At 43.7% G+C, this 144179-nt stretch overlaps 1 long non-coding RNA gene across 1 annotated transcript; it reads right to left on the reverse strand.

Moving 5' to 3' along the window:
• Positions 1–8726: 8726 nt before the first annotated feature.
• LOC130276657 (uncharacterized) lies at positions 8727–107028 on the reverse strand. Its single transcript, XR_008845206.1, has 4 exons — positions 106941–107028; positions 103260–103303; positions 29741–29833; positions 8727–8800 (listed from the first exon to the last, which is right to left on the reverse strand). It is a non-coding gene; the product is annotated as an uncharacterized LOC130276657 (long non-coding RNA).
• Positions 107029–144179: the final 37151 nt, after the last annotated feature.

Here is a 144179-nt window from a genome sequence, read left to right on the forward strand (position 1 = left end):
CCCAGGTAATACATGCATAAAACTGCACCAAAAGTGAAGCTACGGGGTATTCTCCATTTTTCCTACTGTTCGGAGATCTCCAAGACTACCAATAGGCAGTATGTTTGACACCCCAGTAACGGAAAAATATAAGAATCACTCTGAGTATGTAAAACGAGGACATATAGGATGATTGAAGCCTATCAGGTCGCTTCAAAAGTAGCTACCCAAGCTGTGCAAAGAGGAAAAGAACACTATTACAGAAAAAATCATGGGGTAGAACTCTCACCTGGCAGTAGAGTCCTTGTAAGATACTGCAAGAGGAGGACCAGGAAAACAGAGATTATTCTGGGAAGACACTGTACATATGGTCCTGAGAAAAAAATGTGAAGATAGCCCAGTGTACGAGATAAAGCCAGAAACTGGAAAAGGCCAAACCAGAATTCTAAACCGCAATTTGTTGTTGCCCTGCAAATTCTTACCCGCCAACCAAGGTAAGCAGATACCTGACATACCCTATGCCAGAAGACATGGTCCAGGTTTTAAGACTCCTCAACCAGTGACACAGATATCAGAGGGAATATCAGAAGGCGAATTGGACCTTGAACAAGAGCAATGGAGATCATTCATCCCTATACCCAATTGTGTTGCTCGCGAATATTCGCAATTCGAATATTATTCGCGAATATCGCATATTCGCGAATTCGTGAATTTCGCGAATATAGCGCTATATATTCGTAATTACGAATATTCATTTTTTTTTTTTTCCCATTACACATCACAGTGATCACCCCTCTCTGCTTCCAGCTTGTGTGGTGTAAAGAAGGCTCTAATACTACTGTGTGAGACTGGCGTGCAAATTTTCGCATATGCGAACATTTACATATGTTAATTTTCGCATACGCGAATATTTCGCATTTGCGAAAATAAAGCGAGAATATTACGAATATGCGAATATTCGCGAATATATGACGAATATTCGTCCATATATTCGCGAATATTCGCGAATTCGAATATGGCCTATGCCGCTCAACACTAATACCCAAACAGATCACACTAGGGAAGAGATAGAACTGAATCCGGAAGTAGCAGAGTTCTCCCCTCGCCTGATGGAAACAAGTGAAAAATATATAGAGGAACTATATAAACTACAGTGGAAACTACTGAGGACGCATCTGTGATTCCACTGGAACACACTACATGTCCATCAGAGAACACAGAAGAAGAAATCTCCTCACCAGAAAAATCCACAAAGACAGTTGACAGTGACGAAGGCGAGTTTGAAGACGCTTCATATGCTTTTGTGCTACGCAGAATACAGCCCAGCAGGAACAGGAGACAACCAAAAGTTCTGACTTATGACACTTTGGGTCAACCCAGTTGTCTTGCCAGGAGTGCAGCAGTACAGATAATAGATGATGTTGATACACCACCAGTTTGCTCTATTTGGTTCCTAAGTTCAGACTATTTTACTGAGGACTCTAAAAGTTGGTAACCATATCCAGGCCTATAATGCTATTGTTTATTAATGACTACTTATGTTGAAAATGTTAGATGTTATGTTCTGTGGTTATCAAAAAGAAATTTCTTTCACTCGTATTGCAGACATTCCAGGTAAAATAACTTTGAGTGATGGAAGTAGGTAGAAGGGAAAGTCGGCCGACGACTAATAATACTACTAAGAATAATAGTTGGTTATGCTGTATTGCATTAACTCCTTAAGGACAGATGACGTACCGGTACGTCATGAGTCTGCTCCTGATCTATAACGCGGGGCCACGGCGTGACCCGCATCATAGCGGGTCGGGCCCGGCCGTTGTTAATAGCGCGTCATTGATCGCGGTGCCGCACGCTATTAACCCTTTAGACGCGGCATTCAAAGTTGAACCCCGCGTCTAAAGGGAAAGTGAAAGCATGCCGTTTAGCTCAGGGAGCTGTTCGGGATAGCCGAAATTGCAGCATCCCGAACTGCTTACAAGACAGCTGGAGGATCCCTTCCTGCCTCCTCGCTGTCCGATCGCCGAATGACTGCTCAGTGCCTGAGATCCAGGCATGAGCAGTCAAGCGGCAGAATCATCGATCACTGGTTTCCTATGAGAAACCAGTGATCAATGTAATAGATCAGTGTGTGCAGTGTTATAGGTCCCTATGGGAGCTATAACACTGAAAAAAAAAAGTGAAAAAAAAAAGTTAATAAAGATCATTTAACCCCTTCCCTATTAAAAGTTTGAATCACCCCCCTTTTCCCATAAAAAAAACACAGTGTAAATAAAAATAAACATATATGGTATCGCCGCGTGTGGAAATGTCCAAATTATAAAAATATATAGTTAATTAAACCGCACGGTCAATGGCACGGTCAAAAAATTCCAAAGTCCAAAATAGTGCATTTTTCGTCACTTTTTATATCATGAAAAAATTTATAAAAAGCGATCAATAATCCTATCAATGCAAAAATGGTACCGGTAAAAACTTCAGATCACGGTGCAAAAATAAAAAGTTCTAGGGGTCAGAAGATGACAATTTTAAACGTATTAATTTTCCTGCATGTAGTTATGATTTTTTTCCAGAAGTACGACAAAATTAAACCTATATAAGTAGGGTATCATTTTAATTGTATGGACCTACAGAATAAAGATAAGGTGTCATTTTTACCGAAAAATGTACTACGTAGAAACGGGAGCCCCCAAAATTTTTTTCAATTTTGTCTCACAATGATTTTTTTTTCCGTTTCGCCGTAAATTTTTGGGCAAAATGACTGAAGTCATTACAAAGTAGAGTTGATGGCGCAAAAAATAAGCCATCATATGGATTTTTAGGTGCAAAATTGAAAAAGTTATTATTTTTTAAAGGCAAAGAGGAAAAAACAAAAATGCAAAAACGGAAAAACCCTCGGTCCTTAAGGGGTTAATAATGTACGATGGGTATTGCACCTTGTTAAAAGAGAAAAAAAAAAAAAAAGGACAGAAATAATGTGTCTCATAGTTTTTCATTAACTCTTGTCTTCACAATAACGTACACAAAATTGTGTTAAAGGGGTTTTACTAGTTGGCTAGAGGCCGCAATATTCCACCAGGCTTCATAGCGCTATGTGCCAGGTGGACAACTGTGACATATCTGGAAGTAGATGTTACAGGGAGGACAGTTCCTCAAGTAATGATATTTCTACTCAAACTTGGCTCCCTATGGTAATTGGAAGATGAGCACGAGAATGTGGGTCTCATACTAAAGTCTGCGTGTGTCGGGGACGACATCAAATTTTGTGGGGGAGAGGGAAAGGTATGACAAAAACAGGCACCTCCTAAAAATAAACTAATACATATTTATTAAATGTCCAGCTTCAGCCATCTAGGAGTATAGCTGTCATAATAGGAAAGTTAAATCCATTGCAATTCTACTAAATCACCAGTAGATGGCAGCAGAGTGTTTAAAGCCTGAATGACATAGTACTGCAAATAGCAGGGGGGAACTTAAATGACGTACCTTCAGTTCCTGGCCGGACAGAATATGCTGTTACTATCCTGTCCACCAGACTGAAAGGCTATGATTTGCCATTGCAGGAAAAATGTTCAATAAAAATACTTCTGGTTTCACTCAGCCCGCTCCCTTCGCACATTGGAATTATTGACCATACTTTTAGCATATGTGCAACATAAACGTAAAAAAAAAAAAAAAGGAAAGTCCAAAATTGCTGCTTTTTTTCCCCACATTTTATTAAAAAAATTATAATAGAGTGATTAAAAAGTTAACTGGTCAACTTTTCCTCAGCACAGGTCTTGATGAATCTTTTCCTATGTTCTCACTCGAAGCAATTTTCAGATATAAAAAAACTGCAGATTTTTATGAAATAGAATTTCAGCTTTGGCTATGTTCACACACTGTATTTTTGATCATATTTATAGCTTTAAAAAATGTGAGTAAAGTTGCAGAAATATATACCAGTTATTTCACATATTTAGATTAGTTTTTTTTTTACCATTATTTCTCATTAAAGGGGTTATGCGCTGCCCTGCCTTTCGGAGCTCTGCACGCAGCGTCCGGAAGTTCATTACTCCAAACGCTGTGTGCGGGCTTCGGTGTTCGCGGCCGCCGGACGTGACATCACGCCCAGCCCCCTCGTGATGTCATGCCCGCCCCCTCAACAAAAGTCTATGGGAAGGGGGCGTGACAGCGGTCGCGCTCCCTTCTCATAGACTTTGGTAGAGGGGGCGGGCGTGATGTCACGTCTGGCGGCCGCGAACACGGAAGCCCGCACACAGTGTTCGGAGTAATGAACTTCCGGACGCTGCGTGCGGAGCTCCGAAAGGCAGGGCAGCGCACAACCCCTTTAAATAACAATGACAGATACTTTTCCCTAGACATTAATAGTATACATTAATTTCCTGAAATACTGACTTTTTATGCTCAATTGTACAAACATGTTTTTGTGAAAATGTAAATTCTACAATGTAAAAAAAAGCCATTTAAAGGTTTAAATTGGTGATAGATTGTACATTGATCCGAAAGCTATGTTAGTAGACATTTAAAGAATGATTGGGTTGAAATTGGAAGAGAAACAAAGCAATACTTTAACATTTTAAAATAATAAAAAATAAATAAAAAATAAATTAATAAATAAAAAAGACAGCTGAAAAGCAGAGCAGCACAATTCACGTTTTCAAAGCAATGTCTGAAAGTATCTCCTGCAACATGTGATTTCTTTATAAGATTGAATTTGAGCAGCACACAGCATGCCATTGTGTCACAACCAATAGTATCTATTCAGTTGTGTAGGTTGTAGACAGATGTGTTTGACATTTTGGCAAATGTTGTCTTGACCGTTTTTATTGCCCTTTGTAGACTATAATTGAAGATTAAGTCTTATAATGCAGTTTCAGCAGGGTGTTGTGATCAATATCAAATTCACTATGGCTATGAAACTGTAATATGAACTATTTCTAGAGTCTTAGTTCTGAACTACTTTCAGGACGCCACAAGATAAAATAAAGGTGATAAGATGGACAGTTCACATAAATAACTTGTGATATAGGATGGATACCCAAGGTAAGAAGACAACTGTATCCCCCCTATGAAAAATACTCAATAAAACACACCCAATTTAGGGTACCAAAGACTATGACAAGCTAAGTGTACTATGTAATCAGTTTGGTCTTTAATCCTCACATTGAGCTTTTATTTTATTTACATTGAGCTTTTATTTCCTTAGTAAACCACCATGTAATTGTGTGGTTGAGCAACCACAGCCGTCACTCGCCTTCCCATAGACAGGAATGGAGGGGGCGTTACATCCACCCATGTCTGCCCAAAGTGGAGATTGGCTGCTGGGACCCCCACGATCAGGCGTCTTATCCCCTACCTCCTAGATAGGGGATGAAATGTCTAGGGGTGGAGTACCCCTTTAAGGGGTTACTCTTTATTGTTGTTACTCTTAGTAATGTCACCTTTATGGGGCAGATGGGCTCCTGTTGAGTACCTGTATATGTATAGCACTTTGAGGACATGCGACATACATGTAAGTCACTGGGCCCTGGTGCTTAGCGCACAGTGATGTCTCCCTGAACGGTTACCAAAACAAGCAAGCCATCTCATGGAAAAGGGCAGACATCAGCGATCAAGCTGATGTCCAACATTTATCCTTCAGATGCGGTGGTCAATACTGATCACAGCATCTAAAGTATGTGCGGGGCTCGGGTGAACTCATCGAACCACTTACAGAGCGATTGCAGGGGTCAGATGAGTAAGGATGGCGATCAGAGCTCCGCTCATCTGTCCCATGGGGAGGCTCCAATCTTCTATGGAATGCCTTCTTCATGAATCACCCTTTTTTTTCCATTTTACAAAATGTAAAAAATAAATAAAAAAAATTTGTAAACATATTTGGTATCACCGCATGTTAATCCCTTAAAGGGGTTATCCAGGAAAAAACTTTTTTTTATATATCAACTGGCTCCAGAAAGTTAAACAGATTTGTAAATTACTTTTATTAAAAAATCTTAATCCTTTCAGTACTTATGAGCTTCTGAAGTTAAGGTTGTTCTTTTCTGTCTAAGTCCTCTCTGATAACACCTGTCTCGGGAAACGCCCAGTTTAGTAGCAAATCCCCATAGCAAACCTGTTCTAAACTGGGCGTTTCCCGAGACAGGTGTCATCAGAAAGAACAACCTTAACTTCAGAAGCTCATAAGTACTGAAACGATTAAGATTTTTTAATAAAAGTAATTTACAAATCTGTTTAACTTTCTGAAGCCAGTTGATATATATAAAAAAAGTTTTTTCCTGGAATACCCCTTTAAGGACTCAGCCCCTTTGTGCCTTAAGGACCTTAAGGATATTTTTACGTTTGCGTTTTTTCCTCCTCGCTTTCAAAAAAATCATAACTCTTTTATATTTTCATCCACAGACTAGTATGAGGGCTTGTTTTTTGCTCAACAAGTTGTCCATTGTAATGCCATCACTCACTTTACCATAAAATGTATGGAGCAACCAAAAAAATACTATTTGTGTGGTGAAATTAAAAAGAAAACCGCTATATTGCAAGGTTTCGTTTTCACGCTGTACAATTTACAGTAAAAATGACACGTGTTCTTTATTCTTTGGGTCAATGATGGACATTTATCAACGGGTTTAGTCAGGTTTTCTTTACTATAATTGTCGCAAAATTGTTGCTACTGTGACTACGTTTGTTTTCGTGCGACAATTTGCATGAAGAACAAGAAAAGCAAGAAAATTCAAAATTGCTTACGTGGTAAATTTTTCAAAATAGATTTGCTTTAGTCGGGTATTTATCAACTGCGACAGTCGCAACTGCGCAAAAAAAAAAAAGTCACAACAAGGTTAAAAATTGACTAAATTTACTCCAGCTCAAACATGGAGCAGAAAAAGCTACTACCAAAGTAAAAAAGGAAAAATTGCTTACATGAAAGAAAATTATCAACAGGCTGAAACCAGTTGATAAATAAGTCACACATAAGAAAAATAAAAGTAAGGAAAAAATTACTAAAAAAAAAGAATACATAAGCAAACATTGATAAATGTCCCTCATTATGATTAAAAATGATACCCATGATAACAAACTTTTTTATTACTGTTGTGCTTAAAAAAAAAAATCGCAAACTGTTTAACCAAATTAGTACGTTTAAAATCCCCCTATTTTGTAGACCTATAACTTTTTCATTTTTCCGTATAAGCAGCAGTATGAGGGCTCATTTTTTGCGCCGTGATCTGTATTTTTTATTGATACCATATTTGCTTATATAAAACTTTGAATACTTTTTTTATTAATTTATTTTGGAATAAAATGTTATAAAAAAGCAGCTATTTTAGACTTTTTTTTACGTTCACGCCGTTCACCGTACGGTATCATGAACATTTTATTTTAATAGTTGGGATATTTACGCACGCGGTGATACCAAATATGTATATAAAATTTTTTTTTTACACTTTTTGGGGGTGGAATAGGTAAAATGGGACAATTTACGTTTTTTATTGGGGAGGGGGTTTTTCAAATTTTTTTACTTTTTTTTGCTTTTATTTTTACCCTTTAATAGTCCCCATAAGGGACTATTTATAGCAATCATTTGATTGCTAATACTGTTCAGTACTATGCATAGGACATAGCACTGATCAGTATCATCGGTCATCTTCTGCTCTGGTCTGCTTGATCGCAGACCAGAGCAGAAGACCCATGGAAGGCAGCGGAGGCAGGTGAGAGGACCTCCGGCTGCAATGCCGGCTGATCGGATAGCCGCAGCAGCGCTGCGGGCAATCCGATCATCCATTCAAAGTGCCGCGATGCTGAAGATTCCGTGATATGTATTGATCACGGCATCTGAGGCGTTAATGGCGGACATCCGCACGATCGCGGATGTCCGCCATTACGGGCAGGTCCCAGTAGCCAGGACCTGCCGCTCATGACGCGAGCATCGCTCCGATGCTCGCGGTTATGCATAGGACATAAATGTACGTCCTGGTGCGTTAAGTACCAGCTCACCAGCACATACATTTAGGTCCTGCGCCGTTGAGGGGTTAATGAACCTAACAACGTAAGCATAAAATAAATAGCACATCATGCAGATTTTTGGTTACATCACATCCCAGAAAAAACACAATTAAAAGTGATCAAAAAGTCACATATACGTAAAAAGTTTACCGATAAAAAATGGGGCCTCCTACACTATAGGGGGTCAGAAGAAGACAATTTTGAACATACTTTTTTAACAAGATAAGCTTTTTTTAAAAGTGATACAATGATAGAAAAGCTATGTAAACATGGGTATCATTTCATTTGTATTCACCCACAGAATAAAGAGAACAATTCACTGTAATGTGCAGTGTGTAAAAGCAAAAACAAAAAAAAGTAGCAAAATTGGGGTTTTCTTTTTAGCTCACTGCCACAAATAATAAATTTTTCATTACATTGTACATTCTATAAAGTATACGTGTAGCCGCTCACTCGTGCTACAATGTTCCGACCCACCTGTGCACCGACACGCTGGTCCTGCCGTCGACTTAGTAAAAACGTGTGAAGAAGTACGTCCGGCACTCAAGGTTTGCAGGTTAAACTAAATCTTGCTTTATTAAAGTCTCGGACAGATGTCACATACAGAGAATATGTGTGACGTATTTCGCACCTAGGTGCTTAATCGTAGACTGACATATAATACAAACCACAATTGTTAAAATATGTGAGAGAAAGGTCACATGACCCATTACATCATTGGTTAAGATACAAAGGCAGTAAAAAAACCTGGGATGAAGATGTTGTTTGCGGCTCCAGGGTAGCTGTTCACATTCATATCAAAGATGGTTATTTCTTTTCTTTTCTAAAAGGAGAAATATAGTAAAAGTAAAATTAAGGCTACAGAAACCCCCCAAAACATGTCCCATGATTCTAACCAATGTTGCCATATTATTCAGGAAAGAACATTAGGGGCATGTCATGATCAAATCCAACCTCCTACGGAAACCCTGCGGGTGTCTCGTTTCAAGGAGAAACATCCAAAATGTTTCTCTGTTGTACAGTTTCCTCCTTAAATCACCTCCTCTTAGGCCTAATTTAATCTTTGACACCAGACACCCTCAGAGATTGAACGTCCCTTGCATGAGTGTCCCCAAAGTGCTTTGATAACTAGTGTTGCTCGCGAATATTCGCAATACGAATTTTATTCGCGAATATCGCATATTCGCGAATTCGCGAATACTCGCGAATATAGCACTATATATTCATAATTACGAATATTTTTATTTTTATTTTTTTTCACAGTTCACATCACAGTGATCATCCCTCTCTGCTTCCAGCTTGTGTGGTGTAAAGAAGGCTCTAATACTACTGTGTGAGACTAGCGTGCAAATTTTCGCATATACGAAAATTTGTGTATGCGAATTTTCGCATATGTGAAAATTTGCATACACTAATTTCGCATATACGAATTTTACTTGCACAGGTTTCCATATATGCGAATTTTCGCATATGTACATTTTCGCATACGCGAATATTTGCATATGCGAAAATAAAACGCGAATATTCGCGAATATATGACGAATATTCGTCCATATATTCGCGAATATTCGCGAATTCGAATATGGCCTATGCCGCTCAACACTATTGATAACATGGATATGCCAACCCCATTGTTCCCATCCGCAATGTGTTTCCTAAAGCGTGTCTTTAGTGAATTGCTTGTGCAACCCATGTACTGTAGTTTATAAGTCACACAGGTGGCTACATATACTATTGATCTTGAATTAAAATTAATGTATTCCCGTGTTGGGTAGCTATTGCCTGTGTGACATGAAACTATTCTCCTAGTAAGGTCAATGAAATCACATGTCATGCATCTAAAATGCCTACATTTCCAATTTCTTACCGTATCCATCCAATTCCGCTTTCTTTCTTTATTTGTATTACCATTGCTCGAAAAATAGGCTGGGAGATAGGGTGTAGCCAAGGAGGGACCCCATTTAGAGACAGTTGCTATGCATTCTGAGACTATTTCTTTAAGAATGGGGTCTGTTTCAACACAGGGGTATACTTTTTTATAATCTGTTTGATTTGGTTAAATTGTATACTATACAGAGTGACAAAGAAGGGCTTTCTCCTGTATTATCCTGTAATTGTCCCCCTCCACTGCATCTCCTGGAATATGCTATCAGCTCACTTCGATCTATTTTCTCTACCCTGTTACATGCTTTTGTTAAAATGTCCTCTGTTTAACCCCTGGCTTTAAACCTATTGGAGAGTTCATTAGCTGCCATTTTAAAGCGCTCGTCACTCGAGCTATTTCTTTAGGGAATATTGTGTAACAAGTGTTTTGAGTGGCACGAGGAGGCCAATAACACTGAAATTGTAGTTGTTTCTTTTCTAATATGGAGTGATCTTAATCTGGGTTCTACTACTGCATAAAGTAATGTCAAGAAAATTTACTGAGGTCCCACCAAAGTGGGATATGAAACCCAGATTGAGATCATTCTCACTAATATACTGCATGAACTAAAAAAAAAATGCAACTCCGACACCTTCCATATTATTAACAGATCTTCGATAAATCGGCCGATCTAGTGGATGTCTTCAAAAAAAGGGTTATCTGGAGTGAAAATAAATTGCTGCTCCCAATGAAACATAAATATGTTTGCAAATGAAGGGGATTGCTTAGCTCCCATGGAAGCTCCCCTGGTCTGAAGAAAAACATCGCCATCAAACATAAAATAATTGTGATGTAACAAATTCCGTAGCCATGACGATAAATTCCTTAAGACCAGGGGAGTAGTTGCTGAACCAATCCAAAAGAAGAGAGAGAGAGCTTCAATCCCTTTAGACCATTGTATGGATGGGTAGAGTCCTATTACATAGTAGGTAGCCCATGAGAATTCATCCCTCCATGTCATGTTGTCCAGAATGTTAATTACATGTTTGGTGTCATGCAAAAATGTAGGGTTTATCTTAGGGGTTGTAGGTAGTGGTCCACCCACTCCCCAAGGTGCTCCACAAGGGACCCTATCCCAGCCACTATGGTGGAAAAATACCCTTGTGGACCTTCGGGAGTGAGTGGAACACTGGTATGATGGGGTTGGACACGTGCAGAAATTCTTCCAACTTGTTGTCAATAGCTTCTAATGAAATGCCTTCCTTCAATAGTTTTTTCAAGTTGTTTTGAAAGGCCCTAGTAGGGTCTTCTCTTAATCTACCGTAAGTTGCATGGTCTGACAAGATATCATTATAAAAATTTTTGTGCAACCCTGAATGCAATACAATAATGCCCCCCCTTATCTGAATTCCGAATATTAATGTAATTATTATCACATAACTCTTTCAGTGCAGGCCAAGTTTAAAGATCATGAGGAGTTCATTCGTTTGGAGAAACTGGTGTTGGATAAACTAGATGTCGTTGAGAACAGAATCATGAACATAAAAAAAAGTAAAATTCCAACTGGACACTATGGACTATAATAAAGATCAGGTGTTCACCTGGTACCAGAATAGAGAAAGTGATCCTGACATGCCCCGCTCCATTTTAAGAAACCCCCCACACCAAATATAGATGCAGACACAACTCCAAGTCTAAATCACCCAGGAGGGAGGAGAAAGCACAGGCTCGTCAAGATGCAGCTCCCAGAGATACGAAAAAAAGCCTCCAACAATGCTCCATCAAGTAAGGGAGTGATTCGAAAAAAAACAACAGGGCCCCAAAAGAAAAGCAAAAGGATCAGGTGAGCAGGCCGTCGACATGGGAGAAAGGAGGTATCCACTGTGGTCCCTGCTGACTCCTAGATAAGCCCAGTGACCAACCTATCAGCATGTCTACTTTCTCCTGCACTGACTACCCTTTTGAGCAAAGGACTCAACTTTGTGCCGACATGTAAGTTCAATCTATTTAATACTTTATTGGACGTCAATAATTTGGCACATGGTTTAACACTACAGAAACATTTCTTAACAACAAGTGAGGCATTAGCCACAGGGACTCTGTGCCCGGGACTCATAGGGATGAAAGTCATGTGGACATTGCTTGTACTAATTTTAGAGATCAGAATACATCATTACAGCTTTCTTGTCTACAAAAAGAAAATAAAGCCTTTTGTGATTCTAGTCTACAAAAAGAAAATAAAGCCTTTTGTGATGTGTTACAGTTCCCGTGCCGTTCCACCAACCCTGGATTCTATCCTGTGGCCTCCCGTTCGGAGGCCCTGGATAGATTCCAGGAGTTGGTAGAAAGGGATCTAATTAAATTACAGGAGAAATTTACTGCTACCAAGGGTTACAATAATCTGAATAAAGGTGAGAGAACTGCACTGAAAGAGGTATGTGATAAAGATTACATTACTATTCAGAATTCAGATAAGGGGGGGGGGGACATTATTGTATTAGATTCGGGGTTGTACAGAAAATAAATAAATAATGATATTCTGTCAGACAATGCAAATTACTGTAGATTAAGAGGAGACCCTACTAGGGCCTTTCAAAACAACTTGAAAAAATTTTGAAGTAAGGTGTTGCATTAGAGACTATTGGAAGTTGAAAGGTGGAAGGATTTCTGCACGTGTCCAACCCCATCATACCAGTGTTCCACTCACTCCCAAAGGTTCAAAAGGGTATTTTTCCACCTCCCCTCAGACCCATAGTGGCTTGGATAGGGTCCCTTGTGGAGCGCCTTGGGGAGTGGGTGGACCACTACCTACAACTCCTCACTAAAATAATCCCTACATTTCTGCAAGCATGTAATTAACATTATGGGCAACATGACATGGAGGGATGAATTCTCGTGAGCTACCTGCGATGTAATAGGACTCTACACCTCCATACCATGGTCTAAAGGGCTTGAAGCTCTCTCTCTTCTTTTGGATTGGTTCAGCAACTACTCCCCTGGTCTTAAGGAATTTATCTTCATGGCTATGGAATTTCTGTTACATCACAAATATTTTATGTTTGATGGGGATTTTTTTCTTTAGACCAGGGGAGCTTCCATTTGAGCTAAGTACTCCCCTTCATTTGCAAACATATTTACGTTTCATTGGGAGCAGCAATTTATTTTCACTCCAGATAACCCCTTTTTTGAAGACATTAACTAGATCGGCCGATTTATTGACGATCTGTTGATAACATTGAAGTGTCGGAGATGCGTTTTTTCAGTTTGTGCAGTATATTAGTGAGAATGATCTCAATCTGGGTTTCACGTCCATCTTTAGTGGGACCTCAGTAACATTTTTTTACATTGATTTATGCAGTAGTGGAACCAAGATTGAGATTGCTCTCTATTGGAAAAGAAACAAGTACAAATTTGGTGTTATTGGCCTCCTCATGCCACCCGAAACACATGTTACACAATATTCCCTTTGGAGAGATGTTCCGGATAAAAAGAAATTGCTCAAGTGAGAAGTGAGGAGCATTTTATAATGGCAGCTAATAAACTCTCCAATAGGTTTAAAGCCAGGGGTTACACAGAGGACGTTTTTACAAAACCATGTAACGGGGTAGAGAAAATAGATCGAAGTGAGCTGATATTTTGAGAGCTGAGCATATTCCAGGAGACACAGAAGAGGGGGACAATTACAGGATAATAACAGTAAAGGCAGAAAGAGAAAGCCCTTCTTTGTCACTCCGTATAGTATACAATTGAACCAAATCAAACAGATTATAAAAAAAGTATACCCCTGTGTTGGAAACAGACCCCATTCTTAAAGAAATAGTCTCAGAAGGCATAGCAACCGTCTCCTTGGGCTCCACCCTATCTCCCAGCCTATTTTCGAGCATGGGTAATAAAAATAGTGTTGCTTGCGAATATTCGCAATTCAAATTTTATTCGCGAATATAGCACTATATATTCGTAATTACGAATATTCGTTTTTTTAATTTTTTTTATCACAGTACACATCACAGTGATCATTCCTCTCTGCTTCCAGCTCGTGTGGTGTAAAGAAGGCTCTAATACTACTGTGTGAGACTGGCGTGCGAATTTTCGCATATGCAAAAATTAGCATATGCGAATTATTGGTTATGCAAATTTTCGCCTATGCTAATTTTCACATACGCGAATTTTCGTATATGCGAAAATAAACGCGAATATTTCGACTATGCGAATATATGACGAATATTCGTCCATATATTTGCCAAATATCGCGAATTCGAATATGGCTTATGCCGCTCAACACTAAATACAAATAAAGAAAGAAAGCAGAATTGGTTGGATACGGTAGGAAATTGGAAATGTGGGCATACTTGATGCATGACATGTGATTTCATGGACCTTACTAGGAGAATACTTTTATATCACACAGGCAATAGCTACCCAACACGGGAATACAATAATAATTCAAGATCAATAGTTTATGTAGCCACCTATGTGACATGTAAACTACGGTATATGGGTTGCACAAGCACTTTGCTAAAGACACACTTTAGGAAACACATTGCGAATAGCAAGAACAATGGGGTTGGCATATCAATGTTATCGAAGCACTTTAGGGACACTCATGCAGGGGACATTCAACCTCTGAGGTTGTCTGGTGTCGAAAAGGTTAGATTAGGCCCAAGAGGAGGGGATTTAAGGAGGAAACTGTACAACAGAGAAACATTTTGGATGTTCTTCCTTGAAACGAGACACCCGCAGGGTTTCAGTAGGAGGTTGGATTTGATCAAGATATGTCCCTAATGTTCTTTCCTGAATAATATGGCAACATTGGTTAGAATAATGGGGCATGTTTTTGGGGGTTTCTGTAGCCTTCATTTTACTTTTACTATATTTCTCCTTTCAGAAAAGAAAAGAAATTGCCATTCTAATGTATCTACTTGACGGTTAGGTGGATATGGATGTTGCGACTTGCAGGTTGTAGCGCTTGTAGGGTCTGTAGTAACGGAGTTATCAGATAATGATATTTCCATTGCGGTAACCATCTTTGATATGAATGTGAACAGCTACTCTGGAAGACGCAAACAACATCTCCACCCCGGGTTTTTGTACTGCCTTTGTATCTTAACCAATGATGTAATGGGTCATGTGACCTTTCTCTCACGTATTTTAACAAGTGTGGTTTGTATTATATGTCAGTCTTCGATTAAGCACCTATGTGCGAAACAAGTCAGACATATTCTCTGTATGTGACATCTGTCCAAGACTTTAATAAAGCAAGCTTTGCTTTTACCTGCAAACCTATCGTAAAATTAGAGGTGTCAAGTACAATTGGTAGCACAAAAACAAATCCTCATATGGGTCTGAGAATGAAGGAATAAAACGTGAGAAGGAAATAATGAAAGTGCAAAAATTTAAATTGGCTGTGTCCTCAAGGGTATGGCAATTAATACAGAGTAATGTACTGCAACGTAAGTCATATAATTATTGTTTATTGTTTAGGTATGTTGCTGTGTATTTTTGTGTGTGTCTTTATTTAGCAGAGTGCGCCTGTACATTCCCTTGTTTGGTTGTGCTGACTAGCTTTGGCTTTTGTATTACACCTCACTTTATGCTATACACATAAGGCCAGGGTGAAATTACTGTTATTACACTGAAGATCACATCTGCAATCAGGAGCTATTGCTCATTTGATGCAATATATAATTTTTGTTGTACACAATATATATTATGACGATCCGTCTTGGGGATTAGCTCTGGGATCGTCCTAGACCACGCCACAGGATGCGTTTCTTCTCAATAAACCAGCAAACAAACGCTTATAATGCAAATCTGGCACCTTTCCAGTTTTATTAGACAGGTTGCAGGGAAAGAAATAAACAAAAAGCAGGAACAAAACAAAATCCTAGACCGTCTGGTCACTGACTTAACAGATCAGCTTGTCCTGACTAACAACCACTGAGCTTGCCTCAGCCGGTTAAACATATGTCCCCTGCAACCTTCTACTCACAGTTCATGTCACTCTCTTTGAGCCACTCATAGCTCGGGCTGTGTACCCCTCAGCAGGCTCTGTCTCTTCCCTACAGCCCACATGCTGTCTCCTAGGAAGAGCCCACATTAGACTGACTCTCCATCTTATATACACACCTCCCTTCCCTCCTGCCTCATTACTTAAGAAGCAGGTGAGAGCTTCTGCAGGGTGAGCCAAGGAAATACACCCTTTCCATGCCACACTGCCACAATATATATATATATATATATATATATATATATATATATAAAAATATGGGTTTACTCCAGGGTGTGCTGGGGGTGGAACTAGTGCTCAATATGGATAAAAAGCCTGCTGCCTGCAGACCTTCTCATTTCTGTTTTTGTGTGGTGAGAAAAGGTGAAAGGGATAATAGTAGACGGTTGATATGTGTCACCGAGGTTCCTGGCCTTGGTAAAGTGAGAGCCGGTAGTTTTTCCAGTGTCCGTACTGCATGTTGCAGATTGTAGCATAGCTGCAAAGCTAATCCGGGATGGCTCTTACTGGGAATAGTCAAGTGTTGAGTCCACAATCCAGGCTGCCTTTTGCTGGCCTTAAAGGCAGCTTGCTTCACCAGCTGGGAGAGGATTTGCTAGTTGCAGCTCACACTGCCAGAGAGCTGAGTGTAAAGATCTTCCCTGAGAGTTTGGAAGCTGGTGAGCAGTCTGCCCGGAGGCTTAGAAAAGACTTGCTTGATGCCGCATGGCATGGACTAAACACCTAAGGAATACAGGTGGACTGTTGTTACTTTTTCCTTTGTTCTGCATTTAAAGACTGTTTGCTGTTTGTCAAGTGTGAATAAAACACTGAACTTTGATTTGAAAAGTCCTGTTTCCGTGCTTCTATGCTGCAACCGCACCTGTCTGCAAGAGCGAGTCATCACAGTGGCTAAAATACTGCCTGTAAATTTATGACACACAAAAAAAAAAGTCCTGGAAATAACATGTTTACCCATCTTTAACCCCATAAGGACTCATGACGTACCGGTACGTCATGAGTCCACTGCCGATCTATAACGCGGGGCCATAGCAGGTCGGTCCACGGCTCTAACAACGACCGGCACCTAATAGCGCACGGCATTGATCATGCTGCCACGCGCTATTACCCTTTAGACGCGGCGTTCAAAGTTGAACGCCACATCTAAAGTGAAAGTGAAAGCATACCGTTTAGCTCAGGGAGCTGTTCGGGAGAGCCGCAGTGAAATCGCGGCATCCCGAACAGCTTACAGGACAGCCGGAGGGTCCCTACCTGCCTCCTCGCTGTCCGATCGCCGAATGACTGCTCAGTGCCTGAGATCCAGGCATGAGCAGGCAAGCGGGAGAATCATCGATCACTGGTTTCCTATGAGAAACCAGTGATCAATGTGAAAGATCACTGTGTGCAGTGTTATAGGTCCTTATGGGAGCTATAACACTGCTAAAAAAAAAAAAGTGAAAAAACAAAGTGAATAAAGATAATTTAACCCCTTCCATATTAAAAGTTTGAATCACCCCCCTTTTCCCATAAAAAAAAAAAAGTGTAAATAAAAATAAACATATGTGGTATTGCCGCGTGCGGAAACAATTCCAAAGTCCAAAATAGTGCATTTTTGGTCACTTTTTATGTCAATAAAAAATGAATAAAAAGCGATCAATAATTCCTATCAATGCAAAAATGGTATTGCTAAAAACTTCAGATACCGTCCCATACGCAGAAAAATAAAAATGTTATAGGGGTCAGAAGAGGACAATTTTAAACGTATAAATTTCCCTGCATGTAGTTATGATTTTTTCCAGAAGTACGACAAAATCAAACCTATATAAGTAGGGGATCATTTTAATCGTATGGACCTACAGAATAAAGATAAGGTGTCATTTTTACCAAAAAATGTACTGCGTAGAAACGTAAGCCCCCAAAATTTACAAAATGGTGTTTTTTTTTCAATTTTGTCTCACAATATTTTTTTTTCAGTTTCGCCATAGATTTTTGGGTAAAATGACTGATGTAATTACAAAGTAGAATTGGTGGCGCAAAAAATAAGCCAGCATATGGATTTTTAGGTGCAAAATTTAAAGAGTTATGATTTTTTAAAGGTAAGAAGGAAAAAACAAAAATGCAAAAACGGAAAAACGCTGAGTCCTTAAGGGGTTAAGGGTTAAAACGATACCCTACTTATATAGGTTTAATTTTGCTGTACTTCTGGAAAAAATCATAACTGCATGCAGGAAAATTAATACGTTTAAAATTGTCATCTTCTGACCTCTATAACTTTTTTATTTCTTCTCGTACGGGGTGGGACTTTTGATCGCTTTTTATTCATTTTTTCATGATATAAAAAGTGACAAAAATACGCTATTTTGGAATTTGGAATTTTTTGGGGCATAAGCCATTGACCGTGAGGTTTAATTAATGATATATTTTTATAATTTGGACATTTCTGCATGCGGCAAAGCCACATATGTTTATTTTTATTTTTATTTACACTGTTTTGTTTTTTTTTCACTTTATTTTTGCAATGTTATAGCTTCCATAGGGGACTATAACACTGCACACACTGACCTTTTACATTGATCAATGGTTTCTCATAGTAAACCATTGATCAATGATTCTGTCGCTTGACTGCTCATGCCAGGATCTCAGGCACTGAGCACTCATTCGGCAATCGGACAACAGGAGGCAGGTAAGGGGACCCTCCTGCTGTCCTACAGCTGTTTAGGATGCCGGGATTTCACCGCGGTGATCCCAAACAGCTCCCTGAGCTAACCGGCATTGGTTTACTTTCACATTAGACGCGGCATTCAACTTTGAACGCCGCGTCTAAAGGGTTAATAGCGCTTGACACCACGATCAGTGCCGCGCACTATTAGCCACGGGTTTCGCCCGTTGTTAGAGGCCGGGCCCGAACCGCTATGATGCTGTGGCCCCATGTTATAGAAAGGGAAAGGACCCAGGACGTACCGGTACGTCCTTGGTCCTTAAGGGGTTAAAGTTAAAGAAGTTCTGTCATGTCATTAGTTCTGAGTTATGCGCCAACTGGAGAAATACATTTAAAGTTGATAATAAAAGTTTTTTTTTTTTTTAAGTAAGCCCATCTCGGAGCAGATAAAAAAATAACCTCTACTCACCTCCAGCACTCCAGTGATGCCTCTGGTGTCCTTCTCCAGTTTGGCCTTCTTCCTGGTGCCCGGGCCCAATATGTCACACTGCAACTTCGCAAATTACCGGCCGAAGCAGGACATCACTGCAGCTGACCAGTAGCTGAGCTGCATTGCTGTATGTCAGCCCCCAGAAGCAAGAAGAAGACCGCACTGTGGACTGAAGCAGGACACCGGAGGCATGCGGGAGCACTGGAGGTCAGTAGAGGTTTATTTTTTATATACTTTATTTGTTTTGTACTTTAACCTGTTGGGGACGAAGGGCATACGCCCTTGCATCCTGGTACTTAAGGACGAAGGGTGTATCCATACGCCCGTGGGAATTTTGGTCCCCACCGCGCGCCGGGTGGGGACCGGACCGGGGTGACTGCTGATATCTATCAGCAGGCACCCCGTGCAAATGCCCAGGGGGGTGATTAGACCCCCCCATGTCGGCGAACGGCGCAAATCGCAAGTGAATTCACACTTGCGATTTGCGCCGATTCCGGGTCATTACGGGTCTATGTATGAATATAAGGGGGATCGCGGGTGTCTAAGACACCCATGATCCCCCTGAAGCGATAGGAGTGAGGTGGCACGGGTGCCACCCCTCCTATCCCTGCTATTGGTGGTCTAGACGCGACCACCAATAGCAGATCGGGGGTGGGGGGTTTACTTTTGTTTTCCCCATCCTGCCCACCCATAATAGGCGGGCCAGAATGGGGAAAATGAAGAGGAGCGGCGCCGAAGATCACTTATCAGTCCAGAGGCAGCGGAACGACGGTGATCGGTGGGCGGCGACGGAGATCTGCAGGCGACGTGCGGCAGAAGAGGATGGCTCCCTGGATGCGACGGAAGCCGGTGAGTTACCTAGCAACATCTAGAGGGCTACAGTCTGAGACCACTATAGTGGTCTCTAGACTGTAGCCCTCCAGATGTTGCAAAACTACAACTCCCAGCATGCCCACACAGCTGTTTGCTGGGAGTTGTAGTTTTGCAACATCTGGAGGTCCACAGTTAGGAGATAACTGTTCAGTGGTTTCTAAATTGTAGCACTCCAGATGTTGCAAAACTGCAAATCGCAGCAGGCCCAAAGAGCAAACAGCTGTCTCGGCATGCTGGGAGTTGTAGTTGCCTACCTCCAGCTGTTGCATAACTACATCTCCCAGCATGCCCTTCTGTGATCAGTACATGCTGGGAATTGTAGTTTTGCAACAGCTGGAGGCACACTGGTTGGAAAATACTGAGTTAGATAACAGAACCTAACTGAAGGTCTTCCAACCAGTGTGCCTCCAGCTGTTGCAAAACTACAACTCCCAGCATGTACTGACAGACCGTGCACGCTGGGAGTTGTAGTTTTGCAACAGCTGGAGGCACACTGGTTGGAAAATACTGAGTTAGGTAACAGAACCTAACTGAAGGTTTTCCAACCAGTTTGTCTCCAACTGTTGCAAAACTACAACTCCCAGCATGCACGGTCTGTCAGTACATGCTGGGAGTTGTAGTTTTGAAACAGCCGGAGGTTTGCCCCCCCCCAATGTGAACGTACAGGGTACATTCACACGGGCGGGTTTACAGTAAGTTTCCTGCTTCAAGTATGAACTACGGCAACTTTTTCGCCGCAACGCAAATTCCTAGCGGGAAACTCACCATAACCCGCCAGTGCGAATGTACCCTAAAAACACTACACTACACTAACACATAATAAATAGTAAAACACTACATATACACCCCCTTACACTGTCCCCCCCAATAAAAATGAAAAACGTATTGTACGGCAGTGTTTCCAAAACGGAGCCCCCAGCTGTTGCAAAACAACAACTCCACGCATTTCTGGACAGCCACTGACTGTCCAGGCATGCTGGGAGTTTAGCAACAGCTGGAGGCACCCTGTTTGGGAATCACTGGTGTAGAATACCCCTATGTCCACCCCTATGCAATCCCTAATTTAGTCCTCAAATGCGCATGGTGCTCTCTCACTTCGGAGCCCTGTCGTATTTCAAGGAAACAGCTTAGGGCCACATATGGGGTATTTCTGTACTCGAGAGAAATTGCATTACAAATTTTGGGGGGCTTTTTCTCCTTTTACCCCTTATGAAAAGGAAAAGTTGGGTTCTACACCAGCCTTTTAGTGTAAAAAAAAATTTTTTTACACTAACATGCTAGTGTTGCCCTTTACTTTTTATTTTCACAAGAGGTAAAAGGAAAAAAAGACCCCCAAAATTAGTAACGCAAGTTCTCCTGAGTACGGAAATACCCCATATGTGGGCGTAAAATGCTCTGCCAGCGCTCAACAAGGCTCAGGAGTGAGAGTGCACTATCTACATTTGAGGCCTAAATTGGTGATTTGCGCAGGGGTGGCTGATTTTACAGCTGTTCTGACATAAACCCCAAAAAATAAATACCCACATGTGACCCCATTTTGGAAACTACACCCCTCACGGAATGTAACAAGGGGTACAGTGAGCATTTACGCCCCATAGGTGTCTGACAGATTTTTGGAACAGTGGTCAGTGAAAATGAAAAATTTTATTTTTTTGTTTGCACAGCCCACTGTTCCAAAGATCTGTCAAACGCCAGTAGGGTGTAAATGCTCACTGTACCCCTTATTACATTCCGTGAGGGTTTTAGTTTCCAAAATGGGGTCACATGTGGGGGGGTCCACTGTTCTGGCACCACGGGGGGCTTTGTAAATGCACATGGCCCCCGACTTCCATTCCAAACAAATGATCTCTCTAAAAGCTCAATGACGCTCCTTCTCTTCTGAGCATTGTAGTTCGCTCGCAGTGCACTTGACGTCCAAACATGGGGTATTTCCATACTCAGAAGAAATGGGGTTACAAATTTTGGGGGGCATTTTCTCCTATTACCCCTTGTAAAAAAGTAAAATTTGGGGAAAAAAATGCATTTTTGTGAAAAAAATGTTTTTTTCATTTACACATCCGACTTTAACAAAAAGTTGTCAAACACCTATGGGGTGTTAAGGCTCACTGTACCCCTTGTTACGTTCCTTGAGGGGGGTAGTTTCCATAATAGTGTGCAATGTGGGGGTGTTTTGCTGTCCTGGCACAATAGGGGCTTCCTAAATGGGACATGCCCCCCAAAAACCATTTCAGAAAAACTCACTCTTCCAAAATCCCCTTGTCGCTCCTTCCATCCTGAGCCCTCTAGTGCACCCGCCGAACACTTGACATACACATATGAGGTATTTTCTTACTCGAGAGAAATTGGGTTACAAATTTTGAGAGGATTTTTTTCCTTTTACCCCTTGTAAAAATTCAAAAACTGGGTCTACAAGAACATGCCAGTGTAAAAAATGAAGATTTTGAATTTTCTCCTTCACTTTGCTGCTATTACTGTGAAACACCTAAAAGGTTAACACACTTACTGAATGTCATTTTGAATACTTTGAGGGGTGTAGTTTTTATAATGGGGTCATTTATGGGGTATTTCTAACCAGAAGACCCTTCAAATCCACTTCAAACCTGAACTGGTCCCTGAAAAATTCCGATTTTGAAAGTTTTGCGAAAAATTGGAAAAATGCTGCTGAACTTTGAAGCCCTCTGATGCTTTCCAAAAGTAAAAACATGTCAACTTTATGATGTAAACATAAAGTAGACATATTGTATATGTGAATCAATATATAATTTATTTGGAATGTCTATTTTCCTTACAAGCAGAGAGCTTCAAAGCTAGAAAAATGCAAAAAATTTCAAATTTTTCATGAAATTTTTGAATTTTTCACCAAGAAATGATGCAAGTATCGACGAAAATTTACCACTAACATTAAAGTAGAATGTTAGAAAAAAACTATCTTGGAATCAAATTTATAAGTAAAACCATCCCAGAGTTATTAATGCTTAAAGTGACAGTGGTCAGATTTGCAAAAAATGCTCCCGGCTCCGTCCCCAAAGGGTTAAGTGGTCTGTTTGAAGGAAAAATATTAACTTCAAGGGTATGACCCCTATTTAAGTTATTTAATAAATGTTTAAGTGGCATATGCGTAAGTGGCATGTATACACTTCACACTATGTAATTCTGCTCAGAAATTCCGGTGCAGCAGCCTCCCATTGTTTTCAATAGGATTATGCTGCACTGTTCACACTGCAAAATTCTCAAGGCAGACAATACAGCCACAGATATTTGACTCTGGACCCGTGGACATTCTTTCGGCGGACATATGATTCTTTCAAAATCTGTAGTGTGAATGTATCTTTGCAGAATGACTTCTACTTGGGTCAGAATTATAGTCTGAATTTTAATATATTGGTTGCAAAAAAATACTCTTTAATGGAAAACTGCATGAAGACATTTGTGAGTGTGATGTATTGTATGGCGTTACTTGTTTCCTTTCTCTAAATCCTGTTTCCCATTTTCAGACTCCACAGTCATTTTCATGAATAAATGTCAGTGTTTTTTTTTTTTTTTAATGGCAGATGCATCTTGTTTTATAGTTAAATGTCAGTCACCACAATATTCAAAGGAATATTTGGCAGTTGTTAAAGTTCTGCCTTTTCTAGTTTTAATTCCAGAAAAAGTAACACACCAGCTTACTTAGCATTAGCACATTGTTCACATTAGCAGCAAATAAAACCTTTCCGGCTTTTATCTTATTTGTTTAGACAGGTAAACTTTACAATCAAAGGGAAGACACTGATTAGTCGCCCATCTTCTAATTGGGTATGTGACTCCTCGCTGAGAGATTCCATTATGACTGTGTCCTAAGGTGTGAACCTATGGACAACATGAAGGTAAAACTAGCGAACCTTGTTGATTGAAACATTAATGTCACCAGCTGATCCCATATTAAGCAACATCCTGGGGCATCTTTCAGTCCTACTCTTTTCCCTAACATAAGATTTATACTATATGTCAATCAAACATGATGAATAGAGAATGCCAATCTGACCCTTAATTTGTAGGCCTGTTCATCTGACAATGGGTTTGACATATTTCGCTTTTTACTCTTGTCCATTGTGACATTTGTTGGTGTATGCAATATGTAACAGTCAAAGCTCCACTGGGCAAGCAAACTCTGCAACCTTGATGAAAGTTTGGCATTTCCATCCATTGATCAATGGATGAGTGAGTAAGAAAGATAGAAATCTATAGTGATATTTTGTTGAACTTGTCCCAACACATGAATTCTGAGTTCTGACCACACATTAAAGTAGAGCTTTCCCAATATAGAATCTAAAAATCTTATGATACCTTGAATATTTTTAAAATTGTATTTGTACATAATAATGGGAAGTAATTTAAATAACTTTAAAAATATAATATATATATATATATATATATATATATATATATATACATATATCCATCGTAGAGGGTGTGTACAGTTTGGGACCCCGTATTTTGAGTGAGAAGAAATACCCACTACCTCAAACTGTCCTTGCATTACATTGTTGACCATTCTTTTAATGTCCAATATACTGTTTTATGACAGCTAAAATTGACTAGTTTTTGTAGGGGTTTTCCAAGTTATTTTGGAGCATAGTGTCTGAGACATGTCTCAGACAGTGGCCCTCATTTACTACTGCAAACCCGACATGTTTTGTCAGGTTGTGCGCCAGATTCTGTCGCATTATGCCAGAAAATCTGTCTGTGCCAGATTTTTGCGCCAGAATTGAAAAAAAAACCAGACTAACTCTCCATTTTGCTAAGAAAAGCCGAAAAGGGGCGTGGTAACTGGGAAAAGGGGGCGTGGTCTCCGAAAATGGGCGTGTTCCCGACATTTTCACAAAAACAACATATTTACTAAGGTTTCCATATAAAATGTGGTGGATTTGAGCTGAGGAAAACCAGACAGATCAGAACATGTGTAAAAAAAAGCAAAGTGTAGGGAAAGTGGAAAATGTAGGGAAACCTTAGTAAATACCGTGGAAAATAAATTGTAGGGAATTAAAACCCGCAAAGAAACCTACACAACACTCTTAGTAAATAAGGGCCAGTGTGCGACAGTGTGCACCAGGAAAATCCAACAAAACCGACATTGCATTGTGAAAAGCCTAAAAAGGGTGTGGTCTTTCGCAAAGGGGGCGTGGTTGGTCCGAAAAGGAGGTTTCACAACTCAACCTATTTACTTTTGAATTCCCAGAAAATCCAGTGAATAAATGGATGAAAATTTCCACCTAGAAATAACAGTTAAGAAAATGTTTCCGACTTGTAAATCTGTGAATCCCCATAGTAAATATAGAGGAATCATATAAATCTGAAACAACATTTCACACTAGTAATAACCCAACACTCTTAGTAAATGAAACCCTATGTGTGTGTTTTCTTATATATTGGGTTTAGGAGACATTTATTTAGAGACATTTTAATTACAGCATTTGGCCACTAGTGAGGTCTAAAGATCACTATATTTTGGTAGGTGGGTCATCACTAGGCCATTCCAGTAAATATTGTATACAAAAGACCAGACCAGATTGGTTTCTGATCTCTTTATTTATTATTTTGAATTATAAATATAGTATAAAATATAGTGTCACAATAGGTAGGGAACAGTGAAGCCCTGTTCTCATCCCAACCACTATGCCTACCTATTTGGATGATCAACCTTAAAGGGGTACTCCGGTGGAACTCTGGTTCCAGAAAGTTAAACAGATTTGTAAATTATTGTAAAAATATGTATTTAGATATTGTGCAGCTCACAGAGTCGGTAGTGCGAGGTTAACTGAAGGTTCTCACCCTATGAGAACAAAAATACTAAATGGATAAATAATATGGATTCAGTCCTCAGCACGCCCCTAAAAAAAATATAGTATCTGGGTGGGTGTCTGTGTTCCCCAAGGAAAAAGGCAAATTAATATAGTAAATATATGTTTATTCCACAATAGCATATATTATATTTATAACAGACTTATAAAAATGAAGCGTTTCCCGCAGGGCCCTACAGTAGCGCAGTGTGATATAAAAATATATAGGAACAAGTCAGCATGACACTACAGAGCGGTATTTCAATATCTACTGCTAGAACCATAAATATAGCTAATGCTAGAACACCTAGATCAATAGGAGCATATATTGCTACACTTCTTAGTAACAGATCCTATATAAAGAAAGTGTATCTTTGGATATCACCTGTAAAAGAAATACAATGTATGTCCTGTAAGAAAAAAGGAAAACAATGTCCTCTAAATGGTAACAGTCTTATCAGTGAAGTTAGTCCTGTGGAAAAAATATTTTGCAAATGTCCTGGTGAAGGAAATGCAGTTTATCCTAAACGGGTAGAAAGCCTTATAGTATAGGTATATGTTCCAATTTGTACGGGCCGTTTATGTCGGCAATGGTAGTAGCCCAAATTTAAAAGCACCTGTTAGTCCACTCCACACTGACTCTTTCTGTAAATAAAGATACAGATATAATGTCTTGGCACTGTTGTGCCACTCACCGCACTGCTGATGGGGACCGATGGATCGTAGTCAGTTGCGTGTTGTACGCACGGTGTGCGGACGCTTTTCACCGGGGAGCTCCGACTTGGCGTCTGACGTCAGAGTCAGCTGACAGCAAGTCAGCTGACCAGGTACGGGAGCCGAATGGACGTTTGGTGGCGTGGACCACACTAGATGGTATGGTGAGCGCTTAATGCCGTAGGTGCACATGTTCAGTAGCGTCCTGATAAAGTGGAACTCCAACCTTTTGAATTAATGCTCCCACGGAGAAGGATTGTATGCTGGTCTTAGCTGGTTAGCATCAGTTAGCAGCAATACATAGTTCCATATGATAAATAGGTAATGCAGAAGTGGATTTGGTCTCTCCAGGTGCAAGAGTCCAAAAGACGCTTTTTAGCCGCAAATGTAGTGTGAACTGGCACTGATGGTCAAAGTCTCTAATCAAGTCACCAGACGCGTTTCGGGGTATCAGAGCACAAATATAAACCCCTTCTTCAGTGTTGTATCATACACCACTGAAGAAGGGGTTTATATATGTGGCATCTGTGGCCATCAAACACCCATTTATATACACACACTATACATATATATATATATATATATATATACACACTGGTGCTGGCTCTGATTGGTCAGTTGTCCAAGCCTCCTTATTGGCTACCTTCCCATCACAAAGACGGGCAGTGCAAACCCACATGGCGTTCAGTCCCCTGACAACTAAAAGATGCCCCAAAGAGTGTACAGCAGAAGATGGGCATGGCACAGGAGCCAGGACTGGGCAAAGCACAGGAAAGTGACTACGTAATTTTCAGACATAAAGGATGAATATAAGTAAAGTGTCATAACCTTAGTAATATCCCATAATTATTCATTAATATTAAAGTGCTAAATTATGCATTTCTGAATGATTCAGCAGTATGAACAATATTCATAACAACTCATAACTATTGGTTTCATGCTATATTTAGTCATAATGATCCTTGAAACTGAATATCAAAAAGCAGCAATGATTATAATAAAAGGAATATTAACCCATACCCCTCCCTATCACTGTTGAACTTGATGGACATGTGTTTTTTCAACCTTACTGTAACTATGTGACACATACTAAGAATCAGTCCAGCTGAGAAGTCATTAGTTTACTGCTCAAAATTTTTTCTAGAGTGATTTATTTCAATATGTATTTTAGTATAGATTGTTTTGTGGTGTTTCTAACAAAAAAAAATATTAAGAAATTAATCTAATAGAATTTTTGTAATAGAGTAGAATTGTAAATACCCTACATTACTTACAGTATTTTTAAATAATTCGGAAGAACAAGCTTAGAGCTGCAGGCTTTAGTATTTTTATTGTTCATATTCTTTAAACTTAATGCAAAAACAATTGAAAGTGTTAGCCTTGGTTCTGTTTCTCAAACATATTGTTTAAAGAAAAAAAGTTTAACATAATGAGTACCAAGCAATATATAGAAAAACATTGTTTTATTTTAGATGACAAAAAAACAATGGTTGTAACATCACGCTATTAATGAAGGGAAAAATAAAAGTAATAGACATAATTGAGGAAAATAGTTAGAAAGCTGTTAACTAATGATTATGTAAAGAGTAACCCATTAAACTAAGAGAAATATTGAAATGTCCTAACTTATTGATTCCACTTTGAGGGTAATTGTGCAATCATACCTTAGTAATCACTACATTGTTCTTTGTGCCTGAGATCTTTTAAGCTTTCCAAACACACGCAAGAGCTATAAGCGGAACACTCATTTGTTCAATATCTCTTACTCTCAACTAATAGTGTACATGTGCATGTTAAAAGGAACCTGTCATTACTTGCTGCCTGAACCAAGAGTCATTAGGGTGGTCCCGGTGGCCTCTTCTGGCCCCATTTGCCTTGAATTATAGATCTCTGCTCGTTTGGGTACTATGTTTGGGTATTTACGGCTTTCCCATAGAGATACCTGGAGGGGGCATGTCGGCCACCACTTTGTGCGGGGGGGGGGGCAACACACTCCCTTCCTGGGGACTGTCAGGCTGCAGTGCAGGAGATCGCAGGGGGTCCCAGCAGTAGAACTCCCTACAATCTAAAATATCCTTTGGATAGGTGATATATTTTCCTGCACTGAAATACTCCTTTAAAGTGTACCTGTCAGTAAATTAGTATGTTACTCAGTACCTAATCATGACCACGTACATCAATTTTCATGCCCCTATCACCTATATTTATTATAAAAAAATACCTCTTTTCATTAGCTCACAGTGATAGAAATCCTCTCAGGTGAAGGGGGTGTGTCCCTCCGGTGTGGTGGTGGGAACTGATTGGTGTGTCTGCCTTGTCCATGAGTCATCTCTTGTCCATGCATGATGCTGCTGCAGGACTGCTTAGTGCCCCAGTAGGTATGGGGACCCATAGTGGTGGGATTTTCAAGAGCTGTTTTCATTATTAAATATTCAAAATTTTTAAACATCTATATTACAAATGGTCTTAAATTTTTATCAGTAACAACATACAAACAGTTTTTGGATCTTAAGCTGGGCAAAGTGAGCATGTATCTATAATGAGGAGAGTCAAATAAGACAACTCTAGAGGTGGTTTATCTCACACAGGAACAAAAGATTGGTAATACTGAAATCCAACATGCTTGATTTTTTACTCCCTCTAATGCTCCTTTCACACTAGTGATTTCTCCGTTATTGAAGTTCCGTCGCATGTTCCTTCACGATTTTCGGCGAAACCCGGCCGTTACAAAACTCCTGACGGCCGAGACTAAATCGCATTGCAACCTATGGGATTTTGTAACTGCCCGTTTGCACCCGTATATGCCCGTAATTTATTACGGAGGTTATAAAGTGACGGGACATTGTGGCGGAAAAATTACTGCATGCAGTAATGCGTGGGCATCTTTAGTCATTGAACTACCATAACCTTCAAAAATTAGAGTAGACTAGACTGATTCAGCAACTCAAGTTAATACTGTTTATATAACATCTGAAGACTCCAGAATAGTCTCCATTAAAAACAGTAAAAGACATTGCTTTATGGCACCAAGACAACTGATGAAAATCTTCATTGAACAGATAGATATAAGGGCAGACAGAGTCCTTTCAAGATGGTATCCAAGCAAAGGATCTGGATAGGTGACATTCGTTTTACATGCTGTACTAGTAGAAGATGGGGGTAGGCAGCAGACAAAAGGTATTGGCCAGAAAACTATCTAGGTCAATATCAAGATTTTTCAAGCAAACTCCTTTGGACAGATCAAGAACCTAAACAATCATATTGCTAATCAATCATATGACTGATAAGATCCAGATACTGATATTTCCATTTTCTTTATTTCATTTTATGTACATTATTAGGAGAGCAGCCATCTTACCTGATCTTTTTTAACAGAATTTGTCTGGCCCAGACTATATTCACTAAAATGAGATCAATTTAGATGTTTCACTGCACTGACAGCCACAGAGAACTGGAACCAAGAGACAGAGGTAAGAATTACATGGTTTTGGCATGGCACACTGAATGTAAAGATGTTAGGCATTTATTTACTGTAGGATCTCCTTCAATCTTTGTGAGAACTCATAAATATCATTAAAAAAGTGGCCTTACACATGAGACAAATAAACAAAGGTAATACAATCAATGGGATCAAGGTGCAGTAAGGCTGATGTTACCATAATGCAGACAAGGTGGCTGCCTTAGGGCCACTGATTCTGCTGAGCCATGGGTGGGGGGAGGAATCTGAATCCTCAGCCACTCAATGGCAAGGGGTTCAGAGATTTAACTGCATGCTGGAATGCCAACATATTACTGTGCTGGAAGAGCAGGGGTGGCTGTGCAGCAAAAAGCAGCTTTGCCTATGTAGAAAAAAAAAACTTGCACCAACTCAGACTAACAGTTTCCTAATGGCACATCGGTTGGATTACAATAGGTTAACAAACTTGTTCAACATATTTTATATTTTCCATAAAAATAAGGAAATATACTGAGATTTGTCTAATTTGGTGAATTTGGTCAGATTCATTTCAAAATGGGTAGTTTCCAGAATTGCCCATGCATAGTATGTACAGGAGACCCTGTACTCACAGTACTAGAGATGAGCGAAGCTGACGAACCCAAATTCGTTACGAATTTCATTAAATATTCGATTTGCAATGAATGCGAACATCGCCGGGATTCTATTGCGCAAATCGCTTCATTAAACTCCATTTCCTGTGGTCCAGGCTCCAGGGCATCTAAAATGGCAGATCCACATGTCAGTACATGTGGCAAGGAACGCTGGGAAGGCGGGAGGGCAAGGCAGGAAGGGAAGTAGATGGGATGACCCTGAATCACATGCAGGATGCAGCCTATCAGCAGCCAGTCACCCCTTTTTGTGCTACAGCACTGTTGTGTTCTGCTGGTGTTGTGCAAAAATATGTTTTTTTTAAGCGTACTGTACCGCATTTTTCTGCCCTCATAAGTGCATAACATATACATACATCTAAATAGTGTACTATTTTGTACCTGTTAATCTGTCAAGGGCCTATATACTGTAAAAGTCCAGGCAAAAGTAATCACGAGCTGGTGTTTTACTAAAATAAGTTTTTTTTTTAAGCGTACTGTACGAATGCCCTCATAAGTGCATACCACATACCTACATCTAAGTGGTGTACTATTTTGTGCCTGTTAAAGGGTTACTCCGCTCCCCAGCGTGTTACTTCGCTTCCCAGTGTCCGGAACATTGAGTTCCTGAACGCTGTGTGGGGGCTTCCGTGTTCACGCCCGCCCCCTCGTTACATCATGTGACATCACGCCCCGCCCCCTCAATGCAAGTCTATGGGAGGGGGCATGACGGCCATCGTGCCACCTTCCCATGGACTTTCATTGATGGGGCAGGCCGTGACGTCAAGAGGGGGTGGGCCTGAACACGGAAGCCCGCACACAGCGTTCAGGAACTCAATGTTCCAGTGTGAGGGGGAATTTTGCGGATGCTGCGGAGCGGAGTACCCCTTTAATCCGTCAAGGACCTACATACTGTGAAAGGACAGCCAAAAGTAATCACCAGCTGGTGTTTTACTCCAATACGTTTATTAAGCGTACAGTAGCACATTTTTATGCCCTCATAAGTGTATACCACATACCTACATTTAAGAAGTGTATTAATTTGTACTTGTTAATATGTCAATGGCCTAGATACTCTAAAAGTCCAGGCCAAAGTCATGACCAGCTGGTGTTTTACTAAAATACTTTTTTTAAGCGTACTGTACCGCATTTTTCAGCCCTCATAAGTGCATACCACATACCTACATCTAAGTGGCATACTATTTTGTGCCTGATAATCTGTCAAGGGCCTATATATTGTGAAAGGACAGCCAAAAGTAATCACCGGCTGGTGTTTTACTCCAATACGTTTATTAAGCGTACTGTAGCGCATTTTTCTGCCCTCATAACTGCATACCACATACCTACATCTAAGTAGTGTACTATTTTGTACCTGTTAATCTGTCAAGGGCCTACATATTGTGAAAGGACAGCCAAAACGAATCACCGGCTGGTGTTTAACTCCAATATGTTTATTAAGCGTACTGTAGAGCATTTTTCAGCCCTCAGAAGTGTATACCACATACCTACATCTAAGTAGTGTAATATTTTGTACCTCTTAATCTGTCAAGGGCCTAGATACTATGAAAGGACAGGCCAAAGTAATCACCAGCTGGTGTTTTACTAAAATATGTTTTTTTAAGCGTACTATACCGCATTTTTCTGCCCTCATAAGTGCATACCACATATGTACATCTAAGTAGTGTAATATTTTGTATCTGTTAATCTGTCAAGGGCCTACATACTGTGAAAGGACCGCCAAAAGTTATCACCGGCTGGTGTTTTACTCCAATACGTTTATTAAGTGTACAGTAGCGCATTTTTCTGCCATCATAAGTTCATACCACATGCCTACATCTAAGTAGTGTACTATTTTGTACTTATTAATCTGTCAAAGGCCTAGATACTCTGAAAGGACAGCCAATAGTACACACCTGCTGCTGTTCTAGACAAATACTGTTTTAAGCGTAATGAAGCGTATTGTACTCCCCTCATATACGCAATAAGTATGTCAGGAAGAGTAGTGCCAGGATGTTCACAGAGGAGTGGCAGAGGCCTAAAATCATCAGGCGCAGGCAGAGATCGCAGCTGAGTAGGGGTGTGTGGCAGCCGGAGTCGCAGCGAGAGGTCTGAGCTCCCGGTGTAAGCTAGCAGTCGTGTGGCGACCAGCAACCCAGCAGCCGTGATTGATCGGTTCACTCGGTCATCCACTTTATCCCAAGTGAGGTTCACTCGGTCATCCACTTCATCCCAAGTGACATCCGACACCCCCAGTCAACAGTTGGTGGGTTCCTTAGACTCAACCCTCAGTTGGCATGGCCCTCATGCTGCTGCTGCCACCTTCAGGCTCTGTCATTGTGCTGCTCTATTGTCTCCTTATGCTAATGCTACCACCTCCAGGCTCTGTCATTGTGCTGATCTATGGTCTCCTTATACTGATGCTGCCACCTCCAGGCTCTGTCATTGTGCCACTATATGGTCTCCTCATGCTGATGCTGCCACCTCCAGGCTCCCTAATTGTGCTGCTCTATGTTCTCCTCATGCTGATGCTGCCACTTCCAGCCTCTCTCATTCTGCTGCTCTATGGTCTCCTCATGTTGATGCTGTCACCTCCAGGCTCTCTCATTGTGCTGCCATGGATACTGTAAAACAAAATTACGGTGCTGGTCCCCAGTTTCAGAAATTCCTTGAATTAGGGTCACTTTCAGAACTCCTGATGCCACCTCCAGGCTGCCTCATTCAGCCACTATATGGTATTCTCATGCTTCAGCTACCTCCAGGCTGTGCCATTCATCCAATATATGTTTTACTGATGCTTTAGCCACCTGCAGCCTGTGCCATTCATTTAATATATGTGTCATTAAGCCACTATATGGTCTCCTCATGCTTCAGCCAACTCCAGGTTGTGTCATTCAGCCAATATATGTTTACTGATGCTGCTGGGCTTGAGCCTAAAAAAAATTTATGGTAGCACTAGCTACCCTAAATCTTCAATTTAAATTTCAAAATTCATATTTTATTCTTAGGGATTGTGAAGCCCTGGTGTCTACTCATGCTACTGCCAACTCCAGGCTGTACCATGCAGACACTATATGGTCTCCTCATGTTTCAGCCAACTCCAGGCTGTGTCATTCAGCCAATATAGGGTTTACTGATGCTGCTGGTTGTGGGCCTAGACATTTTTATGGTAGCACTAGCTACCCTAAATCTTCTATTTAAATTTCAAAATTCATCTTTTATTCTTAGGGATTGTGAAGCACTGGTATCTACATATTCTGCTGCCAACTCCAGGCTGTTCCATTCAGCCAGTATATGGTTTATTTATGCTGCTGGGCCTGAGTCTGGACCTAAACATTTTTTATGGTAGCACTAGCTACTCTAAATCTTCCCCTAAACCAGGAGTAGTCAAAGTACAAAATCGCTAATACCAGAGAAGAGTCATAGAGCGGAGCCAAAGGGTCAAAATACCAGATGTAACAGATACAGTATAAAGCTAGCTAGGAGTTCAAACTGAGTTCTTTAGCAGGCAATGATTGGAAGTAGACTGCCAGCCTAAATAGGCCCAGACCAGGTGCTCACAACAAGGTCAGCTGACCAGTCCAGACAGCTGGGCATACCCCAAGGCAAAACAAAACAGAGAACGAGCTGTCAGAATTGTTTAACCCCACAGTTGCTGACAGTTACACAGTTTAAGCATTGGAATGTTACAGTTAACTCGACAGATGGTTAAAGTCTGACAAGATCATTGCAACTCTTTTTCTCATCTTTGCACAATACAAATATTGGATTTTTTCAAGGTTTGTACGCTTCATAAAGACAGACTGCAACTGCTATGGGGCCCTAAAAGAGAGGGGGCCCAGTACTGGTTGGTCCCCATTAGCTACTAATAGAAAACTGTTCAGGACTAAGCTCCTTAGGGAACTGAACTGCCACCAATTAAAGCGATATGGTTGGTGGTCTAAAGTTTATTGAAAGCTAAGGTGTGGGGCAGAGGGGGCTATAGCAGTGGTGGATCCAGGGGGGGTAATGGGGCAGTTTTGGGGGGACTGTGCTGCATACCTAATGTGGGGGAACTAGCTGCCAACCTAATGTGGGGGGAACTATACTGCCCACCTAATGTGGGGGTACTATGCTGCCAACCTAACGTGGGGAACTATGCTTCCAAATGTGGGGGAACTGTACTGCCATCCTAATGTGGGGGAACTATACTGCCTACCTAATGTGGGGGAACTATTCTGCCAACCTAATATGGGGCCACTATGCCTCCTACCTAATTTGGGAGAACTATACTGCCTACCTAATTTGGGGGAACTATGCTGCATACTAAATGTGGGGGACTTATGTTGCATACTTAAAGGGGTACTCCACTGCCCCAGCATTCAAAACATTTTGTTCCGAACGCTGGGTGTGGGTTGCGGGGGTCGTGACCTCAGGGCCACACCCCATGTGACCTCATTCCATTTCCCCTCAAAGCAATGTCTATGGGATGGGGCGTGTTGACCACCACATGAAACTCTGACCACCGTCTGAGACTAGACTCTGGATCCGGGGTATGAGGGGAATAAACACCAGACCTTTGTATCCTGGGGGGAAGGGGGGGGGGAAATCAGACACAATAATGCAGCCGGACTCGTCAGCGATCAAACAGAACTTTATTGACAGCGGGTGCAGCACACCTGCTGTCAATAAAGTTGTATTGGATCGCTGATGAGTGCTGCAGTATTCTCATTCCTTTCTGGCTACATTTGATTGGGACACTTACCCTCTAGCTGATGGTGCACCGCCTTGATCCACTGGCGTTATTCCGTGAGTCTGTATCCCTCTTCCTATGTGTCGGCATAGATTTTGGCAGCATCGGCATTCCTATCTGAATTACTCAGACACAATAATAATGAACTCCATAATGGGGCCCCCACTGGATATATTTTCTTATCCAAAATGAGATTCAACATGAGATCTCCACAACTAGTGCTTCTTCTCATCTCTTTATAGCACCTGCATACAGTATCATTCTTCTTGTATAACTATCTTTTTAATGCATGAATAAAGAAGGTTTTAAACCCAGTCTTAATAAGAGCTGTATGCTCCAAAGTAAAGACTGACTTGAGCTGCTATCATAGAGCTTATCAAGATACCTGGGAGGTAAAAGAAGCTCGGGCAAAACATTAATTAGTGAATAAAACCGCCTATAAGTGACTTGGAGCAAGCCTGTGAGAAAAAACTAAAAGGTCAACTGCTTCGGTTTGGAGCATTCTCTACATTAACCAAATAACAAATGTCATGCAGTGTATGCTGGCTGTGCTAGCTGAAAGCCAAAGGAGACAAAATGAATATTCCTCGGTTTTTACCTCTCTTCTTTATATTTGCTTTATTTGCTTCGACCCAAATTCTCCCTTCATTAGCAGCTTTAAATTATTATTTTCAGGTGCATCATCATAAGCTCCTGGGACATCAAGCTACCGTTCTTTCCGTTTTATTTCTCTCCATCAATTTTATTTTTTATTTTTATTTTTTTTCTGCAAGGTCAAATAAACAAATCAGATTCACATAAAAAAAGAATGAGTGCCCCCTTGGTGGGGTTAATGTTTTTGAAATGCAGCAAACCTTTTAATGCATAGTGACCCTTATGACATCATCTTTCTGAACCTCATACATCAAAATTAAATGATAAACTCTTTGGGGAATATCAGTGATTGCAAAATGCCATACAGAGGGCTTCATGATCATATAGCTGAGAGAAAGCGCACTGGTTATGTGTTTTTGGAGAAGTAATTGAATTAGCTGAATCAAAAAGTGCTTTTCCAATAAGAGTGATGAAATGCACAACAGCTTACAACATCAGTTCTTTAAATCCCTTGTTTTCACACAATATTGCTCTTTATTAATTCTTTATTTTTATAGCACACACAGATTCTGCAGCGCTGTACAGTGTTCACTTAAATTGGTCAAGCACGACTAGTAGGTGTTACAAGCTAAATACATATTCATCGTATTATGTGGTTGTCATGTTGAGCAGGATAAAGTGCAGTCCTGAGCTCACCCAGACCACTGTCCCCGCCTTTTAGGGTGCCTAGCTCCTCAATAAGATAGCCCCAATCACTGCGCCAGACCCTACTTTACCACAGTGCAATGTGTAGTAAAATCCAGTACAATAAACAAACACTGTACAGAAGTCAAGGAAGCAGGTAAGGGCAGAATGGGCTAACAAGCATAGAGGAAGGAACAAAACACCGGATAAACAGACAAACAGTGAAGAGTATTCAGATGGGCCGAATCCAAACCTAGAGTGCTAAACAGAAGAATGGGGGGGGGGGCTTACCATGCGCGCTGGTTGGATGCATATTTGCAGAGCTCCGCCGCCGGACCGCCAACCAGAACCATTCCCGCTACCACTATTGGGACCCGCCGCTCCAAGAAGGGCAACAAGCGCACCTCTCCCTCCCAGGCACCCGGTGTGCCCATCTCTAACTTCTTTGCGCCGCTGGGGGGGTGCCGGAGCCTCCAGACCCTGGCTCCCCCTGGCTGGCACCATTTTCCTCGGCTTCTTCATCACGGCTTCTGACTCTGCCCCCCGCAGTGAAGCGCACGGGGAGCCAACAGCAGTCTGCGGGCCAGAGCCCAGGAAGCGGGATACAGCATGTGCTACAGGGAGGTCAACCACCGAGACAGTCCCCCCTCAGGTCTTCCCGCTCCTACTAGACCTGCCAGTGGAGGAGGATAGGATCCGGCAGCTGACCTGTTATACAGCCTGCCTTTCTCCAGCTCAGCTACCCCCTGTGAGGACTCTCCCAGCTCCTCTGCAGCCACAGCCATATTGTCGGGTTCCCTCCCCTCATCAGGGACACCGTGGGCAGCTGAGTCCCTCTCCCCTAAAATTACCCCTGTTGGCACACAACTGGACAGTGACATTATAAGTAAGCCTTAGACACCTGCCTCTCCCCTCCTCCTTGGATGCTCCCCAGTTGCCATTGAGAGACCCACAGTCTCCGGCTTCTTGTGTGTCCCCCCCCCCACCTCCAACTGACCCTTCCTGGGGCTCCAATGCAAATAGCCCCTGGCACCTGACTCCACCTGCTCCGGGCCCATCAGCTTTTGCTCCCAGGGATTTGGAACCTTCTTTCCAAGCCTCCCTGCCGCCCTTGTCCTAGTGCGGACCTCCAATGCATTCCTCCCAGCTCTCTTCTCCCTCATGCTGATGCTGCTCAAATCCTGCAATCTCACCCAGAACTAAAAACGCTGCTGTCTTTTCTTCCTACAAAGCAAGATCTGACGTCCCTTACTGAGGACCTCCATTCAGCTTGGCGCCAAGATATTCAAGTGGTCCAATCGGAAGTTGAGTCCCTGTCATCTAAGGTGTACTCTCTTGAATTCTTCTGTTCTTCAGTGCAGAAATCAGTAGATGATCTTCGCTCTACGGGGGTGTTGCATGCTTCACTTCAACAACTCCTGCATTCTCATATGGATGACCAAGAAAATCGAAACTGCAGGAACAACATCTGCATTAGGGGCCTTCCTGAGGCCACCCGAGCTGAGGACCTCCTGCCTACGGTAATTCATATTTTCAACTCCATCCTGGACAGAGCGGCCCAATCTCCGATTGAAATTGATAGGACTCACAGAGCTCTTCGACCCCCCACCCCCAGCTCTGACCCCGCAAGACCCAGGGATGTGATATGCCACATCCATTATTACTCCCTCAAGGAGGACATTATAAAAAAGGCTTGCCTTCTCCGAGAGAGTAACTTTGCACTCCATGCCCATCACCAGGTAATTTCGTCCACATTGCGTTCCATGGAGGACCTCTTCCTGCAGACCTCTGGCTTGGAATCGTGTCCTCTTCCCAGCTGGGCAGAACTGTTGGCAGACCCGTTTTCCTCTCTCCAGATGCCAGTGGTCCGACAGAGACAGCCTCCTCTGGATTGCCCTTCTTCTCAACCCCAATGATCACGACGACGACGCAGCATTTCTGGTTCTGGTGATGATCCTCAGGGCTCCATGAAACATTGATGACTGCTTGTCCTCCACTGGTTCTTTATGTTGAGTAGAGGGATGTTTCCTGCCCCTGCATTGCGCCCCCTAGGACATTCAGTAAGTTTAGGGGTGCGCCCTCCTTCCCCCTGTTGGTGGGTCATATTGGTCACTGGGGGGTGGGTGTGCTGGTGAATTTTTTTCCCCATACTTGGTTATCACGAGTCTCCAACCTTTAGTTTACGCCCTTAGGGCTCATAGTGCCCGATTGGGGTGATTTTTTTCTTTAGTTTTTTCCTCTCTCCGGCTTCTTCCCCCTTGGTCCTTCTCCCCTGTTTTTCTCTTGTATTCTACCTCAAAGTGCAAAGTCTGCCTCATGGCCTCACTTAAAATTGCATCTCTGAATATCCAAGGCTTGAATATCCCTGAGAAGAGAGTCTATGCATAGACAGTGAGCTTACATAGTTTACCTGCAGGAAACTCATTTTCTCCAGGACCAGGCCTAAGTGCTTCATAATATGTACTACCCAGTCTGGTATCATAGTAGCTGCCTGTCCCAGAAGGTGAAGGGGGTTGCGATCCTCTTTCACAAATCCCTGTTGGTCCAGATCCTAGATACTAAACGGGATGGGGAGGGTTGCTATGTGTTTATCAAATGTCTCATGCAGGGGGGAATTTACACCATAGCTAATGTCTATGCCCCTAACCATGGACAACTGACCTTCCTGAGGGAGATGATTGATACTCTGACTGTGTTCTTCCAGGGACTTCTAATAGTATGTGGTGACTTTAACTTGACTTTGCTTCCTTCCTTAGATAGCTCCTTGGGTGCTTCAGCCCTGTCCTTCTCGCAACTGAACAGGATTCAACGCCTCCTTTTTCCCTCCAGTCTGGCCCTTGGAGACTGACTCACCCGGACACACGTGACTATACATTTTACTATCATGCTCACAAGGTATATACAAGGTTGGATTATGTTTTTGTCAGTCACTGTCTTCTTCCCAGCGTACTTTCTACCTCAATAGGTTCTATGTCTTTTCGGATCATGCCCCAATCTTTTGTGAGCTGTCGCTCCCTAGTGGTGCTAAGAAGTAGTTTGCCTGGAGACTGAATGAATCACTTCTTTCTAATATGCGGACCTTAAGAAAGCAATCTTCAATTTTTTCCTGCACCATGCGATTGACCGCTCTTCTCCTCAATGTCATTGGGAAGCACTGAAATGCGTGCTCCATGGTACTTTAATTAAACATGGGGCTCGCCCTAAAAAGGCGGCAGCTCACAAATTACAAGTCTTGCTCCAGCAGTTGCACTCGTTGGAGACTCTCCATAAATCGTCCTTGTCAAAAACTGTCCTTCGGGACCTGCTGAAAGTGCACAGGGAAGTCCAGGTGCTCATTGAGGCCTCTTAAAGGGCCTTTAATGCTGTCTCAGCTGTGTCCCCTTTCCCCCCTTCCTTTCTACAGGCCTCTATATCTGTTATTCTTAAGGAAGGCAAGGACCCAAACCTGTGTCAGAGTTATTACCCAATCTCCTTGATTAATGTTGACAACAAGATTTATGCTAATTTGCTGGCCCTGAGATTAACCCCCTTGCTGTAGACCCTGGTTCACCCGGATCATGTGGGTTTTGCTCCTGCTAGAGAGGCTAGGGATAATACCCTGAAGACCTTTTATCTCATTCATCATGTCCAATCTACTCGAGAGCCCTGCATTTTGTTATCTCTCGATGCCAAAAAGGCTTTTGACTGGGTGAGCTGGGTCTTCCTGAGGGGGGTCCTCTCTCACCTGGGACTGGGCCCCGTTATGCTGCAATCTATCTTTGCCCTGTGTGATTCCCCGCTGGCTCATGTTCGAGTGAATGGTGCCCTGTCATCACCCCTGACCATTCAAAATGGTAACAGATAGGGGTGTCCCTTGTCCCCCCTCCTATATGTTCTAGTTATGAAACACCTGTTACAGGTGATTTGGTCCTGTGAGGAAGTGAGGGAAGTTCTGATAGGGGACACTCATGTGAAGTGTGCAACTTTTGCAGATGACCTTCTCCTCTATATTACTAGCCCAAACACTTCCCTCCTGGCTTTGCTGCTGTCTCTCATCGCTGAGTATAGTAGATTTAGTAATTACAAGCTCAATCTTACCAAAAGTGTGTCTCTTGACGTTTCATTGGGGTCCTCGGGAATTTCCTTATTTCCTTACTCTGTAGAAAATTCTCCTTTCAGTGGGTGGCTACTTCTTTAAAATACTTGAGGGTTCGTGTCCCAAGTAACCTCACGTGCACCTTTGACCTGAACTTTGTTCCCCTCCTCTCTACTTTCCTTCCTGACATCAGTAAATGGGACCACAGGGACTTTTCCTGGACAGGGTGGGTGAACATCCTAAAAATTAACCTGTTTCCCCACTTGCTCTATCTCTTTCAGACACTCCCTATTTTTTCTCCCTAGGACTTTCTTCCAAACTCTGACCTAACTCTTTACCCGACTGACCCGACTAGTATGTTTGGGAATCCTCGGGACACAGGCTGGCACACTTGACTCTTATTAGGTCTTAAAAGGACGGTGGTCTGGCAATGCCAGATCCCTATCTTTATTATCTAGCTGCTGTGTCTTTCCAAATACTAGATTGGTTTCATAATTCTCGATCTAAGCTGTGGGTCTGTCTCGAGAATCTCTTATCCCCACTGCCCCTCACTGCCCTCCCCTGGACTAGACAGTCTTATTGGACAGCAGCACATTGTTTGCGTCTTCCCTGGGGTGCACGAGTGGTGCTCCGAGTGTGCCATCCTTACCTTATTAAGGCCGAACTGGTGTAATCTGGTGGGCCCCTCGTTCCGATACGAGATAACCCTGAATTTTCACCCGGCTGCCTCTCTGGCTCTTTTCTGCGGAGACGTTTGTGTTTTCTCATGTCCTCCACTTTCAATCCCTCAAGTCTCTGGTGAAGATTCTGGGGGGCTCATCTCCGCTGGCGGTGCAGTCTTGGCAATATAATCAGTTATCCCACTTCAATCATACTTGGCGACAGTCCTCAGGGAGCCCCTCCCTTTTGAGAGCCTTTGTATTGCCTCATTTATCCTTTATCCTTGTTACGCCTAGCGCTCCGGGTCCCCGCTCCTCCCCGGAGCGCTCACGGCGTCTTTCTCCCTGCAGCGCCCCGGTCAGTCCCGCTGACCGGGAGCGCTGCACTGTCTTGGCCGTTGGGGATGCGATTCGCACAGCGGGACGCGCCCGCTCGCGAATCGCATCCCAGGTCACTTACCCGTCCCGGTCCCCTGCTGTCATGTGCTGGCGCGCGCGGCTCCGCTCTCTAGGGCGCGCGCGCGCCAGCTCTCTGAGACTTAAAGGGCCAGTGCACCAATGATTGGTGCCTGGCCCAATTAGCTTAATTGGCTTCCACCTGCTCCCTGACTATATCTGACCTCCTCCCATGCACTCCCTTGCCGGATCTTGTTGCCTTGTGCCAGTGAAAGCGTTTAGTGTGTCCAAAGCCTGTGTACCTGAACTTCTGCTACCCATCCTGACTACGAACCTTGCCGCCTGCCCCCGACCTTCTGCTACGTCTGACCTTGCCTCTGCCTAGTCCTTCTGTCCCACGCCTTCTCAGCAGTCAGCGAGGTAGAGCCGTTGCTAGTGGATACGACCTGGTTGCTACTGCCGCAGCAAGACCATCCCGCTTTGCGGCGGGCTCTGGTGAAAACCAGTAGCCTCTTAGAACCGGTCCACTAGCACGGTCCACGCCAATCCCTCGCTGACACAGAGGATCCACTACCTGGAAGCCGAATCGTGACAGTAGATCCGGCCATGGATCCCGCTGAGGTGCCGCTGCCAAGTCTCGCTGATCTTCCCACGGTGGTCGCTCAGCAATCGCAGCAGATTGCCCAACAAGGACAGCAGCTGTCGCAGTTGACCGCCATGTTACAGCAACTTCTGCCTCTGCTACAGCAGCAACCATCTCCTCCGCCAGCTCCTGCACCTCCTCCGCAGCGAGTGGCCGCTCCTAACCTACGCTTGTCCCTGCCGGACAAATTTGATGGGGACTCTAAACTCTGCCGTGGATTTTTGTCTCAGTGTTCCCTGCATATGGAGATGTTGTCGGACTTGTTTCCTTCAGAACGGTCTAAGGTGGCGTTCGTAGTAAGCCTTCTTTCAGGAAAGGCCTTGTCTTGGGCCACACCGCTCTGGGACCGCAATGATCCTGCCACAGCCACAGTCCAGGCCTTCTTCGCTGAACTCCGGAGTGTCTTCGAGGAGCCAGCCCGAGCTTCTTCTGCCGAGACTGCCCTGTTGAACCTGGTCCAGGGTAATTCTTCCGTTGGCGAGTACGCCATACAATTCCGTACTTTTGCTTCTGAACTATCCTGGAATAATGAGGCTCTCTGCGCGACCTTTAAAAAAGGCCTATCCAGTCGCATCAAGGATGTGCTGGCCGCACGAGAGATTCCTGCCAACCTGCAAGAACTCATCCATCTAGCTACCCGCATTGACATGCGTTTTTCTGAGCGACACCAAGAGCTCCGCCAGGAAAAAGACTTAGATCTCTGGGCACCTCTCCCACAGTATCCGTTGCAATCTACGCCTGGGCCTCCCGCCGAGGAGGCCATGCAAGTGGATAAGTCTCGCCTGACCCAGGAAGAGAGGAATCGCCGTAGGGAAGAAAATCTCTGTCTTTACTGTGCCAGTACCGAGCATTTCTTGGTGGATTGCCCTATCCGTCCTCCACGCCTGGGAAACGCACGCACGCACCCAGCTCACGTGGGTGTGGCGTCTCTTGGTTCCAAGTCTGCTCCTCCACGTCTCACGGTGCCCGTGCGGATTTCTTCTTCAGCCAACTCCTCCCTCTCAGCCGTGGCCTGCTTGGACTCCGGTGCCTCTGGAAATTTTATTTTGGAGGCGTTTGTTAATAAATTCAGCATCCCGGTGACCCGTCTCGTCAAGCCGCTCTACATTTCCGCGGTCAACGGAGCCAGATTGGACTGCACCGTGCGTTACCGCACAGAGCCCCTCCTCATGTCTATTGGACCCCACCTTGAGAGGATTGAGTTCTTCATTCTCCCCAACTGTACCTCTGAGGTCCTCCTCGGTCTGCCTTGGCTCCGGCTTCATTCCCCCACCATTGATTGGACCACCGGGGAGATCAGGAACTGGGACTCTGCCTGCCACAGGAAGTGCCTCTCCCCCCCTCCCAGTCCCGTCAGGCAAGCCTCTGTGCCTCCCCATGGCCCCCGTCCTGGTGTCACACTGCCCCGTGCCAGGCCTCGCCCTCTGCCCTCCCTCCCCATTCCCACTCCTGCTGTACTGCCTGCCGTTGAGGAAACCCTCCATTCTTTCCCGGTGTCCTCATCCCAGGGGAGGCAGTTACCGGACAAAGAGAAGGGGAGACCTAAGGGGGGGGGTACTGTTACGCCTAGCGCTCCGGGTCCCCGCTCCTCCCCGGAGCGCTCACGGCGTCTTTCTCCCTGCAGCGCCCCGGTCAGTCCCGCTGACCGGGAGCGCTGCACTGTCTTGGCCGTTGGGGATGCGATTCGCACAGCGGGACGCGCCCGCTCGCGAATCGCATCCCAGGTCACTTACCCGTCCCGGTCCCCTGCTGTCATGTGCTGGCGCGCGCGGCTCCGCTCTCTAGGGCGCGCGCGCGCCAGCTCTCTGAGACTTAAAGGGCCAGTGCACCAATGATTGGTGCCTGGCCCAATTAGCTTAATTGGCTTCCACCTGCTCCCTGACTATATCTGACCTCCTCCCATGCACTCCCTTGCCGGATCTTGTTGCCTTGTGCCAGTGAAAGCGTTTAGTGTGTCCAAAGCCTGTGTACCTGAACTTCTGCTACCCATCCTGACTACGAACCTTGCCGCCTGCCCCCGACCTTCTGCTACGTCTGACCTTGCCTCTGCCTAGTCCTTCTGTCCCACGCCTTCTCAGCAGTCAGCGAGGTAGAGCCGTTGCTAGTGGATACGACCTGGTTGCTACTGCCGCAGCAAGACCATCCCGCTTTGCGGCGGGCTCTGGTGAAAACCAGTAGCCTCTTAGAACCGGTCCACTAGCACGGTCCACGCCAATCCCTCGCTGACACAGAGGATCCACTACCTGGAAGCCGAATCGTGACAATCCTCTTCTCCTCGGTAGTGCTTCTTCCTCTCCACCGGCTTACTGGGTGGGGTGGTCTCGGGAGCTGCACTGCACCTTTGAGCAACTAAATTGGGAGAAAGCTGCTCTCTTATGTCATAAGACTTCGGTCTCTGTACAATTGCAAAAGACTAATCTCAAAATTCTATCCCGTTGGTATCGGGTGCCAGCCTTACTGCATCGATTTTTTCCGGCAGTTTCGGAGGTTTGCTGGAGGTGTGGTTCCGCTCCTATATGTGTCCTATATATGGTTGGATTGTCCGGGCCTACTCTCCTTTTGGCCTGGGGTCCTGGATGTCATTTGCTAGGGTCGCAGGGTTCTCTCTATCTTGTACTGCTCAGGTATTCTTGCTCTCCATGCTATAGTGCTTGGTTAAAACATTATAGAAGGGTCTGGTATGTATCCTGCTAGTGGCTGCCCGTGGAGTGATACCCAGACAAAGTCGGTGCTTCCCCCAACAGTAACTGACTGGTTCAGATAGGTGCACTTTATCCATACTATGGAGGAATGTGTGGCAGAATAGACTGGTAACTATGAGCGGTCTCTTGTCCGTTGGTTGCCTTGGTCGCAATTCGCTGACTCCCCTGTGTACCGTGTGCTTTCTCTGTCGCCCTAACTGTGCGACTATTGCCTTTGCTCTCCATTCCCTGTCCCCATCCTGTCCCTCCCTAGGTGATCTTGGTGGTGGTCGCCCCCCTTTCCCTTCCTCCCTTCCTCCCCTCTTCCTCTTTCTGTTTTTTATTCCCTATTTGTGCTCCTGTGTACTTCTTTCTCTCTCCTATGTTTAAGTATTTGGCAGTGTTCCTTTTTCTTGGCCTCCTTTTTGATTTCTGTTGATGCAATTGTTACTGGTGGAGTGTATTGTAATCGGGGACCCTTCCCCTTAGGAAGTGTCCCATGTATAGTCAAACCTGCAGACTGGAAGGACTTGATGTGTACTATTGCTTTTGAATTTGTTGCCTTACATATTCACTCGAGTTTGTGTACTACTGCTGTTTTCATATGGCTCATTCCTTTCATACCCTGATCCATACTCCCATCCAACCTTTTTTATTTCCTGTACCGGGTCACTTACCCAAGGGTGAAAATACACAGGAATGGTCAAGCAAGGAGTAATACAAGAACTAGTGCAGAAAGAACTCAAACACAGGCAAAAGAGTTAAAGGTGGATAAGAATTTATATCCCACCTGAAAAGGCTGTGGACGCTGAGGCCAAATGTTGCTTCCTACTTTAGTCAAATTCGACCGTTCTTCTAACTTTCACATGATTTCCACAATGTTATTGTCCTCATTGTTATTGATTTTCTCATTTTCATTGTTAATTGCTTGTTGGCTAGGGATGCGTCCACCACTGCATTCCTACAGTGCTTAACACACTTGAGCACTCCCCCGCTTCTGATCTGGTCTGTAATGGACCAGGCATTTACGGCATATGCGTTAGCTACCGACCACATCCACATCTTGCCACTATAGACTTCTATGAAATAGCTCCAGGGCATGCACAGTACGCCTGCAGCTGTCACAGGGGAAAAGGCTGGCTCTTCTACTTATAAGGAAATCCCAGTCGCAGAATGCCACACACCCCTCCCCCATGAGTACATCATGGCATCCCCCATTCCTATTGAGCTAATCCTGCTGGGGGATGCCATCTGTCTCCATCCATAGATCTTCACTTCTGCAGTAGAACCACACCAATCCCTGTGCCCTCCTCTTTAAAGCTTCACTGCCACCTGGCTGTGCCCCTAATTCCCACCTGCCCTGCCTGGTGCACCATTAACTTAGATCTGGAGCTTTGGCCCCATCTACTGGGTCACTTACTTTATGCAAATTGAGGCACTATAGTAACTGAGGCACTATAGTAACATAGTAACATAGTTTATATGGTTGAAAAAAGACGAGAGTCCATCAGTTCAACCTATATCCCTAATGAGTCCCTACAAAGTTGATCCAGAGGAAGGCAAAAAACCCTCATGCTAAAAATTCCTTCCTGACTTCAAATATGGCAGTAAGAATAAATCCCCGGATCAACGTTCTGTCGCTATAAATCTAGTATACATAACCAGCAATGTTATTAATCTCCAAAAATGCATCCAGACTCCTTTTGAACTCTTTTACAGAGTTCACCATGACCACCTCCTCTGGCAGAGAGTTCCATAGTCTCACTGCTCTTACAGTAAAGAACCCCCGTCTGTGCTGGTGTAGAAACCTTCTTTCCTCAAGACATAGAAGATGCCCATTGTTATAGATACAGTCCTGGGTATAAATAGGTCATATGAAAGATCTCTGTACTGCCCCCTGATATATTTATAGATAGTTATTAGGTCGGCCCTAAGCCTTCTTTTTTCTAAACTAAATAACCCCAAATCTGATAATCTTTCTGGGTACTGTAGTCCTCCCATTCCCCGTATTACTCTGGTTGCCCGTCTTTGAACCCTCTCCAGCTCCCTTATATCTTTCTTGTACACTGGTGACCAGTACTGTACACAGTATTCCATGTGTGGTGTGACTAGTGATTTGTACAGTGGTAGAATTATTTCCTTGTCATGGGCATCTATGCAACTATTGATGCACTCCATGATTTGATTTGCCTTGGCAGCAGCTGCCCGACACTGGTCACTACAGCTAAATTTACTGATAACTAAGACCCCTAAGTCCTTTTCTACATCAGTCATCCCAAGTGTGATCCCATTTAATATATAATCCCAGCCCAGATTTTTCTTCCCATGTGCATAACCTGACATTTATCAGTGTTGAACCTCATCTGCCACTTCCCAGCCCAAACCTCCAACCTATCCAGATCCATTTGTAATAGTGCACAGTCCTCTATGGTGATTACCGCTTTACAGAGTTTAGTATCATCTGCAAAGATTGCTACTTTACTATTCAACTCCTCTACAAGGTCATTAATGAATATATTAAATAGAACAGGACCCAAGACTGACCCTTGTGGTACCCCACTAATAGTAGTCGACCAATCAGAATAAGTACCATTAATAACCACCCTCTGTTTCCTATCACTGAGCCAGTTTCTTACCCATTTGCACACATTCTCCCCAAGCCCAATCCTTCTCATTTTATGCACCAACCTTTTATGTGGCACCGCATCCAATGCTTTGGAAAAATCCACATATAAGGTCCTGTCTGGAGCTCATCTCCTCATAAAAGCAGATCAGGTTAGTTTGACAGAACCGAATCCTCATAAATCCATGCTGATATGGGGTCATACATTTATTTTTATCAAGATACTCCAAAATAGCATCCCTTAGGAAACTCTCAAACAATTTACATACAACAGAGGTTAAACTAACAGGCCTATAATTCCCGGGGTCACCTTTTGACCCCTTTTTAAATATTGGCACCACATTTGCCATGTGCCAGTTCTGGGGAACAGTCCCTGTCACTATAGAGTCCCTTAATACTGTATTAAAAATAGGGGTCTGTCTTGTCTATGTCTATGCTGTAAGCAACATATCTCCCTAAACAACAAAGCACCCTACTCTATTTGCATAGCACCCTTTATGCAACAGGTCTCCCTATGCAAATAGCATAGGGAGACATGCTGCTTGAAAAGGATGCTATTTAGAGTACAAATAGAATAATGACCAATAGTATTAACGTAGGTCACCAAAGCCTACTGTGCTATTTGCTTTAAATAAATATATATATATATATATATATATATATATATATATATATATATATATATATATAGTATTTATGTAGCACCCTTTTCACGCAAAATGGCTCTCTACACAATTTTCTCTTATTGTTCTTTTTATTATGTATGTGGTGAATGTTTGGTGCACTTTATTACTTTTGTGTTTAATTATGTTTTGTGTGGACAACTTTGATGTTTGAGGCAGCCACACTTACCATACTTGTCATGAGGTAAGATGAGGCACTTCTCAAATATCCCCTACTGAGCGCACACGTTCAAGCAAGCGTCAGGTTGACATCACCACAGCAACACATGCCTGAACTGTCAATCAGGCACCGACGTCCTGCCCACATTCGGACATGAAAAAATGAAGACGTGTGGTGGAGGAAGATGGACAGGCCAGACAGGAATATCCCTATTACTTTGGGGGATTATCAGCTCAATTGTCAGCTGATCAAGGCATATGGATCCATCAAAAAATCATAGATTGTCAGCCACACATTTCTGCATGTAATAGCGGATGTGAGGATGACGGCTGATGGCAGCAATGGGCTGCATAAATGATCTAGTGTGGTCTTCCTCATCCAACACTCAATGCTCTACGAGCTTGATGCTTCTATACTTTAGAGCATCAAACTGTCTTATAGGACTCAGTCTCCTTGTGCTACTTTAAATGTATTGCTCTTTAAGAGTACCTGACATCATCTAAACGCTCCCTTATCCACCTTCCCAATCTGTCCCTGACTCTCACTAACTCAATCCCTGTAAATATCTTCACACAAAACCCCCTAGGAATACCTTTTTTCTACCTTGTTCGGCAGCTCAGTTTCCTGCCATGTGCGAGGGGAGGAAGTGGGCATGGCCCAGCCGGTGCAAAGTCATCTGATGCCTGCCAGGGCTAACTACTGCCCTTCTTCCTCTATGGCAGACCCGAACTTTACTACTAGCAGATCCACTGACTCAGGGCCAGCATGCTCCAACTCTCCGTGTTGGGGGGGGGGCGGAGCCTGAAGACGCGGCTGGCTGCCGAGGCAAGAGCGCGCCCTGCTGTGGTACAAGCACAGCGTGGGGATTGACAGGAGGTGAGCTTCGCTGAGCTTGCCACGTGAACAGCCTGCAGTCTTTCAGACTCATGCACCAGGCCGGCATGAGACCGAAATCTATACAAAAGGCTCGCAGCATGGACTGCAAACTGCAAACTGCAAAAAGAAATAAAGGGAAAATCTTTTTAAAGACAAGCTATTTAAAAGTTGTTCAGTAAGCATTCAATTATCAAAAGTTTTTTGATGAAAGGTACTCTTTTAGATTGCGGAATCTGTAGACGCTATATAAATAAAATTATTATTATTATTATTATAAGATTGTTAAACAGTGTTCAATGGCTGTTAAAAGCAATTTGTACCTTGCACATAAATAGCAGGATTGTGGGAAAATTACAATAAAAACATAAAAAATGCAGTAAAAAATGCAATGTGTGAACACAGCCTCAGGGGAGGTGTATATCTACCACATGCCAGACTGGCCATTGGATACACCAAGCATTTGCCCGGGGTTTGAGGTTTACCCTGAGCTGCCCACCTACCCAAGACACATTAAAAATAAATCCTCTGCTGCTTTGTGTTTGCCTCAGCCTGTGTCTCCAGCTTGGTTGCTGGAGGGGTCTTCACACTCTATGCTGGTCCCCCGGCCCCTTGTGCAATCAGCTGGGGCAAGGACACTGACACTTTTAAAGCAGCGTGTCTGGTAACAGAAGTGCTTTGCGGAGGCATGCTCCTGATGTCACAGACATGTCCCTGCCCTGGGTGCTCTTGCAGGACTTGCAGAAGCTGCAGCTTCAGAGTTACTCACCCCCGCTGCCAGTAACTATGTAGCCTGCCATGCCTCAAGGTGCAGCACCGTGCTGCCTATGTACTGTGAACATAGGAGTCTGAAGAATGAGAAGAACAGAGGGGTTCTGGAGAATAAGGAGGACAGAGAAACCTGGGGAGGAAGAGGAGTCTGGGTGTGCAGAGAGCTGGGAGGGAAGGTGTCTGTGAATCGCTGGGAGGGATCTCGTAGGTTATAGGATCATCCTGTAGTTCACAGGAAGTCAGCTAATCCAAATGTATCTTGCTCAGAAACATTAAACACTGGAAGGTTTGAAAAGTCAGATCACATGAACAAGTTGCTGGAATAAAACAAATGGTGCTGTAGGACTCCTTTTTGGGAGTGTGCATGTATAGGCAAAAGGGTGTTTCTTTGAGGGTCAATTGTACAAAACAAAAAAAAATAAATTAACAAAATTAACAACCATTTCACTAATGCCTAATTGAAGAAAACTCTCAACTAGGTGAACAAACACATCCCTTACAAAGGAAATGTTTTATTTTTTTTGGGTCAGCCAAGCCATAACAATGAGAATTGTGTAAATAGAAGTAATTAGAATTCTGATATTGCCTTCCAGAACTTAACTTAAGTATGACCATATCACTATGTACTGTAAGAATTACTACAGCGCAAGCTATTATATTTGCGCCACACTCACCTTTCAAAGCAACGGTTGTTACTTATCTTTCTGAGTACTCAAGGGCACGCTCAAATGACAGATTAAATCTAAAACTCTATGTCACAAGTTTTTTCTTTTCTCGCCAGCTTAAATCAAGTTATGCGCTTGCATGCTTGCAATGAAAGACAAGTTCAATACATTTCGGTGACTGTACTGTTGACATTTCCTTGAAATGTGGATTAGCCCCAGGATTGCTTTGTAATATTTTGCAAGCGTCCGTGTACTATTAAGAGTTAAAGTATTATTAGCTTTTTGATAGTGTAGTTGAATAATATCTAGCATTATCTTTTCTGTTAGGAAAAGTTCACTGTGATGATACAGTATATACTCAGCATTATATATTGCACATACAGCTAGAGCATTTGTTTTGACACAGCTGACACACATATTACATTTTTATTGCAAACTCTTAAAATACATTTTTAACCAAAACTCTTTGTTGTTTATGAGAAAAAAATAGAAAGCTTTCGAGTTTAATTATACTGGATATCAAAGAAAATTACATCCTAAAAGCTAAAAGACTGATTTGCATGTGTTTTATGCTTTCGTGTACAAAGCACATAGCATTCACAACATTACACTGTTTCTGGATGTATGGGCTTTGAACAAGGGTGAGCATAAAACAATCATATTGACAGAAAACATTTAGCATAATTATAATTTTTCTTCACGTTAGTCAGTTAGTCAAATTCTTATAATTTTGTGTCATGTTAGTCAGAGAATAGGGAGGCCCTGCTCTCACCAAGACCACATTCCCTGCCTAATTGCATATCCATCCTAGACAGCGGATCCACAACTTGGAGGCAGTACCTGTACTGTATAAAGCACTGGTGCAATGCAAGTCAAAACAATAAACAAAACACAGTACAGAGGTGCTGGATCAGATCCGGACACAATTAATTCCCCAAAGCACAAAACAGAGAGCACAATGCAGCCAGATAGACAAAGTGGAGTCAAACAGGACAGAGTCAAAACTTCCAAAAAGGAAACTCAAATACAAACCAGGGTCTAACCTGACGGACAACAAGGCACAGACGGACAGGAAAAAGAATGCTCAATAAACAGGCAGGCGGTCAAAAACATTTATGAGGCAAAAGCAGAAAGAAAGCTAAAGACACAGTATGAGCTGTAATCACAAGCACTAAGCAGAAGCAAACTGATACCTTATAAAGACCAATTCAGAAGAGTATGGTTGCTAAGGCCAAAGCAAATTGGCCCTGTCCTGGAATTCTTATAAATTTATTAATGGCAAAAGACTGGCAACTAGTTACTACCTATGGTAATTTTTGATATTGCAACATAGCTCTGTAACTCATTCCTGGTTCACATAATTTCTCCCTATCCCAATCTCAACCCACGGCAAGGCTCCATTCAATGGCAGAAAAAAAGGAAAAAAACTAATTCAGCTCACCACTATGCGGTACTGGATGAACAGAAGTCCCATATGGTGCGGAGAGCAGGGCAGGCAAACAGCGGGCCGGGTCCCGGAATCAAATAGACAAAAGGTAGGCAAGAAAGCACGGACCTCCAGCTGCTCCACTTGTATGAAAGGAAAAGGTGCATAAAACTTGACTTTTAATCCATCAGGTTAAAAACATCGGATGTCCATAGACAAAAGACACAAAAAGGAAAGGCAACTGATGCGTTTTGAGCCGAATCTGGCTCTTAGTCGTGGCAATAAGAGCCAGATTTGGCTTGAAACGCGTTGGTTGCCTTTCCTTTTTGTGTCTTATGTCTATGGATATCCGATATTTTTAACCTGATGGATTAAAAGTCAAGTTTTATGCACCTTTTCCTTTCATACAAGTGGAGCAGCTGGAGGTCCGTGCTTTCTTGCCTAGCTTTTGTCTATCCATTCAATGGCACCTGCTGGTGCTGGAAATGTTCCTCCTCCTTCTTTATAGGTTACAATGATGTGGCACAATGCTGGCAGTATTTCTCTCTTTATGTCTACATCCTTCTTGCTCCAGTTTAGTGATGCTGTGCAGTGTAGATCTGGATCAAGATAATTCAGATGAGATTATTCAGCTCCCATCTAAGTCCAAAATTTGATCCTTTTAAAGGGGTTCCAGCTGAAAAATTTGCTCAAAAAGTGGGCGACTAAGGGTGTAGTCGTCCATAGACTTTATTGAGAGAATAATCAGTCACAGAAATTAACTGGTCTAGATGAGACATAATCTTCCTTAGAGTTTTCATTGTATTTATTAAAACAGACAGGTCAGAAGTGGTTTAATATTAGAATTTCTTTGATTTCATATATACATATGGTAACATTTACACATGCATTTTAACCCCGGACCAAGCCCATTTTGGCCTTAAGAGCCTTAAAAAGCTTTTGTCTTTTTTAATTTTTCCTCCTCTCCTTATTGAAAAGAGGATAAAAGGGGCCACGTATCACGAGATTTTGGCCAACAACCTCCTTCCCTCAGTAAGAGCATTGAAGAAACACACAACCAGGGCAACTAAGGAGTGGCTCTGCAAGAAGCATCTCAAGGTCCTGGGATGGCCTAGCTAGTCTCCAAACCTGAACCCAATAGAAAATCTTTGTAGGGAGCTGAAAGTTCGTATTGCCCATTGACAGCCCCGAAACCTGAAGGATTTGGAGAAGGTCTGTATGGAGGGGTGGGTCAAAATCCCTGCTGCAGCGTGTGCAAACCAAGTCAAGAATTACCAGAAATGTTTGATGTCTGTAATAAATGTCATGCAATAAAATGCAAATACATTTTTTTTTTAAATCATACAATTCTGGATTTTCTGGATTTTTGTTTTAGAATTCTTCTTTCACAGTTGAAGAGTATCTATGATAAAAAATTACAGACCTACACATGCTTTGTAAGTAGGAAAACCTGCAAAATCTCCTCACTGTATAATGTGAGATCATACACATTATATTTTAACAGTTTGCACAATTCTGTATGCAGCAATACCAAATATGTTTATTTATTCATTTCATTTTTTTATTTATTTTACTTTTATATTTGGGAAATCATTTTATATCATTTTAAAACATTTATTTTTTTATTTTTAATCCCCCCAGGATAGCATTAAACAGTGAGACTTAGAAAGTCGATCTGGTAGTCAGAGGCAGATGAAGCAACCCTTCGCTGACATTTTAGCTCATCGGACCCCCGCGATCACGTGACAGGGGTCCAATAGGCACCCTGAGCTAACCAGCATTGATCATGATATATAAAGGGTTAATTATGGGATCACTGCTGCCCTTCATAAGCAGTGCTCAGCTCCTGCACTCATCGACAATCCATGGCATACATGTATGCTCGATGTTTTGGGGTTGCATGAGATTTTATATGGGCTTTTGTTTTTCCAAGACAAAGTTTCTACTCTTGACCATAGGTGATGTCTAGTATTCAATTAAATGGTTCAAAGTTGCAATAACAGATGTAGGCTATGGACACTAAGGGCTTTGCTGGCGAGAAAATAAAACAGTAAAGTAAAAATTATTCCTTTTCTAATCCCTTACAACTCCTTTAAGATTATATCTTCTCTAGTAACCAAGCTGTTAAATGAATAATGTTTTCCTTAATATTCTTACTGCTAGAAAATCTCATGCAACATGACTTGGGTTTGTGATAAGATCCAAAATAATACATTGAAAAGAATCTCTTCAAATAATGAATCTTGTATCTGATGTCATAACAAATACAACACTAGGGCAAGGACACTGCCGGGAATTATAGAACTGTGTGAATAATTTCCCATTCAAGGTTAAGGGGAGATGTTTAAACATTTTATAAATAATTTAAAATCAGAATAGCATTTCTTTTCACGGCACAGCTGAGAATTGTAAGTTGAAAATCAATCTCTCTCAAGGGCAGGTTTCCTAAACACCAGTTAAATATGGGATTTTATTGGCAGCCGTTTTCTTTTGATAGATTTGGTGGTCTCATGCTTGATTGTTACAGTCCACAGATGCATTGACTAGGTTTACCTTCAGTAACATTTTAAGCCAAAGGAAAACAAAACATTACTGAAAGGAAAATAAATTGATTTAATATGTATAGTTGTAGTAGAGCTAAGTTTGCCATTGAGAACATTTGCCATTGTTATTGTAATAAATGCTGTTCTTCATAGGGTTGCAGGTCTGCAAAATAAACACTATAAGATGTTTTCCTGGGCTTTAAAATTGATGGTGACTTCAAGGCATAGGTCATCTATATTGGACCAGTATGGATTAGACTCCATACCTCTATCCATTCTCTGATTAAAGGTGCTGCACCTTTTCTATTCACTAATAAGGCTAGGTTCACACTGAGAATGCTTCGGACGGAAACATTCCATCGGGAGATTCCGGGTTGGTCAAGCATCAACTGAATCAGTCCTAATTGACGGCAATATCTTTGGCGTGGACGTCTCTAAAATTTCATTGTGTGCATTGTGCAGCTGAATCTTATTGCCAGCAATGGGATTATTCTGAATTTCTAAATTTCCTATTCTGATTTCTGGCTGGAAATTCTGCAGTGTGAATCTAGCCTTGAAATTAAATGGGCACTGTCATGAAATAAAAAAATTGATATGTTGTAGTACTTAATTACTACAACATATCTCTAATATACTTTAATAAAAAAAAGTGATTTTAAAACAGTTTAAAATCACTTTTAAATTCGGCCACTAGGGGTCGCCCTCCTAGTGGCCGTATGCATTGGGCAGTGACGTCACTAATGAATTTCGACTCGTTGAAGCCTGGCAACGAGTCGGAATTGATTCACTGTGGTGCTCGCTCCCGTCTGTCAATCAGACAGGCAGGAGCGAGCGCTTTGAATGAAGAGGACGCGCGCAGGCTCCCTGGCAGGCCCCGGCGACAGGTAAGATTATCTATGTTGTGTCTGTTACTGAATGTTTTTGCGGGGGGAGGAGAGGGGAGGGTAGTGGGTTGTCCGGCGCAGCGGGGCCAGGGGGGTTGCGGGCTGCCTGGCGGGAGTGGGATGGGCCATCACGGTGTGCTTCCAGTTGTTTCCCCACTACAACTCCCAGCATGCCCTGACAGCCAATAGATGTCAGGACAAGCTGGGAGTTATAGTTGGGAAACAGCTGGAAGGACACTGAGTAGGTGAACTAAGGGGGGGGGGAGGGAGTTGAGTGGCGTGATGGGGCCGAGGGGGGGGGGGGTTGCGGGCTGCGCGGCAGGGAGCTGAATGTGCGGCCATCACGGTGTGCCTCCAGTTGTTTCCCCACTACAACTCCCAGCATGCCCTGACAGCCAGTAGATGTCAGGGCATGCTGGGAGTTGTAGTGGGGAAACAGCTGAAGGCACCCTGTTAGGAGAACTAAGGGCGGAAGTTGGCCCCCAGCAGGCATCAGTGATGTGGTGCCTGCTGGGGAAGTCTGCCTGGTAGTGAGCACACTACCAGGCAAACTAAATGCCATTTTTAAAATAGTAAAAAAATTAAAATAAAGGCAGGGAGGGTGTTAGGGATAGAAGGGCAATAGGCAGGGACAGAAAAAAAAAAGCATGATGGTGGGAGCTACCCTTTAAACATGTGAGGAAGTAGACAACTCTGTACATTGTGTAATGGAGGTGCTGAGTTACTGCAGCTCAGCTGCCATTGAAGCGAGAGCTGCAGTAACCCAGAATGGCCACTACACACTTTATGGGACATAACCTTCCTGTTCTGTTTCACTGTGTATGGCTGTGCCGCATCATAGCGATAAGCAGTGTTAGGTGTTGGCACACCAATAATCTGATATTGATGACCTACCCTGAGGATAGGTTGTCAAAAAATGTTGCCAGGAAAATACCACTAGTCAGATAAACTAGTGACATCTTACTACTAGACCAGTGATTCCAAACCTGGGGTACAATTACAATTACCTGGGGTGCAGTTCTCCAGGGGGTACTTGAAAAAAATAATGAATGGAGACCGCAGTCACTGGTCACTGGCCAAAGCCACTTTTAAACTTACTTTTAAAAGAAATGGTAGGCTGCCATCACTGCAGTGAGAAGTGGAGCAGAAGAACAACCACAGAGGAGAGGTGCAGGCATCGGCCTGCTCTGGGCAGTAACTACCATCAGCTTGGGTGCTCCACTACTCCTGCAGACCAGGGACCTACTGCAGTGAGCCATAGCAATAGGTATCCAGACCAGAGGAGCAGTGGAGCACCAAAACAGGGCAGTATGGGGCCTACAACTATATGTAGAGGTATTGAGCCATAGCAATTGGTCCCCATACAGGAGGAGGAGTGGAGCACCAAAGCAGGTGAGTATGGGGGCCTACAACTATATTTCGGGGCACAGAGAGAGCCTAACTACTCTATGGTGACACAAAGCGGGCACTATTACTGTGTGGGGCAATACACATGGGGAGTTTGTAAAGAGGTGGCTATTGTGCTGGAGAGAAAAAAACTAAAATGTTTGCTAGACTGGTTCTGGGAAGATAAGTCTTGTGGGAGAAATTCCACAGTCTAGGTTGGATGATCGGATGATGAAGAAAAGGAAAAGTAAACAACTCCGATCAGAAAATACGTCACCTGTGAATCAGGGGGCCTCGGGCCTTTTCTTCAGTAGAGGTATAGCTCTATAGTGCTATATACCTCTACTGAAGAAAAGGCCCGAGGCCTTGAAATGCGTCTAGAATTGTGTATTCTACTTGCATCTATCTATATTCATCTCTGTATTCCAGCTTGTTATCGAACTTCATTTGAAACTGCTGGAAGCCCCCAGTATTGGGACCACTGCGGCTTCACTGCCACTCTACGTGCGTATAAGCGCTCAACTACATGAGGCACGCTGCACACACTCCCACTGCTGCCCTGAACACACCGCTTTATTCCACCAACCAAGGACCTTCGGCTTACCTGCGAGGCCGGTGCCATCCATTCTACAAAGAAGACATCTCCAGCGCTACCCATAACGTTGCCGGACACAGGAGATATAGACCGTTACTGCCGGAGGCCTGACACCTCCGTGCCGCATAACTTAAACAGCTCCTCTGCCGATACCAGCAATACCAGCGGTCGCAAGGGTGGTGAGTGGTGCTGTGCACCGGACTCTGTTATTCTTCATATTCTTCACATTTCATCAAGTGAATCTGTGAGACAGTTTGTTATACTGTACTACCAACGGCTAATACATTGTTTATTGAGACTGGATACTGCAACTGTTACAGCAATCTGCTATTTGATATAGTGTATTCAGCTACAGGCATCACTTCGTGCTTATAAGAGACTGAGCAGTGCAAGCACACTGATAACTGATCATTATTGATTTTAACATTGAATGAATTATAGATGCAAGTTTTATTTTCTTTTTATTTAATTATTAATCCATTGATTTTATACATTTTTACTATTTTATGCTGTGCTTTTTGTCCCATGCAAGGGCCCTGCAGGGACACTAGATACCAGCGAACATCATCACCTTTAATAAATATATTATATTATTTCATTTCATATCTGGATCTTCTTCTATTCTCTATATTTCACCAACTTTTTCTTACATATACCTTGAGGACTGGTACCTAGTTGATTCATCAACTAATTGATTTTCTGAAGTGTATAAGTTGGCAATTCCCGGGCAAGGGCATCCTTGATGTAACTAGAAAGTCCTCACTTGAAGGTGGTGCAAAGAGCTTCATTGTTCCATGATAACTCTGATGCCAGGGTACGAAACTGAATGGCATACTCGCCCACAGAGGAGTTGCCTTGCAAAAGACTCAGCAATACCATCTCAGTGGAGGAGGCTCGGGCTGGTTCCTCAAAGACACCCAGATATTCAGCGAGGAAAGCCTGGGGATTGGTTGTGAGAGCATCACTTTGCTCGTTACGTAGGGAACTGTTCAATATGCATGGAGCACTGCGTCAAGAAACCATGACAGTACTTGGGATCCCCCTCATATTTCTCAGGAAGAGACAAGCAGAGTTTCGTTCAGGAGGAGACTGCAGCAGCGGGAGTCAGCACTGGAACAGGAGGAGACTGTGGTTGTGGCGGTTGCTGCTGAGCAGTTAGAAAATGCTGCATCATGGCGGATAACTGGCTCAACTGCTGTACCTGCAGGGCCAACTGCTGTGACTGGAGCGCCACGATAGAAGCGAGATCCGGATTATCTGGCAGAGGAACCCCAGCAGGATCCATGGCCGGATCTTGCTGTTACGGAGCTGGATGTGGATCCTCTAACCTGTGTGGCTGATGAGTCGGACTGCATCGGGGAGCGGAGTCTAAGGTGCAGCTGGTCTTCACCAGAGCCCGCTGCAAGGCAGGATGGGCTTGCTGCAGCAGGCAACACCCAGGTTGCTACCCCCAACACGGCTTGACCACACAGGTAGCTTGGCAAGGCGAGGTACCGAAGGATAAGGCAGTAGCATAGTCAAACGTGGCAGAAGGTCAAGGCAGGCGGCAAAGATGCAAAGTCAAATAACGTAGTGGGAAGGTCTGGATACACGGGTAAGCCAAACAGGCAATATGGAATGCTTAATCTCAGGCTAGGGGGACTGAAGATCCGGCAGGGAAGTGAGGGAGGTGCAGGGACTTTTAAATGTAGTGTCAGGTGCAACAACTAATTATGGGCGCACTGGCCTTCTAAATTTCAGAGCTCCGGCACGCACGTTCCCGTCTCATAGCTGTGACACAGCGGAAGAGGCGGCAGCAGAGCGTGGTGAGTGACTGGCTGGGATTCGCATGCTGGCAGACGGGGACACAGAGACACTGCACTCACGGCCGGAGCGCAGATTGTCACAGTTGGTTACTTACTTATAATGTGGACATTGGAGGTGCTGGAGATGATATACATATTTGTGATTTTCTGCATTTGCTATACTTTTGTTTGTCTTCCCCTTACTAATATGGCCACAGTGATCTTCACCATCATCTGTGCGTATGCAAGGGCTGTGAGGGACGTGGTCTCCATGGTTACGCTCTCGCTAATAGATGATTGGTTTTCATTTTTCTGACAGGGTCCGACTACCTCTTTTGCCTGCGCCTGCGCAGTGTTTATTCCCTAACCCTCTCATGTGTATACTGTAATCACGCCTACCTCTGTGGTGAGTGTCCACCCCTAATTAAGCATTTTTACTGTAATTTTTGAATCTGCGCATCCATCAATAGTATGTTATACAATTTTGCACATGCATTAATGCACTTAAGATGGAAGAAGATGTACACCGTATGAACTCAGCTCTTTAATGCACTTTATTACGTTTGTTTACATGTAATTGAATTGATTGTGTGACATGTATTAATTGCACCTTTCATTTGGGATTATTTAAACCCCTTATGTGTGTCACTTGTTATGCTTGATAAAGGCGGTGAGAGACCGCAGAATCGTCACACTTTGTTGTGCTGAGGATGCAATAAACACACTTTATTTGGATGAAGTCTTGTGTGCTGCGGTCCATTCTATAGACAGATAGATAGAAAGGAAGATTGAAAAGTTTCCACTTTGTTTTCGTGTTTGGCAGAGGGAAAGACTAGGCTATGAAAGGCTATGTCAGAGCCATATGCCATATAATTGTGAATAGTTTGCTGACCTTTTGTATAGGTAATCCTTTTCTATGCTGATTGTGTTTCACAATGTATTTCTTCATGCTGCTATTGTATGTAGATGGTACAGAGATTACTTGAACCTCCTACTCACACACTTAGTTACTTCTTAACTAACTGAAGCCAGTGAGTTACTTAATATCAAGGCTCCCTAGTAGTGGATTAAAAAATAAAAAATAAAAAAACAAACAAAACCCTTGTTTACCTGGTAATTAACCCCTTAAGGACCAAGCCCATTTTGGCCTTAAGGACCAGACCAATTTTATTTTTGCATTTTAGTTTTTTCCTCCTCGCCTTCTAAAAATCATAACTCTCTTATATTTCCATCCACAGACCCATACGAGGGCTTGTTTTTTCCGTCACCAATTGTAATTTGTAATGACATCACTTATTTTACCTTAAAATGTATGGTGCAACCAAACAAATATTATTTATGTGGGAAAATTGAAAAGAAAACCGCAATTTAGCAAATTTTGGAAGGTTTTGTTTTCACGCTGTACACTTTCCGGTAAAAATGACATGTTTTCTCTATTCTGTGGGTCAATACTATTAAAATGATACCCATGATTATATGCTTTTCTATAATTGTACTGCTTAAAAAAAATCTCAAACCATTTTAACTAAATTAGTATGTTTGAAATTGCTCTATTTTGACCACCTATAACTTTCTAATTTTTCCGTATATGGGGCGATATGAGGGCTCATTTTTTGCGCCATGATCTGTAGTTTTTATCAGTACCACTTTTGCTTAGGTTTTACTTTTTATTCATTTTTTATAAAAAAAATTTTGAATAAAATGTGACAAAAAAATACCAAATATGTGTATTAATAATTTTTTTACGCTTTTTTGGGGGTAAAATGGGGAAAAACAGACGTTTTACTTTTTATTGGGGGAGGGGATTTTTCACATTTTTTTACTTTTTTTATTTTACATTTTTAAACTTTTCTTTTTGCACTTTTTATGTCCCCATAGGGGACTATTCATTGCAATCAGTTGATTGCTAATACTGTGCAGTGCTATGTATTGGACACAGCACTGCTCTGTATTATCGGTGATCTTCTGCTCTGGTCTGCTCGATCTCAGACCAGAGCAGAAGACCCCGGGAGATGGCCGGAGCAAGGTGAGGGGACCTCCGGCCGCCATGCTGGATGATCGGATCCCCGCAGCAGCGCTGCGGGAGATCCGATCGTCTATTCAAACTACCGCAATGCTGCAGATGCCGTGATCTGTATTGATCACGGCATCGGAGGGGCTAATGGCGGATGTCAGTCGGCACGTAAATGTATGTCATGGTGCGCTAAGTACCACGTCACCATGACGTACATTTACGTCCATTGTCGTTAAGGGGTTAATTGAATATGGAGTAGGAATAGAGCAAGATCTAGAGTGCAATGTAGCACATAATATGCCTGTAGAAACTGAAATCTGAAATGCATCCTGCACTCAGCGCTCAAACTGTGACTTTACTCCAACCATGGAGAAAAACGGAGGACAGGACTAATAGAACTGTGTGTGGCGCTCAGAGGCAGTCCGGTCCTCCAGTTTTCTCCATGGTTGGAGCGTAGAGTCACGGTTTGAGCGGTGCATTTCGGATTTCAGCTTCTGCTTGTATTGAGTCTATGATTTACCATTGTCCTAGCACCCCTGGACCACTCCAGTAAATGGATCTTCCCCCAACACCTGTGAAGCAAGCTTCCAAGGCTAGTATTTGTTAACTGGCATATTTGTTAGTGGTGCCACCCTGGAGTCTTTTGTATTGCATATACCTATGCCTTTCACTGCGGAAGCGTTTGCTCCAGAAGGAATATCAGCTGCATAACATCAGTAATTCCACTGTTTTCCTTGTTGACAAATATTGTTGTTTCTTCCAAAGGCCTGAGGATGTGACATCTGTCTCTAATTATCTGCCAATGCCTCAGCTGAAAGTCATGTTGGCTCCAAAAGCTGTCTGCTTCCTTAAGTAATCTGTCGCCACTTTGTGCTGCAGGTAAAGGCAGTCCAACATGTGTAATGTTTAGTTCCATTGTGTTACATCCAAATATAACAGTGTTGAGGTAGACCATTTTGGGGCTGTAGGTCTAGTAGGGACATTTTTAAAGGCAAAAGAATGGCTTAACCAAACACAAACTTTCCTGCACATAGCTAGCACATCACTGAACCTAACATAATTTTTCAAGAAACATTTCACCACAAGATTTAGCACATGTGCCTGCCATACAGGGAGAGTGTGTCATGTAACCTAGACACAGCGCAGCCACAATGTTTGTGTTGTCATCTGCCACCATGCTTCCCAATCTAAGATTATAAGCAGAGAGCCAATGCAAAACTTTCTGCAGAAACAGCAGCAACTCTGCTTTACTCTGTGGCAGTGCTTGACTTAGCACCAATGAAAGGAGGGAGGTGGGTATGCTGCACTTAGCACTATGAAGGATGCAAGATGTCCATGGAAAAGGACTTGGATGTGTCAAGTACATATACAATGTGCAGATGTTTTAATATCCTTGTTTTTCTGTTGGCCTCCACCGAGGCTTGTTTGTACCTATTCTTTGTTCTTAAACTAATAAAAACTTAATTGATAAAAAAAAGAAGTTTAACCGGTTCATGCAATCATGGAGGTGTCACTATTTCCTGGCCTGATGACCCAGTGGGCCATAAAAGACATGTCTTGGCCCAGACCATAGCTTTTACTCTAAGTATCCACTGTGGCCCTGTGCTGCACAGCAACAACTGCATGGAGTTGCCCACCCTCTTCACCACACAATTGTCAAAAACAGGGACAGCCTTTAGGCAAAATCATGGCCTAAGGGCCATAAAGTTAACGAGATGGTACAGCTTTCACCACCATGGTTGGCTTGCACAGCAACTTGGCCAGGTGTGAATTAAGCTGCACTACAATAGGATAACTGGGTGACCACTATGCCTCGCCACTGCTTCTAGCTCAATTAACTTTGCAACACAATCAAAAGACTGACTGTCCTCACAGAACTTATCCTAGTGGCCAATGCTATCCTTCTGATGATCAGTAATCCACTGACACCTGGTACAATTTCATATCAAGAACAATCCAACGGGGGCGGAGCCTGACCGTCGTGCTGGATGGCTGCATAGAAGTGCTGCTCCCCACTGCCTGATTCCACAGCTGCTATTATCGACACTTTTACCTTATGAAAATGGGCAAACCGGACCGGAATCAAGTGGGGGAAGCCCCAGGGCAACATAAGATGCAGAAAAGTCAATCTGACATGTCCAAATTCCCACGGAAGAAGCAAACACAGAGCCCAGCACGCTCGGCCAAGATGGCGCCGGCCTCCTCGCAGACTAGTGACGCCGACCATGCCGAGGACTCTGATGCAGACAGCATACCTGGCAGCCGGGGGTCTGAAGACACCAGACTATCCTTTACCAGGGCATTTATTAGAAAGGTGGTGCAACAAGCCATCTCAAAATCACTGCAAGCTGCATTCACTCCGGTGCTCCAGGAGTTAGCAGAGATTAAGGCAGATATACGCCATGTGGGGCACCGCACTGAACAACTAAAAACCTCAATCACCGAGACCGTCTCCTTTTGTGACTCAGCGGCCCACCAGATGCAGGCACAAGAGACCCAACTGAACCACGCTTTCCTGCTCCTGGAGGATCAGGAGAATAGGAGCAGGAGGAAGAATATTCGCCTGAAGGGGGTTCCGGAGTCCTACGCACCCGAATCCCTCCATGCGGTAACTACACAAATCTTTTCTACACTTTTGGGGGATGAGAGGGCAGGAAAGATTGTGATCGAAAGGGTCCACAGAGCGGTTAGACCCAAGCCCTCGGCCACGGAACCCCCTAAAGATATAATCTGTGGGCTTCTTAGTTTTGTGGACACTGCAGCGGTCCTTAAGGCTAATAGAGAGTCGGACCAACTGATCTTTGAGGGGGTCCCGGTCCAATTATATCAGGACATTGCCCCATCCACCCTCGCCAAACACAGAATCTTGAACCCACTGCTACAGCGGCTCCGCGAACTGTGCCTACCCTATACGTGGCTATACCCCTTCGGCCTGTCCATACTGAAAAACGGCAAGAGATTCGCAATCAGGGACACTTCAGACCTGAAAAAAGCTTGTCGCTTTCTCGGCATTGAACCTATGGACATCCTGTTCTGGCTCTAGGTCCAGCTGTCTCACTTTCTCCCACCTTTGCCCAAGGTGGCCCCATGGTCTAAAGTGGAAAAAGTTAAATCTCCAAAACAGCAGCGCAAAGCCGCCCAAAGGCAACAGTCTACCTGGGTTTTCACCCCATCTACCAGCTCCCTTAATTCCGGCTCTGATCCTGCCGGTGTACAGGGCAGAGTACGTTCCCAACACCCCACACTCTAGTCGCGGTATATCCCGCCCCTGCAAACATGACCACTCTCAAATTCTTGACGTATAATGTGAAAGGTTTTAATTCACCCAAAAAGCGGCATGGCATACTTTCTCTACTGAGAAGAGACAAGGCGTCCATCCTGTTTTTACAAGAGACGCATTTTAAAGACGGCAGGATACCTTCCCTTCCTACTAACTATTTTTTCCATTGGTTCCACAGTGGCAGCTCTAACTCATCGTCCAGAGGTGTCTCGATAGCACTGCATCAGGATGTCCCATTTGCACCCCTGTCCAGCTATGACGGTGTAGACGGCAAGGCCCTATTTGTGAAAGGTAGGTTGGGGGGGGGGGGGTGACACACACCCTGGCTACGCTGTATGCTCCCAATAAGGAACAGGTTGCATGGCTTCTTCAAACTTTGGAAAAGCTGCGCTCGTTTTCCGAGGGCCCCATTATTATTGGAGCTGACCTGAATTTAGTGTTAGACCCTGAATGGGACACCTCCGGCAGGGGATCCTCTTGCCCTTAGGACTCTGAGAAACAAGCTACACGAGCTGGGTCTGGTTGACATGTGGCACACTCTTCATCCAGGTGACAGAACCTACACATTCTACTCTACCCCACACCGCACGCCCCACCGACTTGACTATCTACTCTGTCACTACAGTCTTCTACCGGCAGCTACTTCAGCCGACATTGGGGCTAGAACACTGTCTGACCACTCACCTGTGACGGCTGACTTCTACTTGACACATCTCACTAGGAAAGACTGGACATGGCGGCTCAACGAGTCGCTATTGACGAATGACCTTGACCTGGCTTCCCTGACCTCTCACCTACAATCCTACTTTGAAATCAACTCCACTCCGGACGTTTCCGTGCCAATTGTATGGGAGCCTCACAAAGCTTTAATAAGGGGGCACCTAATAGCTCTGGGACCAAAGTCAAGAGGGACCGCTCCAAACTGTTCTCGGACCTACTGGCCAAAATCACGGAACTGGAGCGTACGCAATTATTGGGAAGGTCTGGCTTTGATGAGACAGAGTTACTCTCTTACAGGGATAGACTGAAAGATGTCCTCAACAAAAAACATGCGGACAATGTAATCCGCTTCAAGCAGAAGCTCTTCATGCACGGGGACAAGGGGGGTAGGCTCATGATAAAAAAGAGGAGGGAGAAGGCATTCATCCACAAAGTGGTGGACGGCACTGGCCCTCCTGTACCAATACTCCTGATGTAGCGAGAGCATTCCAGACATTCTATAATGCTCTCTATAACCTGACTCCTGAGACACCTACTGACACTACATGGACAGCTGCGATCCAGACTTTCCTACACTCACTGAACTTGCCCACCATATCGCCAGAGGAGGGGAATGACCTGCTCAGACCGTGCACTGTAGAGGAAATTTTAGATGTCATCAAATCCTTCACCGTGGGCAAAAGCCCAGGCCCAGATGGCCTGAGCCTTTTTTATTACAGAAAACTGTCTACTGTTTTGTTGCCACACCTCACCAGGTGGTGCAATTCCCTTATGGGGGGTTCCCAGATCCCACCTCAGGCTCTTGGTGCCCACATCACCATACTCCCAAAAGATGGCAAGGAGCCTGTGCTCTGCTCGAGCTACAGACCAATATCCCTGTTAAATTTCGACGTCAAGATCTGGGCCAAATTGCTTTCTTTGCGGATGGGTGATCTTTTGCCTAAGATTATTAACCCTGACCAAACGGGATTTGTCAAGGGCAGGGAGGGACGCCACAATGCTTTGAGGGTGCTCCATGCAGTCCACTACGCTCACACGTCTAACACACCACTAATCCTTCTCGCCACCGATGCCAAGAAGGCATTCGACAGAGTGGCGTGGGACTATATGGTGGCTGTCCTATCCAAATTTGGCTTCCCAGCTAGCTTTATTACAGCAATAATGACTCTCTACGATTCACCCAGTGCACAGATTCGGATCAATGGCACCCTCTCCCCCTCTTTTCCAATCCGAAACGGCACGACAGGGGTGCCCCCTTTCCCCGAGCCTCTATGTTATTGTAATGGAGACACAAGAAACATATGGCTTCCTACGACTGGGAGCATATCGGTAGTGACTAATCCTACTCTCCATGGCACGTTGCTGATCAAGCTCAGACAGGACGTCCGGGCTGGGGGGATCCCGGGGACGACTCACCCTCACCCTGTCCCTCCCAACATTCCCTCGTCATTGACACCTTACCTACTGCTCCCTACCCTGACGCAACCTGACAATATCTGGACTAAACCGGACGGTATACCACTCCTTGACCTGTGTAAAGACAGACAACCTCCCTCACCTGACCATATACAGTCTCTACTACCCTCTTACCCACTGAACTTTCTCCAATCATACCTTATTAGAAGGACGTGCATTGAAATGCTTAGGGTGTGTGTCATTGCCCCCAACCTGAGCTGGTTGGAACGTATTGTGCAAACATCATGTCAACACAGATCGAGGTTATGTGTCTTTCGCTCGCACCTGCTGGACGAGGGTAATGCTTCAACTCCTGGGTTCTTGCTATCTTGGGAGAAAGGTACAAAAATAGGGGGGCTCACCAAATCATACAGTGGGTGCTACTACTCAGTAAGCAAAGAACTTTCTATACAAGGGTAAGGATTTACTGTAAAGAGTGCACACCACAGGATCAATATTCATATAAGTAACATATTTTATTTTATTAAATATCATATAAAGATGCAAAAAAGACAGAAAGGGCTAAAATCAGTTAAAAGGCTCTTAATCGAGCAACCTCTACAACATGGGAGAGGGGCCATGAACCCCCTTCTCACCAAAGTCCCGTCCCTCTGTAATGCAATACAATGGCTCAAGCAGTGGTGCTAACTAATGAGATAATACACATGCAGCATCAAACTATGTAACCGAATAAATAATCCTAACATCAAATGAAAAAGGAATACACGATGTACAAAGAGAAGATATATAAATGCATATCACCAGTGCACAGCAACCACAGAACAAAGGAGCCGAAATGATAGAAAGCGGGACGGGACCCCTAAAGCCCCACGCGTTCCGTCACCGTTTGTGACTTCCTCAGGGGTGTTGTAGTCCACCTGCCCTTGGGGTCTTTTATATCAGCATAATATGTTGGATAATACCTGTCAGGTGAGGCCATTGAGGGTCCGTCACGCTGTGTGTAGTGGAGCCGGCGTGAACTTCCGCCTCCGCCACCCACTTCCGCTATGCGTGCGTCACGAGAAGTGCAGATCATGTGACCACCAAGTGGTCACATGATCTCTTCTCCTAGATGTTTGCTGTCATGCGCAGTAGTGCCGTGTCCGGGAATAAGTGCGTCCCACGTGACCGGAAGGTCACGTGAGGCGTCATGTGATCACATGTTGTTAAAAACTTTGTTGTGCCTTAGCGCATGCGCACCCCTTATGTCAGGACACCAGGTGAGTACATAGCAATGTATTTGACACATTTAGAGCTCAATAATAGAACGGTAATGTACATGCAAGTAGGTGGTAGATGCATTAGACCGTCACATGATAAACATAATATATAGAAAAATATATATGTAAATATAAATAATTGGGAATAAACAATATACATATATATATGGATAATATGTGAAGAATAATACGTATGTAATGAATGAAAAATGGTAACTAATAAATAAATAATACACGATAAGTGTATATGTATACATTAAATTATATGAAGAAGAAGGGCAGCATTTCTGTATATATATTAGAAGATAGGAAACAAATAATGTATATATAGTTTATTATGAATAATGTATGTATGAATAAAAAAGTGAATAAGCATATAACCCATGTGTGATCATTAGTTTGAATAAGTGCAAAGGTATCAAATTAATTCATACCAAAGACTATACACATGTGTGTGTGTGTAAAGAAACCCCACACACACACATGTGTATTAGTATATGTGCAAGGTGAAAAGGTGAATAGAAAATATAAAATATAATAAAATTAATAATAACATGAGTGCAAAAAAATTATTATCAATGTGATTACTGTCTAATCCCAATCATGATAAAGATCAATAACAAACATGAGATGGTCTTTGTCCAATATCATATCCCACCATGTATGCAGTATCAAAATTTGGATATATATATCTCTCTATATATATCTATATCTTGGGAGAAAGAACTGGGCGTCAGTTTCACAGACACGGAAATAGCCACTATACTTCGTAACTCCTATGGCTTCTCCAGCTGTGTGAGGTTGCAGGAGAACCACTACAAGCTCCTGGCCCGATGGTACAGGACTCCAGAACTTCTGTATCATTGGGGCCTATCCAACTCAGCAAGCTGTTAGCGTTGCAAAAGCCACATTGGTTCCCTTTCTCACATATTGTGGTTCTGCCCTGTGATTAAACCATACTGGACGGAGGTGGAGAGGCTCATGGGAACTATACTTGGCTCCGACATTCGCCTAATGCCCACACTGGTCCTACTGGGCTTACCTGGCGTTGGTGTCACACTCCCCAGACACTCCCTGTTGAAACATCTGCTCTCAGCGGCAAAAGCTCTAGTTCCCCTGCACTGGTTGCAGACTGCCCCACCCTCAAGCTCACAATGGCTTCTTAAAGTAGCACATCTCTGTAGAATGGAGGAACTTTCCAGCTGGAGCACCAGGTCCTATGATAAATACTACAAAACGTGGTGACCCTGGTTGGCATACAAGGAAAGAGTACCCAATTCCATGTAATTATACCGTTTAGTTCCCTGGTGACCCTCATTTGGTCCCCTACCGATTTGCTGTGCCCACCTAACCTGTTGACCCCCTAATTCCTTAACCTCATTCTTGGCCCGCCCCCCCCAGCTGATGGTATTAGACCTTTACTCTGAATTTGCTCCCCTACTCGCCCCACTACCACCACTTTTCATTGTATTCGTACTCCCCCCCCCCTCGGCCCTCCCTCCCTTCCAGCCTACCTCTACTTCTCTCCCACTTAAACCCTTGCCCAGCCATGGCGTCCTCTGTCCTCCTTCCTCCGCCTCCATTTTCCTACCTTTCCTCCCCTTCCCTCCTCTCTACCACACCCTCTCTTCCCCTCTCCCCCCCTACTTCCCCCCCTTCCTTTTCCTTTTCCCCACCTCTACTTGTTTCCCCTCTTTAGACTTCCTATTATGTCTCTCTCCTCTCCTCCAACCTCTTTTCCTTTACCTTACCTGTCTACTGTGTTCTCTTTACATTCTTCTTATACATCTCGTTCATCGGTTGTCTTTACTTAGTTGTGTTTTATGGCCAAGACACTGATTAGCATTCATTGATTCAGTGTCTCATATCATAAGTACTACTAGCCATTCATGCGCAGATGACCTACTGCATCAGCATTATGTTCTATTGCATACTTTTGTAACTCAGACGGTTACCCGTCTTTATGGTTTGAACGGCTTTCCTTGAGTAGGTTGTCATCCCCTGGATTGTTTAGGCCATTGTTGTTTGGTCGGATCCCCGGCCTGGACACTGCCTTTGTTCGTGTACGTGTCTATGTTAATACTATTACTGTTATGCATACTTGAAAACCAAAATAAAGATTTGGAAAAAAAGAAAAGAACAATCTAACAAGTCCACAATGGCTACATTATCCTCCGAAACAATACAACCCCTGAAAGAAAAAGACCAATTTTTCTTGCTGATGCTTCTGCTACTACTACCCCCATTCACCTGACTGCTACCTCTACTGGGCCTGGACAAATGGGTGGTGACCACAATGCTGGTACTAACATCAACATGCTTACTGGCAGAGGAAATAGAAGGGTGCACTTTTCTTCACCCTGTCCTCATCCAACCATTGCTTTACCATAATTTATTTTATTTTGCATTTTTTTTATGTGATTTGTCACTCTCCAGCTAGTCAAGTGGCAGAGAAACTGCCAGTCACTCTTATAGTTAGAAATGCTCTGTTTTTATTAAACCCAGCTAGAAATGCTCAGTTTTTGTTAACCCAGCTAGAAATGCTCAGTTTTTTTCAAACCCAGGTAGAAATGCTCTGTTTTTGTTAAACCTAGAAAATATAGGTAAAGTATTGCATAAGGCCCCGTAATTTCTTACTCTGACAGCTAGAAATGCTGTTTTTGGTACACTCAGCAAAAAATTCTATGTTTTGTTAAACCTAGAAAATATAGGTTAAGTGTCAAAAAAGGACTAGCCAACATTCACTCTCACAGCTAGAAATGGTGTTTATCTTGTTAAACCCAGCTAAAAATGCTCTTTGTTTTGTTACACCCAGAAAATAGAGGGAAGTGATGCAAATTACCTAGTCAACATTCACTCTCACAGGAAGAAATGCTCATTTTTTTTTTCAAACTCAGCTAGCATTGCTCAGCTTTTTTAAACCCACCCCTATGCTGTCTCCTGATTGGCCTGGGAGCTGTATACAAGCAGTGAGTGGCTAACCTGCGGTCATGTCATTTTGCTGCTAGGTGCAAAGTATTCTGGGCTATCCTGATGTCATCTCAGTGTTTCTACTTCCTCTTCCTATGCTGAAATGGCATCATGTGCTCCTTATTCCTTCTCCTATAAAAGCTGTTACTAGGCTTGCGCAAAGCGGACCTGGCAAAGTTCTTATGTTTGCTGAACATCATTTGAGGCAAAGTTCTGAGCTCACTAATCTCTATTTTTAACATCATGGTGTTTTATTTTATTGATGAATTCCCCAGAAAGTGAGTCCCAGTTAAAGATTTCATGCACATGTCTAACTCACATTGTAGAACTGACCTGCATCTGGTAAGATCATGTGAATGTTAGCACTGCGAGCAGGAATCATTATAGCTGTTTTCTGAACTATTTGCAGAATTGTCATTGAGAGCTGTGCATACAGCAATTGGGATTTCAGGAATGGTAAGAAACCAGGTCTACCTTCTCCCTGAAGAGTCCAGCTGTCTCTAACAGCTGGCTCTCCCCTCCTGCAGCTGCATGTAGTTGCAAACTCTGCAAGGACATTCATAAAAATACAGTATGTCGACATGAGCATCCGGAGAAAATTTTCCAGGAGGGGGCATAATTTTATTGCCATCCATGCGCTGCCTGTTCTTGACCATGCCAATTTCTGTTTACCGTTGGACTCCATGCTCCTGTACAATACTAAGTTTCAATATGTACATTGTATACACTGCAACCTATTTTACATTCTTAGAGGGCAGGGTGAGTTAGACACCCACAACCACACTCCTATTACTCACATTTAGCCTACACATGCAGAGGAGCTCCCTTAGCCTCCCAAGTGGATGGCCAAGTATATCAACCAGTGGTGCATTTTAAAGGGGTATTGCAGGATATTTTTTTTATTTGACTATGCTACAGGGGCTGTAAAGTTAGTATAGTTCATAATATAGTGTTTGCCCTTTTTGTTTGATGGTGGTCTCGTAATTCTTATGTGATCTTTGTTATTTTTTACAGCATACAAAACGAGGGTTGCAGTGTGGCCCGATGCATCACATAAGGTGTACATAGGTGGTGTACGTGTTTTTTTTTTTCCTGTCAAACTAATTTGGCCCTACTTACTGTAAAAGGACAACCAAAGCTACACACTCGTTTCTGTAGTCTAATACAGTTTTAAATGTAGTGGAGCACATAGTCCTCCTCTATGTGCTCCACTACGTACCACCTACGTGGTGTCCTTTATATTTTTCCTGATAAACTCATTTGGGCCCAGTTACTGTGAAATGCCAGCCAAAGCTACACACTTGTTTTTGTAGCCTTATACAGTTTGTAGCAGAAAATATAGTCCTCTTCTCATAAGTGTAAACTGTACGTACACCTACGTGGTGTCCTTTATATTTTTCCTGTTAAACTAATTTGGGCCTAGTTACTGTGAAAGGACAGTCAAAGCTACACACTTGTTTCTGTTGTATAATACAGTTTTAAGTATAGTGGAGCGTATTGTCCTCCTCTCATGAGTGTACACTGTACGTACACCTACGTGGTGTACGATTTTCTTCCAGTTAAAGTCATGAGGGCCTAGTTACTCTGAAAGGCCAGCCAAAACTACACACCTCCTTTTGTAGCCAAATACAGTTTTAAGCGTAGGGGAGCGTATTATCCTCCTCTCATAAGTGTAACATATGCGTACTCAGCTGGTGTATAATTATGTCAAACAGAGAAGTGCCAGGATGTGCACAGAAGAGTGGCAGATACATAAAGTTATCAGCAGAGGTCACAGCAGACTAGGGGCGAGTGGCAGCAGGAGTCACAGCAAGAGGCCTGAGCTCCCAGTATCTGCTAGGAGTCGTGTCTCGACAAGCAACCCATCTGCCGTCATTGATTGGTTAACTTGGTCATCCACTTCATCACAAGTGACATCTGACACCCCCAGTCAACAGTCGGTGGGTTCCTCAGACACAACCCTTAGATGGCATGGCCCGGGAGCAGTCCCTGTCCTCCAATTGCCTCTGTCCAACTGTATGATGTTCCCTCCCCTACAGAAGTATTGTATGTTGTGGGTTTAACTCCACTATTTAGTGAGGACAATCTACTAGAGGACAGTCAGCAGCTACTGCCCAGCCAACAAGTGGAGGAGAAATTCATCACTTCCTCTGCTAGGGGGGCAAGTAGTGATGAGGAGAGTGGCGTGGGAGGTGCTGTTGTGAGCGTTCAGGCTCCTGAAGCAGACACTGTTAAGGAATCAGAGGAGGACATAAGTGACGTGCAGACACAACTCGATGATGATGAAGCCGATTGCATTTGGGAGCTGGGTGCAGAAGGGGCTTCATCATCATCAGGAGAAGAAGGTTGCAGTTTGCCCGTGAGGCAGCAGCTGAGCCAGCAGGGTGGTAGCACCTGCTTTGCAGCAGCCTACCTTCCTGGGAGGTATTGGAACAGGGGTTCCTGGAGTCAGCGGCAGTAGCCATCAATCAGTGTGGATTATTGGGGGGGAACATCAGATACTCAGCAGTGTGGCAGTTTTTCATCAAACATCCGGAGAATGATAACCTGGCTACATGCAAGATGTGTCATCAGAAAGGGAAGCGTGGCCAGGGTCCCAATGTTGGCACCACGGCCCTGTGTCAACATATGAAGCGTCACCATAAAGTGGCCTGTGAGAACCGTGGCTCTGATGTGGTGGTCCAGGCTGCTGCATCACCCAGTGGCACGCCGCTCCCTGTTTCAGCCAGCCGAGGCTCCACCACCTCAGCCGAAGGGAGCTGTCGGTCATACCCATCTTCTGTTGGTCCAGATGCTCCTGCTCCTTCTACTTCCAGTCAGTCAATCCTCAAGCAATCCATCAGAGGAGCCATGTCCAAGAGACAACAGTATGTGCTCACTCATCCAACGGCGCAGAAGCTGAATGTGCTCCTGTCCAAATTGCTGGTGCTGCAATCCTAACCTTTTCAAGTGGTGGACTTTGCACCTTTCAGAGAACTGATGGTTTGTGCCGAGCCGAGGTGGAGAGTACCAAACCGTAATTTCTTTGTGAAAAAGGCAGTACCTGGCCTGCACAATTTTGTGGAACAGAAGGTGGGCCATTCCTTGAGCCTGTCAGTGTGAACCAAAGTGCATGGCAGCGCCGACATGTGGACAACACAGGTCCTTTATGGCCCACTGGGTGAATGTGGTTCCTGCACAGCAACAACAGCAACTTGGACGGGTCACCCTGCTTCCGCCTCCACACACTCAGGCTGTTGGTCCTGTGACAGTGTGTGACTCCACCTCCTCAACCTCCACCATGTCCTCGGCCTCCACTGCATGAACAAGTCTCAGTGCCCCTCCAGCATACCATGTTTGCAGGGCACAGCGGTGTCACGCTGTTCTTCACATGATTTCCCTTGGCGAACGGAGTCACACAGGGGAGGAACTGCTAAAAGTCATTCATCAAGAAATCAAATCATGGCTTACTCCACAAAAACTGAAAATGTGAACCATGGTGACCGACAAGAGGAAGAACATATTGTCTGCGCTGCATCAAGGAAGTCTGTCAAGCGGTTCCTGAAGTGTACCCCCATCTGCAAGACATCCTAACAATGGGAAGGAAACTTTGCATGCACTTCAGCTACTTGTACACCGCAAAGCCCACCCTCCTTGAGCTGCAGCGTCAGAATGGCATCCCCCAACATAGTCTGATTTGAAATGTTTCCACATATTGGAATTCCCCCCTCCATATATTGGACCGACTACATGGTTTCTTGATGATTTATGTAGATAGAGGAACTCGTCTGTGTAACTTCAATGTCAACCAGTGGCAGCTCATACTTGACACCTGCAGTTTGCTCAGGCACTTTGAGGAAGCCACATTATTAGTCAATCACCAGGATTATGGGATGAACAACCTCATTCCACTGTTTCATTTCCTACAACACATGTTGAAAACAATGGCTGGTCAGGGCACTGGAGATGTGGTGCCTTCATCTCACGGCCACATGGGCCCTGTGGGGGCTGAACTGGAAGAGGAGGAGGAGAGGGAGGGGGACAGTGGAGCACAGGCAAGGTTTCACAAAATGGGTAGTTTTTATAGCCATCTGAAAGGAGAGGAGGAGCAGGCTGTGGAGCTACAGGGTGATAAGGAAGACGAGACAGAGGACCCAGACACACCATAGCAGTATGCAGTGGAGGTGGAGGCAGGTAGTCCCTCTGAGTCACTTGCACAAAGGCACAATGCATGCTCCCTTACTTGCGTAGTGACTGTCGAATTGTCACCATTCGGCAGCGGGATGACTTCTGGCTCTCCACCTTGTTGGATCCTCGCTACCGGCACAAAATGGGTGCCTTTTGTTACACCCACTGAGAGGGAGGACAAACTGACCTACTACAGAGATATCCTACGTAGTAAGTTGGCCGATGCCTATCTGCACCATCGTCATCCTCTTGCAGGTCTGACTCGGGGGGCCCTCTGCGCTCACATTCCACTGCCATGACTGCTGGAGAGGGGTGGGGTGGCAGGAGCAGTACCAGCTCCATCAACAGCAGCCTGAGCCTACAGTTGCTGATGAGTAGCTTTCTTCACCAACATAGTGAAGCAACTCATCAGCAGCAGCTAAACCTGGAGCAGGACCTGAACAAGTCGGTAGTGGCATACCTTGCCATGACCCTGCCATGTCCAGCCAAACTTGATTTGTGGCTGCAGCTAGCAGAGTTTGTGTCATCAGAGCGGCTGTTTAGTGCCATGGGGGCCTTCGTAAAACCTTTTTCCAAAAATGTGGAGAGACTGACCTTTGTCAAGATGAATCTGACATGGATCAATCAGGATTTTCACCCACCAATGCCTGATGCATCAGAGTAGATTGACCATGGTGCCATACCAACACTTCACAAATATGGATAGTGCAAAACATATTTAAGGTGCTTCTCCCCAGTTACAGAAATTCCTCCGCATCAGACCACAAGTAAGTATTGAGGATATGCAGAAGGTAAAACTTAACTTTTCTTAGGATAAAATATATGGACCCAAACATTTTTTATATCTAAAAAAAGGAAAGGTGTGTAAAAACACCATGTGCCACCTACACCACCAAGTATTAATGTGATGCAAAGACCTCTAAAAGGCAGAAGGGAACAACAATCCATTGTAATGGGGGGGAACTTTACCTTCATTCGGCATGCTGCAGGCTTAGAAAGTGGAGGGACAGAAAAGCTGCCCCTGCTGTAATAGGGAAAGCGATAGCTAGGTTGCTGCTAGGTGGTGTATTCAGGGTCCACTTTACTCTTAAAGCACTAGTCTAACATCTTCTTTAAGGACAGTACCCAAAAAAGCCCTTTTTAGGGCTCAAATATCAGTCCGTGTGTCTTACAACAGCTGGAGGCACCCTGGTTGGGAGGGAACCGCTGGTTAAAAGGGTTACTCCAGTGTAAAACTTAAGTTCCTTCAAGCAACTAACTACAGCAGGGGCGGACACAGACAGCAGAGGGCCCCTGTGCAAAGAATGTGCCTGGGCCCCCCCCCAGCACTGTGCCCCCTCATGTACCTAGACCCCACCGGGGGGGCCTCCACTTACCCCGCGCGTGTAGTGTCGCCACTTGCCTTGTCCACCACAGGTGGATGGAACGACTCCTGAGGTGGGCTCCGGGTGGCCCCTGTCCCTCTCAGTGTGCGGCCCAGTGAGTACTCCCCCAGGTCAGCCTGACCCGTATCTAGCTGGGAGGCAGAGGGCAGTGCTCCCCTTTACATTCGCACCCCTGGACTTAGCACGACACCCCTTGGCACCCCCTTGTTCCTTGGCTTCTTATCCTTAATGATAGAAGTGACTTACAGGCAGGGCCAGACTGGGACCAAAAATAGGCCCAGGCATTTTAAAATAAACAGTCCATTTTAATGGTGGGGGTCTGACTCATGGGACCCCCACCAATCACCTTGGTTCAAGTGGCTCCCGAGATGTTGGAAAGCTGCAACTCCCATCATGTCTGAAGTGACTACAGCTGATGGGACAGTCAGGAGACTACACAATGATATCAGTGACTAAAGCTCTGATGGGACAGTTAGGAAAATACACAATGATATCACTGACCTGAGTGACGTCTTCTCTGTTGTCTTTACTTTTCTTCTTCATCTGGTCCAGACACCAGGATTTCTTCCATCTTCTCTGCAGAGTCTGACACCTGGACATCATTGGTTCCTTAATTTGTCAGTAGATCCTCATCCTCTGTATGATGACAATAATCATTATAACCTTGCCAAATACTGTACCCCCTGAATATAATACTGCCAACCACTGTACCCCCGGAATACTGCCAACCACTGTACCCCTGAATATAATACTGCCAACCACTGTACCTCCGAATATAATACTGCCAACCACTGTACCCCTGAATATAATACTGCCAACCACTGTACTCCATGAATATAATACTGCCAACCACTGTACCCCTGAATATAATACTGCCAACCACTGTACCCCGAATATAATACTGCCAACCACTGTACCCCCTGAATACTGCCAACCACTGTACCCCCTGAATATAATACTGCCAACCACTGTACCCCCTGAATACTGCCAACCACTGTACCCCCTGAATATAATACTGCCAACCACTGTACCCCCTGAATACTGCCAACCACTGTACCCCTGAATATAATACTGCCAACCACTGTACCCCCGAATATAATACTGCCAACCACTGTACCCCCTGAATATAATACTGCCAACCACTGTACTCCATGAATATAATACTGCCAACCACTGTACCCCTGAATATAATACTGCCAACCACTGTACCCCCTGAATGTAATACTGCCAACCACTGTACCCCTGAATATAATACTGCCAACCACTGTACCCCCTGAATACTGCCAACCACTGTACCCCTGAATATAATACTGCCAACCACTGTACCCCCTGAATACTGCCAACCACTGTACCCCCTGAATATAATACTGCCAACCACTGTACCCCTGAATATAATACTACCAACCACTGTACCCCCTGAATACTGCCAACCACTGTACCCCTGAATATAATACTGCCAACCACTGTACCCCCTGAATACTGCCAACCACTGTATCCCTGAATATAATACTGCCAACCCCTGTACCCCCTGAATATAATACTGCCAACCACTGTACCCCTGAATATAATACTGCCAACCACTGTACCCCTGAATATAATACTGCCAACCACTGTACCCCTGAATATAATACTGCCAACCACTGTACCCCTGAATATAATACTGCCAACCACTGTACCCCCTGAATACTGCCAACCACTGTATCCCTGAATATAATACTGCCAACCACTGTACTCCCTAAATACTGCCAACCACTGTACCCCTGAATATAATACTGCCAAATACTGTACCCCTGAATATAATACTGCCAACCACTGTACCCCTGAATATAATACTGCCCACCACTGTACTCTATCAAAATAATACTGCCAACCACGATACACCACTGAATCACCCCATACACTCCATCCTCAGTCTCCTCATCACCCCATACACTCCATCCTCAGTCTCCTCATCACCCCATACACCCCACGCACCCCATCCTCAGTCTCATCCCCCCATACACCCAACACAACCCATTCTCAGTCTAATCATCACCCCACGCACCCCATCCTCAGTCTCATCACCCCATACACCCCACACAACCCATCCTCGGTCTCCTCATCACCCCCATATACCCCATCCTCAGTCTCCTCATCACCCCCATACACCCCATGCACCCCATCTTCAGTCTCATCACCCCATACACCCCACACAACCCATCCTCAGTCTCCTCATCACCCCATACACCCCACACACCCCATCTTCAGTCTCCTCATCACCCCATACACCCCACGCACCCCATCCTCAGTCTCCTCATCACCCCATGCACTCCATCCTCAGTCTCCTCATCACCCCATGCACTCCATCCTCAGTCTCCTCATCACCCCACGCACTCCATCCTCAGTCTCCTCATCACCCCACGCACTCCATCCTCAGTCTCCTCATCACCCCATGCACTCCATCCTCAGTCTCCTCATCACCGCATACACCCCATCCTCAGTCTCCTCATCACCCCATGCACTCCATCCTCAGTCTCCTCATCACCCCATGCACTCCATCCTCAGTCTCCTCATCACCGCATACACCCCATCCTCAGTCTCCTCATCACCCCATGCACTCCATCCTCAGTCTCCTCATCACCCCATACACCCCACGCACTCCATCCTCAGTCTCCTCATCACCCCACGCACCCCATCCTCAGTCTCCTCATCCCCCCATGCACTCCATCCTCAGTCTCCTCATCACCCCATCCTCAGTCTCCTCATCGCCCCACGCACTCCATCCTCAGTCTCCTCATCACCCCATTCACCCCACGCACCCCATCCTCAGTCTCCTCATCACCCCATGCACTCCATCCTCAGTCTCCTCATCACCCCATGCACTCCATCCTCAGTCTCCTCATCACCCCACGCACTCCATCCTCAGTCTCCTCATCACCCCATGCACTCCATCCTCAGTCTCCTCATCACCCCATCCTCAGTCTCCTCATCACCCCATACACCCCACGCACCCCATCCTCAGTCTCCTCATCACCCCATGCACTCCATCCTCAGTCTCCTCATCACCCCATGCACTCCATCCTCAGTCTCCTCATCACCCCACGCACTCCATCCTCAGTCTCCTCATCACCCCACGCACCCCATCCTCAGTCTCCTCATCACACCATGCACTCCATCCTCAGTCTCCTCATCACCCCACGCACTCCATCCTCAGTCTCCTCATCACCCCATACACCCCACGCACCCCATCCTCAGTCTCCTCATCACCCCATGCACTCCATCCTCAGTCTCCTCATCACCCCATGCACTCCATCCTCAGTCTCCTCATCACCCCATACACCCCATGCACTCCATCCTCAGTCTCCTCATCACCCCATGCACTCCATCCTCAGTCTCCTCATCACCCCATGCACTCCATCCTCAGTCTCCTCATCACCCCATGCACTCCATCCTCAGTCTCCTCATCACCCCATGCACTCTATCCTCAGTCTCCTCATCACCCCATGCACTCCATCCTCAGTCTCCTCATCACCCCATGCACTCCATCCTCAGTCTCCTCATCACCCCATGCACTCCATCCTCAGTCTCCTCATCACCCCATGCACTCCATCCTCAGTCTCCTCATCATCCCATATACCTTAAGCACCTCATCAGTATTACACAGCTGACACCCCCCACCCCAGTCCTTCTCATCAACATTAAACCCCCTAATCACTACCCCCCTGACCCCCCCTCTGGTCCTCCTTATCAACACTACGCTCTCCCAGACCCCCAATCTTTCTTATCATTACACCACCAACCTCTTCAACACCCGTCCTGTCCTCTTCATCATCATTACAATCCCCTCCCCCCACCCACCGCCCTGCACCCGACCGTCACTCTCCTCACCTTATCTGCTCAGCGATGCGGCCGTGTGAGGCGGGAGGGTTTGCTGCTCCTGTCGCTTCTGCCGGAATCAGAGGCCATGACACGTGACGTCAGGGGCTTGGAACAGACGTGCGTGTCTGCGCGGGGCACGTCTGTTCCCATCAGCCCCTGGCCTGTCCTCTCGCCCGGCCGAGGTAAATTACTGCTGTGAGCGGCAGGTCCGGGACCTGTTGCTGCAGCATTTAGTATGAAGTACTGGCAGGGGGCCCTGCAGGGGCCCAGACTGTGAGGCCCAGGCTGTGACCTGGGCTACTAGGGGGCCCCCTAACACGCTGGGCCCCTGTGCAGCCGAACCGGCTGAACAAGTGATATGTCCGCCCCTGAACTACAGTATTAAAAGGGCTATAAGTTCAGTCCATGTATCTTGCAACAGCTGGAGGCACCCTGGTTGGGAGGGAACCGCTGGTTAAAAGGGTTACTCCAGTGTAAAACTTAAGTTCCTTCAAGCATCTAACTACAGTATTAAAAGGGCTATAAGTTCAGTCCGTATGTCTTGCAACAGCTGGAGGCACCCTGGTTGGGGGAGAACCGCTGGTTAAAAGGGGTACTCCGGTGTAAAACTTAATTTCCTTCAAGCAACTAACTACAGTATTAACCCCTTAAGTACCGGGTTTTTTTTCCGTTTTTGCACTTTCGTTTTTTGCTCCTTGCCTTTAAAAAATCATAACTCTTTCAATTTTGCACCTAAAAATCCATATGATTGCTTATTTTTTGTGCCACCAATTCTACTTTGTAATGATGTCAGTCATTTTGCCCAAAAATCTACGGTGAAACGGAAAAAAAAATCATTGTGCGACAAAATTGAAAAAAAAAACAAAACAGTTTTGCAACTTTTGGGGGCTTCCGTTTCTACGTAGTACATTTTCTGGTAAAAATGACACCTTATCTTTATTCTGTAGGTCCATGCGATTAAAATGATACCCTAATTATATAGGTTTGATTTTGTTGTACTTCTGGAAAAAATCATAACTTCATGCAGGAAAAGTAATACATTTTAAATTGTCATCTTCTGACCCCTATAACTTTTTTATTTTTCCTCATATGGGGTGGTATGAGGGCTCATTTTTTGCGCCGTGATCTGAAGTTTTTAACTGTACCATTTTTGCATTGATAGGACTTATTGATTGCTTTTTATTCATTTTTTCATGATATAAAAAGTGACCAAAAATGCACTATTTTGTACTTTGGAATTTTTTTGCGCGTACGCCATTGACCGTGCGGTTTAATTAACGATATATTTTTTATAATTTGGACATTTCCGCACGCAGTGATTCCATATATGTTTATTTTTTATTTACACTGTGTTTTTTTTAATAGGGGAGGGGTTAAATGATCTTTACTCACTTTTTTTTTCACTTTTTTTTTTGCAGTGTTATAGCTCCCATAGGGACCTATAACACTGCACACACTGATCTTTCACATTGATCATTGGTTTCTCATAGGAAACCAGTGATCGTTGATTCTGCCGCTTGACTGCTCATGCCTGGATCTCAGGCACTGAGCAGTCATTCGGCGATCGGACAGCGAGGAGGCAGGTAGGGACCCTCCGGCTGTCCTGTAAGCTGTTTGGGATGCCGAGATTTCGCAGCGGCTATCCCGAACAGCCCACTGAGCTAACCGGCAGTTTTTACTTTCACTTTTAGCCGCGTGGCTCAGCTTTGAGCGCGTGGCTAAAGTGTTAATAGCACACGGTACCGCGATCAGTGCCATGCGCTATTAGTGGCCAGGTCCCGGCTTCACTATGACGCCGGGCCCGCCGTGATATGATGCGGGGTCACCTTGGGTCCCCGCGTTATATCACGGGAGCGGGACCAAGGACGTACTCATACGCCCTTGGTCCTTAAGGGGTTAAAAGGGCTATAAGTTCAGTCCGTGTGTCTTGCAACTGCTGGAGGCACCCTGGTTGGGACCTCTGCTTAAAAGGGGAACTCCGCTGGCAACCTTTTTTGCTCATTGTCACACTAGTGCAAATCACATTTGATGTGACAGTTGTTCAAATAAAAAATAAAAAAATACCTTTTTTGGCTGTGAAATAAAACCAGTCAGTTCACGTCACAGTTGTGAGTTTTTTTGCCTGCAGGGCTAATTGTGGCACCCTAGTGCAAATCCCATTTGGTGTGATACTTGTGCAAATTAAAAAAATATATACCTTTTTTGTCTGTGAAATAAAACCAGTCAGTTCACGTCACAGTTGTGAGTTTTTTTGCCAGCAGGGCTAATTGTGTCACTCTAGTGCAAATTACATTTGGTGTGACACTTGTGCAAATAAAAAAAAGACCTTTTTTGGCTGTGAAGTAAAACCAGTCAGTTAACGTCATACTTGGGAGTTTTTGGGCCTGCTGGGCTCATTGTCACACTAGTGCAAATCATATGTGGGTCGATAGTTGTGTAAATTAGAAAAAAAATACCTTTTTTGGCTGTGAAATAAAATCAGTCACTTCACTTCACACTTGGAAGTCTTTTGGCCCTTAGGGCTCATTGTCACACTAGTGCAAATCATCTTTGGGGTGACCGACCATAGTGTAAATTTGAAAAAAAAAATACCTTTTTTGGCTGTGAAATAAAATCGGTCAGTTCACTTCACACTTAGGAGTTTTTGGGCCTGCTGGGCTCATTGTCAAACTAGTGCAAATCATATGTGGTGTGACAGTTGTGTAAAATTAACAAAAAAAATACGATTTTGACTGTAATAGATTGAATAACAGTTAGTTGTCTGCAAGCGTGTGTGTCAGGCCTACAGCGTCTACTCTACGTCTACGTCTAACAAGGACATGTTTGAGCGTAAGATGCCAATGTCACAAGGTCACCCCCTAGCCCGGCGTCTGACAGCTGGCTTGTCTGAACTCATAGACCGCCAGCTTTTAAAAAAATTATGTAAAAAAATGTAAAAAAATAAATAAATAAATAATAAAAAAAAGCTAACATTTTTTTTTTTAGCTATTTGGACACCGCAGTCCAAAATTTCTTTGCACAAAAGGCAATCCCCAACCGGTACTCGGTTGTGCAACAGGAAGTAATGGCATGTCTGGCACACAGTGCTGGGGCAAGGGCCCATCTGACCACTGATACCTGGTCTGTAATGCATGGTCAGGGCAGGTATATCACCTACACTGGGTATTGGGTAAACCTGGTGATGCTGTGCAGGGTTGCCGCGGTGGATTTTGAATGAAGATGGGCCTCTTGAAGCTGATTGGTCGCTCGCTGCTGGATGGTATGGGGGCAACCAATCAGGAACTGTACATGTACATGTACATGGCTGTGTACAGTTACGCTGTCATAGGAAAAAGTCGGTGAGGGGATGTCATCCAAACATGGGCATGGGGATGGTAGGCTTAACTCTGATTGGCTGTTTGGGATGTCGAGTGAGCCAATCAGAGAGGGGACGTATGAGTTCAGGTTGCAAATCTTTTGCATGTCTTTCAAATCTTTCAGCCAATCACTGCTGGGCAGGTCCGGGCGGCGACCAATCAGGTTAAAGACGTATAATTCCTCTTTGGGGGATTCCTAGAGGCATCGGTGGCAAATCTTTTTTGAAGAATTCGACCAATCGCTGCTGGGCAGGTCCGGGCAGCAACCAATCAGGGATGAGACGTGTATTTCCTCTTTGGAGAATTCTAAGAGGCATCGGTGGCAACTCTTTTTTGAGGAATGCGACCAATCACGTTCCGTCTGGGTAAGGTGGCGACCAAGTATGACTTGCATGACTTATCTGCCACCAACTATGGTTCAAGTCACAATGTTTTAGGGCACTTTCTGGCTGGGAAACAAACAGAAATTTTTCTGGCTGCTGCTAAAGCAGCGGCTGCAACAATACCAAATTTTTCAGCTATGTGTACATGCCTAATTTGTCTGGTACTCTCTGCTGACATCTCTGTCCATCATGCCAGAGAGGCGCTTGATTTGCGACAGCCCAACACGTTGAAATTCAACACTCCTAATGTTCGACCACCTGCTCCAACAAGAAAAAGCCATTAACGAATATTTGTATGACCGGGGTGCTAGGACATCATCTTCGGAGCTGGGAATTTTTTTTCCACGTTACTGGACGCTCGTGCGTCCTTTTGAGGAGGTGACAAACCTAGTCAGTCGCAACGAAGGCACCATCAGCGACATCATACCATTTCTTTTCCTCCTGGAGCGTGCCCTGCGAAGCGGCTGCAACAATACCAACTTTTTGAGCCATGTGTACATGCCTAATTTTTTTTGGTACTCTCTGCTGACATCTCTGTCCATTTTAGCAACCGTGCATATCAGATGTATGCTAAGAGTAGCATGGTGGCTCCGAGGTTAGCACTGCTGCCTTGTAGCGCTGGGGCCTTGGGTTCAAATCCCACTATGTGCTGCCTAACATGGGGGGATCTACCTATGTGCTGCCTAAAGGGAGGCTCTACCTATGTGCTGCCTAAAGGGGGGATCGGTCTATGTGCTGCCTAAAGGGGGCTAAAACACATTATTCCAAAGAATTTAGGACTGTTAGGTGATTTATGCCCTTTATGGATTAAAACCAGACTCTGCATCAACTATGTAATTTTCCATGGGAGTTTTACCATAGATCCCCCTCCAGCACACCACAGCCCAGGTATTAGTCCCCTTGAAACAACTTTTAAATCACTATTGTGGCCAGAAAGAGTCCCAGTGGGTTTTAAAATTCGCCTGCCCATGGAAGTCAATGGCGGTTCGCCCGGTGCGCCGGTTCGCGGACATTTGCGGAAGATCACGTTCGCCGTTCGTGAACCAAAAATGTTATGTTCGCGACATCATTACCTAGGAAAGGGCAGTGTTTTTAGGTGGAAATAGGTAGAGGTTGCTGTGTAGGGCTGCCCTTTTTAGGGCGAGTAACAATTGCCAAGAAAGGAATTAATAGTGCAAGAGTAGGGCCTTACAGGAAAGTTTTTACCCCACCGGTTACAATGGACCATATGTTCTTCCCTTCCACCTTTTAGAGGTCTTTGCTTCACATCAAGTCTTGGTTGTGTAGGTGGCACATGGTGTTTTTTGCACACCTTTCCTTTGTTAGATTTAAAAAAAATTGGGACCATATATTTTATCCTAATAATAGCATAAAAAGTTAAGTTTTACATAATGCATATTCTCAATACTTACTTGTGCACACTAAAACTTTGACAAAAAAGACCTTTTTCTTCTGCCTACCTGCCTCAGCTACTATTCTGATCCTGCCACCGGCCTGATGCCACACATCTGATGCCAAGTTCTCCTTCTTTCACCTACCTTCATTACCGGGTGCTGGTGTTGCCACCCACCACCCCACTCTGTCACCGGGTCACTTTCAGGACTCTTGATACTGCTTATGTCATTCATTCAGCCACTATATGGTCTCTTCATGCTGTTGCCACCTCCTTGCTGTGTCATTTAGCCACTATATGGGTCTCCTCATACTGCAGCCACCTCCACGCTCTGTCATTCAGACACTTTATGGTCTCCTCATGCTTCTGCCACCTCCAGGCTATGTCATTCATCCACTATATGGTCTCCTCATATTACTGCCACCTCCACGCTGTGTCATTCAGTCACTATATGGTCTCCTCAAAAATTTTCAAAATTGCGGTTTTCTTTTCAATTTCCCCACACAAATAGTATTTTTTTGGTTGCGCCATACATTTTATGGTAAAACGAGTAATGTAATTACAAAGGACAACTGGTCGCGCAAAAAAACGAGCTCTCATACTCGTCTGTGGATGAAAATAAACTGCTCAAAAAAAAAAAGGAACACTTAAACAACACAATGTAACTCAAAGTCAATCACACTTCTGTAAAATCACACTGTCCACTCAGGAAGCCACACTGATTGACAATCAATTTCATATGCTGTTGTGCAAATGGAACAGACAACAGGTGGAAATAATTAGCAAGACACCCCCAATATAGGAGTGGTTCTACAGGTGGTGACCACAGACCACTTCTCAGTTCCTATGCTTCCTAGCTGATGTTTTGGTCACTTTTGAATGCTGGCAGTGCTTTGACACTAGTGGTAGCATGAGACGGAGTCTACAACCCACACAAGTGGCTCAAGTGTTGCAGCTCATCCAGGAAGTTACATCAATGCGAGCTGTGGCAAGAAGGTTTACAGTGTCTGTCAGCATAGTGTCCAGAGCATGGAGGCGCTACCAGGAGACAGGCCAGTACATCAGGAGACGTGGAGGAGGCCCTAGTAGGGCAACAACCCTGCAGCAGGACCGCTACCTCTGCCTTTGTGCAAAGAGGAGCAGGAGGATCACTGCCAGAGCCCTGCAGATTGACCTCCAGCAGGCCACAGATGTGCATGTGTCCACTCAAACGGTCAGAATCAGACTCCATGAGGGTGGTATGAGGGCTCGATGTAAACAGTTGGGGATTGTGCTTACAGCCCAACCCCTTGCAGGATGTTTGGCATTTGCAGAGAACACCAAGATTGGCAAATTCGCCACTGGCGCCCTGTGCTCTTCACCGATGAAAGCAGGTTCACACTGAGCACATGTGACAGACGTGACAGAGTCTGGAGACGCCCTGGGGAACGTTCTACTGCCTGCAACATCCTCCAGCATGGCTGTTTTGGCAGTGGGTCAGTAATGGTGTGGGATGGATTCATCTCTGATGAAGGAAAGCGTTACTTTCCGAAATGCGGAATGGCTGTGCACTCTCCCTGTAGTAGTGACGTCACTCGCAGTGCTAGGTCACAGCACTCCATAATCCACTTACAGTACAGCAAGCCGGTCAGACACCACCGGCCGGGGCAGATCTCCCGGCTAATAGGCTGACTGGAACCATGGACTTCTGTAAACTACTCCAAGCAGAAACAGCAAATACAACTGGACAAGCTTCATACTATCAAGGACGCGGACTTACAGATTTGTAAATTACTTCTATTAAAAAATCTTAATCCTTCCTGTACTTATTAGCTGCTGAATACTACAGCAGAAATTCTTTTTATTTTGAAACACAGAGCTGTCTGCTGACATCATGAGCACAGTGCTCTCTGCTCACATCTCTGTCCATTTTAGGAACTGTCCAGAACAGCATATGTTTGCTATGGGGATTTCCTTTTACTCTGGACATTTCCTAAAATGGACAGAGATGTCAGCAGAGAGCACTGTGCTCATGATGTCAGCAGACAGCTCTGTGTTTCAAACGGAAAATAATTTCCACGGTAGTATTCATCAGCTTATAAGTACAGGAAGGATTAAGATTTTTGAATAGAAGTAATTTACAAATCTGTTTAACTTTCTGGTACAAGTTGATTTAAAAAAAAAAAGTTTTTCACCGGAGTACCCCTTTAAGGACATTATATCAAAGTTGGATCAGCCTGTAGTGTGGTTTTCCACTTTGATTTTGAGTGTGACTCCATATCCAGACCTCCATGGGTTGATAAATTTGATTTCAATTGATAATTTTTGTGTGATTTTGGTGTCAGCAAATTCAACAATGTAAAGACAAAAGTATTTCATACGATTAGTTCATTCATTCATTCATTCATTCAGATCTAGGATGTGTTATCTTTGCGTTCCCTTATTTTTTGAGCAGTAAAGGGTTATGAGGAGGCAAAAAAGTCCTTAAAGGGGAACTCCGGTGGAAACAAATAAAACACAAATGTTTTCAAATCAACTGGTGCCTGAAAGTTAAACAGATTTGTAAATTACTTCTCTTAAAAAATCTTAATACTTCCAGTAATTGTTAGCTGCTGTGTAAAACAGAAAAATGTGTGAATTTCATTTCTGCCTGACAACAGTGCTCTCTACTGACACCTCTTTCCGTGTCAGGAAATGTCCAGATTAGAATCATATCCCTATAGAAAACCTTTCCTTCTCTGGACAGTTTCTGCCTCGGACAGAGGTGTCAGCAGAGAGCACTGTTATCAGGCAGTAAAGAACTTCACAAATTTCTCTGTACTATATCTGTAATATTCAGCAGCTGATATGTACTGGAAAGGTTAGGATTTCTAAATAGAAGTGATTTACAAATCTGTTTAAAGGGGTATTCCAGGAAAAAACTTTTTTGTTTTATATCAACTGGTTCCAGAAAGTTAAACAGATTTGTAAATTACTTCTATTAAAAAATCTTAATCCTTCCAACTTCCTGCTGAAGTTGACTTGTTCTTTACTGTCTGGCAACAGTGCTCTCTGCTGACATCTCTGCTTGTCTCGGGAACAGCACAGAGTATAAGAGGTTTGCTATGGGCATTTGCTTCTACTCTGGACAGTTCCTGAGACAGGTATCATCAGAGAGCACTAAGACAGAAAAGAACAACTTAACTTCAGCAGCTCATAAGTACTGAAAGGATTAAGATTTTTTAATAGAATAATTTACAAATCTGTTTTACTTTCTGGAGCCAGTTGATATATAAAAAAAAGTTTTTTCCCGGATAACCCCTTTAACTTTCTTGCATATGACATTTTTTTGCTCCCCTTTAAGGCCAAAATGGGCTGAGTCCTCAAGGGGTTAAAGACGTTTTCATTTTATAATTGATGAAGAGAGACTTGTAAAATTTTAAATAAAATTTAATAGAATTTAAATAAATAATTTTGATACATAAAAGCCAGATAAGAAGTCCTGAATGGAAAGTAACTCTTGTCACTACATTCTCATGGCATGAAGGACATTTCCGAAACAATCTGCATGTCATACTGAATAACAATATTATATCACTAACACAGCACACTCCCTATGCGTGTTACAGCAAGGCAAAGTGTTCTACACCCCCTATTGATAGCAATTTCTTCGGGAAATTCGGAGAATCAGCCGAATCAAATTTACTAAAAATTTGCTCATCTCTAAATGCTACAACAACATATTTTTTAAATACCTCAAATATGGACATGTTTGTATCTCTCTCAGGCAAGTCCATGACATTTTTGGTAAGTGTGTTCTATTTTGATAGACATGTAAGTGCAGAAATCATGAAGGACAAAGCAATCTGTACAGCTATTCACTGAATGGAGTAAACAAACGTATCCATGGTTACTAGAAATGTATGCATTGTTTTACCTTGAAGGTAAATACACTTGTGATGTAGCCTGGAGTGCAACAAAAACAATCCTACATTCAAAAATAACCTTTTTCGACCATGTTTAATCTGACAAGTGCAGAATATTATCATGTGTTTTCTATTGTGCGCTCAAGAGCAATTAACCAGACAAGCAACAAATAGCTGTTACAAGGGAAAGTGTGGTATATTTGTTACAGGTTTACAAAGAACAGTCTTATTCATCTGTGTTTTGTTATCTAGTAGTAAATATAAAACAATGTGTTGTCAAAGCAATACTATGGGGGTTATTTATCAATAATGGTCTTGGCTAGATCATTTTTGTGATTTGTCTAGATGCGTTTTTTTTTTGGCGATGCTGCTCCAAATTTATCATATTGTCGCAGTTACCATGATAAATTTCACACAGATCTGCACCCAGATCATTTTCTACCGTCGCTTTCAGATCATGTCCACCCTGCTTCTGAGGAGCGTGTTTGTCTGCGTGTTTGGCTTTATTTGTTTTAGTCTGAATTTTAAGGCAAATTAATGTCTAAAAGACAGTCTGCAAAGAGAGTCTCCCTCACATTTGAATAGTGGTTTACCTCTCCGCAGGCCAGGAAAAAAAAAAAAACTTTATTGTTCAAGAGACGAAGGTTTTAGTTGAACAGGTATTTTTTTACCTTTCACTTTTTTTTTAATTATGTTATCATCATCGGATATTTTTTTAAACTTGGGCACATGAAATTGTGATATGCTGGCAGTTGCTAATAATCTTATTGTTTCTTATATCATTACCATTCCTTTTTGTACCTTAAAACATATCTGATTGTTTCATATGGGCAACTGCTTTACTTTTCCTTTGCACATTTTTTTATTTTTAACTTTTTATTTATTTAACTCCTTAAAGGGATACTCGGTCCCTAGACATCTTATCCCCTATCCAAAGGATAGGGGATAAGATGTCAGATCGCCGGGGTCCTGCTGCTAGGGACCCCCGCAATATAGCAAGCAGAACCCACCTGTAACTGCTTCCGGAAGCGCTGGAGGCTCTCAGGCTAATTCCTCCCGACCACGGGGACGGAACATTGTGACATTACGACTCCACCCCTGTGTGACATCACGCCCCACCCCCTCAAGGCAAGTCTACGGGAGGGGGCGTGACGGCCATCACGCCCCCTCCCATAGACTTGCATTGAGGGGGTGGGGCGTAACGTCACACGGGGGCGGAGTCGTGACATAACGATCTTCCGTCCCCATGGTCGGGAGGAATTAGCCTAAGAGCCTCCAGCGCTTCCGGAAGCAGTTACAGGTGGGTTCTGCTTGCTATATTGCGGGGGTCCCCATCAGCGGGACCCCGGCGATCTGACATCTTATCCCCTATCCTTTGGATAGGGGATAAGATGTCTAGGGGCAGAGTACTCCTTTAAGGACTCAGCCCATCTGGGCCTTAAGGACAATTTTATTTTTACGTTTTAGTTTTTTCTCCTCGCCTTCAAAAAATCATAACTCTTTTATATTTTCATCCACAGACTAGTATTAGGGCTTTTTTTGCGTGCGACCAGTCGCCCTTTGTAATAATAACACTCATTTTGCCAAAAAATGTATGGCACAACCAAAAAAATACTTAATATTTGTGTGGGGAAATTGATAATAAAACTGCAATTTAGCAAATTTTGGAAGGTTTTGTTTTCATGCTGTACACTTTATGGTAAAATAGACATGTTTTCTTTATTCTGTGTGCCAATACAATTAAAATGATACCCATGATTACATACTTTTCTATTATTATACCGCTTTTAAAAAATCGCAAACTTTTTAACCAAATTAGTTCATTTAAAATCCCTCTATTTTGATGACCTATAACTTTTTTATTTTTCTGTATAAGCGGCGGTATGGGGCCTCATTTTTTGCGCCGTGATCTGTACTTTTTATTGATACCACATTTGCATATATAAAACTTTTAATAAATTTTTTTATCATTTTTGGGGGGGAATAAAATGTTCTAAAAAAAAGCAGGAATTTTGTACTTTTTTTTTTTTTTTTATATACGATCACACCATTCACCGTACAGGATACTTAACATTATATTTTAATACTTTGGATATTTACGCACATGACAATACCAAATATGTTTATTAAAAAAAAATGTACACTTTTTGGGGGTCAAATAGGGAAAAAGGGACAACTTAATTTTTTTATTGGGGGAGGGGATTTTTAAATTTTCTTTTTTTTAAACTTTTTTTTACACTTGAATAGTCCCCATAGGGGACTGTTTATAGCAATAATTTGTAATACTGTACAGAGCTATGCATAGGGCAAAGCACTGACCAGTATTATCGGCGATCTTCTGCTCTGGTCTGCTTGATCTCAGACTAAAGCAAGATACACTGGGAGATGGACGGAGACAGGTGAGGAGACCTCCATTATGTATGATCGGATCCCAACGGCAGCGCTCCTGGCGATCCGATCATCCATTTTAGTGACCGCACTCCCGCAGATGCAGTGATCTGTATCGATCACGGCATCTGAGGGGTTAATGGTGGACTGCGGATGTCGGCCATTACCAGCGGGTCCCTGGCTGCTAACAGCAGCCGTGACCTCCAGCGCATGACCCGAGCATCGCTCCGATGCTCGCGGACATGTTCAGAATGTAAATGTATGTCCTGCTGCATTAAGTACCACTGCACCAGGATGTACATTTAGGTCCTGCGTTGTTAAGGGGTTAAACATTATTATTCTCTACCTTATTATCGCTCGATCTCTCTCTCTCTCTCTCTCTCTCTCTCATTCTCCCTCTCTTTCACTCCAGCTGATGATTTTTTATTTTTGGCAAACAGACAGGAGTAATATTTTTTAGACTTCGTCAGGAGCTAGTCTAGATTTGTGGCGGGGGGGGGGGGGGGGTTTGTCAGTTGAGGCAAAATTGACACAAAAAACTAAAACATGTTGATAATAAATGCGTGACCACTGCATCCGTCACTTCAAAAAATGGTCTAGTAAAACCCAAAGGTCAAGGACTTTGAAAAAAAAAAATGCAAAAAAAACCTGCAATTATCTCAAAAATAAAAGACATTAAGCAATAGAACACAATGATAAAAATCCCCGATTGTGCTTAAGTCCAGGCAGAATTGTTTGGGTAGTTATATCAATCATAATACTAATTTGCTCAATTTATTTTCACTATTGATTTACGAATAGAGAATTTGCTGCAAATATTAAACCCCGCAACATGATTGTTCCCTATTTTATATATCAAGGAGAACTGTTATTTTACCTATAGTTATCTTTATCTTTGTATTTCACTATTGCATAGAAATATACTAAAGTTTACCTTAAATTATATAGAAAAATAATCATAGTGCAGGAGTGTGCACAAAACTAATTTTTCTAAATAGCTTGTATAGTAGATTTTTATTCTAAACTAGCTGAGTACCCGGCATTTCCCAGTTTTTCCTTCCTAATCCTTGTTGGGGAGGAAAATGAACAAAGGAGGAAGCTTTCGACTTCATATCCCGTCCTCATATATTGTTGTCATATTCCAACCCCATATCCCGACCCGATATCCCATCCTCATATCTCAACCTCATACCCCGTCCTCATATTCCATCCTCATATCTCAACCTCATATCCCATTCTCATATCCGGTCCTCATTAGTGTTGAGCGGCATAGGCCATATTCGAATTCACGAATATTCGCGAAGATATGGATGAATATTCGTCATATATTTGCGAATATTCGCATATTCGTAATATTCTCGTTTTATTTTCGCATATGCGAAAATGCGCATATGCGAAAATTTTCATATGCGAAAATTAGCATATACGAAAATTAGCATAAACAGAAATTCGCATATACGAAAATTAGCATATGCAAAGTTTCGCATATGCGAAAATTCTTACACCAGTCTCATACAGTAGTATTAGAGCCTTCCTTACACCACGTCCTCATATCCTGTCCTCATAGCCCGACCCCATATCCCATCCTCTTATCTCGACCTCATATTCTGTCCTCATATGCTGACCTCCTATCCCGTCCTCAAATCCCGACCTTCTATCCCGTCCTCATATCCTGTCCTCATAGCCCGACCCCATATCCCGTCCTCATATCTCAACCTCATATCCTGTCCTCATATCCCGACCTCATATCCCGTCCTTAGTTACCGTCCTCCTATCTCAACCTCATATCCTGACCTCCTATCACATCCTCATATCCTGACCTCCTATCCCGACCATCATATATATACACACAGGTTACTCCGTATAGTACAACCGATGAAAAACTATTATTATTAGTATATGCCTGGCGATTTATATACAGTATGACCTCATTCAATATGTATAGAATCATATGAGAACATGAGGATATATGCTTATTAACTATACACTAGATCCGTAAATGTATATCACACCTCTGCAGAAAAAATAATAATAAACGCATGTGCTTGTAGATTTGCACATTTTTTAATTTGAAACATGTACACACATGTGGGGAGAACTATACTGCACCTAATGTGGGGAACTATACTGCACCTAATGTGGAGAACTATACTGCATCTAATGTGGGGAGAACTATACTGCACCTAATGTGGGGAAAACTATACTGCACCTAATGTGGGGAGAACTATACTGCATCTAATGTGGGGAGAACTATACTGCACCTAATGTGGGGAGAACTATACTGCACCTAATGTGGGGAGAACTATACTGCATCTAATGTGGTGAACTATACTGCACCTAATATGGGGAACTATACTGCACCTAATGTGGGGGAACTATACTGCACCTAATGTGGAGAACTATACTGCACCTAATGTGGGGGAACTACAGCCTAATGTGGGGGAACTATACTGCACCTAATGTGGGGAACCATACTGCACCTAATGTGGGGAACTATACTGCACCTAATTTGGGGAACTATACTGCCTAATGTGGGGGAACTATACTGCACCTAATGTGAGGAACTATACTGCACCAATTGTGGGGAACTATACTGCCTAATGTGGGAGAACTATACTGCACCTAATGTGGGGGAACACTGCTAGCCTAATGTGGGGGGAACTCTGCTGCACCTAATGTGGGGGGAACTCTGCCGCACCTAACACGTGGGGGGAACTGTGCCACACCTAACGTGGGGGGAACTGTGCCGCACCTAACGTGGGGGGGGGGGGGGTCTGTGCCGCACCTAACTTGGGGGAACTGTGCTGCACCTAATGTGGGGGCCTCGTATAGACGTTCGCTCACGTCGCGCTCCCAGCATTCAAGGGCCGGCCCTAGAGCGTGACGTGCATGAACATCAAGGGGGGAGCCTCCATGTCCATTTTGCTTGGGGCCCCCAAATTCCTTCAAATGGCCCTGGTTGGAGCAGATGCAATGGTACCTGGTAGCTTGGCTGTATATGATGCCTTTATTTGTGTGTTAAGAATGGAAACTGGATTTATGTAGAGAGCTGGATCGGTCTGTGGGTTTTCTGTGTACAGATGTTTATAGTGTGACAGTAGTGTCCAAGAAGTTCACACTTTCTGTAGAGAAGTCCATTTTGAGTTTGATAGTTGGATTGAATGTGTTGAAGGCGTCATGAAACTTTCTGAGTTTTTCATTTCCTTCTGTTCAAATGATGAAAATATCATCAATGTAATGATAGTATCTGTAGGATTTGTGAAGTTGTGTGCCTAGAAATCGTTGTACAAGGTCAACCATGAATAGGTTGGCATATTGTGTTGCCATCCTGGTCCCCACTGCAGTGCCCATCGTTTGTAGATATATGTCACTGTTGAAACTGAAGTAGTTGTGTGTTAGGATGAATTCTATAAGTTTAGTGATGACTCCAGGGCTGTATTTTCGGTTGTGGGTTTGGGATGAGAGGAACAGGGAGCAGGCATCAATTCCATATCTGTGAGGGATATTGCTTTAATAGGTTTTCTACTAAGCCAGAGATATGTTCTGTTAATGTGTCCATACCTGTTATTATTGGTCTGCCTGGGTTCCCAGTTTTGTGGATTTTTGGAAGCATGTAGAATGTCCCTGTTATGGGATTTGAGGGTATGAGTGTCTAAAGGACTAATGATCAAAAATCCAGTGGCAGCAACGCATAACTCACAATATGCCGAAGACTTCTGCAAACGCACCAGCGAAAAACTGAGGAATCATCTAATCCACCAACTGTAAAACAAACAAAAAAAAACGTGGTCTCAAATGACTGGAGGTGCTCAACCCCAAATGCGGTTGGGCATTTATACTGGGGGAGCCGATCCTGCCCTTGTATTGTATTATTCTAATTGTTACCCATCCACACCGTCTATCTGGTGTAGGATTCTATTGTGGCACTTGTAGTCCACTGCAGGCATCCTCCATTGTATGCATTTTTATGCTTGGGATCGCCCTTAGCAACAGACTACAAGGGCAGGATCTGCTCCCCCAGTATAAATGCACAACCGCATTTGGGGTTGAGCACCTCCAGCCATTTGAGACCACGTTTTTTGTTGTTTGTTTTAAATTTTATGCTTGGAGGTGTGTAAACTCCATATATAATGCGCCTTGAATATCTTCCAGGCAGCATTAGGGTAGCACCTGTGAGGCCATGCACCCATATTAGCCAACTTAGGTGGGGCTTGCAGCCTGCCTCTCTCCTCCCATTGTATGTGTGCTCAGCCACGCTGGAGAGTACCTGGGAGGAAGCTGGGAGTCGACCGAATGCTGCCGTAATTGCCCACTGGCCTCTGTTTTGCTTATCACGCACAGGTAGGATTAGCGTTTAAGTCCCGTGCCATTTGAGAAACCTTGTCATTGGTGTGCGGGCTCTGGTATGTCCTTCATATAAGGATATACTGGTGAATGTCTCAATTTTAACATCAGTGTTGAGGGACAGCCAATGTCATTGTATACATCTACCACAGTAATGCACCCATATTCTTGTATTGTATTAATCCACCAACTGTACAAGAAAACAGAAGACATCAAACATTTAAAACAATCCCTCCTTCAGGATCTATGGGAAATGCATCAACATATGGCTGAACAAGTGGGAAAGGATATACAATACTTCAATAGACAACAGAAAAGAGAACTCTTCATGAAGAAAAATAAGAAACTCAGGAAACTCTCTCAAAATTTCAACCAACACCAGGCAGAGAGAGAAACCAGGATCATTACAAGCAATGTAATACCTGAAACAACTTATGACCTCACCACTACTCCTGACTACAATATGTGCACCACCACTCCTGACAACAATATGACCACTACTCCTGACAACAATATGACCACTACTCCTGACAACAATATGACCACTATTCCTGACAACAATACAGACAACATAGGGATTATAAATATTTCAGATTATGAATTATCCAACTCTGAGAGATCTGTTCTCTCTAAAGGACTATCATTCTGTCCAAGTACTAAACTGGATGACATCAAACTATACTCAGACTTGGAAGTATTCTTTAGGAGACTACAACTAAAAGAGTACTTTCATAAGAAAGAGGACTGTACTACAACAATCCTGGATTACAATATCAAGAAAAAGAATTCTGATTTTACTCCATCACCAGGACGCAACAGGAAACTGGACAGCTACATTGCAAGTTTCAGATTAAGAACAGCATCCCTGGTCAAAAAACACCATTATAAAACCAAAAACTTAAGGAATAATCAAACCATAAAAATCAAACCAGCAGACAAGGGAGGAGCAGTGGTGATAATGAACACTGAGGATTACATCAAAGTGGGAAACAGACAATTGTCAGACACTACATACAACAAGAAACTGACAGAAGACCCCACCAAAGAATACACTCTGGAATTGAAGAAATTGATTGAATCCTTCACAAAATAGTCACAGAAAGGATTAGAGACACTCATACCCACAAATCCCATAACAACCTGCAGCTGATATTGGCGGAAGATGAGATGCTAAAAGAAATCTTCCCTAAACCTCCCATCTTGGCCTTTAGACAACCACACAATTTAAAACAAAAGCTGGTCAGCTGAAAATTTCCTACAGAAAGAACAGACACAGACAATGGGACCAAACCCTGCACCAAACCTTGCTGTAAACTCTGCCAACATATCTGCACCAAGATGGAAGCCACCCACAACAACAAGACATTTAACATTAAGGGACTATACTCCTGCACATCCCCAAATGTGGTCTACATGATACAATGCACCAAGTGTGATATGGGATGCTACATTGGGGAAACCAGCCGGAAACTCAACGAAAGGATTAATCTACACAGACATTCCATCAACCACTATAAAGAAAATGACTACTGAACCCCAGTTGGACATCATTTTACACAATCAGGCCACTCCATACATGATCTTACAATCAGGATACTGAGAGGGAACTTCAAAAACACACAAGAGAGAAAGACATTTGAAGCCAAAATGATACTGTTTTTTGACTCGAAAAACAGGGGACTCAATGTGGATTTGAGCTTCTTATCTCATTATCAAAATTTCTTATAACCTGTACTGGATTCTCTTTTGCATCTCACTTTGTCCTGCTTAATTATCAGTCTCTCCCCTGACCCCCCTCCTCCCGCCCCCTTTTTTCTCATCCTTATCTATTTAGTCTATGTTCTAGAGATGGACAATTTATGGCCCATCTTAGTGTGAATTATCCACATCTATTGTCTTAACCCCTGCATATTTGTGAGATGTAACCCGTGTCTTCTGCTTGTGAGCTTAGATTTGCTTTGGACTTGATAAAGGGAGGAACCCGAAAGCTTGTCTCTACAAAATGTTGTTAGTCCAATAAAAAAGGTATTACAAGATACTGCAACATTTTATGATTTGCATATATATATATATATATATATATATATATATATATAGAATAAGTTGGCCAGCACTTACTGATACCAAACTAATGCATGGACCTGGCATACAGGTGCACGCTGCAAGGCTGAATATACAAAAACAGGAGAATACAGCAGCAGACTGCTAGCACAAAGATACAGATAAAACATGAATTGCTATATTGCAATGCAAAAAATGAAAAAAATACAAAAATTGGGGTACTTAGGTCACAAGTTGGCGGCCAAATAGTGGACCATCCCATCACGATAAGGTGACCTCATTGGGATGGACCCTACACTGTGAATATGCCTCTGTGCAGTCAGTTATTAGGCTGGTAAGGTCAGTGTAGGGTCCGTCCCAATGAGGTCACCTTATCGTGATCCTTTTCATCTTGTATACAGAAAAAAGTATGCCATTGCAATTTTCCCAAAAATAAATGCAAATCATTGATCCAAAAGAACACATCAAACTTGCCTACTGGTAAAAATGACAACCTTTTATTTAGTAATTGTTTTTCTGTTTCAGTTAAGATCCTCTGGGAGAGATTCAAAATGTAATCTCCTGTTACATTCTCTTTTCCCTGAGAGCATATGTGGTGTTCTCTAAAAAAGAGGAGGAGGAAGGCTGCGTTGCAGAGGATGAAGGCTGTGAACCAGAGGACAGGCCTGCTGCTGCATGTCCCTTTAGTGGTGCCTGTTTCCATCCTCTGCCCCTTCCCCGGCCTCATTCCGATTTCGGTAAACAGTAGAATGATGTGCTTTACCAAAAAGCTCTATCTTGGTCTCATCTGTCCACAAGACGTTTTCCCAGAAGGATTTTGGCTTACTTAATTTCATTTTGGCAAAATGTAGCCTTGATTTTTTATGTCTCTGTATCAGCAGTTGGGTCCTCCTGGGTCTCCTGCCATAGCGTTTCATTTAATTTAAATGTCGATGGATAGTTCACGCTGACAATGATGCTCCCTGAGCTTGCAGGACAGCTTGAATATCTTTGGAACTTGTTTGCGGCTGCTTATCCACCATCCGGACTATCCTGTGTTGACACCTTTCATCAAATTTTCTCTTCCGTCCACGCCCAGGGAGATTAGCTACAGTGGCATGAGTTATAAACTTATTGATTATGTTGCGCATTGACAAAGGCAAATCTAGATCTCTTGAGATGGACTTGGAGATTGTTGATATTTTTCCACAATTTCTGTTCTCAAGTCCTCTTCTCCTTTTTCTGTTGTCCATGCTTAGTGTGGCACACACAGACAAACAATGCAAAGACTTACTGAACTTCTTTTTATCTGCTTTCAGGTGTGATTTTTCTATTGCCCACACCTGTTACTTGCCCAAGGTGAGTTCAACCCCTTGCCGCAGAACGCCGGGTATACCCGGTGCTGCGGCATGGGAGAGTTATGAAGCGAGCTCAGGAGCCGCACGGTCTCAATCAGCAGCCAAGACCTGTAGCTAATGCCGGACATCGCCATTCTTGTAGATGACCAGCATTAACTCTTTTGATGCGGTGATCAAAGTTGATCGCCGTGTCTAAAAGTGAAAGTAAAAGCATCCCGGCAGCTCAGTCGGGCTGATCGGGACATCGCAATAAAATCGCATTGTCCCAATCGGCTACGACGCAGCAGGAGAGTGCCTTACCTGCCTCCTGCATGTCCGAACGGTGATTGATTGCTGCAAGACTGAAATCCAGACTTCAGTAATCAACCACCGATAACACTGATCAATGCAAAGCTATGTCTATCAGTGATCTGTGTAAAAGATCAGTGTGTGCAGTGTTATTGCCCCCTATGGGAGATATAACACTGCAAAAAAAAAGTGAACAAAAAAAGTCAATAATCATTTAACCCCTTCCCTAATAAAAGTTTGAATCCCCCCTTTTCCCATAAAAAAACTGTGTAAATAAAAATATTAAATAAACATATGTGGTATCGCCGCGTGCATAAATGTCCGAACTATAAAAATGTATAATTATTTAAACTGCACGGTCAATGGCATATGTGCAAAAAAATTCCAAAGTCCAAATAGAATATTTTGGTCACTTTTTATAACATTAAAAAAATTTATAATAAGCGATCAAAAAGTCAGATCAAAACAAAAAAGGTACTGCCCCGTAAATGGAACAATAAAAAAGTTATAGGGGTCAGAAGAGGACAATTTTAAATGTATAAATTTTCCTGTAGTTATGATTTTTTTCTGAAGTAATAAAAATTAAAACCTATATTAAAACCTATATAAGTAGGGTATCATTTTAATTGTATGGACCTACAGAATAAAGATAAGGTGTCATTTTTTATGAAAAATGGACTGCGTAAAAACAAAAGCCCCAAAAAATTACAACATTTAGTTTTTTCTTCCATTTTGTCGCACAATGATTTTATTTTACGTTTCACCGTAGATTTTTGGGTAAAATGACTGATGTCATTACAAAGTAGAATTGGTGGCACAAAAAATAAGTAATCATATGGAGTTTTAGGTGCAAAATTTTAAGATTTATGATTTTTTAAAAGTTAAGGAGGAAAAAACCAAAGTGCAAAAACGGAAGTTTGAAGGAGCATCACATGCTTGAAACAATCTTATTTTTCAACAATTTTGAAAGGGTGCCAATAATTTTGTCCAGCCCATTTTTGGAGTTTGGTGTGACATTACGTCCAATTTGTTTTTTTTTCCTCCTTTTTTGGTTTAGTTCCAATACACGTAAAGGGAATAAACATGTGTATAGCAAAACATGTGTTCCTGCAATCCTTTTCTGTGAGAAATGCTTAATTTTCTTGAAAAATTTCAGGGGTGCCAACATTTACGCCCATGACTGTATATATATATATATATATATATATATATATATATATACAATTAAAGGCATATTTTAAAGTTTAAAATGCATTGCGTATTCTAAAAAGCCTTGTGTAGAACTGTCAAACAATGAAAAAAAAAAAAGAAATTAAAATAGTTTAAGCACTCCCCACCATGTTAAGCTGTGCCTTTGCCAAAATCTCCCGCTTTTGGTGGTTTTACACATCCTCTTGGCTGTCGGTTACTATGTGAGCCAAACTCATGCTTTTTCAGGAGTGATTTTGGAAGTACTCTGAATAATTTCTGCTTTTTTTCGGGAACACGCCTATTTTTTGGTTAACCACGCCCATTTTGTAATAAAAAAACACTCGGAGTGTTTTCAAAAGTGTAGGTTGTCCGGTGTAAAACTTGGGCACATAATTAGCCACACGGATCAGCGCAGAAACCGAGAAAAAAAAGTTGATTGGACTTTAGTAAATCAGGGCCATTGAGTTTTATATGTATAGATAGTAGCATAGCCTGTCTGTGGGCTGTATTGGAGGAAACATTTGCTGCATAATTCTTAATTCCAGTCTCTGCCAAAAGAATTTAAATGTTATAATTTTTTTTAATGCTGGAAATGTATTGCCGTCTCTGGAGACAGCGCATATCCGAGTGCTCCTACCACCGGCATTTTCTGCTGGCCCTGGCTATTTGCAGAATGTCCATTCCACAAAATTTTTGCTGTGTGAATATGGCCTGAGGCTAGAAATTCCTCACCAACATCTTGAACAACCCAACAGCAACCACAGCATTCATACAATGCAAATATAACAGAGAAAAGGAAACACCGTATTTATCGGCATATAACACGCACTTTTTAGGCTAAAATTTTTAGCCTAAGGTCTACCTGCGTGTTTTACGCTGATAAGCCGCTGCAGTTCAATGATTTAAAGCGGGTGCTTTAAATCAATGAACTGCAGCGGCTTTGCAGGTGCAGAGACCTGTCGTCGCTGCCGGCTTCTCTGCCCCTGCCTGTCCTGGGGTCTAGAGCCCTGCTGCCGGCCCTTCTCTCCCCCTGGCTATCGGTGCCGCTGCCCGTTCTCTCCCCCTGACTATCTGTGCCGCTGCCCCATTGCTGGCACCAATAGCCAGGGGGAGAGAAGCGGTGCCGGCAATGGGGCAGCGGTGCCGACAGACAGGGGGAGAGAAAGGGCAGCGGCACCCATTGCCGGCGCCACTGCCCCGTTGCCTCACCCATCCCCGGTTGTATAATTACCTGTTGCCGGGGTCGGATCCGCGCTGCTTCAGGCCTCCGGTGTGCGTCCCCTGCGTCGTTGCTATGCGCTGCGAGACGCAATGATGTCACTCGTCATTGCGTCGCTCCATGCAGTGCATAGCAACGACGCATGGGACGCACACCGGAGGCCTGAAGCAGCGCGGACCCAACCCCTGCAACAGGTAATTATACAACCGGGGATGGGGGAGGCAATGGGGCAGCGGCGCCGGCAATGGGTGCCGCTGCCCCTTCTCTCCCCCTGGCTATCGGCGCCGCTGCACCGATAGTCAGGGGGAGAGAACGGGCAGCGGCGCAGATAGCCAGGGGGAGAGAAGGGCCGGCAGCAGGGCTCTAGACCCCAGGAAAGGCAGGGGGAGAGAAGCAGGCAGCGACGGCCTCTCTCCCCGTGCCTTTCCTGGGGATGTATCCGGGTATACGCATGCACACACACGCACCCTCATTTTACCAAGGATATTTGGGTAAAAAACTTTTATTACCCAAATATCCTTGGTAAAATGAGGGTGCGTGTAATAGGCCGGTGCGTGGTATACCCCGATAAATATGGTACATAGTTTACGCAGAAAAATCCCATGTTTCTCAAATTTTACCATACTTACTTACTCGCTGGCAATAAAATGAAAATTCCCCTGTTCTGTTTTAGTTGCGTTAATTTTATAAAGGAGTAGTGCAGTGAAAAAAAACCTTATCCCCCTATCCAAAGGATAGGGCATAAGTTATAGATCGTGGGGGGTCCGACCGCTGGGACCCCCCTCGATCTCTTGAAGGGGGCCCCAAAGCGGCCGTTCCAACTTCTGCAGGAAGCCGCGGCCGACACGCCCCCTCCATGTATCTCTATGGGATACATGGAGGGGGTCTGTCAGCTTCCGCTCTGTGCGGGGTCGTGGGGGGTCCTTTGGCTAGGACATAAGTTATCTTTCACTACAGAACTCCTTTAAATTCCTTAATCTTTAAAAAAAAAGTTTGTTCTATCATTTTTACAGCAATTATTTACCTTTAGAGCTGTTCTGCTTTCAGCTTCCTGTATTCGTCCTTGATCTTTCACAGAGAGAAAGTGATTAATTCAGTCATCTTTATGTAAAAGCTCATTCTTTTATTTTTTTATTTATTACTATGTTCAGAATCATTAGCAATTATCTTATATTTCTAATGCAAATATTTTCTTTTGATAACAAGTAACTGTAGGAATGTTTACAAAATTGAAGAAACTAAGGAAACTATTATTCTGATTCCTTTACAATTCACTGGAAAAAAAAATCTTAACCCCTTAAGGCAGTGTTTCCCAAGCAGGGTGCCTCCAGATGTTGCAAAACTACAACTCCCAGCATACCTGGACAGCCTTTGGTAGCTTTTGTCTGTCCAAGCATTCTGGGAGTTGTAATTTTGCAACCTGGAGGCACCCTGGTTGGGAAACACTGCCTTAACCCCTTAAGGACACAGGGTTTTTCAGTTTTTGCACTTTCATTTTTTCCTTCTTACCTCTTAAAAATCATAACCCTTTCAATTTTCCACCTAACAATCCATATTATGGCTTATGTTTGGCGTCACCAATTCTACTTTGCAGGGACATTAGTCATTTCACCCAAAAATTCACGGCAAAACGGAAGAAAAATAATTGTGCGACAAAATCGACGAAAAAATGCCATTTTGTAATTTTTGGGGGGCTTCCATTTCTACGCTGTGCATATTTCGGTAAAAATGACACCTTATCATTATTCTGTAGGTCCATACGGTTAAAATGATACCCTACTTATATAGGTTTCATTTTGTAGTACTTCTGGAAAAAATCATAACTACATGCAGAAAAATGTATACATTTAAAAATGTCATCTTCTGACCCCTATAACTTTTTTATTTTTCCACGTACAGGGCAGTATGAGGGTTCATTTTTTGCGCCATGATCTGAAGTTCTTATCGGTATCATTATTGTTTTGTTTGGACTTTTTGATCACTTTTTATTAATTTTTGATTGGTATAAAAAGTGACCAAAATACGCTTTTTGGGACTTTGGAATTTTTTTGCACGTACGCCATTGACCGTGCGGTTTAATTAACCCCTTAAGGACTCAGGGTTTTTCAGTTTTTGCACTTTCGTTTTTTCCTCCTTACCTTTTAAAAATCATAACCCTTTCAATTTTCCACCTAAAAATACATATTATGGCTTATTTTTTGTGTCGCCAATTCTACTTTGCAGTGACATTAGTAATTTTACCCAAAAATGCACGGCGAAGTGGAAAAAAAATCATTGTGCGACAAAATCGAAGAAAAAACGCCATTTTGTAACTTTTGGGGGCTTCCGTTTCTACGCAGTGCATATTTCGGTAAAAATTACGCCTTATCATTATTCTGTAGGTCCATACGGTTAAAATGATACCCTACTTATATAGGTTTGATTTTGTCGCACTTCTGGAAAAAATCATAACTACATGCAGGAAAATTTATACGTTTAAAAATGTCATCTTCTGACCCCTATAACTTTTTTATTTTTCCACGTACAGGGCGGTATGAGGACTCATTTTTTGCGCCGTGATCTGAAGTTTTTATCGGTATGATTTTTGTTTTGATCGGACTTTTAGATCACTTTTTATTCATTTTTTAATGGTATAAAAAGTGACCAAAATACGCTTTTTTGGACTTTGGAATTTTTTTACGCGCACGCCATTGACCGTGCGGTTTAATTAATGATATATTTTTATAGTTCGGACATTTACACACGCGGCGATATCACATATGTTTATTTTATTTTTTTACACTGTTTTATTTTTTTATGGGAAAAGGGGGGTGATTCAAACTTTTATTAGGGAATGGGTTAAATGACCTTTATTAACACTTTTTTTTTACATTTTTTTTGCAGTGTTATAGGTCCCATAGGGACCTATAACACTGCACACACTGATCTTCTACACAGATCACAGGCGTGTATTAACACGCCTGTGATCAGTGTTATCGGCGCTTGACTGCTCCTGCCTGGATCTCAGGCACGGAGCAGTCATTCGCCGATCGGACACCGAGGAGGCAGGTAAGAGCCCTCCCGGTGTTCGGTCAGCTGTTCGGGACGCCGCGATTTCACCGCGGCGGTCCCGAACAGCGCGACTGAGCAGCCGGGTCACTTTCAGTTTCGCTTTAGAAGCGGTGGTCAGCTTTGACCGCCGCTTCTAAAGGGTTAATACCACACATCGCCGCGATCGGCGATATGTAGTATTAGCCGCGGGTCCCGGCCGTTGATGAGCGCCGGGACCGACGCGATATGATGCTTCATATCGCGGGAGCCGGCGCAGGACGGAAATATACGTCCTGCGTCGTTAAGGGGTTAAAGATATATTTTTATAGTTCGGACATTTACGCAAGCGGTGATATCACACATGTTTATTCAAACTTTTATTAGGGAAGGGGTTAAATGACCTTTATTAACACTTTTTTTTAACTCTTTTTTTGCAGTGTTATAGGTCCCATAGGGATCTATAACACTGCACACACTGATCTCTCATGCTGATCACTGGCGTGTATTAACACGCCTGCGATCAGTGTTATCAAGACTTGACTGCTCCTGCCTGGATCTCAGGCACGGAGCAGTCATTCGTCGATCAGACACCGAGGAGGCAGGTAAGGGCCCTCCCGGTCCCGAACAGCCCGACTGAGCAGCCGGGTCACTTTCACTTTCACTTCAGACACGGCGGTCAGCTTTGATCGCTGCGTCTGAAGGGTTAATACAGGGCATCACCGCGATCGGTGATGTCCTGTATTAGCCGCGGGTCCCGGCCATTGATAGCCGCCGGGACGACCCGATATGCCGGGGGGACACGGCGTGACCCCGCGGCATATCGCGAGAGCCGGCAGAGGACGTTAATATACGTCTTTCGTCGTTAAGAGGTTAAGGACACAGCCTGTTTCGGTGGAAAACAATTAAAGGGGTACTCCGGTGAAAAATTATTATTATTTTTTTTAATCAACTGGTGCCAGAAAGTTAAACAGATTTGTAAATTCCCTATGGCAAACATATGCTGCCCTGGACACTTCCTAAAATGGACAGAGATGTCAGCAGAGAGCACTGTGCTCATGAAGTCAGCAGACAGCTCTGTGTTTGAAAAAGAAAAGAATTCCCGCTTTAGTAAAAAAAAAAAAAAAAATTGTTTTTCACCGGAGTACCCCTTTAACCTGTTGGGGACATAGGACGTTTGAGAACGTCCTCGGTCTAGAGTAGTTAAGGACCGAGGACGTTCTCAAACGTCCTAGGAAAAACAGATCACTGCCGAGGCGCCTGGCAGTGATCTGAGGGGAATGCCTGCTGTAATCATTCAGCAGGCATTCCCTGACAGCCCCGAGGTGGATCCTGAGACCCCCCCCCCCCCCCATGTCGATGATCACCACAAATCCCAGGTGAAATCGCACCTGTGATTTGAGGCTATTCCGGGCTAATGGGGTCTATTGTGACCCGACCAGCCCGGAAAATGGCGATGATCGGGGTTGTCATAAGCAACCCCGATCATCCTAACTGATAGGAGCAAGGTGGCACCCTGCCACTCTGCTCCTATCACCTGTGATAGGCTGTTCTCTTGTGCATGGCCTGCCTCAGGCCGGGGTCAGGGTTAATTTCCCCTGGTCTCCCCGCCCCTAGGCGTGCGGGGAGACCAGGGGAAGAAAGAAAATGGCAGTGGGGACCAGAGGGACCGCGGTACCTGGATCTCTGAAGGAGCAGTGGTGGCAGGGACCGGAGGAGCGGAGGACCTGGAGCGGCTGCGGCAGCAGATCGTTGGTGGGTAAGTGGACGTCGGCGGCGTTGTTAGTAGCAACAGTGAAGATCCGGTGATCTTCCCTGTTGCTGCTAACAGTTTGAAAACTACAACTCCCAGCATGCCTAGGCAGCCTATGGCTGTCTGGGCAGGCTGGGAGTTGTAGCTTTGCAACATCTGGAGGGCCTCAGTTTGAAGACCACTGTATAATGGTCTTCAATCTGGGCTCTTCCAGATGTTGCAAAACTTCACATCTCAGCCTGCCCAGCCATGCTGGGAGTTGTAGTTCTCTAACATCTGGCCCTTCAGATGTTGCAGAACTACAACTCCCAGCATGCCTGGACAGTCTCAGCAGGCTGGGAGTTGTAGTTTTGCAACATCTGGAAGAGCACAGATTGGAGACCATTATACCAGTGATCTCAAAACTGTAGCCCTCCAGATGTTGCAAACCGAAACTCCAAGCATGCCCAGGCCTGCTGGGAGTTGTGGTTCCAGCATGCCTGGGCAGTCTCAGCATGCTTGCAACATCTGGAGGGCTACAGTTTTGAGACCACTGTATAATAGTCTCCATTCTGTGCTCCATTCTGTGCTCCAGATGTTGCAAAACTACAACTCCCAACGTGCCCTTCAGCTGTCTGGCCATGCTGGGAGTTGTAGTTTTGCAACAACTGGAGAGACACTGGTTGGGAAACATTGTCTGTTCCCTAACTCAGTGTTTCCCAACCCGTGTGCCTCCAGCTGTTGCAAAACTATAACCCCCAGCATGCACTGATCGACCATGCATGCTGGGAGTTGTAATTTTGCAACAGCTGGAGTTCCAACTACAACTCCCAGCATGCCCTTTGGTAGTCTGATCATGCTGGGAGTTGTAGTATTGCAACAGCTGGAGGCACACGGGTTGGGAAACACTGAGTTATGAAACAGACAATGTTTCCCAACCAATGTCTCTCCAGTTGTTGCAAAACTACAACTCCCAGCATGCCCCTGCCCGTGTGGCTGTACCCTAAAAACACTACACTACACTAACACAAAATAAAAAGTAAAAAACACTACATATACACATACCCCTACACAGCCCCCCTCCCCAATAAAAATGAAATCCATCTGGTACGGCACTGTTTCCAAAACAAAGCCTCCAGCTGTTGTAAAACAACAACTCCCAGTATTGTCGGACAGCGATTGACTGTCCAAGCATGCTGGGAGTTTTGCAACAGCTGGAGGCTCCCTGTTTGGGAATCACTGATGTACAATACCCCAATGTCCACACCTATGTAAATCAGCAAATCACTAATTTAGGCCTTAAATGCACATGGCGCTCTCTCACTTCGGAGCCCTGTCGTATTTCAAGGCAACAGTTTAGGGCCACATATGGGGTATCGCCGTACTCGGGAGAAATTGCCTTACAAATTTTGGGGGGCTTTTTCTTCTTTAACCCCTTATGAAAAGGTGAAGTTGGGGTCTACACCAGCATGTTAGTGTAAAAAAATCAAATTTTTTACACTAACATCCTGGTGTTGCCCTATACTTTTCATTTTCACAAGCGGTAAAAGGGAAAAAAGCCCCACAAAATTTATAAATGCAATTTCTCCTGAGTATGGTGATACCCCATATGTGGGCGCAAAGTGCTCTGCGGGCGCACTACAAGGCTTAGAAGGGAGGGTGCACCATGTACATTTGAGGTGATTTGCACAGGGGTGGCTGATTGTTACAGCGGTTCTGACAAAAGCAAAAAAAAAAAAAAAACACCCATATGTGACCCCATTTTGGAAACTACACCCCTCACGGAATGTAATGAGGGGTGCAGTGAGAATTTACACCCCACAGGTGTCTGACAGAGCTTTGGAAAAGTGATCTGTGAAAATTAAAAATAAAATTTTTCATTTGCACAGCCCACTGTTCCAAAGATCTGTCAAACGCCAGGGGGGTGTAAATGCTCACTGTACCCCTTGTAACATTCCCCAAGTGGACTAGTTTCCAAAGTGGTATGCCATGTGTTTTTTTTTTTTTGCTTTCCTGGCACCATAGGGGCTTCCTAAATGCGACATGCCCCCCAAGCAAAATTTTCTCTCCAAAAGCCAAATGTGACTGCTTCTTTTCTGAGCATTGTAGTTCGCCCGTAGTGCACTCCAGCTCTACTTATGGGGTACTTCCATTCTCAGAAGAGATGGGGTTAAGAATTTTGGGGTGTCTTTTTTGCTATTAACCCTTGCAAAATGTGAAATTTGGGGGGAACCAACATTTTTGTGAAAAACAATTTTTTTTTTACATATGTAAAAGTTGTAAAACACCTGTGGGGTATTAAGGCTTACTTTACCCCTTGTTACGTTCCCCAAGGGGTCTAGTTTCCAAATTGGTATGCCATGTGTTTTTTTTTTTGCTGTCCTGGCACCACAGGGGCTTCCTAAATGCAACATGCCCCCCGAGCAAAGTTTGCTCTCAAAAAGCCAAATATGACTCTATCTCTTCTGAGCATTGTAGTTCGTCCGCAGTGCACTTCAGGTCCACTCATGGGGTACCTCCATACTCAAAAGAGATGGGGTTACAAGTTTTAGAGGTTCTTTTCTGCTATTAACCCTTGCAAAAATGTGAAATTTGGGGGAAAACCAACATTTTAGTGAAAAAAAACATTTTGCATATGCAAAAGTCGTGAAATCCCTGTGAGGTATTAAGGCTCACTTTATTCCTTGTTACGTTCCTCAATGGGTCTAGTTTCCAAAATGGTATGCCATGTGTTTTTTTTTTTTTTTTTTTGCTGTCCTGGCACCATAGGGGCTTCCGAAATGCAACATGCCCCCCAAAAACCATTTCAGAAAAACGTACTCTCCAAAATCCCCTTGTCGCTCCTTCCCTCCTGAGCCCTCTACTGCGCCTGCCGAACACATTACATAGACATATGAGATATGTCCTTACTCAAGAAAAATTGGGCTACAAATACTAGTAAAAATTTTCTCCTTTTACCCCTTGTAAAAATTCAAAAATTGAGTCTATAAGAGCATGCAAGTGTAAAAAAGGAAGATTGTGAATTTCCTCCTTCACTTTGCTGCTATTCCTGTGAAACACCTAAAGGGCTAAAACACTGACTGAATGTCATTTTGAATACTTTGGGGGGTGCAGTTTTTATAATGGGATCTTTTATGGGGTATTTCTAATATGAAGACCTTTCAAATCCACTTCAAAACTGAACTGGTCCCTGAAAAATAGTGAGTTTGAAAATTTTGTGAAAAATTGGAAAATTGCTGCTGAACTTTGAAGCCCTCTGACGTCTCCCAAAAGTGAAAACACGTCCATTTTATGATGCCATCATAAAGTAGACATATTTTATATGTGAATAAAAAAAATGTATGTGGAATATCCATTTTCCTTACAAGCAGAGAGCTTCAAAGTTAGGAAAAATGCAAAGTTTTCAAATTTTTCATCAAATTTGGGGATTTTTCCCCCAGAAAGGATGCAAGTTTCCACAAAAATGTACCACTATGTTAAAGAAGAATATGTCACGAAAAAACAATCTCGGAATCAGAATGATAAGTAAAAGCATCCCAGAGTTATTAATGTTTAAAGTGACAGTGGTCAGATGTGCAAAAAATGCTCTGGTGCTTAGGGTCATAATAGGCTCGGTCCCCAAGGGGTTAACAATTTTTAAATCAATTGGTGCCAAAAATTTAAACAGATTTGTAAATTACTTCTATTTAAAAATCTTAATCGTTCCAGTAATTATCAGCTGCTGTATGCTCAAGAGGAAGTTATTTTCTTTTTGAATTTATTTTCTGTCTAACCACAGTGCTCTCTGCTGACACCTCGGTCCATGTCAGGAACTGTCCAGAGTAGGAACAATTCCCCTTAGCAAACCTCTCCTGCTCTGGACAGTTACCGTCATGGACAGAGCTATCAGCAGAGAGCACTGTGGTCAGACAGAAAATAAATTACAAGAAAATAACTTCCTGTGGCGCATACAGCAGCTGATAAGTACTGGAAGGATTTACAAGGGATTTAATAGAAGTAATTTACAAATATGTTTAACTTTCTGGTACCAAATCTGACCTGTATAATTTTATGCATTAATAACTCTGGGATGCTTTACATATTTTTTCATTACATTTTCTACTCTATGATAGTGGTAATTTTATATCGATATTTGGAACGTTTCTTTGTTTAAAATCAATATAAACTTTGTTTATATTGATTCACATATACTATATGTTTACTTTATACTAGCTTTATAATGTAGGCACATATTTACTTTTTGAAGACATTAACCCCTTAACGACGAAGGACGTGAATGTACGTCCTGGTGACATGGTACTTAATGCACCAGGACGTACATTTACGTCCTAAGCATAACCGCGGCATCGGAGCGACGCCCGGATCATGCGGTCCAAAATAGCTGCTTTTTTTTATAACATTTTATTCCAAAAAATTAAAATAAAAAATGTATTATGCTGACATCTCTGTCCTTTTTAGGAACTGTCCAAAGTAAAAGGAAATCCCCATAGCAAACATATGCTGTTCTGGACAGTTCCTAAAATGGACAGAGATGTCAGCAGAGAGCACTGTGCTCATGATGTCAGCAGACAGCTCTGTGTTTCAAAAAGAAAATAATTTCCGCTGTAGTATTCAGCAGCTAGTAAGTACAGGAAGGATTAAGATTTTTGAATAGAAGTAATTTACAAATCTAGTATGCAAATTTAACCACACCTCAAGAATATCACCCTACTGGGTACACAATGAATAAAAAATGAGACACATGGTTTCTGAAAAAATGCAAATTTTAATAAAAAACAGAAATATCAATATAAAATAGTAGTTAAAAGATCAGAGCATTAGTAATAATAAACTGTCACTGGGCCCTAATGACAGATAGATGTTGAAGCAACTACCTAAAGAATTCTAGAATAGTCCATGGATATTGCTCCAAATTAGTCCGGCAAAAAAATAGTAGATGTTTCAAATGATGGCACAATTGTTAGAGTGGCATTAGATGGATTTGCTCACAGTTTGTATAGAATGAATGGAACAGTCTCACCCTGGCTGCTGGTTCCGCACTGCGGCGAGCCAATGGAAACAAGTGCTGTATTCTCTGCGATGTTCTCGGCGTGAATGCCTTGGCAGTTGGAGGGTTCCGGCAAGGAGCTCTCTCGTAAGCGGTCCGTGGTGTCAGCAAACACCGATGTCAGTAACGGACTCACACTAGAAGCAGCAGACTTGTGCTGCTTCTAGTGTGAGTCCGTTACTGACATCGGTGTTTGCTGACACCACGGACCGCTTACGAGGGAGCTCCTTGCCGGAACCCTCCAACTGCCAAGGCATTCACGCCGAGAACATCGCAGAGAATACAGCACTTGTTTCCATTGGCCCGCCGCAGTGCGGAACCAGCAGCCAGGGTGAGACTGTTCCATTCATTCTATACAAACTGTGAGCAAATCCATCTAATGCCACTCTAACAATTGTGCCATAATTTGAAACATCTACTATTTTTTTGCCGGACTAACAGTCCAGTTCGGAGCAATATCCATGGACTATTCTAGAATTCTTTAGGTAGTTGCTTCAACATCTATCTGTCATTAGGACCCAGTGACAGTTTATTATTACTAATGCTCTGATCTTTTAACTACTATTTTATATTGATATTTCTGTTTTTTATTAAAATTTGCATTTTTTCAGAAACCATCTGTCTCATTCTTTATTCATTGTGTACCCAGTAGGGTGATATTCTTGAGGTGTGGTTAAATTTGCATACTTGATTTTTCATTATTTGATCGGTGGGGACCGATTTTTATCCACATTAACCTCGAATATCCCAAGTTGTGAGCTGCACACACAGTCTCTTTTTTCCCCCCTTTAATTTACAAATCTGTTTAACTTTCTGGCACCAGTTGATTAAAAAAAAAAAAAAGTTTTTCACCAGAGTACCCCTTTAAGGTGTTTCACAGGAATAGCAGCAAAGTGGAGGAGAAAAGTCAAAATCTTTATTTTCTTTAAATTGACAGTAGCGGCACTCATGTCTTGTGCAGAACATCTATCTTTCTTTATTGGAAAAACATGGGCCAACAGTGGACAGAATTCATTCTCCTTTTTATCCGTTCCCTCTATATAGGATCTATTGGCCGATGTTTTTCCAATAAAGAAAATTGAATCTTAAAAAAACTATTCCATATGTGGCCCTAGTGTTCTACTTGAGTGTACCATAGGCCTCAGACATGAAGAAGCACCTAGGTGGATTTTGAGGCCTCCTTTTCATTTGGGTATTTTTTTTATAGTACCATGTTTGCATAACTTTTGGGGCGCTATAACAAATGGGACCCCAATAACATTCTTTACACTAAAATGGTTGTGTAACCCCTAATTTTTCTCTTTCACAAGGGGTAAAAGGAGAATAAGCTCAACAAAATTTGTAACCCAATTTCTCCTGGATACAGAAATTACCCATATGTGGACGTAAAGTGCCCATGGCAAAGCTCAGAAGGGAAGGAGCACCATTTGGCTTTTGGAGAGAGAATTTGTCTAAAATAGTTTTTGAAGGCCATGTCACATTTACAAAGCCCCCAGGGTGCAAGGACAGTGGAAACCCCTCTCATGTGATTCCATTTTGGAAAGTGCACCCCTCAAGGAATGTAATGCTGGGGTGCAGTAGTATTTACTCTATACCCCACAGGTGTTTGACAAAATATTGGAATAGTGGGTTGTGAAAAAAAAAATTACACAAAAATGGTTGTTACGCCGAGCGCTCCGGGTCCCCGCTCCTCCCCGGAGCGCTCGCTTCACTCCCTCCGCTGCAGCGCTCCGGTCACGTCCTCTGACCCGGGGCGCTGCGATCCTGCTGCCAGCCGGGATGCGATTCGCGATGCGGGTAGCGCCCGCTCGCGATGCGCACCCCGGCTCCCCTACCTGACTCGCTCCCCGTCTGTTCTGTCCCGGCGCGCGCGGCCCCGCTCCCTAGGGCGCGCGCGCGCCGGGTCTCTGCGATTTAAAGGGCCACTGCGCCGCTGATTGGCGCAGTGGTTCCAATTAGGGTTTTCACCTGTGCACTTCCCTATATTACCTCACTTCCCTTGCACTCCCTTGCCGGATCTTGTTGCCTTAGTGCCAGTGAAAGCGTTCCTTGTGTGTTCCTTGCCTGTGTTTCCAGACCTTCTGCCGTTGCCCCTGACTACGATCCTTGCTGCCTGCCCCGACCTTCTGCTACGTCCGACCTTGCTTCTGCCTACTCCCTTGTACCGCGCCTATCTTCAGCAGCCAGAGAGGTGAGCCGTTGCTAGTGGATACGACCTGGTCACTACCGCCGCAGCAAGACCATCCCGCTTTGCGGCGGGCTCTGGTGAAAACCAGTAGTGGCTTAGAACCGGTCCACTAGCACGGTCCACGCCAATCCCTCTCTGGCACAGAGGGTCCACTACCTGCCAGCCGGCATCGTGACAGTAGATCCGGCCATGGATCCCGCTGAAGTTCCTCTGCCAGTTGTCGCTGACCTCACCACGGTGGTCGCCCAGCAGTCACAACAGATAGCGCAACAAGGCCAACAGCTGTCTCAACTGACCGTTATGCTACAACAGTTGCTACCACAGCTTCAGCAGTCATCTCCTCCGCCAGCTCCTGCACCTCCTCCGCAGCGAGTGGCCGCTCCTGGGATACGCTTATCCTTGCCGGATAAATTTGATGGGGACTCTAAGTTTTGCCGTGGCTTTCTTTCCCAATGTTCCCTGCATCTGGAGATGATGTCGGACCTGTTTCCCACTGAAAGGTCTAAGGTGGCTTTCGTAGTCAGTCTTCTGTCCGGAAAAGCCCTGTCATGGGCCACACCGCTCTGGGACCGCAATGACCCCGTCACTGCCTCTGTACACTCCTTCTTCTCGGAAATCCGAAGTGTCTTTGAGGAACCTGCCCGAGCCTCTTCTGCTGAGACTGCCCTGTTGAACCTGGTCCAGGGTAATTCTTCCGTTGGCGAGTATGCCGTACAATTCCGTACACTTGCTTCAGAATTGTCCTGGAATAATGAGGCCCTCTGCGCGACCTTTAAAAAAGGCCTATCCAGCAACATTAAAGATGTTCTGGCCGCACGAGAAATTCCTGCTAATCTACATGAACTTATTCACCTAGCCACTCGCATTGACATGCGTTTTTCTGAAAGGCGTCAGGAACTCCGCCAAGATATGGACTCTGTTCGCACGAGGCGTTTCGTCTCCTCGGCTCCTCTCTCCTCTGGTCCCCTGCAATCTGTTCCTGTGCCTCCCGCCGTGGAGGCTATGCAGGTCGACCGGTCTCGCCTGACACCTCAAGAGAGGACACGACGCCGTATGGAGAACCTCTGCCTGTACTGTGCTAGTACCGAACACTTCCTGAGGGATTGTCCTATCCGTCCTCCCCGCCTGGAAAGACGTACGCTGACTCCGCACAAAGGTGAGACAGTCCTTGATGTCTACTCTGCTTCTCCACGTCTTACTGTGCCTGTGCGGATGTCTGCCTCTGCCTTCTCCTTCTCTACAGTGGCCTTCTTGGACTCTGGATCTGCAGGAAATTTTATTTTGGCCTCTCTCGTCAACAGGTTCAACATCCCAGTGACCAGTCTCGCCAGACCCCTCTACATCAATTGTGTAAATAATGAAAAACTGGACTGTACCATACGTTTCCGCACGGAGCCCCTTCTTATGAGCATCGGATCTCATCATGAGAGGATTGAACTTTTGGTCCTCCCCAATTGCACCTCGGAGATTCTTCTTGGACTTCCCTGGCTTCAACTTCATTCCCCAACCCTGGATTGGTCCACTGGGGAGATCAAGAGTTGGGGGTCCTCTTGTTCCAAGAACTGTCTAAAACCGGTTCCCAGTAACCCTTGCCGTAACTCTGTGGTTCCTCCAGTAACCGGTCTCCCTAAGGCCTATATGGACTTCGCGGATGTTTTCTGCAAAAAACAAGCTGAGACTCTACCTCCTCACAGGCCTTATGATTGCCCTATCGACCTCCTCCCGGGTACTACTCCACCCCGGGGCAGAATTTATCCTCTCTCTGCCCCAGAGACTCTTGCCATGTCCGAATACGTCCAGGAGAATCTAAAAAAGGGCTTTATCCGTAAATCCTCCTCTCCTGCCGGAGCCGGATTTTTCTTTGTGTCCAAAAAAGATGGCTCCCTACGTCCTTGCATTGACTACCGCGGTCTTAATAAAATCACGGTTAAGAACCGCTACCCCTTACCCCTCATCTCTGAACTCTTTGATCGCCTCCAAGGTGCCCACATCTTCACTAAATTGGACTTAAGAGGCGCCTATAACCTCATCCGCATCAGAGAGGGGGACGAGTGGAAAACGGCATTTAACACCAGAGATGGACACTTTGAGTATCTGGTCATGCCCTTTGGACTGTGCAATGCCCCTGCCGTCTTCCAAGACTTTGTCAATGAAATTTTTCGTGATCTGTTATACTCCTGTGTTGTGGTATATCTGGACGATATCCTAATTTTTTCTGCCAATCTAGAAGAACACCGCCAGCATGTCCGTATGGTTCTTCAGAGACTTCGTGACAACCAACTCTATGCCAAAATTGAGAAATGTCTGTTTGAATGCCAATCTCTTCCTTTTCTAGGATATTTGGTCTCTGGCCAGGGACTACAGATGGATCCAGACAAACTCTCTGCCGTCTTAAATTGGCCACGCCCCTCCGGACTCCGTGCTATCCAACGCTTTTTGGGGTTCGCCAATTATTACAGGCAATTTATTCCACATTTTTCTACCATTGTGGCTCCTATCGTGGCTTTAACCAAGAAAAATGCTGATCCCAAGTCCTGGCCTCCTCAAGCAGAAGACTCCTTTAAACGACTCAAGTCTGCCTTTTCTTCGGCTCCCGTGCTCTCCAGACCTGACCCTTCCAAACCCTTCCTATTGGAGGTTGATGCCTCCTCAGTAGGAGCTGGAGCTGTTCTTCTACAAAAAAATCCTTCCGGGCATGCTGTCACTTGTGGTTTTTTCTCTAGGACCTTCTCTCCAGCGGAGAGGAACTACTCCATCGGGGATCGAGAGCTTCTAGCCATTAAATTAGCACTTGAGGAATGGAGGCATCTGCTGGAGGGATCAAGATTTCCTGTTATTATCTACACCGACCACAAGAACCTCTCCTACCTCCAGTCGGCCCAACGGCTGAATCCTCGCCAGGCCCGGTGGTCTCTGTTCTTTGCCCGATTTAATTTTGAGATTCACTTTCGTCCTGCCGATAAGAACATTAGGGCCGATGCTCTCTCTCGTTCCTCGGATGCCTCAGAAGTTGATCTCCCTCCGCAACACATCATTCCACCTGACTGCCTGATCTCCACTTCTCCTGCCTCCATCAGGCAGACTCCTCCAGGAAAGACCTTTGTTTCTCCACGCCAACGCCTCGGAATCCTCAAATGGGGTCACTCCTCCCATCTCGCAGGTCATGCGGGCATCAAGAAATCTGTGCAACTCATCTCCCGCTTCTATTGGTGGCCGACTCTGGAGACGGATGTTGGGGACTTTGTGCGAGCCTGCACTATCTGTGCCCGGGATAAGACTCCTCGCCAGAAGCCCGCTGGTTTTCTTCATCCTCTGCCTGTCCCCGAACAGCCTTGGTCTCTGATTGGTATGGATTTTATTACTGATTTACCCCCTTCCCGTGGCAACACCGTTATTTGGGTGGTCGTTGATCGATTCTCCAAAATGGCACATTTCATCCCTCTTCCTGGTCTTCCTTCTGCGCCTCAGTTGGCTAAACAATTTTTTGTACACATTTTTCGTCTTCACGGGTTGCCTACGCAGATTGTCTCGGATAGAGGGGTCCAATTCGTGTCTAAATTCTGGAGGGCTCTCTGTAAACAACTCAAGATTAAATTAAATTTTTCCTCTGCATATCATCCCCAGTCCAATGGACAAGTAGAAAGAATTAACCAGATCCTGGGTGATTATTTGCGACATTTTGTTTCCTCCCGCCAGGATGACTGGGCAGATCTCCTTCCATGGGCCGAATTTTCGTATAACTTCAGGGTCTCTGAATCTTCCTCCAAATCCCCATTTTTCGTGGTGTACGGCCGTCACCCTCTTCCCCCCCTCCCTACCCCCTTGCCCTCTGGTCTGCCCGCTGTGGATGAAATTTCTCGTGACCTTTCCATTATATGGAGAGAGACCCAAAATTCTCTCTTACAGGCTTCTTCACGCATGAAGAGGTTCGCGGATAAGAAAAGAAGAGCTCCCCCCGTTTTTTCCCCTGGAGACAAGGTATGGCTCTCCGCTAAATATGTCCGCTTCCGTGTCCCTAGCTACAAGTTGGGACCACGCTATCTTGGTCCTTTCAAAATTTTGTGTCAAATTAATCCTGTCTCTTATAAACTTCTTCTTCCTCCTTCTCTTCGTATCCCTAATGCCTTTCACGTCTCTCTTCTCAAACCACTCATCCTCAACCGTTTTTCTCCCAAATCTGTTCCTCCCACTCCTGTTTCCGGCTCCTCGGACGTCTTCTCGGTCAAGGAAATTTTGGCTGCCAAAAAGGTCAGAGGGAAAAATTTTTTTTTAGTAGACTGGGAGGGTTGTGGTCCTGAAGAGAGATCCTGGGAACCTGAGGACAACATCCTTGACAAAAGTCTGCTCCTCAGGTTCTCAGGCTCCAAGAAGAGGGGGAGACCCAAGGGGGGGGGTACTGTTACGCCGAGCGCTCCGGGTCCCCGCTCCTCCCCGGAGCGCTCGCTTCACTCCCTCCGCTGCAGCGCTCCGGTCACGTCCTCTGACCCGGGGCGCTGCGATCCTGCTGCCAGCCGGGATGCGATTCGCGATGCGGGTAGCGCCCGCTCGCGATGCGCACCCCGGCTCCCCTACCTGACTCGCTCCCCGTCTGTTCTGTCCCGGCGCGCGCGGCCCCGCTCCCTAGGGCGCGCGCGCGCCGGGTCTCTGCGATTTAAAGGGCCACTGCGCCGCTGATTGGCGCAGTGGTTCCAATTAGGGTTTTCACCTGTGCACTTCCCTATATTACCTCACTTCCCTTGCACTCCCTTGCCGGATCTTGTTGCCTTAGTGCCAGTGAAAGCGTTCCTTGTGTGTTCCTTGCCTGTGTTTCCAGACCTTCTGCCGTTGCCCCTGACTACGATCCTTGCTGCCTGCCCCGACCTTCTGCTACGTCCGACCTTGCTTCTGCCTACTCCCTTGTACCGCGCCTATCTTCAGCAGCCAGAGAGGTGAGCCGTTGCTAGTGGATACGACCTGGTCACTACCGCCGCAGCAAGACCATCCCGCTTTGCGGCGGGCTCTGGTGAAAACCAGTAGTGGCTTAGAACCGGTCCACTAGCACGGTCCACGCCAATCCCTCTCTGGCACAGAGGGTCCACTACCTGCCAGCCGGCATCGTGACAATGGTGGTGTAACCCCCTAACCCCTCATGTTTACAAGGGCAAAAAGTTAAAGAAAAGCTCCCTAAAAATGTAACCTATAACCCACTGGCTATACTAGGAGGCATGCATAAGTCAAAAATGAGTGGAGCTTTAGTTAATGCAGTTTACCAAAACTTATTATTACTTATTTATTAGTGAAATGTTTTTTTTTTTATAAATATAGGTGATAAAGGGGAAAAAAATAGATGTGCAGGGTCAGGATTAGGCTGCTTTCACACTATAAAAATTCATCCGTTACAAACGTCCGTTAGAAAAGCCCTGTTAATTGGCCATTAAACAATCCCATTAAAGTCTATGGGATTTTTTGATTATCCGTTATGACCCTTTATAGTCCCTCATGAATAAAGGACATTATTTGTGACGGAAGAAATAACGGCACATGCACAAATTTTTCTTCCGTCACAAGAAACGGGTAAATTAACGGCCTTTCTTTGTAACATTGAAGTCTATGGCTGACGGATGAGCCTTTATGTCATCCATTTGCACCCAGTTTATAATATCCGTTATTACTTCTGAGCATGCTCAGAAGAGGTGACTTCAACAGACTCCTGCAGTGCTGAGGGACTACTACTACTCCCATCATGGAACAGACTTGTTTACATGATGGGAATAGTAATTCCCCAGCTGCAGGAGTCTGCGGACAGCTGGGGAGGCTACATTAGTGTTTGTACTACTACCCCCATCATGAAACAGAGTCTGTTCCATGATGGGGTTGTAGTACAGCGGCTGACTGATTGCACCGGGGTTCACTTCTGAGACCCGATGCGATCCAAAGTTATTAAGCAGGGGAGCGGGAGGCAAGCTCCGCAATCCTGCAATGTATGAGTGTGTTTTAACTTTCACTTTTTAATCCCCCGCGGGAGCCCTGAATGGCCGGTACTGGGGAGCCAATCAGGACGCTCAGCGGGAGGTTTAAAAATGAACATTGGGAGTAGCAGGGGCCAAAGAGCACTGTGGGGGGCAAGATATATAGGGCTGCAGAGGGGGGGGGGCAGACATATATATATATATACCTATATATCTAGCTGCCCAGCAGAGCATTAGATATGACCCCCGCCGGCGCATTAAATATATACGCCCTGCCGGCGCATTAAATATGTGCCCTCACAGTGCAGCGCTTCTATATACCTATGCAGCGCTATATGTGAAAAGCATTCTAGCAGCAGCATCGGCTGCTTAAAACATATGTACCACACCAGTTAAAAAATGCACACATAAAAATCACAGGTATTCTTCTCTTAACCCCTATATGTCGAGGAAACAATGCAGTTCCTGTGACAAAAATGTATGACATAGCAATCAGAGCTGTGCAATCAGCAGCATCGGCCGCCCGATAAAAATACTTTTCATACATATGCAGTGGTATTTGTATATAGAAGAGCTGTGGGGGGGGGGGGGGGGGGGCGATAACGCTATATGTCTGCAACCCCCCCCAGTGCTTCTATATACTTATACCCAGGGGTCAAGTCCTAGGGAAAAAAAAAGTGCAGGAACTAACCCAAGATTTCCACTCAAAAGCTGGTCCTGCAGAACTCCTGCTAATGGGAACAGTGTTCCTGCTGTGAAAACAGTGAGCCCTGCATATACCCCTGCTGCCATATGAATGAAAAGGATTTCTATTAGCAGCGCATAGTGCCGGCTCCCTTAATAGAAATACTTTTCATTCATATGGCAGCAGGTGTATATGTATATAGAAGCACTGGGGGGGGGCAGATAACGCTATAGTCTCTCCCCCCCCCCCAGCTCCCCCCCAGCATTATCTGCCCCCCACAGCTCTTCTATATACATATACCCTTGCTGCTATATGAATGAAAAGTATTTCTATTAGCAGCGCATAGTTCCGGGAGCCGACACTATGAGCTGCTAATAGAAATCCTTTTCATTCATATGGCAGCAGGGGTATATGTATATAGAAGCAGTGGGGGGGGGGGGGGGGGGGGCAGACATATAGCGTTATCTGCCCCCTACAGCTCTTCTATATACACATACCACTGCAGCGCTATGTATGAAAAGTATTTTTATCGAGTGGCCGATTCTGCTGATTGCACAGGTCTGATTGCTATGTCATACATTTTTGTCACAGGAACTGCATTGTTTCCTTGACAGAATACCTGTGATTTTTATGTGTGCATTTCTAATTGGTGTGGTACATATGTTTTATGCTAGATAAAAAACCAAGTTAACAGTCAGACTTATGTCTAGTTATTGCACTATGACTCTGTATACATTAACTTTATTATAACCTTTTTGCATTGGCTAATAGTCAACACTACAGCTTGATGCAGGCAGTAACCTTATCAAAGTCACATATACCATAAATGCAGACTACATATAAAATGTGTTGTTGACATAAGATATAAGGCAGGTTTCCAAGTGTAATTAGATTAACTTTGGGGGTTATGTAAATGTTGATGAGGACTCCCCTTGAAACAAAGAACATTGTTTTACACTTTTCCCTTTCTTGAGGGAGCAGCATTATTTACCTAATCAGATGCTTGGGACACTGAGAACTAATTTAGAAAACAGTTAATCCCATATTTCATGTTTAGCTGCCAAAGCTACTCTTCCTTTCTCCCTTTGGTGGCATGGATCTTGCACATGTAATTCTAAAATACCTAGTACATAGAAAATGTACTTAGCTGCAGATGTTGCACAAATGCAATTCCCACCTTACACTATGTCTTCTATATCTCATCTCCTTGGCTTGACACTGTTAGAATAATTAAGGAATGGCCTCAAAGGAACAACAGTGGAATAAAACCAAATTACCACATGTTAAAAATGTATATGTGATATAATTTAAAAATAGCAACCACAGATAAGCAAATTTACACTCCTAGGAATCTCTACCTAAGTAAATTACACTTTATTGCAAATAACCTTATAGATAAAGACACTGTAATTAAACAATTTTAACATCTAGTTTCATTACGAATTCTTCAAACAAATGTTGCATGTTTTTTCATGCTAAAGTTTTGAGTTGGTCTCTGAGAGTAAAGCCTTAATATATCTCTGGTGTGTAGATTCTCTGGAGGAGGCAGACAGGCTTACATATTGCAGGTAGAAGGCTCAAGATCTCTCCCTCTCATTGTGACCTTAGCTTGAGACCTAAGCTCATTGCTAGTCCACAAAGTTACCATATTTATTATATTCTTGGAGCCACTCAAGCACCACTGTTTTAACTGCATCTGTGTTAGTAAATATATCATGACATAAATTTTGATCCCCAGAAATTGCATAATTCTGCCATCACTGTAGGCGGACACATCTCACAGAAGCATCTTCCTAGGATTACTTTTAGTAATTATTACCTTACCTGTAGTTAACTTTAAACAAAAAATGGTGTTGCTATGCTTTTACTGTAGATCACAACTGACCAGTGATACTAATTAATTTGAGAATCAAATAGATTTTTGCACAAAGAACTTCAGGAATGTTTATTTCTATTTTGTAAAATCTATTATTACATACATTTTTTTTCTAAATAATGTAATATCTTTTTTCTAATAAATAAATAAATATATATTAACATTTTTCTTCTGCATTTAATTGCCTGACAAAATACAATAGATTAGTCTTCTGTAGCTATTCTGTAGTAAGTAGACAGATCTTGAGAAATGACCATGACAAATGGAATGCCAAGTTGTCAGTAATTTTTTTAATGGGATTCCACTTCATTTGCAGATACAGATTGTTGGGCCCTGTATGAGTCCTCAATGGAATAAATGTATACGGTTATTCAGTGATATGTCGTTACCTTCCCCATGTATTTTATTATTGGGACAAAACAGACAGTCTTTGTGCTTATTACTATAATAAAAAAGGATATTGCATAAACCAATTGAATTTATCTACTTAGACAGAGGTAGATATCTGTGTATTTATTCTGAAAGGTGCTCTTCCACTTGTATTTTAGAATGAGGTCTCCCAACTGTACAACAAAAAAAGCTTTTGTAAAGGGAACCTTTAAAACATCACTTTTATTTTGTCTTGTTAAAATATTGCACACGATAATAATTAACAATGGCTGCCACCAGTGTTTCGTGACCACAGTCTATTAGGAACTGCACCATTCCATAATATGTTTCAATAAGGTGCTGTTGAATCAGTCAGCATATGATTGGGATGTACCATAAATGTCCTGAATTTGCCTGCTCTCGGTGCTGTGCTATTCAATACTGTAAAAAATGTACGAGATATTGCACATAGTCCACGCACAGCATGAGTGTTATGTGCCATGAAAGGCTGTATCATAACTTGCACATTGTCCCATCAATAGCACCATTTGGTCCATGGACCTAAATGCACACAGTCCCATTATTTCACATTGGTCTTAACGCCCACGTTCCAAATATTGCACATGGGGTTTAATGCATACATGGTTTAATGCACACAGTCCCTGTATTGCCCACGTATATTAGCAGAATTATTAGCACCCAATCCCATATATTTCATAGCTTATCCATATTTTGGCATTATTGCAATTAGTTGCATTTCAAAGTTATCTGTATCCTGAGGTCCATGCAAGTGGCTTCGTAAGTCTTTCTTTTCATAAATCCTACGTGTTTCCTTCGTCTTAATTCATCAGGGGTCTTTTGGCTGTACAATCATCTCACCTCTTTCATATCGTGTGCGGCACTGATGGTGGCTGTACTCCTTTGTTCAGGTTACCGTGATTTTATGTTAGTAGTCCCTCCTCCTTGATCCTCACTTTACTTGTTTTATCCAATCACTCTGTTGTGCAGTTACCTATGCTTCCGTTTCACCAGGTGTGATTGTTAATGCTCACAGATATGTAGGAGAGGGGTGTTTGTTACATCATCTTATGCTGGTCAGGCCTCTTTCTACGCTCCGATCTAATGTATGTCTGACAGTATCTATAAGTCTGACGTAAAAGAGGTGCAAACTGTAAGGCATCATGCCCACATACTGTTCCTGCACTAGAGCCCTCATCTGTCTATGTCTGTTTTTCTATTGGAAATTTTAAGCTAGGAAACAGATTTGAGCATTACTATATTTGCAACAAATGTTAACCAGAATAGCATGAACTTGATCACTGCAATGTCTTTGCTCCTCGTAGTGAACAAAACAGCATTGACAGCAATCTATTAAATGCAGTCTAGCCTATCTAATTATATTGCCTGCCGGATAATTTGATTAGTTACATATATTATTGCAACAACTGTCAGGTTGCTTATAGTACCTCTAAATCAGTGTCCCTTTGGAAGTGTTTTTATTTTTTAGGTAATAATCTGTGAAGGCCTGACCATAGCCAATGTGTGAGGAGAAACAACAACAAGGCGTCAAGGTTAGATACTAAGAAGCATCCACATAACTAAGCAGCTCTCCTATAATAGCATAGGTATTTTTTTGATTAAAAACAAAACAAATAATAAATTAACTAAAGCACCGTTAAAACATAACATACACAAAACCTGATTGTCAAGCTTGATACTCAGAAATAGAAAAACATTTCTAACAAAATGCAGTGTGGAGAAAACTAGAATTCAATCTGAATTGGTCCTTGTACTGCTTAGCTTCGCAGTATGAGCATATCTCAACCTTATATTTCGTCCTTATGTCCCGACCTTATATCCTGACCTTTAGCCTGATCTTATATCCTGTCCTCATATGCCGTTCTCACATCCCTTCCTCATATCCCATCCTCATACCCCTTCCTCATATTCCAACATCATATCCCGTCCTCTTGTCTTTTCTTATATCCTTTCCTCATATCCTGTCCTAATATAACATCCTCATATCCCAACCTCAAATCCCATCCTCATATCCCGTCCTCATATCCCATTTTCATATCATGTCCTCATATCCTATCCTCATATCTCGTCCTCATATCCCACTTTCATATCATGTCCTCATATCCTATCCTCATATCTCGTCCTCATATCCTGTCCTCATATCCTATCATTGATGAAATCTCACATCTGTTGGCTGCATGCAATCGTAATGTGGCAGCTAAACAGCGCACACATTATGACACCTAATCCCCTAAAGTCATCTTACTAGACTCTAAGTCATCTTACTAGACTCTGGACACCTAAAATATTAGACCTCATACAAGACACCTAAATTCAGTAAACATCAAATTTCTAAATTATCCAACCACAGACTTTAAATTATTAGATGCAATACCCCTAAATGATCAGACCCCCTTACTTGGCTGTTCATAAGACTCTTACTAGACAATTACTAGACAGTTTAGACCCCAGACCAAAGCCATTACTTGTAAAACCCCAGTTTAATCATGAACTGTAATCAGACTAAACCTATAAATATATTAGACCTTCTGACCAGACCTCTAAATGATAATACCCTTCACCAGACACCTATATTATTACACCCCAAATCCCTAATTTACACCCCAGATTACACCCCAGATCCCTAATTTATATTTCATACCAAATGTAATTACATTAGACAACAGACTTCTAAATGATCAGATCCAAGACCTACAGTCATGGCTGTAAATGTTGGCACCCCTGAAAATTTTCAAGAAAATGAAGTATTTCTCACAGAAAAGGATTGCAGTAACACATGTTTTGCTAAACACATGTTTATTCCCTTTGTGTATAAACTAAACCAAAAAAGAGAGGAAAAAAACTAATTGGACATAATGTCACACCAACCTCCAAAAATGGGCCGGACAAAATTATTTGCACCCTTAACTTAATATTTGGTTGCACATCCTTTGGAAAAAATAACTGACATCAGTTGCTTCCTATAACCATCAATAACCTTCTTACACCTCTCAGCCGGAATGTTGGACCACTCTTCCTTTGCAAACTGCTCCAGGTTTCTCTTATTGGAAGGGCGCCTTTTCCCAAAAGCAATTTTAAGATCTCCCCACAGGTGTTCAATGGGATTTAGATCTTGGCTCATTACTGGCCACTTCAGAACTCTCCAGCGCTTTGTTGCCATCCATTTCTGGGTGCTTTTTGACATATGTTTGGGGTCATTGTCCTGCTGGAAGACAAGATCTCAGACGCAAACCCAGCTTTCTGACAATCCATTGGTAATCCTCAGATGTCATGATGCCTTGCACACATTCAAGGCACCTAGTGCCAAAGGCAGCAAAACAACCCCAAAACATCATTGAACCTCCACCATATTTCACTGTAGGTACTGTGTTCTTTTCTTTGTAGACATCATTCCGTTTTTGGTAAACAGTAGAATGATGTGCTTTACCAAAAAGCTCTATCTTGATCTCATCTGTCCACAAGATGTTTTCCCAGAAGGGTTTTGGTTTACTCAAGTTCATTTTGGCAATATGTAGTCTTGCTTTTTTATGTCTCTGTGTCAGCAGTGGGGTCCTCCTGGGTCTCCTGCCATAGCGTTTCATTTCATTTAAATGTCGACGAATAATTCGCACTGATGCTCCCTGAGCCTGCAGGACTGCTTGAATATCTTTCTAACTTGTTTGGGGCTGCTTATCCACCATCCAGACTATCCTGCACTGACACCTTTCGTAAATTTTTCTCTTCTGTCCACGCCCAAGGAGATTAGCTACAGTGCCATGGTTTGCAAACTTCTTGATAATGTTGTCCACTGTGGACCAAGGCAAATCTAGATCTCTGGAGATGGACTTGTAACCTTGAGATTGTTGATATTTTTCAACAAGTCCTCAGACAGTTCTCTTCTCCTCTTTCTGTTGTCCATGCTTAGTGTGGCACACACAGACACACAATGCAAAGGCTAAGTGAACTGCTCTCCTTTGTATCTGCTTTCAGGTGTGATTTTTATATTGACCACACCTGTTACTTGCCCCGGGTGAGTTTAAAGGAGCATCACATGCTTGAAACAATCTTATTTTTTCACAATTTTGAAAGGGTGCCAATAGTTTTTTCCAGTTTGGTGTGACATTATGTGCAATTAGCTTTTCCCTTTTTTGGTTTAGTTCCAATACACACAAAGGGAATAAACATGTGTTTAGCAAAACATGTGTTACTGCAATCCTTTTCTGTGAGAAATACTTCATTTTCTTGAAAATGTCAGGGGTGCCAACATATATGGCCAGGACTGTATATAGTCTTGCTCCCTGTGTAGTCTCCTGTGTCAGGAAGCAGTAATTGCACATTGTCTTACTGTGGCAGTCAGAGATGACTGCTACCATTTTACTGGGGGAACGCTTTAGGTGCTGCACCTCCCGAAGAAAACATCCTGGTGCCAGTTCTTACATGCTGCACCTTTCCTCCTGTGCTAAGTACAGAGAAGGTACAATGTCTACCCTCTTCCCTCTGTGACAGGTAGAATGTCTATATGTCTATCTATTTCATATCTATGTATCGATCTATTTAACTCTCTCTCTCTTTCTTTCTTTCTCTATACATATGTAATTCTTATAATATTTTATCATAGCTTAGATGTTCCATGTCCCTTATAAGTTTAGTTGCGTGCCTCTTTACCCTTTCCAGCTCCATAACGTCCCCTTTATAAACTGGTTCCCAAAAGTTAACAGCATATTGTAGGTGAAGCCGTATTATGTCCTTGTTCGGTCAGTAATACCTGTTTTAACACATGACAATGTTATGACCCACAGAATACAGATATCATGTTAGTTTTACAATAAGTTGCATTTTTTAGTTTTGCTTTACATTTTACAGTGAAATAAAAGGTTTCATTAGAAAGCACAATTAGTCCTACAAAAAGGATGGAAATAGATGAAAAAAAAAAAAAGGTATGGCTTTTAGAAGATAAGAGGCAACAAATTAAAATGCAAAAACGTAAATGGCTGTTGGGGGGAAGGGGTTGATTTATCGATACATCACTAGAGACATTTGTTACTTTTCAAACTTTGCAGAATTTTCAACATTACCGACACTGTTTTTTGCCATGGTACTATGTGAAATGGGAACTGTAAAAACTGATGCTTAAAGGGGTACTCCGGTGGAAAACATTATTTTTTTTTTTACATCAACTGGTGCCAGAAAGTTAAACAGATCTGTAAATTACTTCTATTAAAAAAAACCTTTATCCTTCTAGTACATATTAGCAGCTGTATGCTACAGAGAAACTTATTTTCTTTTTTAATTTCTTTTTTGTCTTGTTCACAGTGCTCTCTGCTGACACCTAATGCCCGTATCAGGAACTGTCCAGAGCAGGAGAAAATCCTCATTGCAAATCTATACTACTCTTGACAGTTCCTGATATGGACAGAGGTGTCAGCAGAGAGCACTGTGGACAAGACAAAAAATAAATTTAAAAAGCAAAGAATTTCCTCTGTAGCATACAGCTGCTAATAAGTACTGGAAAGATAAAGATTTTTTAATAGAAGTAATTTACAAATCTGTTTGACTTTCTGGCACCAGTTCATTTTAACAAAAAAAGTTTTCCACTGGAGTACCCCTTTAATGGCTTTTTGCTTTCACTACTTTGAAAGCTAAATTCATATTGCATTAGGCACAATTGTAATGGCTCCATAGAATGTATGGCCACATACGCCTTCTTATGGCAATCATTAATGGAACTTATTCTAGCCTGCTTTGTTTTCATAGCAGGGCTAGAATAAGGCAGCACACGGCCATTAGTATGATAGCTGGACTTTTACTGTAACTATCAGAAGCTGTTTAACATATGTGTTATCAAAAATATGTGCATACACTCTGTAAATGCAGGGCATATTAATAGACATTACTAAGTGTTCATGGGATGCACCGTTACAGAATACTGTCGCGATTCTGTATGTACCTTGTCATAATGCGTCATAATAATATTGCAAATATGACTCTTGGAGGTGTAAAATTTCTATTTTGATGCCTAATGGCTAGTGTGTGCTCTGGATACTGTTACGCCGAGCGCTCCGGGTCCCCGCTCCTCCCCGGAGCGCTCGCTACACTCTCGCTACTGCAGCGCTCCGGTCAGATCCACTGACCCGGTGCGCTGCGATACCGCCTCCAGCCGGGATGCGATTCGCGATGCGGGTGGCGCCCGCTCGCGATGCGCACCCCGGCTCCCGTACCTGACTCGCTCTCCGTCGGTCCTGTCCCAGCGTGCGCGGCCCCGCTCCCTAGGGCGCACGCGCGCCGGGTCTCTGCGATTTAAAGGGCCACTGCGCCGCTGATTGGCGCAAGTGGTTCTAATCAGTGTGTTCACCTGTGCACTCCCTATGTATACCTCACTTCCCCTGCACTCCCTCGCCGGATCTTGTTGCCATTGTGCCAGTGAAAGCGTTTCCTTGTGTGTTCTTAGCCTGTGTTCCAGACCTCCTGCCGTTGCCCCTGACTACGATCCTTGCTGCCTGCCCCGACCTTCTGCTACGTCCGACCTTGCTTCTGCCTACTCCCTTGTACCGCGCCTATCTTCAGCAGTCAGAGAGGTTGAGCCGTTGCTAGTGGATACGACCTGGTCACTACCGCCGCAGCAAGACCATCCCGCTTTGCGGCGGGCTCTGGTGAAAACCAGTAGTGACTTAGAACCGGTCCACTAGCACGGTCCACGCCAATCCCTCTCTGGCACAGAGGATCCACCTCCTGCCAGCCGGCATCGTGACAGTAGATCCGGCCATGGATCCCGCTGAAGTCCCTCTGCCAGTTGTCGCCGACCTCACCACGGTGGTCGCCCAGCAGTCACAACAGATAGCGCAACAAGGCCACCAGCTGTCTCAACTGACCGTGATGCTACAGCAGCTACTACCACAGCTTCAGCAATCATCTCCTCCGCCAGCTCCTGCACCTCCTCCGCAGCGAGTGGCCGCTTCAGGCCTACGACTATCCTTGCCGGATAAATTTGATGGGGACTCTAAATTTTGCCGTGGCTTTCTTTCTCAATGTTCCCTGCACTTGGAGATGATGTCGGACCAGTTTCCTACTGAAAGGTCTAAGGTGGCTTTCGTAGTCAGCCTTCTATCTGGAAAAGCTCTGTCATGGGCCACACCGCTCTGGGACCGCAATGACCCCGTCACTGCCTCTGTACACTCCTTCTTCTCGGAAATTCGAAGTGTCTTTGAGGAACCTGCCCGAGCCTCTTCTGCTGAGACTGCCCTGTTGAACCTGGTCCAGGGTAATTCTTCCGTTGGCGAGTACGCCGTACAATTCCGTACTCTTGCTTCTGAACTATCCTGGAATAATGAGGCCCTCTGCGCGACCTTTAAAAAAGGCCTATCCAGCAACATTAAAGATGTTCTGGCCGCACGAGAAATCCCTGCTAACCTACATGAACTCATTCATCTAGCCACTCGCATTGACATGCGTTTTTCCGAAAGGCGTCAGGAACTCCGCCAGGATATGGACTTTGTTCGCACGAGGCGTTTTTTCTCCCCGGCTCCTCTCTCCTCTGGTCCCCTGCAATCCGTTCCTGTGCCTCCCGCCGTGGAGGCTATGCAGGTCGACCGGTCTCGCCTGACACCTCAAGAGAGGACACGACGCCGCATGGAGAATCTCTGCCTGTACTGTGCCGGTACCGAACACTTCCTGAAGGATTGTCCTATCCGTCCTCCCCGCCTGGAAAGACGTACGCTGACTCCGCACAAAGGTGAAACAGTCCTTGATGTCAACTCTGCTTCTCCACGTCTTACTGTGCCTGTGCGGATATCTGCCTCTACCTTCTCCTTCTCTACTATGGCCTTCTTGGATTCCAGATCTGCAGGAAATTTTATTTTAGCCTCTCTCATCAACAGGTTCAACATCCCAGTGACCAGTCTCGCCAGACCCCTCTACATCAATTGTGTTAACAATGAAAGATTGGACTGTACCATACGTTTCCGCACGGAGCCCCTCCTAATGTGCATCGGACCTCATCACGAGAAAATTGAGTTTTTGGTCCTCCCCAATTGCACTTCCGAAATTCTCCTCGGACTACCCTGGCTTCAACACCATTCCCCAACCCTGGATTGGTCCACTGGGGAGATCAAGAGTTGGGGTTCCTCTTGTTTCAAGGACTGCCTTAAACCGGTTCCCAGTTCTCCTTGCCGTGACCCTGTGGTTCCCCCTGTAACCGGTCTCCCTAAGGCCTATATGGACTTTGCGGATGTTTTTTGCAAAAAACAAGCTGAGACTCTACCTCCTCACAGGCCTTATGACTGTCCTATTGACCTCCTCCCGGGCACTACTCCACCCCGGGGCAGAATTTATCCTCTCTCTGCCCCAGAGACTCTTGCTATGTCTGAGTACATCCAGGAGAATTTAAAAAAGGGCTTTATCCGCAAATCCTCCTCTCCTGCCGGAGCCGGATTTTTCTTTGTGTCCAAAAAAGATGGCTCCCTACGTCCTTGCATTGACTACCGCGGTCTTAATAAAATCACGGTAAAGAACCGCTACCCCCTACCTCTCATCTCTGAACTCTTTGATCGCCTCCAAGGTGCCCACATCTTTACCAAACTGGACTTAAGAGGTGCTTATAATCTCATCCGCATCAGAGAGGGGGATGAATGGAAAACGGCATTTAACACTAGAGATGGACACTTTGAGTATCTGGTCATGCCCTTTGGCCTGTGCAACGCCCCTGCCGTCTTCCAAGACTTTGTTAATGAAATTTTTCGTGATCTCTTATATTCCTGTGTTGTTGTGTATCTGGACGATATCCTGATTTTTTCTGCCAACCTAGAAGAACACCGCCAGCATGTCCGCATGGTTCTTCAGAGACTTCGTGACAATCAACTTTATGCCAAAATGGAGAAATGTCTGTTTGAATGTCAATCTCTTCCTTTCCTAGGATACTTGGTCTCTGGCCAGGGACTACAAATGGATCCAGACAAACTCTCTGCCGTCTTAGATTGGCCACGCCCCTCCGGACTCCGTGCTATCCAACGTTTTTTGGGGTTCGCCAATTATTACAGACAATTTATTCCACATTTTTCTACCATTGTGGCTCCTATCGTGGCTTTAACCAAAAAGAATGCCAATCCTAAGTCATGGCCTCCTCAAGCGGAAGACGCCTTTAAACAGCTCAAGTCTGCCTTTTCTTCGGCTCCCGTGCTCTCCAGACCTGACCCATCTAAACACTTCCTATTGGAGGTTGATGCCTCCTCAGTAGGAGCTGGAGCGGTCCTTCTACAAAAAAATTCTTCCGGGCATGCTGTTACTTGTGGTTTTTTTTCTAGGACCTTATCTCCGGCGGAGAGGAACTACTCCATCGGGGATCGAGAGCTACTAGCCATTAAATTAGCACTTGAGGAATGGAGGCATCTGCTGGAGGGATCAAGATTTCCAGTTATTATTTACACCGATCACAAGAACCTCTCCTATCTCCAGTCTGCCCAACGGCTGAATCCTCGCCAGGCCAGGTGGTCTCTGTTCTTTGCCCGATTTAATTTTGAAATTCACTTTCGGCCTGCCGATAAGAACATTAGGGCCGATGCTCTCTCTCGTTCCTCGGATGCCTCGGAAGTAGAGCTCTCTCCGCAACACATCATTCCTCCTGACTGCCTGATCTCCACTTCTCCAGCCTCCATCAGGCAAACTCCTCCAGGGAAGACCTTCGTCTCTCCACGCCAACGCCTCGGAATCCTCAAATGGGGTCACTCCTCCCTTCTCGCAGGTCATGCGGGCATCAAGAAATCCGTGCAACTCATCTCTCGTTTCTATTGGTGGCTGACTCTGGAGACGGATGTTGTGGATTTTGTGCGAGCCTGCACTGTCTGTGCCCGGGATAAGACTCCTCGCCAGAAGCCCGCTGGTCTTCTTCATCCTCTGCCTGTCCCCGAACAGCCTTGGTCTCTGATTGGTATGGACTTTATTACAGACCTACCCCCATCCCGTGGCAACACTGTTGTTTGGGTGGTTGTTGATCGATTCTCCAAGATGGCACATTTCATCCCTCTTCCTGGTCTTCCTTCAGCGCCTCAGTTGGCAAAACAATTTTTTGTACACATTTTTCGTCTTCACGGGTTGCCCGCGCAGATCGTCTCGGACAGAGGCGTCCAATTCGTGTCAAAATTCTGGAGGGCTCTCTGTAAACAACTCAAGATTAAATTAAACTTTTCTTCTGCCTATCATCCTCAATCCAATGGGCAAGTAGAAAGAATTAACCAGGTCCTGGGTGATTATTTACGGCATTTTGTTTCCTCCCGCCAGGATGACTGGGCAGATCTTCTACCATGGGCCGAATTCTCGTATAACTTCAGAGTCTCTGAATCTTCCTCCAAATCCCCATTTTTCGTGGTGTACGGCCGTCACCCTCTTCCCCCCCTCCCTACTCCCTTGCCCTCTGGTTTGCCCGCTGTGGATGAAATATCTCCTGATCTTTCCACCATATGGAAAGAGACCCAAAATTCTCTCTTACAGGCTTCATCACGCATGAAGAAGTTTGCTGATAAGAAAAGAAGAGCTCCCCCCATTTTTTCTCCTGGAGACAAGGTATGGCTCTCCGCTAAATATGTCTGCTTCCGTGTCCCTAGCTACAAATTGGGACCACGCTATCTTGGTCCTTTCAAAATTTTGTGCCAGATTAATCCTGTCTCTTACAAACTTCTTCTTCCTCCTTCTCTTCGTATTCCTAATGCCTTTCACGTTTCTCTTCTTAAACCACTCATCATCAACCGTTTCTCTCCCAAACTTGTTTCTCCCACTCCTGTTTCCGGCTCCTCGGACATCTTCCCCGTAAAGGAGATACTGGCCTCCAAGAAGGTCAGAGGGAAAACTTTTTTTTTGGTCGATTGGGAGGGTTGTGGTCCTGAAGAGAGATCCTGGGAACCTGAGGACAATATCCTAGACAAAAGTCTGCTCCTCAGGTTCTCAGGCTCTAAGAAGAGGGGGAGACCCAAGGGGGGGGGGGGTACTGTTACGCCGAGCGCTCCGGGTCCCCGCTCCTCCCCGGAGCGCTCGCTACACTCTCGCTACTGCAGCGCTCCGGTCAGATCCACTGACCCGGTGCGCTGCGATACCGCCTCCAGCCAGGATGCGATTCGCGATGCGGGTGGCGCCCGCTCGCGATGCGCACCCCGGCTCCCGTACCTGACTCGCTCTCCGTCGGTCCTGTCCCGGCGCGCGCGGCCCCGCTCCCTAGGGCGCGCGCGCGCCGGGTCTCTGCGATTTAAAGGGCCACTGCGCCGCTGATTGGCGCAAGTGGTTCTAATCAGTGTGTTCACCTGTGCACTCCCTATGTATACCTCACTTCCCCTGCACTCCCTCGCCGGATCTTGTTGCCATTGTGCCAGTGATAGCGTTTCCTTGTGTGTTCTTAGCCTGTGTTCCAGACCTCCTGCCGTTGCCCCTGACTACGATCCTTGCTGCCTGCCCCGACCTTCTGCTACGTCCGACCTTGCTTCTGCCTACTCCCTTGTACCGCGCCTATCTTCAGCAGTCAGAGAGGTTGAGCCGTTGCTAGTGGATACGACCTGGTCACTACCGCCGCAGCAAGACCATCCCGCTTTGCAGCGGGCTCTGGTGAAAACCAGTAGTGACTTAGAACCGGTCCACTAGCACGGTCCACGCCAATCCCTCTCTGGCACAGAGGATCCACCTCCTGCCAGCCGGCATCGTGACAGATACATTGTGATACTTACTTTCCATTATGGTTTTTTCATACAGTTTGTTGTTTATATTCTGATAAACGATTGCGCATGTTCCACTAAATTTATATAACAACAAGTGGCGCATAGGATACTGCACATGTGCGATAACACTAGTAGGACAAATCTTTGTGAGGTATAGTAAGTGCGCAGCAATCATGTGATGTACATCCCTGATCATGTGAGGCTGCGCATGACACGCCGGCCATGACAAGATGCTACGGCATGATGTGGGGAAGTCGCTCCGGCGCATTACAGGCGCCAGAAGTGATGCCACCACATACAGATCGAAAGAGAACACAGTGCACCAGACGCGCCAGGATGCCGCACATGTCATGGCTCCCATCTGCAAGGTATTAACCAGGATATATATATATACATATATATATATATATATATATATATATATATATATATATATATATATATATTGTGGAGGAATCTTGTGGAGCACTTGGGAGTGACGGAATGCGTGGGGTCTCCTTTGGCCCCATCCTTATGCTGACACCATTATCCATCTGGTCTCTCCATTCAGTCTGGGATTCTTGCTTTCTACTATTCTCTATGATTGCAAGTATACAGGGATTGTGCTATTAAGGGTGATATTACTTACAGCATTGGATATTGCTATTATTATTATTGTTTCACTACTTTATTCCCTGTGTTGCTTATGTACTATGCATTTTTTGTACATGTTACTTGAATCGAGAGTATCAACATCTAGCACATAGAAGGATGGGTGCCAATACCTAGGTGAGGGGGTTCATGGCCCCTCCATAGGGTTGTGCTTGGGCCTTGTTTATTAGCCCACATTTTAATTGGTTTTATCCCTTTTCCTCCCCAATAATATATGTGTAGTTGTTTACAGGGGATTTTGTTTGTACTTAATAAAGAATTTCCTTATTAGCATCATACTACTGGTGTGATGATGTTTTTTCAGTGTTTCGCTTTCTCCTTCTTTTTGGTTTGTCCTGAAAAAACTATATCTTATATAAATTTGTTGTCAGAAAATATAAAAAATTATGGCACTTAGAAAGCGACAATGAATGCATACATAAATGGATATACATAAGATAGTTATTTTTTCATACTAAAGAATTTCTTAAATAGTAAATATTATTGCAAAATTTTTATCAATTCCGCCTTCAATGTTCTGTTTGTAGGACTCCAAATTTGAAGGTTAGTGCCTAAAGGTGGAAAACAAAAGAAATAAAAGGACTAACTGTAATTACAACCTGGCTAACTAGACTAACAACATGTTTGTCCTGCAGATGTTAAGAGATGAATTTTGGATGGAAAAAGTCGTCATGGCGGTCTGATCTGGATGGAGAAGAAAAGGAAAGAGGACACTGCTGATCAGAAAAGACATCTGTGAGTTCCCTAGATGTAACTGAAATCACTTATATGGTATATATATCCTGTGTACAGATGATATCTACCGCTATATGATCCGGTATAGAATCACTTATATGGTATAGTAATCCTCTGTACAGCTGATATCTACTACCATATCTTCCTGTATATAATTACTTATATGGTATACAGATCCTGTGCACAGCAGTTACCTACTTCTATATGGTTCTGTAGTTAGTCAGTTATATGGTATAAAGACCCTGTGTGCAGCTGGTATCAACCCTTTATATGGTCCTGTCTATAATAACTTATATGGTATACAGATCCTGTGCACAGCTGGTATCTACCTCGGTATAGTCTTGTATGTAATCCCTTGTATGGTATTCAGATTCTGTGTACAGCTGAAATTTATCAATATATGGGCACTGTATGGGGGAACACTGGTCTGTGTACAGGGGTTTTATTCAGTACGGTACGGTGGTGTTATTCAGTTATTGTGTGGTGGTATATACTTCTTCCTTGTATACCGGTATTATTGGTTATGGAAAACTATCTACCTACATTGACGTGATGTCAGTCTGCCCCTGTGTACTTATCTATTTAGAAATAATATAACTATATTTCAAATCTGCATATGTCAATCTAAATGTTCAGATCTACTATTATTCACAAAAAGTATTTCCCAAATGTATGTTCATATAAAGAACTGCCAAATAGTACAGCTAATCCTAGACTGGTGCCTATGTACTATTGGCATCAACTATGTCAAACATCAGTGGTATCCAAACAGTATTCATACAATAGTAAAAGTCTGCAGCATGTTAGCATTACCCATGTAATAGCCATATAGTAAGCTTTACAGACTAAGGTCTTGTCTAGTAGTGTCAGGAATAAGTACTACCAGTTATACCAGGTGCCATAGGTATGAGAAAGTGCTGTGAATTTTCATGTTGCTTTTTGAAGATTATTTGTTATATTAATAATAAAAAATAATAATGAACTATTTAATAATAACAATTCTAAAAGAGCACTGACACCAGTTTAGTGATGTCTTCATAAACAGTGCCAACACGGAAGGTATTGATTCACATAAAGGGCCTCATTTACTAAGTTAAAATGACCAGTTTTGTCTGGTTATTTTGGAGCAGAGTGTTTGTGACATGTTTGCGCTAGTCTGCGCCAGTGTGCGCCAAGAAAATCCGACATACCCGACATTGCACTGTGAAAAGCCGAAAAAGGGGCATGGTCTGTCTCAAATTAGGCGTGGTTGGTACACAAAGGGAGCGTGGTTTCACAACCCGACCTATTTTCTATTGAATTCACTGAAAATACTGTGAATAAATGGCTGGACATTTTCACCTAGAAAAAGCTGGTCAGAAAATGTTCCCAACATGTAAATCTGTGATCCCAATAGTAAATAGAGAGGAATCCTACAAGTCTGAAACAACATTTCACACTAGTAAAAACCTGACACTCTTAGTAAATGGGACCCAATGTATCCTTAATGGCGGCACATCATGAACCGATTAACAAATCAGTGAATTTCGAGCAGGGCAGGCCATTAGCTCCTCTCTATGTATTAGGAAATACATCTTCAATATACAGTATCCAAAGATTATGACTTAAAAATTGCAAATGATCTGTAATCATTTACTAAATGCAAAGAATTAATGTGATGTCACAGCTCTAATAATGGCTAATAACCATTACTTATTACATTGTTTGCAGTATACCTGATTTATTTTAGTCACAGTGAAAGGAAGAATTGGAGTGTAATATATTGTTACAAGCTGCAGTAAATCTGTTAGTCATTCAGCTGGATAAAAGCACCCAGTCAACATGCATTTAGCAATTTTATAAGCTACAGTACACAATCTTCAATTGTAAACATTCAAGTATTTTTAAGATGAAGCTTCTTGTTGCTCCTATACAAACAACTGATGTAAAAGGGTTAACAGATATGGAAATCAATGTACTAACCGAAAACAATATAAAAGCAGTAACTGCTAGATAAAACACTATAAAATATTTAAACTGCCATGCTTTTACTCCATATATGCCCCTGTTTAGAAATGAGGACATGGCAGGATGACTAAATAATAATACTATCCTAAGAGTCTTAATAATGATGGGGTATTGGGGCCACTTTTGTATAACAGCTGGCTCTGACTGATGGGTCATAGGAAAAGGTAGAATTGAAATAATTGAAGCCTTTTTGGGAATAGTTATATATACAATTCCTCAAAGCAAAGCTCATGATCATGTATGGAAGATTTTGTGAAAGGTCATAGCATTCAAGTTCATCACTGATCATCCGTATGGCACAGCAAAGTGAGGAAACACACACAGTCCAATAACTTGTTCATTAGATGTGAACTTTACTCCTTAACACAGTTCTGTGTGCACATAGGCTGTTGAATACATGGATAGTACAGGTAGGGGTGTGTATGTATCTTTTACACAGTTTTTTGACTGTGTTTTGTCACTATTTCCTTTATATGTTACTTTTTTTTGCGATAAACAGTTGCGCCAAATGGTTTGGAACATTTTCAGTTGAAATCATGCATTGGTTTGAAATTTGTTAATTGCGACTTTTCTATTTGGTACATATTTTGGTGCAAATATCTTACTATAAGTGGTAATCCGGAGGAAAGAAAGCTAAACAATAAATTTTTAACGTAAATTTGTTTTCCCTTAGTCCTAACAGCAGCACAAGTGGGGTGTTCTGCTCCTGTGAAGCTGGCAGGACGGTGACATTTTTAATTCCGCCCAAGTAATTAATATTTTAATTAACTCCCCTATAAAAGGCCTCCTCCCACAGGCCATATTGCTTAATAACAAGTAAAGACTATTAAGAGAAGGTCGGGAAATTTGTGTGCTGCTGTTAGGACTAAGGGAAAACAAATTTACGTTAAAAATTAACACTTCCCTTACGTCCTAACCAGCAGCACAAGTGGGGACTTAGTAAGTAACAACACAAATAGGGAGGTACTACGGCAGAGCGGCACTTAGGACTTCCCAAAGGCCAACTCTTCCGAATGTTTGGCATTAACCCTGTAATGACTGACAAATGTGTTATGGGTGCCCCAAGAGGCAGCAGCACAGATTTGTTCCAAAGGAACAGATTTCCTCTCAGCAAAGGAAGTAGATACTGCCTGGGTAGAATGGGCAGTAACAAAGGTAGGAGGAGTCAAATCCTGGGCTACGAAAGCCTCTCGGATTGCCTCTTTAATCCATCTACTCAGAGAGGGTTTAGAGGCTTTAAAACCTTTGTTCTTCCCTGAAAAAGAAATAAGAAGGTGTTCTGATCTTCCGAATTCTCCAGTTCTTGCAATGTAGATTTTCAGGATTCTTGAAATGTCCAGAGTATGTTCTTCAGCTTCCTCAGGAGAAGATGGGTTAGGACACAGAACTGAGAGATATATGATCTGATTTATGTTTGAGAAAGTTGGGACTTTAGGAACAAAGGTTGGCAGATATCTCAACAGGACTCTGTCCTGGAGAAAGAGTGTGTAAGGCTCAAAAGCCGAAAGAGCCTGAAGCTCACCAACTCTTTTGGCTGAGGTTTGCCCAGGGAATTGCCTCTGCACATGCTGACATGTGGCCCAGCATCTTCATCAGAGTTCGGATGGAAACTTTGCGAGGACTCCTCAGAAACTCTGCGGCTCTTACCACTCGACCCTTTCTCTCTGTCAGAGATAAAGTCATACGGGAGGAATTGATTATGAAGCCAAAGAACTTCCTGGTTGTGGAAGGAATGATCTCGGACTTCTCCCAGTTTATAATCCAGCCCAGACGCTAGAGGAAATCTAGAGCCAGATGAAGATGAGACTGTAAAACTTCTGGCGAAGTGGCTTTTAGAAGCCAGTTGTCCAGGTAAGGAATAATCTCTAGACCTCTTAGTTTGAAAGCAGCAACAACTGGAGCCACAACCTTTGTAAAAGTGTGGGGAGCAGAAGAAATGCGGAAAGACAGGACAGCAAACTGGAGATGCCTTACCACACCCTTTATGGTGACAGCAACCCTCAAGAATTTCCTGTGAGCAGGATAAATGGGAACATGAAGGTAAGCGTCCTTCAAATTGATGGTGACCGTAAGGTCTTGAGGGTCCAGTATGCTGGTGACTGACCAGATGGTTTCCATTCTGAACCGCCTTTTCTTTATGAAACGGTTCAGGAAATGGAGGTCGATAATCATGCGCCAGTCTCCTGACGGCTTTTGGACTAGGTAGATAGGGGAATAGACCCCTAACCCTCTTTGATTGAAGGGAACTTCCTCTAGGGCTTGTTTCTCTATGTATTGAAGAACAGAGTCTTCTAAAAAAGATTGCTTTGTTTGGGGAAATAACTTTGTTAACACAAATTTCCTTGGGGGGGGGAATAAAATCTATTTTTTAGCCTGACCTGACTACTTCTAAGACCCAAGGATCCTGGATTTCCTGCATCCATGTGTTTAGAAATAAACTTAATCGGCCTCCTACTGGAGGAGAACTGGATAAACCTTCCAACTGAGCATCTTGAAGGGAAGGGAGAGGGAAATCATGGATGGATATTTCGGGACCGTCATGAGTCGGACTTCAGGTCTTTACTCCGACCGCGTCCTGCGCCACGTCTTGGGTTATTTTGGCGCTTCGGAGTTTTGGAAGAGGCCTGGTTTCTACTCCCTCTCCCCTTACCTCGGCCGCGAAAACTTTGGACTGGGAGGTATTTGCCCTTTTTGTCGGCAAAGCCTTACATAATCTCATCTAACTGAGACCCGAACAGTCGACCAGGCTCAAAAGAAAGCCCACATAGATTGATTTTAGAAGTTTTATCCGCCATCCAGGGGCGCAGTCACAAGGGGTGTCTACTGGCTGAAACAAGGCCCATGGATTTTTCGGCCAGCTTAAGATGTTGTTGGGACGCTTCACAAAGAAAATCTAAACTAAGGAGAAGGGTCTTAAATGAGTCCAGAATTTCTTCTCTGGGAACATTTCCTTCTATGTCAGATTGGATCCGAAGAATTCAGTCTTTAGGAAACTCAGAAACTTCAGATGACGCATTAGCCACATTAGCGGAGGCATAAGCAGCTGAATAGCAGCATCTCAGTAGGGAATCCACTTTCCTGTCAAGGGGATCCTGGAGATTGCTTCCAGCGTCAGCAGGAACCAGCACTCATTTTGACAGCTTGGTGACTGCCAAATCCACCTTAGGAGGTGGAAGCCAGGAGTCCGTTTCCTTTTCTGGAAGGGGATACATTATCTTAAATCTCCTAGAGAGAACCGGAGGTTTATCCGGATGTTTCCACTCCGTAACCATCAGTTTCCTGAGAGTGTCATCCACTTTGAAGGCCCAGGGCCCTCTAGAGGTGGACATTGAGGCATCCCCCTGTTCAACATCCTGGTCCCTTGACCGGATAGAACAAAGTAATCTTTGAGTTTTCTCAACCAGAAAAAGAGATGGGAGGACAACCTCCTCCACCGACTGTTCAGACCAAGCGTCCACTGACATTACCGAATCGTCGGGCATGGAAGTGGGGCTTGAAGAAATTCTAGGCTTCTTGGCTTCCGAAAAAGCCGACTTCAATTCATTGATGGAGTTCCCCATGAACTCTTTCATCCAAATAAACATATCCTGAACGGTGAGTTCCGCCGGATTAGGGGGTGGCCGACAGCCAGGACACCTGTTAAACTCATAGGAGTCCGGAAGGGGAGTACCACATTCCGCACAGGTGAGATGTTTTCTCTTAGAGGAAGTTTTGCAGCTCCCAGGATAAGACTCACCACTAGGGGGAGTAGACATTCTGGAAGACAAAAATAATTTTAGAAGTGAAAAAGCCATAAGCAATGTGTGAGCATAAAAACGCAAGCACTTCCTAAGAGAATACAATGGTCCGTGTAATAAGAATACACAAATTGAAAAACTAGCAATTCTAGGAATTGTAGTAAATATCTCCAGCAGCAATGCAGCAAGAGACCTGTTGCTTGGGGAAGCTACTTTAAATAGAGGAGCGGGCGGAGCTTATTTTAGATTTCTGCCCGCTCCTCTATTTAAAGCAGACATCACTAAGTTATGCTGAGGAGAGTATCCTTTTAAAATACGCACAATTTTAAATCTGCGCCCCTTCCAAGCAGAGGAAGGGGCAAAAAAATCTACATCCTAATGCAAAATATCTAAAAATGCATACAGACTGCGCTAAGAAGCGCAGACGCCAGACCGGAAGTCGTCGAATGACGTACTTCCGGTCCGCAGACCAAACACAGGCAGCGCTGCTGCCCGGGAAGAAAACAAGGTATGTCAGCTATACCGGAGGAGAGGGGGGGGTTAGAGGAGACAGCCCGCAGAAAAAAAGGACACTGCCCGGAAAAAGACAGTGCCCGCGCTACAGGACACCCGCAACGCTATAGATCTGACACACAGGAAGCACAGCTGCCCAGTACCAGAGCATATAATGAGTCCTGGCGGCGTAGACACCGCGCAGGAAAAAAAAATAAGCAGCAGAGCTGTAAAAATCAGAAAAAAACATCCCTTAAGGAAAAAAGGGCTATATCTATGTACAACTCCACAGAGCCTGCACCGTCCTGCTTTCCGCACAGGACAGAAAAAAGCAATATAGCCTGTGGGAGGAGGCCTTTTATGGGGGAGTTAATTAACATATTAATTACTTGGGCGGAATTAAAAATTCCACGCGTCCTGCCAGCTTCACAGGGGCAGAACACCCCACTTGTGCTGCTGGTTAGGACGTAAGGGAGATGTTTGCTATGGGGATTTACTCCTACTCTGGACAGTTCTTAAATGGACAGAGATGTCAGCAGAGAGCACTGTGTTCCGAAAAGAAAGGAATTTCCTCTGTAGTATTCAGCAGCTAATAAGTACTGGAAGGATTACAATTTTTCAATAGAAGTCATTTACAAATCTGTTTAACTGTTTTGCACCAGTTGATTTAAAAAAAAAAAAAAAGTTTTCCACCAGAATACCGGTTTAACCCCTTAACGACGCAGGGGTCCCGCATCATATCGCGTCGGTCCTGGCGCTCATCAACGGCCGGGACCCGCGGCTAATGCCACACATTGCCGATCGCGGCGATGTGCGGTATTAACCCTTTAGAAGCGGCGGTCAAAGCTGACCGCCGCTTCTAAAGTGAAAGTGAAAGTGACCCGGCTGCTCAGTCGGGCTGTTCGGGACCGCCACGGTGAAATTGCGGCAGTCCTGAACAGCTGACAGGACACCGGGAGGGCCCTTACCTGCCTCCTCGGTGTCCGATCGGCGAATGACTGCTCCGTGCCTGAGATCCAGGCAGGAGCAGTCAAGCGCCGATAACACTGATCACACACCTGTGATCAGGATGAGAGATCAGTGTGTGCAGTGTTATAGGTCCCTATGGGACCTATAACACTGCAAAAAAAAATGTAAAAAAAAAGTGTTAATAAAGGTCATTTAACCCCTTCCCTAATAAAAGTTTGAATCACCCCCCTTTTCCCATAAAAGAAATAAAACAGTGTAAAAAAAATAAAAATAAACATATGTGGTATTGCCGCGTGTGTAAATGTCCGAACTATAAAAATATATCATTAATTAAACCGCACGATCAATGGCGTATGCGCAAAAAAAATCCAAAGTCCAAAAAAGCGTATTTTGGTCACTTTTTATACCATTAAAAAATGAATAAAAAGTGATCAAAAAGTCCGATCAAAACAAAAATCATACCAATAAAAACTTCAGATCACGGCACAAAAAATGAGTCCTCATACCGCCCTGTAAGTGGAAAAATAAAAAAGTTATAGGGGTCAGAAGATGACATTTTAAACGTATACATTTTCCTGCATGTAGTTATGATTTTTTCCAGAAGTGCGACAAAATCAAACCTATATAAGTAGGGTATCATTTTAACCGTATGGACCTAAAGAATAATGATAAGGTGTAAATTTACCGAAATATGCACTGCGTAGAAACGGAAGCCCCCAAAATTACAAAATGGCATTTTTTCTTCGATTTTGTCGCACAATGATTTTTTTTCC

This window comes from Hyla sarda, chromosome 6, assembly GCF_029499605.1.
Source record: "Hyla sarda isolate aHylSar1 chromosome 6, aHylSar1.hap1, whole genome shotgun sequence".
NCBI lineage: Eukaryota > Metazoa > Chordata > Amphibia > Anura > Hylidae > Hyla > Hyla sarda.